Source organism: Oncorhynchus keta, chromosome 24 (genome assembly GCF_023373465.1).
Source record: "Oncorhynchus keta strain PuntledgeMale-10-30-2019 chromosome 24, Oket_V2, whole genome shotgun sequence".
In the NCBI taxonomy this organism is placed as follows: domain Eukaryota; kingdom Metazoa; phylum Chordata; class Actinopteri; order Salmoniformes; family Salmonidae; genus Oncorhynchus; species Oncorhynchus keta.
Window position 1 is genome coordinate 43559322 of NC_068444.1, and position 144179 is coordinate 43703500.

At 42.5% G+C, this 144179-nt stretch overlaps 3 protein-coding genes and 1 long non-coding RNA gene across 6 annotated transcripts in view; 2 read left to right on the forward strand and 2 right to left on the reverse strand.

Moving 5' to 3' along the window:
* The first annotated feature begins 5732 nt into the window (after positions 1 to 5732).
* Positions 5733 to 63264, forward strand: LOC118357591 (proline-rich protein 12-like). 2 transcript variants are annotated; one of them, XM_035734860.2, is made up of 15 exons: positions 5734 to 6611; positions 22404 to 22558; positions 22917 to 23081; positions 23355 to 27682; positions 28240 to 28470; positions 28666 to 29323; positions 39042 to 39490; positions 39646 to 39762; positions 40585 to 40715; positions 42966 to 43420; positions 46710 to 46829; positions 53106 to 53203; positions 56722 to 56853; positions 60599 to 60694; positions 61753 to 63264. In XM_035734860.2, the coding sequence occupies exons 1-15, from the start codon at positions 6529 to 6531 to the stop codon at positions 61885 to 61887; spliced, it is 7353 nt and encodes a 2450-aa protein (XP_035590753.1). In that variant the 5' UTR covers positions 5734 to 6528; the 3' UTR covers positions 61888 to 63264. The 2 variants fall into 2 exon arrangements, 1 of the variants encoding a protein (XP_035590753.1); XR_004820337.2 differs by lacking the exons at positions 46710 to 46829; positions 53106 to 53203; positions 56722 to 56853; positions 60599 to 60694; positions 61753 to 63264 and adding an exon at positions 42772 to 42864 and having other exon boundaries at positions 5733 to 6611; positions 42966 to 43114.
* A 5258-nt stretch (positions 63265 to 68522) lies between these two features.
* On the reverse strand, positions 68523 to 72238 carry LOC118402672 (uncharacterized). Its single transcript, XR_004829534.2, has 3 exons — positions 71115 to 72238; positions 70755 to 70819; positions 68523 to 70294 (listed from the first exon to the last, which is right to left on the reverse strand). It is a non-coding gene; the product is annotated as an uncharacterized LOC118402672 (long non-coding RNA).
* A 42491-nt stretch (positions 72239 to 114729) lies between these two features.
* On the reverse strand, positions 114730 to 117157 carry gall (galanin-like). Its single transcript, XM_035800842.2, has 6 exons — positions 117100 to 117157; positions 116098 to 116178; positions 115790 to 115844; positions 115237 to 115332; positions 115022 to 115087; positions 114730 to 114877 (listed from the first exon to the last, which is right to left on the reverse strand). The coding sequence occupies exons 2-6, from the start codon at positions 116176 to 116178 to the stop codon at positions 114822 to 114824; spliced, it is 354 nt and encodes a 117-aa protein (XP_035656735.1). The 5' UTR covers positions 117100 to 117157; the 3' UTR covers positions 114730 to 114821.
* Positions 117158 to 137420: 20263 nt separating this feature from the next.
* The window catches only part of cd37 (CD37 molecule), a 16913-nt gene continuing 10154 nt past the window's right edge, over positions 137421 to 144179 (forward strand). Inside the window, exons 1-6 of one of the 2 annotated variants that reach the window (XM_052478379.1) lie at positions 137421 to 137545; positions 138562 to 138634; positions 138855 to 138918; positions 139423 to 139553; positions 142996 to 143070; positions 143814 to 143921. In XM_052478379.1, coding sequence (XP_052334339.1) covers positions 138569 to 138634; positions 138855 to 138918; positions 139423 to 139553; positions 142996 to 143070; positions 143814 to 143921 — 444 coding nt within the window. In that variant the 5' untranslated portion in view covers positions 137421 to 137545; positions 138562 to 138568. Of the gene's footprint in view, positions 137546 to 137610; positions 137686 to 138561; positions 138635 to 138854; positions 138919 to 139422; positions 139554 to 142995; positions 143071 to 143813; positions 143922 to 144179 lie in introns of those variants that run through there. The other variant, XM_035734862.1, reaches the window with a different exon arrangement.

Here is a 144179-nt window from a genome sequence, read left to right on the forward strand (position 1 = left end):
GAACAGTGAGTGGGTGTGGCCTTGTATGCTGATGATGGGGCTGTATGGAAGGGAGGTGGGAATATGAAATATGTGAGGGTTTAGGATGTTTGTGGACAAGTCCTGCTTTATGGTGTTTTCTAGGAGGAAGGTCAAAGATGTTAGGCTGCAAATATACGGACAGGAAAAGTATTGCGAAAGTATTCACCCACCTTGGCATTTTCCCTATTTTGCTGCCTTACAACCTGGAATTAAAATAGATTTTTGGGGGGGCTTGTATCATTTTATTTATACAACATGCCTACCACTTTGAAGATGCAAAATATGTTTAATTGTGAAACAAATAAGAAATAAGACAAAAAAAAACAGAAAACTTTAGCGTGCATAACTATTCACCCCAGCAAAGTCAATACTTTGTAGAGCCACCTTTTGCACCAATTACAGCTGCAAGTCTCTTGGGGTATGTCTCTATAAGCTTGGCACATGTAACCACTGGGATTTGTGCCTGTTCTCCAAGGAAAAACTGCTCCAGCTCCTTCAAGTCGGATGGGTACCGCTGGTGTATCGCAATCTTTAAGTCATTCTATGATGAGAGGTGTTGGGTTTGCGCCAGACATAGCGTTTTCCTTGTTGACCAAAAAGCTCAATTTTCGTCTCATCTCACCAGAGTACCTTCTTCCATATGTTTGGGGAGTCTCCCACATGCCTTTTGGCGAAGACCAAACATGTTTGCTTATTTTTTTCTTTATGCAATGGCTTTTTACTGGTCACTCTTCCGTAAAGCCCAGCTCTGTGAATTGTACGGCTTAAGATGGTCCTATGGACAGATACTCCAATATCCGCTGTGGCGCTTTGCTGCTCCTTCAGGGTTATCTTTGGTCTCTTTGTTGCCTCTCTGAATAATGCCCTCCTTGCCTGGTCCATGAGTTTCGGTGGGCGGCCCTCTCTTGGTAGGTTTGTTGTGGTGCCATATTCTTTCAGTTTTTTAATAATGGATTCAAATGGTGCTCTGTGGGATGTTCAAAGTTTCAGATATTTTTTCATAACCCAATCCTGATCTGTATTTCTCCATAATTTTGTCCCTGACCTGTTTGGAGAGCTCCTTGGTTTTCATGGTGCCGCTTGCTTGGTGGTGCCGCTTGCTTGGTGGTGCCGCTTGGTGGTGCCGCTTGCTTGGTGGTGCCGCTTGCTGAGTGGTGTTGCAGACTCTGGGGCCTTTCAGAACAGGTGTGTATATATACATACTGAGATCATGTGACACTTAGATTACATACAGGTGGACTTTGTGTATCTAATTAAGTGTCTTCTGAAGGTAATTGGTTGCACCAGATCTTATTTAGGGTATAGCAAAGGGGGTGAATACATATGCCCACATCACTATTCTGTTTCAATTTTTTTTTAAATTTTTTGAAACAAGTATTTTTTTTCACTTCACCAATTTGGACTATTTTGTGTTTGTCCATGACATGAAATCCAAATCAATTTAAATGACAGGTTATAATGCAAAAAAACAGGAAAAACGCCAAGGGGGGATGAATACTTTTGCAAGGCACTGTAGGTAGGGTGTCTGAGTTTAAGTATTTAATATGAGGTTTGATAAGAGACTTACGTGGAAGAGACATGTTGAGTATATTGAAATAAAGTGTAATGAGGGCAGTGGCAGGATATGATTGGGGGTTGGATAGACAAACACTGTTGTTTAAATATCAGGCATTGATCAGGTCATCTTTGGATTATGGGTACTTTGTATATGGATCGGCAGCCAAAATAGATGTGTCCGTTCATTTCAGAAGCCACTTTTAACATGAGTTGAGCTAACAAAAAGGGGTGGGTTAACAGCATGACCTTGTGTTTAATGTATATCTGTGCCTTGATAATTACTTTTATGATATTCCCCCCTGGGGTTTTATATTACTATAGAAATGAAATAAAATATACCTGAATAAAAATGTATGACAAATCGAGGGACTCCACCACAGTCCGATGCGGGCACTAAACCCTCAATGTATACCGCCATAACCAAACAGGCAAACGATCATCCAGAGGTGGTGCTCCTAGTGGCCAGGGACTTTAATGCAGGGAAACATAAATCAGTTTTATCTCATTTCTATTGGCATGCTAAATGTGCAACCAGAGAAATTATTCTAGACCACCTTCACACCACACACAGAGCCACGTACAAAGCTCTCCCTCGCAGTCCATTTGGCAAATCTGACCATAATTCTATCTTCCTGATTCCTGCTTACAAGCAAAAAATTAAAGCGGGAAGCACCAGTGACTCGTTAATAAAAAAGTGGTCAGGTGATGCAGATGCTAAGCTACAGGACTGTTTTGCGAGCACAGACTGGAATATGTTCCAGGATTCTTCCGATGGCATTGAGGAGAACACAACATCAGTCACTGGCTTCATCAATAAGTGCATCGATGACGTCGTCTCCACAGTGAATGTACGTACATACCCCAACCAGAAGCCATGAATTACAGGCTACATCCGCACTGAACTAAAGAATAGAGCTGCCGCTTTCAAGGAGCGGGACTCTAACCCGGAAGATTATAAGAAATCCTGCTATGCCCTCCAACGAACAATCAAACAGGCAAAGCGTCAATACAGGACTAAGATCGAAACGTACTACACCGGCTCCGTCGCTCATCTTATGTGTCAGGGTTTGCAAACTATTACAGACTACAAAGGGAAGCACAGCTGAGGGTTGCCCAGTGACATGAGCCTACCATACAGGCTAAATTACTTCTATGCTTGCTTCGAGGCAAGTAACACTGAAACATGCATGAGAGCATCAGCTGTTACAGACAACTGTGTGATCACGCTCTCCGCAGCCAATGTAAGACCTTTAAACAGGTCAACATTCACAAGGCCGCATGGCCAAATGGATTACCAGGACGTGTACTCTGAGCATGCGCTGACCGACTGGTAAGTGACTTCACTGACATTTTCAACCTCTCCCTGTCTGAGTCTGTAATATCAACATGTTTCAAGCAGATCACCATAGTCCCTGTGCCCAAGAACACTAAGGTAAACTACCCAAATGACTACTGACCCATAGAACTCACGTCTGTAGCCCTGAAGTGCTTTGAAAGGCTCACATCAACACCATTATCCCAGAAACCCTAGAGCCACTCTAATTTGGATACCGCACCAACAGATCCATAGATGATGCAGTCTCTATTGCCCTCCACACTGCCCTTTCCCACCTGGACAAAAGGAACAACTATGTGAGAATGCTATTCATTGACTACAGCTCAGCGTTCAACACCATAGTGCACGCAAAGCTCATCACTGAACTAAGGACCATGGGACTAAACACCTCCCTCTGCAACTGGATCCTAGACTTCCTGACGGGCTGCCCCCAGGTGGTAAGGGTAGGTAATAACACATCCGCCACCCTGATCCTCAACATGAGGGCCCCTCGTGCTCAGTTCCCTCCTGTACTCCCTGTTCACTCATAACTGCATGACTCCAACACCATCATTAAGTTTGCCGATGACACAACAGTGCTAGGTTTGATCACCGACAATGACAAGACAGCCTATAGGGAGGAAGTCAGAGACCTGACCATGTGGTGCCAGGACAACAACCTCCCTCTCAACGTGATCAAGACAAAGGAGATGATTGTGGATTACAGGAAAAGGAGGACCGAGCACCTCCCCATTCTCATCGATGGGGCTATGGTGGAGCAAGTTGAGAGCTTCAAGTTCCTTGGCATCCACATCACCAACAAAATAACATGGTCCAAGCACACCAAGACAGTCATGAAGAGGGCACAATAAAACCTATTCCCCGTCAGGAGACTGAAAAGATTTGGCATGGGTCCTCAGCTCCTCAAAAGGTTCTACAGCTGCACCATTGAGAGCATCCTTACGGGTTGAATCACTGCCTGGTATGGCAACTGCTCAGCCTCCTGCTCGGCATTACAGAGGGTAGTGCGTACGGCCCAGTTCATCACCGCTGCCAAGTTTCCTGCCATCCAGGACCTCTATGCCAAGTGATGTCAGAGGAAGGCCCTAAAAATATTCAGAGTCCAGCCACCCTATTCATGGAATTTTATGTCTGCTACCACATGGCGAGTGGTACCGGAGTGCCAAGTCTAGGTTCAAGAGGCTTCTAAACAGCTTCTACTCCCAAGCCACAAGACTCCTGAACATCTAATCAAATGGCTACCCAGACTATTTGCATTGCCCCCTCCCCTTTACGCTCCTGCTACTCTCTGTTATTAACAATGCATAGTCACTTTAATAACTCTACCTACATGTACATATTACCTTGACACCGTTGCCCCCGCACATTGACTCTGTACGGGTACCCCCAGGATATAGTCTCACTATTGTTATTTTACTGCTGCTCTTTAATTATTTCTTACTTTTATTTATTTTTGTAGGTATTTTTCTTAACTGCATTGTTGGTTAAGGGCTTATAAGTAAGCATTTCGCTGTAATACCTGTTGTATTCCGAACACGTGACAAATAAAATTTGATTTTACTCTTATTTTTAAATTGGAAATCGCAGAACTTTTATATTGGAATGACAAATTGCGAGACTTTGTTTGAAATGGGAGTTTCAGGATTTATTTTAGCGTGACAAATCGAGGGACTTTAATTTTGAAATTAGAAACAGCACGACTTATTTTGGCATGCCAAATAGAGGGACTTTAATTTTGAAATTGGAAACGTAACGATTTATTTTGGCATGACAAATCGAGGGACTCTTGAAATCGAAATCGCAGGATTTATTTTGGCATGAGAAGTTGGACTGTTATTTTTTATTTTAGCATGACATGTAGGGGGATTCTTATTTTGAAGTGTTACATGCGGTTTTGTTTTATGTTTTTATTTTTTTTTACCTTTATTTAACTAAGCAGGTCAGTTAAGAGCAAAATCGTATTTTACAATGACGGCTCAACAAAAGGCAAAATGCTTCCTGCGGGGACGGGGCTGGGATTAAAAATAAAAATATAGGACGAAACACACATCACGACAAGAGAGACACCACAACACTACATAGAGACCTAAGACAACAACATAGCATTGTAGCAGCACAAAACATGATACAAACATTATTGTGCAGACAACAGCACAAAGGGCAAGAAGGTAGAGAGAACAATACATCACACAAAGCAGCCACAACTGTCAGTTAGTGTCCATGATTGAGTCTTTGAATGAAGAGATTGAGATAAAACTGTCCAGTTTGAGTGTTTGTTGCTGCTCGTTCCAGTCGCTAGCTGCAGCGAACTGAAAAGAGGAGCGACCCAGAGATGTGTGTGCTTTGGGGACCTTTAACAGAACGTGACTGGCAGAACGGGGTGGAGGATGAGGGCTGCAGTAGGTATCTCAGTTCCTAGTTACATCCTGCTGCATGTAACTCTGTGCTGTATGTAAAACTCATCCGGATGCTTTGCAAGAAGTTGTAACTCTGAGCTGGATGCCCATACTGGATGTAACATCAGAGGATCCAGCCCCTACTGGTATAGCCCCTCCCCTTCTCACGAGAACAGTTTCCACTAGTTCCTACAGCTACAAAGTCGAAATGGGATTTATCGTAAAAAAATCATGAAAACAAAAACGTGCTTTTTGGTCTGAATTGAAGGTTTGGCATAAGGTTAGCAGTGTGGTTGAGGTTAGGATTTGAAGAAGAGGAAATGTGCGGGGGTGTTGACTTTGCCACTGTGGTAACTAGTGGCGAGCCGTGAGAACCGGTGGATGGTGGACACAACAGACCCAGTGCGCCTGTGTTTGAGCGACGTGGGTGGGTGAGGGGAGGGAGAAAGGATTGAGAGCCAGCCGCCTTCAAAAATGGCGTCTTCCGAGGAAAAAGACTAAAAATATAGAAAACGAGGCCTACTTTCCGTCTTCATCGATTTTTGGAATTTAGATGATGGTTTCCAGATGTCGCGATGTCGTCGTAGTCATTATTTTGTAATGTAAAAAAGGAGAAGGAATGGTAGAAGGCTATATAGATAGCAACCCAGTTTTATTTTGATGCGTCGACAGGGCTAGCTAGCTATTAACTAGTAGCATCTGCTAGCCCACAACGATTTCAGGATGGGAAGGCATTTTGCATGCTAAATCAATCACGATTACTGTTCTATGATCATTTATCGTTTGATCCTATTTGGAACAGTCGTGAGATATCGATGTTAATCTTTTCAGTCGCGGATCAATGCATTTGCACCAGCAATAAAGGGAATGGTATACGGCATGAATGTTTCTCTGCAATTTATCGATAATTTATCATGATCGTGTATAGCGTCGTTGCAATTTGGCAGTTGTGGAAATTATATTTAGAGGAAAGTGTAGGAAAGGAGAGACTGATTTTTGGAGGTGGTTGGAGTACATCCCCTGACCCCCCCTTTTTGTCCAGTTTTCTCCTCCCCTCCATTTCTCTTTCAATATACTGTTTTCCAATCCCGATGATTTTCTAATGAAACGGGGAAAATAGTCTAAAATCGATCACGGGGAAGACTGATACCCCAAGTCTGTGAAAATTCCTAATACTTAGAGTTTTCGTCCTTGTAACACATTTCTCATAAATGAAAAATGGATAGAAATTACCCGGGAACAGGGTTCGGTGATTTGGGCGCAGGAGCCGGATGGAGTTATGAGAGATCAGCGAAAGCAAGGTAAGCAATTGATCCAGTCCTGCAAATGTTTGCACACTAGCTAATATATTGCATTCTGTTTTTGCGTGTATGTAATCGATTGGTCGTTCATTTGGTACATTGACATCGATCTGTAACCTGCCTACAGGCAGCATCGCGTTGTTACCAGTATTATAAATGGATTGGAGCAATCCGTGTGGGGGTGGTGGAGTAGCTTGTAGGGCTCTTGAACATGTATAGAATGCGATTGACAGACTAAAAGCATGGTTTTAGGTAGACCGAGGGGGATGGAACGAGATTAAAGAGGGGGGTGGGTTGGAGTACATGTCTGGACCATTAGAATAATTATAGTAGTATATCCTTTTAGAATAGTTTGACACATTGACTGTGAAAACAGCCCATATCTTATTCATAGGTAAATGCACACGAGACTATTGCATTTGCAAGAAACTGCCATTACAATGCCCGGTTTGTATCTTTCTAGTTTTTCCTTCTGTGACATAGCTTGATACGTTAGTTTCACATATTAACTGAGATGCTTCCGCCTGTGATGTAGCAAAGTTGTTACAATGTAAATTGTTTGCTTGCAGTGATTTAGCGCGAGGTGGCAGTCGTCAAATGTTGCTCTGGTGCTGTGAAGAACGGTAATGGTTGATAGTCAACACATTGGCTCCTAAAATAACAGCACAACTCTAGGTTGTTGTGCATAGTTAAGTTCAAATGCATTCCACCCAGTCTTGATAGCAGATCAAATACATTAGGTTGCTAAGTCTTTATTTTGATTGATCTTATCAGTGTTTTCAACATATTGCCATCATACTATATCTACCATGATATGATTTGGTTTGCTAGCTAGTAGGCTACCTAGCTAATGACAAAAGCTAGCATGGTACATGGTCGGATCATGGCTATTTAGTAGGCTTGGGCGGTACACCCTATATACCACATACTGGATTATTTAGAAATGGACATGACATTTTTTTTTCAATACTGTCAATACCGTTAACTATTTAATTGAAGGTTTAAAATACATTTCAACATTTGTAGTTACTTTTTAAGTAAATACCTGCCGCCAACTTGTGCATTACGTTAGGAGATAAAGCAGATTGAGTTCTTCGTGTCACATTATTTTACAGTATTGTAATGAAACGGGCAGGGAGCAGGTCTTGAACTAGCCCGAAGTCCAGTGCCCTATCGACCATGCCGCAAAAGCATGCTCAAGCGGCCGAGTCGATATCCGCGCTTATAAACCCAGGGTCATACACTACTCCCTCCTTTCAAAGAGCGCGTCCTCGCGCTAGCTTGCGACTCTACGTCTTACAGGAACGCGCTCACCGGCCAAGCACACGCACTGTCGTGGATGCAAGGTTCGATCCCTTCTGACACCAATGTAATGAAACAGCAGGGAGCAGGCCTCGAACCCTCGACCTTCTAGCCCGAAGTCCAGCACGCTATCGACCGTGCTGCAAAAGCATGCTCAGCTGCAGAGTTAATATCCGCGGTTATAAACCCAGGGTCGTTACACTATGAAGCTTACCGTAGTTCCACAGAGCCAGTAACGTGTTTATTTGGTAATAATGCAACGAGAGAAAGCCGGAGTCCAGCTGTGTATTGACAGTGGTCGAGTTTTATATTGAAAGGCAAGAGTTTTTTTTGTTGCTTAAATATAATGATCGGGGACGTGCACTACAGTTTTACTTCACAGAAAATACATTAGTGCAACACATTAGGCAGAAAATGTAATTCTCATCAGATGGCAACCAGTAAATTGGCTTACAATGAAAAAATTAATTTTTGCAAAAACTATGCATGGACATCATTTTTGCATGGACATCATGAAAAGTAGGCTGGCTACACCAAGAAAAGTAGCTACACATCAGTCAGAGCGCTGTCTGCTGATAGAATGGCCTTTTGTGAATTCTTAGCCGAGTCGAGAATTACAACTGAAGCAAGAAATTACAAGAAGAATTGTCGATCTCCGTTTACAAAATGCATCATGATATTTCTAATGCATGTTATAATTATTTATTGCGTGGAAAAATGTAGAGTTCTGTGTTGACGCGACCCCTCAGATATCTAAGCAAGGGCCTGAATTAATAAGGTGACGGGGCATCATATAGTGTTTGCTTCTTGCTGTGTTTGAGAACTCATCCAAAGTGCTTTGACATCTGAACAGCAGCCGCTGCTTGATTTCCTTGCATTTTTCTCCTCTGTTCTTGGCCAGCAGGCAGGCCCGTTACCCTAGCGACTCCTGTCTCTACACATGCTGCTTTAGCGCCAGTACAGTTTTTCCTTCAGACAAGCTTGTGTCAACAATGTCTCTCATTCACATTCGCTTGTCAATATCCAAACTCGCCAACAATGACATTCGGTAGCTCCTACCTACATATGTATAACTTTGAGCTGGATTGCCTGTCTTTGCAATTAGTTTATTTTTGTTTGTGCTCATTAGCATATTTAGGTAGCAGCTTCCATTGATATTTGCTATTACTTGTGCAGATTTTGTTAGCATTCTGGTAATAGACACACAATGGGGGTCTGATTTATTTATTTTTTGCACCCTCTTGTGTACTACGCTGGTAATACTATAAATCCCTGGATGATAGCAGGATGGTATGACTATGAAAATCTGGATACCGCCCAACCCTTCAGCTCGCTATCTGCTTAAGTTTTTGAGATGATCAATCTGTCTCGAGAAGCTGTTTTTTACATATTGTTTATATTTATTCCTTCTGAACACATTTGTGTTTTTTGGCAATGTCAATTCTTGTAGTTCTTTTCAAAATACTTTTATTTTCGCTGGCTGGACAGGCAAATGCAGCTGAGTAATAAAATGTAAACCAATCAAAACGTGTGTACTTTCTCTGCTGATCAAATCAAATTTTATTTGTCACATACACATGGTTAGCAGATGTTAATGCGAGTGTAGTGAAATGCTTGTGCTTCAAGTTCCGACAATGCAGTAATAACCAACAAGTAATCTAACTAACAATTCCGAAACTCCTGTCTTAAGGGGATAAAGAATATGTACATAAAGATATATGAATGAGTGATGGTACAGAGCGGCATAAGCAAGATGCATGTTTACAGTATATACATATGAGATGAGTATGTAAACAAAGTGGCGTAGTTAAAGTGGCTAGTGATACATGTATTACATAAAGATGCAGTAGATGATATAGAGTACAGTATACACGTATGAGATGAATAATGTAGGGTATGTAAACATTATATTAGGTAGCATTGTTTAAAGTGGCTAGTGATATATTTTACATTTCCCATCAATTCCCATTATTAAAGTGGCTGGAGTTGAGTCAGTGTGTTGGCAGCAGCCACTCAATGTTAGTGGTGGCTGTTTAACAATCTGATGGCCTTGAGATAGAAGCTGTTTTTCAGTCTCTCGGTCCCAGCTTTGATGCACCTGTACTGACCTCGCCTTCTGGATGATAGCGGCGTGAATAGGCAGTGGCTCGGGTGGTTGTTGTCCTTGATGATCTTTATGGCCTTCCTGTAACATCGGGTGGTGTAGGTGTCCTGGAGGGCAGGTAGTTTGCCCCCGGTGATGCGTTGTGCAGACCTCACTACCCTCTGGAGAGCCTTACGGTTGTGGGCGGAGCAGTTGCCGTACCAGGCGGTGATACAGCCCGCCAGTATGCTCTAGATTGTGCGTCTGTAGAAGTTTGAGTGCTTTTGGTGACGAGCCGAATTTCTTCAGCCTCCTGAGGTTGAAGAGGCGTTGCTGCCCCTTCGTCACAATGCTGTCTGTGTGGGTGGACCAATTCAGTTTGTCTGTGATGTGTATGCCGAGGAACTTAACTTGCTACCCTCTCCACTACTGTTCCATCGATGTGGATAAGGGGGTTTTCCCTCTGCTGTTTCCTGAAGTCCACAATCATCTCCTTAGTTTTGTTGAGTGTGAGGTTATTTTCCTGACACCACACTCCGAAGGCCCTCACCACTGTTGTTGGTAATCAAGCCTACCACTGCAAACTTGATGATTGAGTTGGAGGCGTGCGTGGCCACACAGTCGTGGGTGAACAGGGGGTACAGGAGAGGGCTCAGAACGCACCCTTGTGGGGCCCCAGTGTTGAGGATCAGCGGGGTGGAGACGTTGTTGCCTACCCTCACCACCTGGGGGCGGCCCGTCAGGAAGTCCAGTACCCAGTTAGTCAGGGCGGGGTCGAGACCCAGGGTGATGACGAGCTTGGAGGGTACTATGGTGTTAAATGCCGAGCTGTAGTCGATGAACAGCATTCTCACATAGGTATTCCTCTTGTCCAGATGGGTTAGGGCAGTGTGGTTGAGATTGCATCGTCTGTGAACCTATTTGGGCGATAAGCAAATTGGAGTGGGTCTAGGGTGTCAGGTAGGGTGGAGGTGATATGGTCCTTGACTAGTCTCTCAAAGCACTTTAATGATGACGGAAGTGAGTGCTACGGGGCGGTAGTCGTTTAGCTCAGTTACCTTAGCTTTCTTGGGAACAGGGACAATGGTGGCCCTCTTGAAGCATGTGGGAACAGCAGACTGGTATAGGGATTGATTGAATATGTCCGTAAACACACCAGCCAGCTGGTCTGCACATGCTCTGAGGGCGCGGCTGGGGATGCCGTCTGGGCCTGCAGCCTTGCGAGGGTTAACACGTTTAAATGTTTTACTCACCTCGGCTGCAGTGAAGGAGAGGCCGCATGTTTTGGTTGCAGGCCGTGTCGGTGGCACTGTATTGTCCTCAAAGCGGGCAAAAAAGTTATTTTGTCTACCTTGGAGCAAGACATCCTGGTCTGTGATGGGGCTGGTTTTCATTTTGTAATCCGTGATTGACTGTAGGACCCTGCCACATACCTCTTGTGTCTGCCGTTGAATTGAGATTCTACTTTGTCTCTAAACTGACGCTTAGCTTGTTTGATTGCCTTGCGGAGGGAATTGCTACACTGTTTATATTCGGTATTATTTCCAGTCACCTTGCCCTGCTTAAACGCAGTGGTTCACGCTTTCAGTTCCATACGAATGCTGCCATCAATCCACGGTTTCTGGTTTGGGAATGTTTTAATCGTTGCTATGGGAACAACATCTTCAACGCACGTTCTAATGAACTCTCATACCGAATCAGCGTATTCGTCAATGTTGTTGTCTGACGCAATACGAAACATATCCCAGTCCACGTGATGGAAGCAGTCTTGGAGTGTGGAATCAGATTGGTCGGACCAGCGTTGAACAGACCTCAGCGTGGGAGATTCTTGTTTTAGTTTCTGTCTGTAGGCAGGGATCAACAAAATGGAGTCTTGGTCAGCTTTTCCCGAAAGGAGGGTGGGGCAGGGCCTTATATGCGTCGCGGAAGTTAGAATAGCAGTGATCCAAAGTTTTGCCAGCCCTGGTTGCGCAATCGATATGCTGATACAATTTAGGGAGTCTTGTTTTCAGATTATCCTTGTTAAAATCCCCAGCGACAATGAATGCAGCATCAGGATATATGGATTCCAGTTTGCAAAGAGTCAAATAAAGTTAGTTCAGAGCCATCGGTGTGTCTGCTCGGGGGGGAATATATACGGCTGTGATTATAATCGAAGAGAATTCCTTTGGTAGATAATGCGGTCGACATTTGATTGTGAGGAATTCTAAATCAGGTGAACAGAAGGACTTGAGTTCCTGTATGCTTTTGTGACCACACCACGTCTCGTTAGCCATAAGGCATACGCCCCAGCCCCTCTTCTTACCAGAAATATGTTTGTTTCTGTCGGCGCGATGCGTGGAGAAACCAGCTGGCTGCACCGACTCCGATAGCGTCTCTCCAGTGAGCCATGTTTCCGTGAAGCAAAGAACGTTAGTCTCTGATGTCCCTCTGGAATGCTACCCTTGCTCGGATTTCATCAACCTTGTTGTCAAGAGACTGGACATTGGCGAGAAGTATACTGGGGAGTGGTGCACGATGAGCCCGTCTCCGGAGTCTGACCAGAAGACCGCTACGTTTCCCTCTTTTACGAAGTCGTTTTTTTGGGTCGCCGGCTGGGATCCATTCCGTTGTCCTGGGTGAAAGGCAGAACACAGGATCCGCTTCGCGAAAGTCATATTCTTGGTCGTACTGATGGTGAGTTGACGCTGCTCTTATATTCAGTAGTTCTTCTCGACTGTATGTAATGAAACCTAAGATGACCTGGGGTACTAATGTAAGAAATAACACGTAAAAAAAACAAAACTGCATAGTTTCCTAGGAACGCGAGGCGGCCATCTCTGTCGGCGCCGGAAGTATCTGTCTACATCACGTCTGCCTATCCCGTTATCGGCATCGAAGGTGCCAACCAAGTGCTATTCACCAAGCATGGGCTGCATTTTAAACTATCCCTACCTTCACTATTTAGACATTGGGACCGCATATGTATATGCCTGTTGTGTTTTTGTTGAAGAACAACTACAGATAAACACATTTGTTTGAGCATCTCAAAGACTAAATTCAATGTAGAATCAGTTTAACCGGTGACCAACTGATTATTTTACAATTGTAACATTTTATTAACGAAATGTGTTTAATTGTTTATTAGGCTACTGTGCAGTCTACAATACGTACTGTAGTAAACATGGGAAAGTACCTAATTCCTTACGTTAGGGAGAGCAGACCCCATGTCTGTACTACAGAATGCGGGGCACGCGGGAGACCAGGGTTTCCTGTTGGGGAGGAAGGAGTAGGCTGTCCTTGTAAATAGGAATTTGTTCTTAACTGATTCCATATGTGTTATTTCATAGTTGTGATGTTGTCACTATTATTCTACAATGTAGAAAATAGTAAAAATAAAGAAACATCCAGGAATGAGTAGGTGTGTCCAGACTTTAGACTGGTACTTAATTAATTAGATATAATTTAAGTTTTTATTCCATGAAAAACTTAACCCTCTGGGTTTCTGTTAGGATGGAATGGAAAATATGGGGCTGTACAACGTGATATCCGGCAGTGGTAAAATAGTTGTAGGCTTTTGCTTCTAACTTCAATATGCTCTATAAATAAATGACCTACACCATTTTTAACAGTATATCAAAAAATATATATTTTTCAATGATTTGACTCTCCGCCAACAATTACATTTAGAGGATTGGAGGAGTCTAAGGGGCATTTTTCATTAGGATCTGTGAGAATAACTGAATATCGGAGGGGCTTTTTATATAATTCTAAATGAATATTTAATCGCTTTCTTTAAAATGTAACAACATTTTGGAGATTTTGTTTTCATTTAACCTAGAGTGAGTGAGGAAAAAGGCAATTCTTGAACATGGGGTGAGACATTCTCACTAATTTGTAAATAAAGACTGTTTGTTATTTAGAATTATATATTTCTGGAGAAATCTAACTTGATTATTCAGCAGACATTACTTGCTTATATTCAGTCAACACAAATGGAATATTTTAACTTTTTTGTTCCTGCAGGCTTGTCTCAGAGCAGCGTGAAACGGTGCTGAAATAGACGCCCACAGCAGGAAGGCTGTGTATTCTGTGCCCACTCGTGGTATCTCTCTTCGGTTACACATGCTTGGAATAGCATAACGGTCCGGGCGTCCCTTGCTGTGCCTGGTGAACATTTGGTCACGTTCTGTTGTCAGAAGAGGAATGGAAATGTCAGGGTGAACCGAAAACCTGCCACGTATTGTTTGTTGACTCTGCCTGTTGAAGGGGGAGTTCCAGAAAGGCAATGCTACCAAATACTAATTGAGTGTATGTAAACTTCTGACCCACTGGGAATTTGAAAGAAATAAAAGCTGAAATAACTCTTTACTATTATTCTGACATTTCACATTCTTAAAGTGAAGTGGTGATCTTAACTGACCTAAAACAGGGCATTTTTACTAGGATTAAATGTCTGGAATTGTGAAAAACTGAGTTTAAATGTATTTGGCAAAGGTGGATGCAAATTTCCGACTTCAACTGTGTGTGTGTGTATATATATATATAATTTCTTACCGAGCCGTGATGCCCGAAGGTTGCATTTGCAGATCGCTCATCATCTTTATTCATCAGGGAGTCAAATGTATTTATATAGCCCTTCGTACATCAGCTGATATCTCAAAGTGCTGTACAGAAACCCAGCCTAAAACCCTAAACAGCAAGCAATGCAGGTGTAGAAGCACGATGGCTAGGAAAAACTCCCTAGAAAGGCCCAAACCTAGAAAGAAACCTAGAGGAACCAGGCTATGAGGGGTGGCCAGTCCTCTTCTGGCTGTGCCGGGTGGGGATTATAACAGAATATGGCCAAAATATTCAAATGTTCATAAATGACCAGCATGGTCAAATAATAATAATCACAGTAGTTGTCGAGGGTGCAGCAAGTCAGCACCTCAGGAGTAAATGTCAGTTGGCTTTTCATAGCCGATCATTAAGAGTATCTCTATCACTCCTGCCGTCTCTAGAGAGTTGAAAACAGCAGGTCTGGGACAGGTAGTACGTCCGGTGAACAGGTCAGGATTCCATAGCCGCCGGCAGAATATTTGAAACTGGAGCAGCAGCACGGCCAGGTGGACTGGGAACTGCAAGTAGTCATCATGCCAGGTAGTCCTGAGACATGGTCCTAGGGCTCAGGTCCCCCGAGAGAAAGTGAGAGCATACTTAAATTCACACAGGACACCGGATAAGACAGGAGAAGTACTCCAGATATAACAAACTGACCCTAGCCCCCCGACACATAAACTACTGCAGCATAAATACTGGAGGCTGAGACAGGAGGGGTCAGGAGACACTGGCCCCATCCGATGATGCCCCCGGACAGGGCCAAACAGGAAGGATATAACCCCAATCACTTTGCCAAAGCACAGCCCCCACACCGCTAGAGGGATATCTTCAACCACCAACTTGCCATCCTGAGACGAGGCCGAGTATAGCCCACAAAGATCTCCGCCACGGCACAACCCAAGGGGGGGGGCGCCAACCCAGACAGGAAGATCACGTCGGTGACTCAACCCACTCAAGTGACGCACCCCTCCTAGGGACGGCATGGAAGAGCACCAGTAAGCCAGTGACTCAGCCCCTGTAATAGGGTTAGAGGCAGAGAATCCTAGTGGAAAGAGGGGAACCGGCCAGGCAGAGACAGCAAGGGCGGTTCGTTGCTCCAGAAACTTTCCGTTCACCTTCACACTCCTGGGCCAGACTACACTCAATCATATGACCCACTGAAGAGCTGAGCCTTCAGTAAAGACTTAAAGGTTGAGACCGAGTTTGCGTCTCTCACATGGGTAGGCAGACCATTCCATAAAAATGGAGCTCTTATAGGAGAAAGCCCTGCCTCCAGCTGTTTGCTTAGAAATTCCAGGAACAATTAGGAGGCCTGCGTCTTGTGACCGTAGTGCACGTGTAGGTATGTACGGAGGACCAAATCAGGGAGATGGGTAGGAGCAAGTCCATGTAATGCTTTGTAGGTTAGCAGTAAAACCATGAAATAGGATGATCTTCGATACTGCACTGTACTGTCTTTCCAAGCTAGTCGGAAGACTTCCAGTTTGGTGTGGCACCATTTCCGTTCCAATTTTCTGGAAGCTTGCTTCAGAGCTCGGGTATTTTCTGTATACCAGGGAGTTAGTTTCTTATGAGAAATGTTTTTAGGGTTGCAACTGCATCTATGGTATTGCGGTTAAAGGTTAAATTGAGTTCCTCATTTACGTGGTTAACTGATTTTTGTCCTCTGACGTCCTTGGGTAGGCAGAGGGAGTCTGGAAGGGCATCAAGGAATCTTTGTGTTGTCTGAGGATTTATAGCACGACTTTTGATGCTCCTTGGTTGGGGTCTGAGCAGATTATTTGTTGCAATTGCAAACGTAATAAAATGGTGGTCCGATAGTCCAGGATTATGAGGGAAAACATTAAGATCCACAACATTTATTCCATGGGACAAAATTAGGTCCAGAGTGACTGTGACAGTGAGTATGTCCAGAGACATGTTGGACAAAACCCACTGAGTCGATGACTGATCCGAAAGCCTTTTGGAGTGGGTTTGTGGACTTTTCCATGTGAATATTAAAGTCACCAAAAATTGGAATATTATCTGCTATGACTACAAGGTCCGATAGGAATTCAGGGAACTCAATGAGGAACGCTGTATATGGCATAGGAGGCCTGTAAACAGTAGCTAGTCTTTTTTTTTTTTTTTTTTTTTTTTTTTTGTAAATTGAAATTTGCTATCGTAAATGTTACCAACACCTCCGCCTTTGCGGGAGTCAATGGATCCAATGGATGATTATGGATCCCTATTAGCTACTCTTCCTGGAGTCCAGCAGAATTAAAGCAGTTTATAAAACTTTAAAACATTACAATACATTCACAGATTTCACAACACTGTGTGCCCTCAGGCCCCTACTCCACCACTACCACATATCTACATGACGAAATCCATGTGTGTGTGCCAATGTTTGTGTTGCAGTCCCCGCTGTTCCGTAAGGTATTTTTTAAATCTATTTTCAAATACAATTTTACAGCTTGCGTTAGTTACTTGATGTGGAATAGAGTTCCATGTAGTCATGGCTCTATGTAGTACTGCGTGCCTCCCATATTCTTCTGGACTTGGGGACTGTGAAGAAATCTCTTGTGGCATGTCTTGTGGGGTATGCATGGGTGTCCGAGCTGTGTGCCAGTAGTTTACACAGACAGCTCGGTGAATTCAACATGTCAAAACCTCTCATAAATAAAAGTAGTGATGAAGTCAATCTCTCCTCCCACTTTCAGCCAGGAGAGATTGTCATGCATTTTATTAATATTGTCGCTCTGTATACATCCAAGGGCCATCCGTGCTGCCCTGTTCTGAGCCAATTGCAATTGTCTTAAGTCCTTTTTTGTGGCACCTGACCACACAACCGAACAGTAGTCAAGGTGCTACAAAACTTGGGCCTTTAGGACCTGCCTTGTTGATCGTGTGGTTAAGAAGGCAGAGCATCGCTTTTTTTATAGACATACTTCTTCCCAACTTAGCTACTACTGCATTGATATGTTTTGACCATGACCGTTTACAATGTAGGGTTACTCCAAGCAGTTTAGTCATCTCAACTTGCTCAATTTCCACATTACTTATAACAAGATTTAGTTTAGGTTTAGGGTTTAGTGAGTGTTTTGTTCCAAATACAACTATTTTAGGTTAAAATATTGAGGGCTAACTTATTCCTTGCCACCCACTCTGAAACTTACTGCAGCTCTTTGTTGAGTGTTGCAGTCATTTGTTGCTGTAGTAGATGACATGTATAGAGTCATCCACATACATAGAAACTCTAGCTTTTACTCAGTCAGTGGCATGTCGTTAGTTAAAATTGAAAGAAGCAAGGGGCCTCGACAGCTACCCTGGGGAGTTCCTGATTCTGACTGGATTATATTTGATAGGCTTCCATTAAAGAACACCCTCCGTGTTCTGTTAGACAAGTAACTCTATCCACATTATAGCATGGGGTGTAAAGGCATAACGCATACATTTTTCCAGCAGCAGACTATGATCCATAATGTCAACAGCTACACTGAAATCTAACAAGACAGCCCCTACAATAATTTTATCATCAATTTCTCTCAGCCAATCATGTAATTTGTGTAAGTGCTGTGCTTGGTGAGTGTCCTTCCCTATAAGCATGCTGAAATTCTGTTGTCAATTTGTTTACTGTGAAATCGCATTGTACCTGGTCAAACGCATTTAGAAGTTTACTAAGGGGTGGTAATAGGCTGATTGGTTGGCTATTTGAGCCTGTGAAGGGGGCTTTACTATTCTTGGGTTGCGGAATGACTTTAGCTTCCCTCCAGGCCTGAGGGCACACACTTTCTAGGAGGCTTAAATTGACGATATGGCAAATAGGAGTGGCAATATTGTCTGCTATTATCCTCAGTAATGTTCCATCTAAGTTGTCAGACCCCGGTGGCTTGTAATTGTTGATAGACAACACTCATTTGTTCACCTCTTTCACACTAACTTTACGGAATTCTAAAGTACAATTCTTGTCTTTCATAATTTGGTCTGATATACTTGAATGTGTAGTGTAAGCGTTTGTTGCTGGCATGTCATCCCTACGTTTGTTTATCTTGCGAATTAAAAAGTCATTAACCTGTTACTCCTACCCCCTAGTTTTTCGAACATTCTGTTAAAAATCGCGCAACATTTCAGCGCCCTGCTGCTCATGCCAGGAATATAGTATATGCATATGATTTGTATGTGTGGATAGAAAACACTCAGACGTTTATAAAACTGGTTAAATCACGGCTGTGACTATAACAGAACGTGCGTTTCAACGAAAAGCGCAGGAAAATCTGATAACTGAAAATGGAAATGTATATCCATCCGCCACTTCAACCCATTGATAAAGGCGAACCACAATAAATGGGGCTGAGGTTGCAATACCTACAGCTTCCACACGATGTCAACAGTCTTGTCATTTGCCTAGGCTTTGTTTCTTGGTCAAACGAAGAAGAGACGAGCCATTTGTTCAAGCCTCCGACCGGATATTTTGGTTGAGATTTACCCGGACATTATTTCCAGACGGACAGCTAAAAGGAACAACCAGCTTTCATATGCTCTCATGTTCAGAGCAAGGAACTTAAACGTTAGCTTTTTTACATGGCACATATTATACTTTTACTTTCTTCTCCAACGCTTTGTTTTTGCATTATTTCAACCAAATTGAACATGTTTCATTATTTATTTGAGACTAAATTAATTTTATTGATGTATTATATTAAGTTAAAATAAGTGTTCATTCAGTATTGTTGTAATTGTCATTATTATTTTAATTTTAATATTTCAACAACAAAATCGGTATTGGCTTTTTGGTCCTCCAATTATCGGTATCGGCGTTGAAAAATCATAATTGGTCGACCTCGTGTGTGTGTGTGTGTGTGTGTGTGTGCGCGTGTGTATACATATACAGTGTGGCAAAGTATTTAGTCAGCCACCAATTGTGCAAGTTCTCCCACTTAAAAAGATGAGAGGCCTGTAATTTTCATTATAGGTACACTTCAACTATGACAGACAAAATGAGAAAAAATAAATCCAGAAAATCACATTGTAGGATTTTTTATGAATTTATTTGCAAATTATGGTTGAAAATAAGTATTTTATTAGGATTTTGTCCCCACGGTGTGAGATCTTGCGTGGAGCCCCAGATCGAGGGAGATTATCAGTGGTCTTATGTCTTCCATTTCCTAATAATTGCTCCCACAGTTGATTTCTTCAAACCAAGCTGCTTACCTATTGCATATTCAGTCTTCCCAGCCTGGTGCAGGTCTACAATTTTGTTTCTGGTGTCCTTTGACAGCTCTTTGGTCTTGGCCATAGTGGAGTTTGGAGTGTGACTGTTTGAGGTTGTGGACAGGTGTCTTTCATACTGATAACAAGTTCAAACAGGTGCCATTAATACAGGTAACGAGAAGCCTCATAAAGAAGTTATTACAGGTCTGTGAGAGCCAGAAATCTTGCTTGTTTGTAGGTGACCAAATACTTATTTTCCACCATAATTTGCAAATAAATTCATAAAAAATCCTACAATGTGATTTTCTGGATTTATTTTCTCATTTTGTCTGTCATAGTTGGAGTGTACCTATGATGAAATTTACAGGCCTCATCTTTTTAAGTGGGAGAACTTGCACAATTGATGGCTGACTAAATACTTTTTTTGCCCCACTGTATACATACATACACGTGTATGTATGTATGTATGTATGTATGTATGTATGTATGTATGTATGTATGTATGTATGTATTTATTTTATATATTTATTATTTATTTATATATTATTTTTATTATTTATATATATATATTATTTATATATATAATATGTGTATATGTGTGTGTGCTTGCGTGCACGGACCACTTTCATATTGAACGAGTCACTGGTACTTCCTGCTTTAGTTTTGGCTCGTAAGCAGGAATCAGGAAGATAGAATTATGGTCAGATATGCCAAATAGAGGGTGAGCGAGAGCTTTGTCTGTGTGTGGAGTACATTTTCTCTTTTTTTTTCTGGTTGCACATTTGATATTGTGGTAGAAATGAGGTAAACGGATATAAGTCCTCAGCCTCTAGGAGCGCTGCTTCTGGATGAGCATCTTCCTGTTTGCTTAAGGCCTTTAATAGTTCCCTGAGTGCCGTCTTCGTGCCAGCATCTGTTTGTGGTGGTATATAGACGGCTACGAATTATAGAGATAGTGTGGTGTTCAGCTTATCATGAGGTATTCTACCTCAGGCGAGCAATACCTCAAGACTTCTTTAACATTCGTCATTGCGCACCAGCAGTTATTGACAAATGCATCTTACCAGACGTAGCTACTCCGTCCTGGCGATACACAGAAAAAACAGCCGTCTATCCGTGCCGTTCTGTGACGATGACTGTGAAGCATAAAATATTACAGTTTTTAATGTCCCGTTGGAAGGATAGTCTCGACTGTAGATCAGTGAGTTTGTTTTCCAGTGATTGCACATTGGCGAATAGAACTTCTTCCATTTAAGAATGATGGAGGCCACTGTGTTCTTGGGTACCTTCAATGCGGCAGACATTTTTTTTGTACCCTTCCCCAGATCTGTGCCTCGACACAATCCTGTCCCGGAGCTCTACGGACAATTCCTTCAACCTCATGCCTTAGTTTTTGCTCTGACATGCACTGTCAACTTTGGGACCTTTTTATATAGGAAGGTGTTTTCCTTTCCAAATCATGTCCAATCAATTGAATTTACCACCGGTGGAATCCAAGGTAGCCTAGTGGTTGGAGCATTGGACCAGAAACCAAAAGGTTGCTGGATTGAATCCCCGAGCTGACAAAGCAAAAATATGTTGTTCTGCCCCTGAAGACAGTTAACCCACAGTTCCACGGTAGGTCGTCGTTGTAAATAAGAATTTGATTTTAACTTACTGGCCTAGTTAAATGAAGGTGAAATCTTTATTTTTTATTTTTTAGCAAGTTGTAGAAACATTAAGGATGATACATGGAAACAGGATGTACCTGAGCTCAATTTCAAGTCTCATAGCAAAGGGTCTGAATACTTATGGAAAAATTGTATTTCTGCCTACATTTCTAAACCAGTTTTTTTTCTTTGTCATGAAGGCGTATTGTGTGTAGATTGATGAGGAAAAATCGTATGTAATTATTTTTTAGAATAAGTCTAACGGAACAACATGTGGAAAAGGGGAAGGGGTCTGAATACTTTCTGAATGCTCTGTAGACCTATACGATGCTACCCTGCATAAAGCAAGCTCTGTCAGCTTGTGTTGGATTGCTGTGCTGATCTCTGCAATGTGGATAGTTGGAATACACCACACAATGCTACTAATGAAGAAACATATCCTGTATGTAGGCCTATGATTTACCTCAAAATTGACATGGTATAACATTTTTGAGATGGTATCAAGTCATTTTTTGGGTGGTGTTAATGGGCTTCCATATTGTAGGTCCATGCAATGCATAAAGTCATGTGTTGGTAAAATATCATGGACAGGAATTGTAAAGTAAGTCTACAACAGGCATTAAGATGGCAATCATATTTTAGTATTCATTCGGAGTTGATTTTGAGTAATCATAGAATAGTAGACTAAATTCTTACAATTTGAAGAATGATGAGCTACAGTAATCATTTTATTAGGATGGAAGTTGATTAATGCATCTGAATAACTTTAAGATCTTAGTTTTCTGAAGAGTGTGCTGTAGTTAGGCATGACCTTCAAGCTAAACGGTGTTCTCAGTGTATTTACATTGTAGGCCTATTTACATAGGGCTTGCAGCTGTTTAAATTTAACGGGGTCTCCCAGGGGTCACCTTTTGAACAAAGGTTTAGGAAAATGAAGGCAATTGGACTTGAACAGTTGAATAAATGACCTCTTCTCCTCCCTAGTCTCGTCTATGGAAGTTCCAGATCATCACACCCCGAGTCGGAACTTCTCCATCGACAAACCTACGGCACTCCCCATCCTCTGCAGGGCTATTCGACCAATCACCACCCAGGCAGCTCTGGCCAAGGCGGGGCTTGGGGAGCAGGACGGAGTTTGGGTGAGGGATATGTCACACACCTTTAATTGTGTCGCCACAGTACAGGTGTTATGACTGGCCATGCTGCTGGCACTAAGGTTGCAGCCACTGAAAAATGCAATTTCTATGGAAACCCCTTTTGTGTGTGTGCAGGAAAAACCTGTATTTTACCTGGTAACATGTCAGATTTATAACATCTGTTTGGACTACATCATTGTATTTTGTTGTAATGGACACTTCTTGACCTATTCATCCCAGTTATGCCATTTAATCACATAGATATAGCAATCTCTCTAAATGCCCTGTTGAGTTTGCATAATCTGTGAAAAGGGAAATGGTGGTCACGGTTTACTCATGGTTGTATTTGTTGTCCCATCAGGTCTTTCTGGACTGTTTGAAACAGGCCTGCACCATGCCAGCCCCTCTGGTCCAGATGCTTCGGTCATGAATCTGATCTCCGCTCTGGAGTCCCAGCGAGGTCCCCAGGCTCCTCCCTCCGCCTCCTCCCTCCTCTCCCAGTTCCGCACGCCGTCCTGGCAGACGGGTGAGCATGTGTCCAGCCCTGTGTTGACATTCAAAACGGGGTGGCAAAAGTCTTTCACATTTCCAACACCTCACAGGTTCCATCAAATTGTCATTCCTCTTTCATGTCCGCATTATTGGTGAGATTATGTTGGTTTCATTTGCATATTGGATTATTTTTGCTTTTTACTTGTTAAGGGAGTGGTTGGGTTACAATTATTTAGTCATGCTTGTTAGTGTTTTCTGTCGATGGGCTTTGAATAATAGTCGTCTTGTCTCTATCTGGCCCTGACAGCGATACATACCCCTGCCCCTGCTGAGCTCTTCATCTCCGGGCCCCTCCCCGGCTCGGGCTCCTTCACCTCTTCCTCGGCCCTGTCCGCCTATCAGCACCCGGCCTCCTTCTCCAGCCGCTCCTTCCCCACCCTCCAGGACACGCCCACGTTCAACTCCACCTCCAATGGACTCCTCTCCCCCCATGACCCTCTGTTGCATATCAAGGGTCCCTCTCAGTCCAGCCTGGGCTTTGACCGCCTCCTGCCCTCCCAGAGCGCCGCCACAGCCTACCGGGGCGGCCAGGACCCCACAGGCGCCTCGTCGGTCCAGGCCTCATCAGCGCGGCACCTACAGTCCCACCAGTTCAACCTGCTGTCCTCTCAGCTGCAGGACCAGTCCTCCCAGTTGTACAACGCCTCAGTGTTCTCCTCAGCCCAGGCTCAGGCCCAGTCTAACTCGATCCAGGAGAGGGCTGTGCCCCGGCAGGACAGCGTGATCAAGCACTACCAGCGCCCCACGCCGTCCCAGTCCCAGCTCTCCTCCTCAGCGGCCCACTCCCTGCAGCATTACCTCAGCTGCGGCGGGGCTGGGTACCAGCAGATCGCCCACCACAGGCAGGCCGGACTCTCTTGCAGCCCCCTGGGCGACCAGAGCCCCTCGGACCACAAGGCCTCTTCCCGGGCGGAACAGGTGTACCGGCCCATCATCCAGCCCCCCTACTCGATCTCCACCTCTTCTTCAGCAGCGGGAAAGGGCGCCAAGAGCAACTCCAGCAACGGCTACTCCTCGACCAGCTCGGCGTCCTCCTCCCGTACCCCTCACACGCCCCCTTCTGCTTCCTCCAGCTCTTCAACGACCTCTTCTTCCTCCTCTGCCTCGGGAGCCCACCCCTCCAACTCACTCCCCCCCTCCAGCTCCAGCTCGGCCCCGTCTAGACAGCAGCCTCCCCCTCAGAGTGCTCCAGCTCCCCAGCAGCAACCCCCTCCTACCTCTTCCACATCTGTCCAGCAGCCCTTACCCAAACACAGCCTCTCAGGCTACGGCTCACCTGTGCCCCCAGTGAAACCCCCCGCCACCGCTCTCACAGGCCAAACCCCGCCACAACAGCAGAACCAGTCATACTCTCCCAGCCAGCCCCCTCCCTCCCACCTACCCCAGTCCTATGGTGGTTTCAGCTCCCCTCAGGCCCAGGACCTGAGCTCAGCCGGAGGAAGAAAAGGCTACGGAAGCCTGGGAGGGCGAAGCCAGTCGTACTCGGCTGATGTGGTCTACGGGGCTGACTCTGCCTATGGGTCCGTCCCCTCCTCTCTGGGCGGAGCGGGATGTCCATCGCTGGGTTACGGCCCAGGCCACTCCCCAGCTCTTTTACAGTCGAGCGGGTCGTCGGTGGGTGGAACCTCAGGAGGCGGTGGTAGCAGCACCGCAGGAAGCGGGAATTCCGGTTCTGGAGGAGCTGGGAGTAGTATGGCCAATGAGAGAGTAGGTGGCGCCAGAGTAGGGCCTTACCATATCCCTGAGTCTATCCCCTCTCCGTCGGCTAACTCTGGGATCATCCGTCCAGGTTTGCACTCCCCCACCCCTGCCTGCCCCACCCAGTCCCCGGGTGGAACGGCCTCCAGCAAATACATCTCCTCTGTCCTCTCTCCCACCTTCATCTCCTCCCCTCAGGGCTACCCCGACACCAGAGGTCCCCAGTCCCAGTCCTACCACCCCACCGCCAACAAGACCAAGTCCGACTCCAGCCGCATGCTAGGTGTGGGCTCCCAGAGGTCTCAAGAGGATGTGGACGATGATGACGACTTTTTGATCCAGCACCTTCTCCAAGCCCAGGCCAGTCCCACACCCCAGGCGTCCCATCACCACTCCCAGCAGCAACAACCTCAACAGACGGCCCAACAACAGGCACCTCTGCAGCCTGTCCCCTCTACCACGGACGGCGGCAAGGGGCTGTCGTCCTACGAGCTCGGCAAGAGCTCTGAGGAGAGGTACCACCTCCAGAGCGTCATCCGCACCCACAGCGCCACCTCCAGTGCTGGTGCCGGATCTGGGGGCGCGGTCACGGGCCTAGACAGCCAGCTGGAGATGTCTCTCAAGAAACATCAACAACAACAGAGGATTGACAGTGAAGGCGGTGGCAGGAGTGGCGGAAGAGGAGGTGCCGAGCAAAGCCACCCCCATCTACACCACCACGACTCCCTGGGGTCGGTGGTGCACTACGGCCGGAGCGACCCGTACTCCCAGCACTCCCTGGGCCCCCAACACTCCTCCCACGCGCAGCAGCAACACGCCGCCTCCCACACCCACCTACAGTCCCACGCTCACATGGAGCTGCAGAAGAATCCACAAGAGCGCTCCGAGCTGGTGTACCCTCGCAAGAACCCCGAGGTGCAACAGCACTCTCAATCCTCGGCCTCCCTCATGGATTCCCCCACGGACCAGTCCCACCAGCCGCCCCACCTGCTCCAGTCTGTGCTGTCCCACACCACTCGCAACAAGATGGAGCCCCATCAGCAGCAGCATTCAGTGGGCCAGCAACAAGCAATGATGGATGGAGCCGGAGGGAGAATGGGCGCGGGCAAACACCAGTCCCAGACCCAGCAGGCCTCCCAGCTTCAGCTACAACTCCAGTCCCAGGCTTTGGAGGTCGCAGCGGCAGCGGCTCACTACAACCACGGACCTCCTCGGCAAGACCAGAGCCAGTCCAAGCAGCGACAGCAGAGCTCGGTGGTGTCCTCAATGGACATGCTTGACCGCTCGCTCTCCCAGACCTCCAGTGCGGACGGAGGGGGAGTGGAGGAGAGGAGAGGAGGAGGAGGAGGTGGTGGTGGTGGTGCAGGAGGAAGAGGTGGAGGGAGTGGAGAGCGCCACAGGCAGCAGCAGCAAGAGCAGCAGAGGCTCTCGTCCCACCACCCTCAACACTCCGCCTCGGAGCTCCACTCGTTCCTCTCTGAGCCCGACATGGGCTTATCCGCCCCCTTGCACGTGCACCACCTCCCCCAACACCATCAACACCCCAACTCCCACCACCAGCAAAGCCACTCAGGGCACCACCCCCACTCCCATGGCCACGCTCACCCCCAGGCTCATACTCACCCCCAGCCCCTTCCCTCCACCCACTCCCAGCAACAGGAGTCCCAGTCACACCCGTCCCAGCTCACCCCAGGCCAGCAGGTCCAAATAGACCAGCATCAGCGCACCGAGCAGCACCCATTCGACACGGTCAGCCCTGGGGAGAAAAGCTGTGGCCAGAGCCAGAACCGCTTTGTCACACTCACCTCTATCTGCTTCCCGGACTCGCTCCTGCAGGACGAGGACCGCTCCTTCTTCCCCGGCATGGAGGACATGTTCTGCTCAGACGACTTCTCCAAGTCGAGCTGTGCCGGAGGCGCTGGCCCAGTGCAGGAGGAGATGAACCAGGAGGGACCAGGAGGGGGCCATGAGGAGCCCATGAAGGATAATTCAGGAGGGGGAAGCGGAGGAGCCGGGTATGAAATGCTGGGCGACCAGGGCTATGGGCAATACTGCCACAGGCTTCCCGAGTCCGGCAACCGCACCCTGGACCTGGATGAGCTGCCGTCCACTGTTAACACGGCGCAGCTGGGCCTGATCCAGTCCTCTAGTCCAGGCGGGTGCACCGGTGGAACTGGCACCGGGCCTGGAGGCCTCACCTCGCCCATCTTCTGCTCGTCGCGCCCCAAGAAGCTCCTCAAGTCCAGCTCGTTCCACCTGCTCAAGGAGCGCCGAGACCCCAACACACTTCCCAAAAAGAGCTACGCGCAGGAGTACGAGTTTGAGGATGATGAGGACAAGGACAACCAGCCAGCGGACATCCGTCTGAACAGCCGCCGGCTCCCTGACCACCTCCCCGACCTGGTCTCCAGCTGCCGTAAGACAGGAGCGGGGGCCGGAGGAGGAGGCACGCTCAGCCCCCTCATGGGCGACCTCGACTTCTACCACTCCCTCTGCCCCCCTCCCCAGCTCCTGCCGCAGGACGGGCCCAAGAAGAGGGGCCGTAAGCCCACCAAGCCAAAGAGAGCAGGGCCTCCAAGGCCCAGGGGTAGGCCTCGCATTCGCCCGCAGCCCGAGCAGCACGCACCCCGTGGAATGATGGGCGGTGAGATGGGAGGAGGAACCGAAGCAGGAAGTGGGTATGGAGGAGGAATCGAGGTTAAACGGAGCAGGGGCCGTGGTGGTGGCGGAGGCCGAGGGAGAGGGAGGAGAGACGACATGTTTATGGAGATAACTGGGAAGGAGCAGATGCAGCAACACCACCTTAATCGGCAACAGCATCAACTTCACCACCAGGCTCCACCCCCACAGCATCAGGAGCCCATACCGCATCTCAAGGTGAGCGTGGATAATGGAACTGAACTTTGTTAATTCCCAGGGGGAAATGTAGACGTCATTTAATTTTTTTTTTAGCTTTATTTAACTAGGCAAGTCAAATTGTTATTTTCAATGACAGCCTAGGAACAGTGGGTTAACTGCTTTGTTCAGTTGCAGAACGACAGATTTGTACCTTGTCAGCCCGGGGATTCAATCTTGCAACCTTTCGGTTACTAGTCCAACGCTCTAACCGCTAGGCTACCTTCTGTCCCATGTCATTGCAGGCTTATACTTAAAGGGACATTACACTTTTAAATCAAAGTTTGATAAATGGTTTCAGATCTTTAAAGTAGTCTGTCAAGATTAAACCACGTCTTGTAAATATGGATCAACATAACTGATGACATGGGATGCGATTGCATCAGGACATCAGACTCCTTTTGAGTTCCAAATACATCTGACAACTTTTAATTTGAGTGTAATGTTCCTTTAGGTGGTGGGAATAGCCACTTTTTCTGTATTGTACTTTACTCTATTGGCATTTTAATCAAACATTTCCGCCGTTTTTCCTGTCTTAGATCAAACTGCCCATTGGCTCCATGTCCTCTTCCGAAGCCCTGCTGAGGACCGACTCTCTGTCCGGCACGGACCCCGCTCTATCAGACGGCTCAGTGGGTTCTGCTCCCTCCCTTGGCCTAAGTCCTGGACCCCTGTGCGAAGGGGTAGACTCCCACAGGACCCAGGACAAGAGCAAGCAGAAGAGCCAGATACAGAGTGACGGAGTGGATGGCGAGGGGATGGATGGAAGGGTAAGGGACGATTACTCTCTGTTTGGCCACTCAATCAGTCAGCTATTATGCTTAATCCTGCGTGTTGTATGTAACAAAATGTTAGCCGTAGCTCGTCAAATGAAGAGGGAAACCAGTATTTCCCTCTCTCAGGAACTGTCTATTTTCTCTCACTCTCTATTCCCCCCGTAACCTCTCCCTCTCTGTCTCTCTCAGGGGAATGAGAAATCAGGCTGCATGGCCTCCTTCATGGACTTCCTCAAGTCGGGAAAGAGACCTCCGGGCTTGGAAATGCAATCAGGAAACAGTGACGTCTCGCCTCTCAAATCTGACGGACTCTGTCCCCTGTCCCCGGCACCCCCTCCAACACTGCCTCAGTTCGGTGAGGGCAAGAGCAACAGCGGCCTAGGGGGCTGCCCCAGTCCCTGCAAGCGCACCCTGGACGATGAGCTGAAGAGGAACTTGGAGACGCTGCCCTCGTTCTCCTCAGACGAGGAGGATTCGGTGGGCAAGAACCAGGACCTGCAGAAAAGCATCTCCTCGGCCATCTCGGCTCTCTACGACACGCCGCAGCTGGCCTCGCTTCAGCAGCCCCCACCTTCTCCCCCACCCCAGTCCCAAGACCAACCCAGCCAGGCCCCGCTCACACCGACCACCCTGCAGCCCCCAGCCCTTAGCCCCCAGCCTCCCTCACTCAACCCTCACTCCCAGCCCCAGGCGGCCGAGCCGGCAGTACTACAGCGAGAGGACCAGGAGATGGAGGAGAATGAGGAAGAGAGGAAGGTCCATGGAGGGGGTGATAAGGAGAGTGAAGTGAATGATATGGAAGAGGAGGAGCCAGAGTTGGAGATACTTGGTGCGCCCAGATTGGAAGGTAAGGGAAATACCGGGCCGATACAGATCATATGATCGTGTTGTCGATGATTGCCAATTCAGGTATTACAAAAGGGGAATAAACTTTTTAATGAAAGTTATTGCAGCAGAAAATACATTATTATACAGTGCATTTGGAAAATATTCAGACAACTTGATTTTTCCACATTTTGTTATTTTATTCTAAAATTGATTAAATTGTTTTTTTCATCATCAATCTACACACTACCCCATAATGAAAAAAACGAAAAACCTGTTTTTAGAAAATTGTGCAAAGTTATGAAAAATAAACTGAAATATCATATTTACATAATTGTTTGGACTAGTGATGCACTGATCTGACATTTTTGGCCGATATCCAATATTTTCCTTGCCTAAAAAACGATACAGACATTTACAAATTTAGCGACCTTTTAACCATTTTAGTACAGTTAAATAGTTAACACCTACACATGGACTCAGCGTTCTAAGGCACGAGGTACAAATCTGTCGTTCTGCCCCTGAACAGGCAGTTAACCCCCAGTCCGTCATTGAAAATAAGAATGTGTTCTTAACTGACTTGCCTGGTTAAATAAAGGTAAAATAAAAAAAACATGAAAATTTCGTTGGCATTTACGTGTGCCCCCATTACCAGTAAAACATCATCAAAACCAATTTCTTTCACTTACTTGCAGTGCTGTGTCATTGTTCATTTGTTCAGTCGTTTCATTCTCAACCAGAATTTTTTTTGGAACGCCGTTTGGGTCTTCGCATGTAAAAAAAGCTACACGTCAAATTACACTTTGACGTGCCAAATTAGCTTGTTGACCAATCAGGGCCTGAATATGACTGCACGTCACACAATAATTTAAAGCGTTAATAATTTTTTACGTAGTTATTACACATTGATTACAGTTTCACTCGTATTTCATATGTCACAATGATACCTATGCTATGAGGCTGGTAAAGTTGTCAGGCACCTACAGTGCTGGTCATTAAAAGAAAAGCCAGCTTGCTCATGGATGCAAACAATGTTCTTCCCCAAAAACATAGCAAAATGACAATCCGTTTCAGTAGCTATAGTTAGCTAGGTATCATCTAAAATAACCCTAATTTATAAGACAGTTCTTATTTCATTAATGGTGGTCTGACCCAGGCTATGTGAAGTTTGCCACAATAAGGATTAGTCACAATAATGGACTTTGCGGATAGCCTTCAAAATAAAAGCATGACATGATTCTACAATTTGTGTTAATTTGCATCACTGTCAATGATGTACTTTTATTTTCATAGCAAAACCGCAAATTCCACTTTTGTGCCTTATTGTGGCTAGCTTCACAACCCGGTCCGGTTGAGCCACACTAGCCAGATTAAGCTAACTGGCTGCTTTTTCTACTGGTCATTGTTTTCAGGCTGGTTGTATTGGTGTTAGCTAGGTACCAAGCTAAAGCTAGCTACCCCAGAAGTTGCAGTCAAACAAATTATGCTTTATTACCAACGTGGTATTGTAAACCCATCGTTCGTGTTCGCTTGTTTGCAGATGTTTTTGTACAGCTTTGACAGTGCTACTGTATCTTTTTGACACGCAAAGAAACGGGATTCCATAGTATGTTAGTCGTGAAGCTAATTGCAGTGACGCGTTCCACAGTATGTATGTTGTGAAGCTAATTCCAGTGACGCTTACTGATTACTGTGTAACTCCAGTAGGGCAAAAAAAAAAATGGGGTTCTTGGTAGTGTGTACAGGTACTCGACCAGTCGGCGAAAGTCAACATCACCCACGACAGAGAACTGAATTCCATTATCTTGGCTTAATTGGATTTTGCCTTTGAGTTGCCTCGCTGAAATGTTCTTACTCTTTCAAATGACTGCTTGACTTGCTGACTGCTCGATCCACACAGCAGATCTTGTGGGCCAGGTTAGGAATGCTGTGTTGCACGTGAAGCGCAACATTTTATGTGCCGTTATTACGTTATATAGGTATGCATGGTACCTTTGACATCGGTATTTAACATCGACGTTAAACTAGACATTGGGCCGATACTGATGTTGGCATTTTTAGCTAATATTGGCCAATTTCTGGTATGTTCACCGGTATATTGTGTATCCCTAATTCAAACCCTTTACTCAGTACTTTGTTGAAGCACCTTTGGCACTGATTACAGCCTTGAGTCTTCTTGGGTATGACGCTACAAGCTTGGCACACACGTATTTGGACAGTTACGCCCATTCTTCTCTGCAGATTCTCTCAAGGTCTGTCAGGTTGGATGGGGAGCGTTGCTGCACAGCCTTTTTTTCAGGTCTCTCCAGGGATGTTCGATCAGGATCAAGTCCAGGCTCTGGCTGGGCCACTCAAGGACATTCAGTGACCTGTACTGAAGCCATTCCTGTGTTGTCTTGGCCGTGTGCTTAGGGTCATTTTCCTGTTGGAAGGTGAACCTTCGGCCCAGTCTGCGGTCCTGAGTACTCTGGAGCAGGTTTTTATCAAGGATCTCTGTGCTCTAGTCATCTTAGCCATGATCCTGACTGGTCTCCCAGGTACTTGCTGCTGAAAAACATCCCCATAGCATGATGCTGCCACCACAATGCTTCACCGTAGGAATTGTGCCAGGTTTCCTTCAGACTTGACGCTTGGCATTCAGGGCAAGGAGTTCAATATTGTTTTCATAAGACCAGAGTCTCTTGTTCCTTGTGGTCTGAGAGTCTTTAGGTGCCTTTTTGCAAATGCCAAGCAGGCTGTCATGTGCCTTTTACTGAGGAGTGGCTTCCGTCTGGCCACTGTACCGTACCATAAAGGCCTGATTTGGTGCATCAGTAATGGGAAAACCTTCCAGAAGGAAAACCATCTCCACAGAGAAACTCTAGAACTCTCTGTGACCATCGGGTTCTTGGTCACCTCCCTGACCAAGGCCCTTTTCCCCTGATTGCTCAGTTTGGCTGGGCGGCCAGCTCTAGGAAGAGTCTTGGTGGTTCCAAACTTCTACCGTTTAAGATTGATGGAGGCTACTGTGTTCTTGGGGACCTTCAATGATGCAGAAATGTTTTGGTACCCTTCCCCAGATCTGTGCCGAGCTCGACACAATCCTGTCTCTGAGCTCTACGGACAATTCCTTCGACCTCATGGCTTGGTTTTTGGTCTGAAATACGCTGTCAACTGTGGCACCTTTTTATATGGACAGGTGTGTGCCTTTCCAGATCATGTCCAATCAATTGAATTTACCACAGGTGGACTCAAATCAAGTTGTAGAAACAAACAAGGATGATCAATGGAAACAGCAGGCGCCTGAGCTCAATTTCGAGTCTAGTAAAGGGTCTGAATTCTTATGTAAATAAGGTATTTCAGTTTTTTTTTTTTTTATGATAAATTAGCCCAAAATTAAAACCTGCTTTTGCTTTGTCATGATGGGGTATTGTGGGTAGATTGTATTTAAAAGAAATCAATTTTAGAATTGGACTGTAAATGTAACAAAATGTGGAACAAGTCAAGGTGTCTAAATACTTTCCGAAGGCATTGTATATACAAAAATAGGCGGACACCCCTTCAAATTTGTGGATTCGGCTATCTCAGTCACACCTATTGCTGACGGGTGTATAAAATTGGGCACACAGCCATGCAATATCCATAGACAAACATTGGCAGTAGAATGGCCTTACTGAAGAGCTCAGTGACTTTCAACGTGGCACCGTCATGGCACCTTCCCAACAATTCAGTTAGTGAAATTTCTGTCCTGCTAGAGCTTCCCCGGTCAGCTGTAAGTGCTGTTATTGTGAAGTGGTAGGCCACAGACGCTTACAGAACAGGACCGCAGAGTGCTGAAGCCCATAGTGTAAAAATCGTCTTTTCGTTTGCAACACTCACTACCGATTTCCAAGCTGCCTCTGAAAGCAGTGTCAGCTCAATAACTTTTTGTCTGTAGCTTCCTGAAAAGGGTTTCCATGGCTGAGCAGCTGCACACAAGCCTAAGGTCACCCTGCGCAGTGCCAAGCATCCGCTGGAGTGGTATAAAGCTTGGACTCTGGAGCAGTGGAAATACTTTCTTTGGGAATCACACTTCATCTGGCAGTCCAATGGACAAAGCTAGGTTAGGCAGATGCCAGGAGAACGATACCTGTCCCTCTTCATAATGCCAAATGTAAAGTTTGGTGGAGGAGGAATAATGTTTTGGTGCTGTTTTTCATGGTTCGGGCTAGGTCCCTTAGTTCTAGTGAAAGGACATCTTAATGCTACAGCATACAATGACATTCTTTTCTTCCAACTTTGTGGCAACAGGTTGTGAAATGCCCTTTCCTCTTTCAGCATGACAATGCCCCTGTGCACAAAGCGAGGTCCATGCAGAAATGGTTTGTCAAGATCAATGTGGAAGAACTTGATTGGCCTGCACAGAGGTTTGACCTCAACCCCATCGAACACCTTTGGGATGAATTTCAGCGCCGACTGCGAGCCGGGCTTAATTACCCAACATCAGTGCCCGACCTCACTAATGCTCTTGTGGCTGAATAGAAGAAAGTCCCCAAAGCAATGTCCCAACATCCCAGAAGAGTGGAGGCTGTTACAGTAGCAAAGAGGCGACCGGCGACATAGTAATGCCCATGATTTTGGAATCAGATGTTCGAGATGTACTTTTCGTTACTTTTGTTCAGGTAGTGGATGTTGCAAACAATCACTTAGTCATTTATGGGACATAACCCCACATATTCACTATTTTGTCTGAGATGTAATAGTATATATAACTGTCCTATAATATCGACTGTCGTCTGGTACTGATAGCCTATATATTTTATTGGCAGAGAATGTATGTAGGCTGTTACATTGTGCATCTCTTTGGATCCACAAAATATTTCTTATTTATTACAGTACTTTTCTTCATAGTCTTGTTGTTTCAGCTCATGCCCCAATTTTCTTAGAATTAATTTTACGGCATATCTCATGGATAATAATTATTTTAGCCTCTGGCTTAGCAGTTGCTGTAGAATTCAGTCATTAATTCCATTTCCTGTGCACACATAGTAAAGAACTGATTAAAAGAAACGATAGCCCAATTGTTATATTTCTGATAGCTTGAACTAAATCAGACCCACTGATGTTTACAGCTGTTTTTGGTTATTTAAAGGAATGATAGATACCCACTGAGCTATTCCACACCAAGACAGCCCAAAAATATGCTTTGTGTCTCAGATTGTTCTGGAAATTATCACATAGAAGCTTCATCGGGAGGAAGGATCTTTGACATGCTTTTGACATTTTAGTGTGTCACAAACATGGTTTATTTTAGGCCCATTTTAGACCTATACGTGCCTTCTGTAAGACCCTATGATCTGTGAACCGAACCATACATCATACAGACATCTTTGTGTAATTATACTCTTAGAGCAAGGATCATCGACTAGATTCAGCTGTTGGACGATTTTCCTTTTCTTGAGCGGATGGTCAGGGGGCATGATTACCAATCATTTAAGAGTGTTGGACAAGTAATCAAAAGGTTGCTGGACCTAATCCCTTAGCTGACTCAGTGAAACATCTGTCTGTTAAGCAAGGCACTTAACCATAATAGCTCATGTAAGTCGCTCTGGATAAGAGTGTCTGTTAAATGTATTTGTAGACCGCAAATCGACTGCAAGAAGTCCAAACGGCTTTAATATTTGACTAAAACGTAATACTTTGGAGCTGATTTGCTGTTGTTTTTACAGTTTTTAAAAAAACAACTAATTAATACTTTTTTTGCTAAACTTGCGGGGACCAAATAAAATCCCCCAGTGGGCCAAATTCGGGCTGCCATTTGGGGAATCCTACCTTTTTATAGTAGACTCCATTTGAGAGCCCGTCTTAATTCTGAAATACAATTTTTCACATTCATTTTTCCAACATTTAATATCTCAGAAGTAGAAGTTTTTAAACCATTGTTTGGAACAATATACTCTTCAAACACTCAATTTCTAATGTGGGCTCTGCTACTTATGACCCATTTCATACATAGAAATTGACATTTATAGGTCAGTAACCAGTCACAGCCCGTAGGATTGCACATTCGGCAAATCGCCAACAGAAGATGTTTCCTTTTAATCAATTTTCCCGTTCACATACCATTTATCATAACTTCAAAATTAGAGCCCATTCTGGAAATGTGATGTACCCGCAAAGTTTATTGTTCCATAAAATGAACAAAATCAAAATCATATTTTGAGATATTAATATTTTTAATGTTGAATAAATGAACGTGATAAATTATATTTCCGAATCTGTATGTACTCCATATGTTGGAACACACTATAACAACACAGATGTTGCCTGTATCATGTACGGTCACGGATCATAGTGTCTTACAGAAAGCATGTAATGTGTCTTCGGAAAGTATTCAGACCCCTTGACTTTTTCCACATTTTGTTACGGTACATCCTTATTCTAAAATGGATTAAATAAAACACATTTGTTGTCAATCTACACACACTAACCCATAATGACGAAATGAAAACGGTTAATATTTTTTTGCATACAGTGGGGCAAAAAAAGTATTTAGTTCTCCCACTTAAAAAGATGATGCCTGTAATTTTCATTATAGGTACACTTCAACTATGACACAAAATGAGGGAAAAAAATCCAGAAAATCACATTGTAGGATTTTTTTATGAATTTATTTGCAAATTATGGTGGAAAACAAGTATTTGGTCACCTACAAACAAGCAAGATTTCTGACTCTCACAGACCTGTAACTTCTTCTTTAAGAGGCTCCTCTGTCCCCTACTAGTTACCTGTATTAATGGCACCTGTTTGAACTTGTTATCAGTATAAAAGACACCTGTCCACAACCTAAAACAGTCACACTCCAAACTCCACTATGGCCAAGACCAAAGGGCTGTCAAAGGACACCAGAAACAAAATTGTAGACCTGCACCAGGCTGGGAAGACTGAATCTGCAATAGGTAAGCAGCTTGGTTTGAAGCACTGATGATCTCCCTCGATCTGGGGCTCCACGCAAGATCTCATCCCAGAACCACACGGGGGGACCTAGTGAATGACCTGCAGAGAGCTGGGACCAAAGTAACAAAGCCTACCATCAGTAACACACTACACCGCCAGGGACTCAAATCCTGCAGTGCCAGACGTATCCTCCTGCTTAAGGCAGTACATGTCCAGGCCCGTATGAAGTTTGCTAGAGCATTTGGATGATCCAGAAGAAGATTGGGAGAATGTCATATGGTCAGACAAAATATGAAACCAAAATATAACTTTTTGGTAAAAACTCAAATCGTCGTGTTCAGAGGACAAAGAATGCTGAGTTGCATCCAAAGAACACCATACCTACTGTGAAGCATGGGGGTGAAAACATCATGCTTTGGGGCTGTTTTTCTGCAAAGGGACCAGGACGACTGATCCGTGTAAAGGAAAGAATGAATGGGGCCATGTATCGTTGAAGACTAAACGTGGCTGGGTCTTTCAGCATGACAATGATCCCAAACACACCGCCCGGGCAACGAAAGAGTGGCTTCGTAAGAAGCATTTCAAGGTCCTGGAATGGCCTAGCCAGTCTCCAGATCTCAACCCCATAGAAAATCTTTGGAGGGAGTTGAACGTCCGTGTTGCCCAGCAACAGCCCCAAAACATCACTGCTCTAGAGGAGATGCATGGAGGAATGGGCCAAAATACCAGCAACAGTGTGTGAAAACCTTGTGAAGACTTACAGAAAACATTTGACCTCTGTCATTGCCAACAAAGGGTATATAACATTGAGTTAAACTTTTGTTATTGACCAAATGCTTATTTTCCACCATAATTTCCAAATAAATTACTAAAAAATCCTACAATGTGATTTTCTGGATTTTTTAAATATATAATATAATAATATATGCCATTTAGCTGACGCTTTTATCCAAAGCGACTTACGTGTGCATACATTCTACGTATGGGTGGTCCCGGGAATCGAACCCACTACCCTGGCGTTACAAGCGCCATGCTCTACCAACTGAGCCACAGAAGGACCATTTTTCTAATTTTGTCTGTCATAGTTGTAGTGTACCCATGATGACAATTACACGCCTCATCTTTTTAAGTGGGAGAACTTGCACAATTGGTGGCTGACTAAATACTTTTTTGCCCCACTATATGTATTAAAAAAATAACTAATTTCCATAAGTTCTCAGATCATTTGCTATGAGAATCGAAATTGAGCTCCGGTGCATCTTGTTTCCATTGTTCATCCTTCAGATGATTTGGAAAGAGGCACACCTGTGTTTAGGTCCCACAGTTGACAGTGCATGTCAGAGCAAAAACCAAGCCCTGAGGTCGATGGAATAGTCCGTAGAGCTCCGAGACAGGATTGTGCCGAGGCACAGATCTGGGGATGGTACCAAAACATTACTGCAGCATTGAAGGTCCCGAAGAACACTGAGCTGGTGGTCCCAAAGAAGGGCCTTGGTCAGGGAGGTGACCAAGAACCTATGGTCACGCTGACAGTGTTCCTCTGTGGAGATGGGAGAACCTTCCAGAAGGACAACCATCTCTGCAGCACTCCACCAATCAGGCCATTATGGTAGAGTGGCCAGACGTAAGCCACTCCTCAGTAAAAAGCACATGACAGCTCACTTGGAGTCTTACAAATGGTACCTAAAGACTCTCAGACTATGAGAAACAAGATTCTCTGGTCTGATGAAACCAAGATTGACGTCTTTGGCCTGAATGCCAAGTGTCATGTCTGGAGGAAACATGGCACCATTCCTTCGGTGAAGCATTGTGGTGGCAGCATCATGCTGTGGAGATGTTTTTCAGTGGCAGAGATTGGGAGAATAGTCCGGATCATGGCTAAGATGACTAGAGCAAAGTACAGAGATCCTTGATGAAAAGCTGCTCCAGAGTAATCAGGGCCGCAGACTGGGCCGAAGGTTCACCTTCCAATAGGACAATGACCCTAAGCACACGGCCAAGACAACACAGGAGTGGCTTCAGGACAAGTCACTGAATGTCCTTGAGAGGCTGAGCCTGGACTTGAACCGAATCAAACATCCCTGGAGAGACCTGAAAAAAAAGCTGTGCAGCAACGCTCCCCATCCAACCTGACAGAGCTTGCGAGGATCTGCAGCGAAGAATGGGAGAAACTCCCCAACTACAGGTGCGCCAAGCGTGTAGTGTTTTCGCTTTGTCATTATGAGGTATTGTAGGCCGTCATTGTAAATAAGAATTTGCACTTAACTGACTTGTCTAGTTAAATAAATGTAAAAACTAACTGTCCAAAAACATGTGTGCCAAGGTTGTAGCGTCATAACCTAGAAGACTCGAGGCTGTAATCACTTCCAAAGATGCTTCAACAAAGTACTGAGTAAATGGTCTGAATGCTCATGCAAATGTTATTTCAGAATTTAAAATATAAATTTGCAAAACTTTATAGAAAATGGTTTTTACTTTGTCATTGTGGGGTGTTGTGTGTAGATTGTTGGGGGGGAATGTAATCCATTTTTGAACAAGGCTGTAAAATATCAAAATGTGGAAAAAATCAAGGGATCTGAACTTTCTGAATGCACTGTAGAGGTCTAAAAGGGCCTAAAATGGACACTTTCATCATGATTTTCTTAGTTTTTTGTGTATGTTTGTTACAAATTTGAAAAGCATGTTTAACATCCCTCCTCCCAGTGTAGTTTCTCTATGAAAATTGCCAGAATATTCTATGATCTGAAAAATATTTGGTGGAATATGGTGTGGAATCGCATTTTGATTCTTGAAGAAAAATCACCACTTATCATCTTTTATTCCAGCCTCAGCACCAGTGGCACCAGTCGGTCCCTCACCTCTCTCCGCCTCCCCCGCTCAGTCCTTCTCTCCCTCTCCCCCACCTTCCCCCTTACTTCTCCTCTCTCTCCCTTCATCACCCCTGCCCCCACAAGAGGCGGCACAACAGAAGCAGTCCCAACCTCCGAGCCCCCTCCCTCCTTCTATTCCTTCTCTTCCTCCTGCTCCCGCCACCCTCCCTCCTTCCTCCCAGACTCCCCCGGCCTCGGATTCCCCCGAGCCAGCACTGGAGCCCCCCGCGTCCCCGGAAGACGCCCCTGCCCCTCAGGTCACCTCGCTGCACGTGGCCCAGAAGCAGGAGGACGCCGCCATTGCTGGAGAGAGCGAGGATGACAAGAGCGAGAGTGGAGGGGAAGGCATTTTCCGAGAGAGGGACGAGTTTGTGGTGCGCGTAGAAGACATCGGAACTATGAAGGTATTTGTGTGCGTTGCGTTTTTGTGTAACAAAATAAAGGCATCACTAACCACCAGATCAACAGTTAGATTGTTTCTCAATGTAGTCCATCTGTTCCATAAGTTGATTGTGTGTGTGTTCAGTATGCATTAAATCCCTCACCCCTCTTTCCCCAGCTGGCCCTGAAGACCGGTCGAGAACCTCCCCCCATCTGGAGGGTGCAGAAAGCCCTGCTGCAGAAGTTCAGCCCTGAGATTAAGAACGGACAGAGGCAGTTCTGTGCCACCAGCAACGTGAGTCAGTCGGTCTGTCCACCCGGCACAGTGGTACCCCATTTTTTTTCCCCCTCAAAGAATTTCTTGTCGCCGGACCTCACAACCTTAATCTGTAAATGTATATTTTTACATCAATATAGAACCATGAATTCATTGCGTTTTCATCTCAATAAATACATTCACTCAATACGATTGTATTTTTCAAATGATCTTTCTCAGAAACTTTTGTATATATTCCCATACAATAATCTGTACTCTTAATTTTGTGTTCCACTGACCCAACACATGTAGATCACTGCTCAATGTCAACACAGAATGCATGTTTCTGTCTATCAGCAGAGCGGGCATCGGCATCGGAAAAGGTCTTAAACATTTCGTAAATGGAAATGAGCGTTGCTTAGGACAAGTTCCGATAGTCTCTTCCAGTACCTTTCCCACAATTACGTGCCTACGGTTCCACTGACAATCCTCATGAAGATCACTGCTTTGCCCGACTGTGTGATTGTTGGTTTCAGGTCTTCTTAATTGCAGTCGCTGAGCATCTTACGAGTACTATCTCATATTAACGTGATTCCTGAGATCTAAAACTGTTTCTAGATCAGCATGCTGACTATTTTTCGTTTTGGATGATAAGAAATGGACAGTGGGAACCTGGTCCTTGGTCAACATTCCTACTCTGAGACACTATGAATATAGAACCAAATAAACTGCAGCACGACTGCAATAAAGATCACCTGGAAGAGACCCACTGATTTGTGTGGACACCAGGACGACTATCTGTTAAATAAGTAGCTAGTAGGCATCCCAATAAACAAAATGGCTGCTTTTTCTTTTTCTTAGTATCTGGGCTACTTTGGTGACGCCAAGAGGCGATACCAGCGCCTGTACGTCAAGTTCCTGGAGAACATCAACAAGAAGGACTATGTGAGAGTGTGCTCTCGACGACCCTGGCACAGACCATCCGGACTGAGGTACCCATCTGTACACCTATTTCCCGACTACGTCATGAAATGTAGCATGCGTAGGTCTTCATCAGAAACGTAGCAGTGGATACGATCACATGCAACTTCAAATGCACCTCGTGCAAGTTAACACACAATCAGATGGTTATCGTCAGAGGATTGATTACCAATCAGATGGTTATCGTCAGAGGATTGATTACCAATCAGATGGTTATCGTCAGAGGATTGATTACCTCGCAAGCTAGTCAGTTAAGGTAAAATCACAAATCGAGCTAGATAAAGCCAGAACAATAATATACATGCCTATAGCCGTCGGTCTTGCGTGAAAATGGCTTTATTTTAGACATGTACAGTTGAAGTTGGAGCATACACCTTAGCCAAATGCATTTAAACTCAGTTTTTCACAATTCCAGACATTTAATCCTAGTAAAGATTCCCTGTCTTCGGTCAGTTAGGATCATCACTTTATTTTAAGAATGTGAAATGTCAGAATAATAGTAGAGTGATTTATTTCAGCTTTTATTTCTTTCATCACATTCCCAGTGGGTCAGAAGTTTACAAACTCAATTAGCCTATTCCTCCTGACAGAGCTGGTGTAACTGAGTCAGGTTTGTAGGCCTCCTTGCTCGCACACACTTTCAGTTCTGGCAAGAAATTTAGGATGGGATTGAGGTCAGGCTTTGTGATGGCCACTCCAATACCTTGACTTTGTTGTCCTTAAGCTATTTTGCCACGACATAGGAAATATGCTTGGGGTCATTGTCCATTTGGAAGACCCATTTGCGACCAAGCTTTAACTTCCTGACTGATGTCTTGAGATGTTGCTTCAATATATCCACATAATTCTCTTTCCTCGTGAGGCCATCCATTTTGTGAAGTGCACCAGTCCCTCCTGCAGCAAAGAACCCACACAACTTGATGCTGCCACCCCCGTTCTTCACGGTTGGGATGGTGTTCTTCTGCGTGTAAGCCTTCCCCTTTTTCCTCCAAACATAACGATGGTCATTATGGCCAAACAGTTCTATTTTTGTTTCATCAGACCAGAGGACATTTCTCCAAAAAGTGCGACAAAGTACGATCTTTGTTCCCATGTGCAGTTGCAAACAGTAGTCTGGCTTTTTTATGGCGGCTTCTTCCTTGCTGAGCGGTCGATATAGGACTCGTTTTACATTGGATATAGATACCTTTGTACCTGTTTCCTCCAGCATCTTCACAAGATCCTTTGCTGTTGTTCAGGGATTGATTTGCACTTTTCGCACCAAAGTACGTTCATCTCTAGGAGACAGAACGCGTCTCCTTCCTGAGCGGTATTACGTCTGCGTGGTCCCATGGTGTTTATTCTTAAGTACTATTGTTTGTACAGATGAACGTGGTACCTTCAGGTGTTTTGGAAATTGCTCCCAAGGATGAACCAGACTTGTGGAGGTCAACAATTTTATTTCTGAGGTTTTGGCTGATTTATTTTGATTTTCCCATGATGTCAAGCAAAGAGGCACTGAGTTTGAAGGTAGGCCTTGAAATACATCCACAGGTACACCTCCAATTGACTCAAATGATGTCAAATAGCCTATCATAAGCTTCTAAAGCCATGACATCATTTTCTGGAATTTTCCAAGCTGTTTAAAGGTACAGTCAACTTAGTTTATGTAAACTTCTGACCCACTGGAATTGTGATACAGTGAATAAGTGAAATAATCTGTCTGTAACAATTGTTGGAAAAATGACTTGTGTCATGCACAAAGTAGAGGTCCTAACCGACTTGCCAAAACTTTAGTTTGTTAACAAGAAATGTGTGGAGTGGTTGAAAAACTAGTTTTAATGACTCCAACCTAAGTGTGTGTAAACCTCCGACTTCAACTGTACATTGTATATGCCTTCACTTCTCAAAGGGTTTCTTCCACCTTGTCATTGAACAGTTCATAGGACAGTGTTGTCCGAAATTGTATTACTTGCACCTTTTAAATATACATTTCAGAGTGTGCTGTCCTGTTGAATGTCCAAGGACAAGGCATAAGAGGAACATACTAGCCTAAAGAGCTAACATGGTGTTTGTACTTCCATCTAGCCATCCAGTGTTCCCAAAAATCTGAAGTAGCCAGCATTCTGAAAAAAGTTGCCAGCTAGGGGGGTGAGAGGGCATGACCCCCACAAAATTAGGGTTAGTAGTCATCTATTTGGTTGGAAGTGGGTGGTTATAGAACTGGGCATCTGAAATATGGTTGCTTTCTCTTTATTCAATTCTCTACTCTTCTTCAATAGGCAACAGGTCCTCCCCAAAATGGCATCCCCGCCTCTCACCACCCAGACCCCGCCCCGAGCTGAGAAGGAGGAGAGGGAGCAGCGAGTGGCACCGGCGAGAGAGCCGGTGCAGCGTGAGCCCAGGGAGAGAACAAGGGCAAAGAACGAACAGCGAGAGAAGGAGAAGGCGGCTGCGTTAGTGAAAGAGGAGTTGGAGAAAGAGAAGCAGAGGGAGAAAGAGAAGAGGGTGCAGCCGTCTCAGAAGCCCGAGAAACGGGCCGCCACAGTGGCAACGACAGAACGAGGGAAGGAGAAGATAGGGGGAGTGGAGAAAGGGAAGACGGTAGAGCGCCCTCCCAAGTCGAAGCCAGCCACGGTCAAGGCGGAACCTCTTCCGAAAAAGAGGAAGTGGCTGAAGGGGGTCCCCTCGTCGTCTGATTCCGACTCATCTGAGGAGGCAGCCAGCGAGGATGAGAGTAAGAAGTGTTTTTTTGCCTGTCGGGCCAGTTTCTTAGACACAGATTAAGCCTAGTCCAGGACTAAAACACATTCTCAATGGAGATTCTCGGAGTAAAAAGCTATTTCCATTGTGAATGTAGCCTGTAATACTTTATTATTTTGTGAAGCAGTCTTGTACTGATTATTGATTGTTACACTATATAGTGCACTACTTTTGACCAGAGCCCTATGGGCCCCCGTAAAAAACTACTGCACCCTAAAGGGATTACGGTGCCAATTGGAACGTAGTGCCTTCAAAGTATTCGTACTCTTTGACTTATTCCACATTTTGTAGTTAAAGCCTGAATTCAAAATGGATTACATTTATATTTTTCTCACCCATCTATCTCCTGACAATACCTCATTATGAAAAAGTGAAAACATATTTTTAGAAATGTTTGCAAATTTAATTGAAAATGAAATGCAGAAATATCTGATTTACTGAAGTATTCACACACACACACACACACAATACTTTGTATTAGCACCCTTTGGCAGTGACTAAAGCTTAGACTCTTTCTGGGTAAGTCTCTCTTAGAGCTTTCCACACCTTTATTGTGCAACATTTGACCATTATTTTTTTCAAAATTCTTCATGCTCTGTCAAATTGGTTGTTGATCCCTGCTAGACAACCATTTTTAGGTCTTCCCATAGATTTTCAAGTAGATTTAAGTCAAAACTAACTCGGCCACTCAGGAACATTCAGTGTCTTCTTGGTAAGCAACTCCAGTTTAGATTTGGATTTGTGTTTTAGGGGTATTGTCCTGCGAAAAGGAGAATTAATCTCCTAGTGTCTGGTGGAAAGCAGACGGAACCAGGTTTTCCTCTAGGATTTTGCCCTCATTCCGTTTATTTATTTTTATCCTGAAAAACTCTCCAGGATTACAGGCATACCCATAACATGATGCAGCCACCACTATGCTTGGAATTATGGAGAGAGGTACTCAGTAATGCGTTGTATTGGATTTGCCCCAAACAACAATTGAGGACAAAAAGTTAATTTCTTTGCCACATTTTTTGCAATATTATTTTAAATGTAGTGCCTTGTTACAAACAGGATTCATGTTTTCGAATATTTTTGTTCTGTACAAGCTTCATTCTTTTCACTCTGTCAATTAGGTTAGTAATTGTGGAGTAACAACAATGTTGTTGATCCATCCTCAGTTTTCTCTTATCATAGCCATTCAACACTGTAGTTGTTTTAAAGTCACCATTGGCTTCATGCTGAAATCCCGAAGCGGTTTCCTTCCTCTCCAGCAACTGAGTTAGGAAGGACACCTGTATTTTTGTCGTGACTGGGTGTATTGATACACCATCCAAAGTGTAATTAGTAACTTCACCATACTCAAACAGATATTAATTGTCTGCTTATACAAATTTTACCCATCTACCAAAAGGTGCCCTTCTTTGCGAGGCGTTGGAAAACCTCCCTGGTCTTTGTGGTTGTATCTGTTTGAAATTCACTGCTCGACTGAGAACCCTTAAAATGATCTGTGTGTGCGGGGTACAGATATGAGTTAGTCATTCAACATTTATGTTAAACACTATTATTGCATTGGCTTCATGGTGAAATCCCTGAGCGGTTTCCTTAGTCTCCGGCAACTGAGTTAGAAAGGACGCCTGTATATTTCTAGTGACTGGGTTAGGCTTGCCATAACAAAAGGGATTGAATACTTATTTACTCTAGACATTTAAGCATTACATTTTTTTCAAAACACATAATTTCACTTCATGGGGTATTGTGTGTAGGCCAGTGACAAAAATCTCAATTTAATCCATTTTAAATTCAGGCTGTAACACAACAAAATATGGAACAAGTCAAGGGGTGTGAATATATTTGTTTGGGTGCTCCAGGCAGTGAATAGAAGGGAAGGTGAAAAGAGAAGCTTTCAGGAATGTATTTGGCAATTAGGTCGAGCTGTGTGTGTAGGGTTGTCACGATAATACGGTACAACATTTTCCATGGCAGAAAGGAAAACAGAATGCAGACTAATCTCTTTGGCCATTTAGGCGTGTTATGTTACATTATGTGCTATAGTGTGGAGTTTAAACAAATGAGTCACTGTGTTACAACTAGAGGTCGACTGATTAATCGGAATGGCAGATTTAATTAGGGCCAATTTCAATCTTGGACAGTTAACTCGTCCAACACTCTAAACACCTGCTTCTCGTTGCACTCCACGAGGAGACTGCCTGTTATGTTACGCGAATGCAGTAAGCCAAGGTAAGTTGCTATCTAGCATTAAACTTTTCTTATAAAAAACAATCAATCAATCATAATCACTAGTTAACTACACATGGTTGATGATATTACTAGATATTATCTAGTGTGTCCTGCGTTGCATATAATCTGACTGAGCATACAAGTATCTGACTGAGCGGTGGTAGGCAGAAGCAGGTGCGTAAGCATTCATTCAAACAGCACTTTTGTGCATTTTGCCAGCAGCTCTTCGTTGTGCGTCAAGCATTGCACTGTTTATGACTTCAAGCCTATCAACTCCCGAGATGACGCTGGTGTAACCGAAGTGAAATGGCTGGCTAGTTAGCGCGCGCCAGTAGCGTTTCAAACGTCACTCGCTCTGAGACTTGGAGTGGTTTTTCCCCTTGCTCTGCATGGGTAACGATGCTTCGAGGGTGGCTGTTGTCGTTGTGTTCCTGGTTCGAGCCCAGGGAAGAGCGAGAAGAGGGACGGATGCTGTACTGTTACACTGGCAATACTATAGTGCCTATAAGAACATCCAATAGTCATAGATATTTTAAATACAAATCGTATAGAGAGAAATAGTCCTATAATGACTACAACCTAAAACTTCTTACCTGGGAACATTGAAGACTCATGTTAAAAGGAACCACCAGCTTTCAAATGTTCTCATGTTTTGAGCAAGGATCTTAAACGTTCGCTTTTTTACATGGCACATATTGTACTTTTACTTCTCCAACGCTTTGTTTTTGCATTATTTAAACCAAATTGAACATGTTTCATTATTTATTTGAGGCCAAATTGATTTCATTGATGTATTATATTAAGTTAAAATAAGTGTTCATTCAGTATTGTTGTAATTGTCATTATTACAAATACATGTAAAAAATTGGCCGATTTAATCGGTATCGGCGTTGAAAAATCCTATTCGGTCGACCACTAGTTACAACATAAGAAACCATTATGCTTGTTTTTTTCTGCTACAGGTATTGTGACAACCCTGTGTGTGTGTGTGTGTGTGTGTGTGTGTGTGTGTGTGTGTGTGTGTGTGTGTAACCTCTATGCAGTGACAGTGCAAGGCAGGGTGAACAATCGGGCAATGCGGGAGATGTTCAGGAGCTATGTGGAGATGCTGGTCAGCACGGCCCTGGATCCCGACATGATCCAAGCCCTGGAGGATACAGAAGGTGAGCGCTCAACACACACACACACACACACACACACACACACACGGCCCTTGACCTCGACATGATCCAAACCCTGGAGGACACAGACGGTGGGAGCAGAACACCACACAATACACAAACAGCCCTGAGGGGTGAACCACGAAGCTGGATAGAGAAGTTACTGTGCTTACTTTTGGTCAATTCCTTGTTTAACTCGGGATAACCGTTGACATGAAGGTGGCTCACCTTTTACTACATTTCTATGACAACGAATGCTTTAGCTTTAACCTGCTAACTCTCCATCCTGAATCAAGTGTTTGAGTTGAGGACCATTCAAATTAGATTCCATCACTCTCGCAAAAAATGGGCCATATTTGAGGAAGATGACTGATTTTTTAAAATATTTTTATTAGTCAGGTGTTCTTTTGTAACTAAAAATAGTCATATTAAAATACATGCATTTGAAACTTCTTGCGCTGTAAAACTTCCTATGAACTATCAATATTATAATTATTTTAATTAAGAGCGGGGGAAAAGGACATTCATAAGCACACCAAAGACCACATTAACAATATAATTCACGAAATAATGATGGCACTTCTAATAGCCTATTTCCCACCATATCTTGCTGAATTTGCAGGGGAACCTGTCTTTCATTTAAATTTCATAAAATGAGTGACTGGCGGATGAATGGCACGACAATGGTCCTCAGGATCTCGTCACGGTATCTTTCCTCGTTCAAATTGGCATCGATAAAATGCAATTTGTTCGTTGTCCATAGCTTATGCCTGCCCATACCATAACCCCACCGCCTCCATGGGGCACTCTGTTCAGAACGTTGACATCAGCAAACCGCTCGCCCACACAACACCATACAAGCTGTCTGCCATCTTCCCGGTACAGTTTAATCCGGGACCCATCCGTAAAGAGCACACTTCTCCAGCGTGCCTGTGGCCATCAAATGTGAGCATTTACCCACTAATGTCAGTTATGACGCCGAACTGCAGTGATGTCAAAACCCTGGTGAGGACGACAAGCAAGCATATGAGCTTCCCTGAGACGGTTTCTGACAGTGTGCAGAAATGATTCGGTTGTGCGATCCCACAGTTTCATCTGCTGTCCGGGTGGAAGTCCTGGGCTGACGTGGTTACACGTGGTCTGTGGTTGTGAGGCCAGTTGGACGTACTGCAAATTCTCTGAAACGAGAGGCGGCTTATGGTAGTGAAATGAACATTCTGGTGAACATTCCTGCAGTCAGCAAGCCAATTGCACACTCCCTCAACTTGAGACATCTGTTGCATTGTGTTGTGTGACAAAACTATACATTTTAGTGGCCTTTCATTGTTCCCAGCACAAGGTGCACTTGTGCAATGATCATGCTGTTTAATCAGCTTCTTGATATGCCACACTTGTCAGGTGGATGGATTATTTTGGCAAAGGAGAAATGCTCACTAACAGAGATGTAAAAAAATTTGTGCTAATTTTTGTGTGTTGGAAAATATCTGCAGTCTTTTTTTTAAATTTCAGCTCATAAAACACAAGTTGTGTTTTTATATTTTTTGTTCAGTGTATTTAAGAGAAGCTGAACAGTGCTTTTTGTTGCTGATATTTATTATTTAGGATAATATTCAGCCTATTATTCAAAATACTTTAATATTTTTGTTATTTAGCTACTCATTTCAAATGGTTGAAACTAAAGAACTAATACAGTTGAGATTGTAATCAGGGGTTTCGAAAATGTATTTTTTGTTTACAATGAAAGGTACAGTTACCCAGAAGGATTTTGACATAACGCTGGGAACTTTGTCCATGTCAATTTAATGTGAGTGACACTTTTCTGAATAAAGTTGAGTTGGGGAAAATGTTTATTATGCCTTCTTTTGCTGGATCCACCTGGTAACCAAATGACTTAGGCTAATATATTATGGACATTTCTTTGAAATTATGTAAAAAAGGCAGAGAGTAACTGCACACCTTCCAAAAAAAATAATTTATCAGTATTGCAAAAAATGTATTTTATCGTGATATGGATTTTTGTCAATATCGTCATAGTTTATTCTGTCGTCTCTTTCCCTGTCTCCTGTTGCAGCTGCTTCCCACACACAAAAAGCTTTGCAGCGCACTCAAGCTGTGCAGTCCCTACTCCCCACTGTTAGATTCAAAATAAGCATGCTGCTCTGTTAGGTCAAATGCAGTGAACCGATTGTTCCAAACAAGAACAATGCTGCTTTCCACTTTGCTTCTTAAATGCCATTCTACTTCTATGATTCCAACAGTAGACTAGTGTTTCGATCTATATCGCAAATCAGACCGCTATATTTGGTAAAAGAAATAGCAATTAGAATTTTTTTGTAGCCCTAGCCTAGGCCATGTTCATTTGGCTCCAAATGGAAGAAATTGGACTGAAATGTGTAGGGACAATCTGTAACTGATCTCGGTGTGTCCTAATGAACACGGACAGCCCTGTTCAGGAGCGCTCAAAGTTACAGTGTTCAGATCTGATGATCTATCATGTCTGATCTATTCATAACAGTTCACCTCATTCACCTCACATCCCAGTGCCATCCAGAGAGATAACGTTAGGATTTGTCCCGAACAGGTGCAGAAAGTCTAACTTACCCGCCACCCTTTGGACAAACCCTAACTTTGCTATGCCCCTTGGGGCAGAGAAAGGTTCAACACTGACGCAATGGACATTAATCTTGGAATACGTCAACGTTTTTTGTCAAGCACAAAGTTGCCTCATGCGTATCCCAAGTTGAGGGTTTGGCCCGAAGTCATCCTCGTTATGAGTTGGATTGTAATTGATATGAAGGTACACTGTAGCCCGATTCACACTAAAGACCTGAGCTGAACTGGGCTAGCCTGGTGACTCATTCACCGTAGCTGCTGGAACCATTCTAGAAAGGACAAGGCGAGAAGAAAGTATCTGAGTCAGCACAGTGTGATTTTGGGTCGGCCATACAGAGTGAATAAGGTTGGGGATAGTTTCTGACCTTTTCCCTTGATTGTTTCGTGCTCATTTCTGAAAAGCAGCTAGTGTTGACATATCGGCTGTAACATGTCTGTAAAGAGTTTGATAAGGGAAGGCAGCGCCAAACGTGCAACGTTCGTTTGAATGGAAACAGTGCTGTTTTGAACGACCAGTTGAATGTTGTGATTGTGTTCGGTTTTGCGGTTTAGGGTTGCAAAGGGTCGGAAATTTTCCATGGGAAGTTAAGCCCTGGAATTTTGCTTAAATTATAACAGTGAACCTTTTTTTTTGTGGGATACATAAAGGCAATTCTAGGTCTTGTGGCATATTTTGGTTAAACTATCCCCAATTCAATGGAATTGCAACCCTCTGCATGCACAGTGCATTCTTTCATCACATGTACAGCTGATTCTCAAGATCTTGCACACTAATGAGATGCTATTGAGCCCACACTTACACTGTCTGAGGCAAGGACTACATGCTTTCTGGTAAGTTTTGATTACGATACTGGGTGGGGTGAATATATTTTATACGACATGCATGATTGGTTTTGTGAACTCGTAAATAGTAGCCTTCAGCAAAGTGTTTAAGTCATTTATAGTTAACAATTAACAGTTAACAATTTCTGCTAGTTAGTTGTTGCCACCATGTGGGTTTTAGCTTGCTTGAGCCTGCTAACTGAGTGTTAATTCACCTGTTTCCATACATGTTTTATAAAAAAATAAATATACAAAGGAGTTGTTTCATCTAACTGCTTAACTTTTTATCTGTACATATATTTTTCTTGTTTTTTTTTCTCCAAATCTTTACAGGAAAATGCCACGGGCACTATCTGATGTGTAGAGACATTTCACTGCAGCTAATGTAGAAGGAAAAGCTGTGTACATTTGCAAATACTGTGCCAAATCATATGTGAAGAATGCAACAAATATGCAGAATCATCTGGCCAAGTGCGTAAAGTTCCCTCTGCGCTCACAACAACCAACCTCTGACAAAAGTCCCTCTACTTCTATTCGAGGTGAAAATGATGACTCAGACACCTTATCGATAGCAACAGCTCATGGTCCTCCTGGAATCAGATGTTTTTTTTTACTCAATGGAGGAAAGTTGTCAGAGAAATACTGATGAATGTCTTGCTCGAGCTGTGTATGCAACTGGTTCACCTCTGCTCACAGGCAATGTGTATTGTAAGAGATTTGTGAATGTTCTTCGCCCAGCATACACTCCTCCAACCAGGCATGCTTTAACAACTCATATGCTGGACGCAGAGTTCAACAGAGTTCAACAGAGTTCAACAGAGTTCAACAGAGTTCAACAGAGTTCAACAGAGTTCAACAGAGTTCAACAGAGTTCAACAGAGTTCAACAGAGTTCAACAGAGTTCAAGCAAATGATAGAGAAAGCAGACTGTATTGCAATCATCAATTACGGGTGGTCGTGGGCAAGGAATAATTAACTACATCATCTCCACCCCTCACCCAGTATTCTGCAAGAGCACAGACACAGGGACAACACACACCGGTCTCTACATTGCAGATGATTTGAAGGCAGTTGTCAATTACCTTGGACAACAGAAGGTATTTGCACTGGTGACTGACAATTCTGTGAACATGAAGACTGCTTGGTCTAAAGTGGAGGAGTCCTACCCTCATAGCACACCCATTGGCTGTGCTGCTCATGCATTGAATCTGCTCCTCAAGGACATCATGTCACTGAAAACAATGGATACACTACAAGAGAGCCAATGAAATGGTTAGGTATGTGAAGGTTCATCTAGTTATAGCAGCTATCTACCTCACCAAGCAAAGTGGGAAGAGTAAGAACACCACATTGAAGCTGCCCAGCAACACCCGGTTGGGGTGGTGTTGTCGTCATGACAGTCTCCTGGAGGGGAAGGAGTTTCTCCAAGCTGTATCACAGTCTGCCGATATGGACAGCCCCTTCAAGCGGATCCTCCTGGATGATGTATTTTGGGAGAGAGTGGTAAGCAGCCTGAAACCCCTGAAACCTATAGCAGTAGCTATTGCACGGATTGAGGGAGACAATGCCATCCTGTCTGATGTTCAGACTCTGCTTGCAGATGTAAGAGAAGAAATCCGTACTGCCTTGCCCACTTCACTGGTGCTCTAAGCAGAGGAAACTGCAGTTCTGAAATTATCAAAAAGCGTGAAGACTTCTGCCTGAAGCCCATAAACAATGCATACATGTTGGACCACATGTTGGCAAGAGCATCCTGTCTGGTGCAGAGATCAACCAGGCCTATGGTGTCATCACTACATGGCTCGCCACCTTGGCCTGGATGAGGGCAAGGTTCTTGGCAGTCTGGTGAAGTACACTTCCAAGCAAGGGCTTTGGGATGAAGATGCAATTTGGCAGTCGTGACAATATATCTCATCAGCCACCTGGTGGGAGGGATTTTGTGGATCTGAGACGCTTTCCCCTGTTGCCTCCATCATTCAAATCCCACCACCATCAGCTGCCTCAGAGCGTAACTGGTCCTTGTTTGGGAACACACACCGGAACGCAACAGGCTGACCAAAACAAAGGTTGAAAAATTGGTGGCCATAGGGCAAATTTGAGGCTTTTTGAGGCTGACAACGAGCCATTCTCAACAAGACTGTGACTGAAGATGAGGCCTCCGAGTCGAATGTTCAAGAGGTGGACATTGAGGTCCATGGAGAAAACATGGAAGCCTGAGAGGAAGACAACCAAAGCTTTAGTTTCTAGACTATCGTTTTACAGATATGTTGAAAATGTTTTTGGTAGATGCGATGGATCATTGGGTATCATTCAATATTCCCTTCGTTGTTGTTCAGTGAAGTCATCCCATGTGAAGAGTCAACTAACTTAATTAAAGTTCAATTCGTATCTAAAAATGTTTTTTTTTTTTCTATTGGAAGGATTTAATTATTTTCAATTATGTCTACTTATGATAAGGTTAAAGGTTTATGTTTCTGTCTCCATATGATATGGTAAATATAGCCAATGCAAAAACCATCTAAATTTTAAATGGTATTAATATTAATTTGCATATATTCCCACGGAAAGTTTCCATCTCTGAATAATCCCCAAAATGTGCAACCCTACACCCATATTGATCAGGCCACACACACCAAACAGGAGCAAACATACCTTGAGGAATGTTGAACAGTGCACAGCATTGTGGGAAAGCGTTAGGTTCAGTACAAACCGTTCCGCAATGTAGCAAAACATTTAATCAACTGAATATACCCCTGGTTAGCCCCCCCCCCAGGTTTGGAATGATTGACAGTCATTTGAAACACATCCATTTAATCAGGCTTTCCTCTCCATTGGTTCCCTCAGATGAGCTGTACCTCCCTGGAATGAGGAAGATTGATGGCATCATCGTGGAACAGAAGAGGAGACTGATGAGGAGAGTAAACATGAGTACTCAGCACCAGGTAACCTGCTCTGAATATACTGTAAATGTGTATATATTCTGAACAAAAATACAAAAGCAACATGCCACAATTTAAAATATTTTACTGAGTTACAGTTCATATAAGAAAATCAGTCGATTAAAAATAAAAAATAGTCCCTAATCTATAGTTTTTTACTGTGGCGTGCGAAAGTATTCACCCCCTTGGCATTTTTTCCTATTTTGTTGCCTTACAACCCCCCAAAATCTATTTTAATTCCAGGTTGTATAATTTGATTTACACATCATGCCTACCCCTTTCTTAATGACCCCTAACCTTTGAACGGTAGTGGGCAAGAATACATGCACGCACACACTTTGAAGAATCTACAATATATTTGGATTTGTTTAACACTTTAAAAAAAAGTTATTATATGATGCCATGTGCGTTATTTCATAGTTTTAATGTCTTCACTATTATTCTACAATGTAGAAAATAGTACAAATATAAAACCCTTGAATGAGTAGGTGTTCAAAAACGAGTGAGTATTTAAAAAAAAAAATATATATATATACATATATATATATGTTTACAGTTGAAGTCGTAAGTTGACATACACCTTAGCCAAATAGATTTAAACTCAGTTTTTCACAATTCCAGACATTTAAAAAAAATAATCTTTTCAAATAATCAATCAATCAAATATGTCAGTTAAGATCACCACTTTATTTTAAGAATGTGAAATGTCAGAATATTTTATTTCTTTCATCACGTTCCCAGTGGGTCAGAAGTTTACATACACTCAATTAGTATTTTAGCATTGCCTTTAAATTGTTTAACTTGTGTCAAATGTTTTGGGTTGCCTTCCACAAGCTTCTCACAATAAGTTGGGTGAATCTTGGCCCGTTCCTCCTCACAGAGCTGGTGTAACTGAGTCAGGTTTATAGGCCTCCTTGCTCGCACATGCTTTTTCACTTCTGCCAACAAATTTTCTATGGGATTGAGGTTGAGGCTTTGTGATGGCCACTCCAATACCTTGACTTTGTTGTCCTTAGGCCGTTTTGCCACAACTTTGGAAGTATGCTTGGGGTCATTGTCCATTTAGAAGACCCATTTGCGACTAAGCTTTAACTTCCTGACTAATGTCTTGAGATGTTGCTTCAATATATACACATCATTTTCCTTTCCTCATGATGCCATCTATTTGTGAAGTGCACCAGTCCCTCCTGCAGCAAAGCACCCCCACAACATGATGCTGCCGCCCGCGTTCTTCACGGTTGGGATGGTGTTCTTCGGCTTGCAAGCTTCCTCCTTTTTCCTCCAAACATAATGATGGTCATTATGGCCAAACAGTTGTATTTTTGTTTCATCAGACCAGAGGGCATTTTTCCTAAAAGTTCCAAACTGTAGTCTGGCTTTTTTATGGCGGTTTTGGAGCAGTGGCTTCTTCCTTGCTGAGTGGCCTTTCAGGTAATGTTGATATAGGACTCGTTTTACTGTGGATAAAGATACTTTTGTACCTGTTTCCCCCAGCATCTTCACAAGGTCCTTTGCTGTTGTTCTGGGATTGATTTGCACTTTTTCGCACCAAAGTACGTTCATCTCTAGGAGACAGAATGTGTCTCCTTCCTGAGCGGTGTGATGGCTGCCTGGTCCCATGGTGTTTATACTTGCATACTATTGTTTGTACAGATGAGCGTGGTACCTTCAGGCTTTTGGAAATTGCTCCCAAGGATGAACCAGACTTGTAGAGGTCTACAATATTTTTTCTGAAGTCTTGTTTGATTTCTTTTGATTTTCCCATGATGTCAAGCAAAGAGGCACTGAGTTTGAAGGTAGGCCTTGAAATGCATCCACAGGTACACCTCCCATTGACTCAAATGATGTCAATGATGTCTATCAGAAGCTTCTAAAGCCATGACATTTTCTGGAGTTTTCCAAGCTGTTTAAAGGCACAGTCAACTTAGTGTATGTAAACTTCTGACCCACTGGAATTGTAATACAGTGAAAAACTACTTGTGTCATGCACAAAGTAGAGGTCCTAACTGTCTTGCCAAAACTATAATTTGTTAACAAGAAATGTGTGGAGTGGTTTAAAAATGACTTTTATTGACTCCAACCCAAGTGTATGTAAACTTCCGACTTCAAGTGTGTGTGTGTGTGTGTATTCAAAGTAGCCACCCTTTGCCTTGATGACAGCTTTGCACACTCTTGGCATTCTCTCAACCAGATTAATGAGGTAGTCACCTGGAATGCATTTAAATTAACAGGCGCGCCTTAAGTTAATTTGTGGAATTTATTTCCTTCATTACTTTAATGATGGTCCAACACATCACATGATTGACGGCTTTAATGATGGACCAACACATCACATGATTGACGGCTTTAATGATGGACCAACACCTCACATGATTGACGGCTTTAATGATGGACCAACACATTACATGATTGACTGCTTTAATGATGGACCAACACATCACATGATTGACTGCTTTAATGATGGACCAACACATCACATGATTGACTGCTTTAATGATGGACCAACACATCACATGATTGACTGCTTTAATGATGGACCAACACATCACATGATTGACGGCTTTAATGATGGACCAGCAGATTATAGGTCAGTCAAAACGGAAAATTTCAAGAACTTTGAAAGTTTCTTGAAGTGCCGTTGCAAAAACCATCAAGCGCTATGATGAAACTGTCTCTCATGAGGACTGCCACAGGAAAGAAAGACCCAGAGTTACATCTGCTGGACACCAATAAGAAGAAGAGACTTGCTTGGGCCAAGAAACACGAGCAACGGACATTATACCTGTGGACATCTGTCCTTTGGTGTGATGGGTCCAAATTTGAGATTTCTGGTTCCAACCGCCATATCTTTGTGAGACGTTGAGTAGGTGAACGCATGATCTCCGCATCAATTGTTCCCACGTGAAGCTTGGGGAGGTGTGGGGGTGCTTTGCTGGTGATTTTTTTTTAGAGTTCAAGGCGCACTTAACCAGCATGGCTACCACAGCATTCTGCAGCGGTACGCCATCCCATCTGGTTTGCTCTTAGTCCCACTATCATTTGTTTTTCAACAGGACAATGACCCAAAATATACCTCCAGGCTGTGTAAGGGCTATTTGACCAAGGAGAGTGTCATCTGATGCAGCACTCCATCAATCATCAAACCTCAACCCAATTTGAGATGGTTTGGGATAAGTTGGACCGCAGAGTGAAGGAAAAGCAGCCAACAAGTGCTCAGCATTTGTGGGAGCTCCTTTAAGACGGAAGGAAAATCATTCCTCAAGAAGGTGGTTGAGAGAATGCCAAGAGTGTGCAAAGCTGTCAAGGCAAAGGGTGGCTAATTTGAAGAATCTCAAATCTCAAATATTTTTTGATTTGTTTAACACCCCTTTTTGGTTACAACATGATTCCATGTGTTTTGATGTCTTCACTATTATTCTAGTGTAGACAATAGTTAAAATAACTACTCATTCAAGAGTTTTTCTTTATGTCCAGACCTTTGACTGGTTGTGTGTGTGGTTTCCTTCCATTTTCTCTCGTAGGAGACCCTGCACATGTATCCTCATATGACGGCAGACCCCCTGGATTCAGGAGCTGTGTGGATGCGGCTCAGTGGGGAGGGCTACAACCGCAAGACCCTTAACAGAGTCAAGAAGAGCCTACCCAAACCACAGGTGTGTGTTTGTCGGCAGTTCTGACGTGGGTGGTTTTGCATACCAAATATGCCAGATGTTGTTGTGGGGGGGGGGGCCAGAGGGAGTTGCTCATTGTGGAGGTGGGTTGCTCTTTTGATTCCTATATGGAGCAGACCTTTGCTGCCAAGTTGCTGAATTATCACCCGCCTTGATTACCAGTAGAGATGTGACAAATGGAAAACATTTATTTAATGTTTAAACTGCTTTATCAGTTTTTTCCATTAAAACGATAGAAATTTATGAAAGTATAGCCACACAGGACTTTGCTGCTGTCGCTTGCCTTTCTCAGCCATTTTTCTCTTACCGACGATGACGTAGTGGTGGAGTCGTCTCCAAAATAACTGATTCCTCGACTCCTTGCACGTCGCCTTCCGACGTCAACTCCCAGTATTTGTTTAACAGAGGAGGCAAATTTAGATGCTGTAATTTCGAGAACATAAACACTTGCATCTTTCATAGCGAGCTAGCGAGGAACGTAGAGAGGGGAGGATCACGATAGAGTGCGGTCGGCCACCAGGCAGACATTCAGAACCGTGCACTAGGCCTGTCTATTGGCAATCAGTAGCTGTATCTCACAGTTTCACAATGTCTCTCAACATCTGTAAAGCGGGGCCTATCATCACTGAATAGGCTAGGATATTGAGATAAAACATTTCATACACAGTATGTGTGCAGGTTCGCTTCACGCTTTTCACAGCCTGGTTGCCATGGGATCTAAACAGCGGAGAAGTTGAGCCTCGCGCGTCAACCCTTTTAGTAATTGCGGAAATTGACTCACTATGTTTACTTTCTGCATCTACGTACATAAAAAAAAATTGGGTTAGGGATTCTTTTTAACGTTAAGGATCCCAATTTTGTTGAAACGTTCAAATGAAACTTTATTTGTCACATGCGCCGTGAAATGCTTACTTACAAGCCCTTCACCAACAATGCAGTTCAAGAACGAGTTAAGAAAGTATTTACCAAATAAACTAAAGTAACACAATAACAAGGCTATATATAGGTGGTACCACTACTGAGTCAATGTGTAGGGGTACAGGTTAGTCGAGGTAATTTGTACACCAGTTACCAGTGCAAAGTTGTGGTACTGATATTTGGGAGCCTCGGCCATGTACATAGGCTTAACAGTGCATGGCCTTCAGATTGCAGGCCTGTATAAGACCGGCAAAGCAGCTAGCTAGATACTGCTCCGTGTCAGCTGTCATGGGCAGCTAAGCTGTATTGGAAATGTGCTTTCTGTATCCCTGAGTGTCCATATACATTCACTCCAGAAAGTATTCTCAACCCTAGACTTCTTTCAGATTTTGTTGTTCCAGCCTGAATTTAAAATGGATTCATTTGATATTTTGTGTCATGGCCAACACACAATATCCCCATAATGGTAAAATGGAGTTATGTTTTTAGAATCTTTTACAAATGAATTCAAAATAAAAATCTGAAATGTCTTCAGTCAATAAGTATTCAATTGCTTTGTTATGGCAAGCCTAAATAAGTTCAGGAGTAGAAATGTGCGTAAATCACATAAGTTATTCTCATTCTGTGTGCAATAATAACTGTATTACATGATTTTTGAATGACTACCTCATCTCTACCCCACACACATACAAATATCTGTACGGTCCCTTAGTGGAGTAGTGAATTTCAAACAAAGGCCAGCGAGGTTTTCCAATGCCTTGCTAAGATGGGCACTTATTGGTAGAAAAAAAAAAAAAAAAGCAGATATTGAATATCCTTTTGAGCATAGTGAAGATATGAATTACACTTTGGATGGTGTATCAATACAACCAGTCACTACAAAGATACAGGCGTCCTTCCTAACTCAGTTGCCGGAGCTGAAGGAAATTGCTCAGGGATTTTACCATGATGCCAATGCTGAATTTTAACAGAGTTGGATGGCTGTAATAGGAGAAAACTGAGGATGGATCAACAACATTGTAGTTACTGCACAATACTAACCTAAATGACAGAGTGGGAAGAATGAAGTCTGTACAGAATACAAATATTCCAAAACGTGGATCCTGTTTGCAATAAGGCAGAAAATGTGGATGCAAAGCCTTATGTTTGGGGCAAATCCAACACTAAAACATCACTGAGTACCTCTCATCATATTTTCAAGCATGGTGGTGGGTGCATCATGATATGGGGTATGCTTGTCATCGTCAAGGACTATGGAGATTTTTTTTAAGATAAAAAGAAACGGAATAGAGCTAAGCACAGGCAAAATCCTGGAGGAAAACCGGGTTATCTGCTTTCCAACAGACACTGGGAGACAAATTCACCTTTCAGCAGGACAATAATGTAAAACACAAGGCCAAATATACACTGGAGGTGCTTACCAAGATGTCATTGAATGTTCCTGAGTGGCCGAGTTACAGTTTTGACTTCAATCGGCTTGAAAATCTATGGCAAGACTTGAACATGGCTGTCTAGCAATAATCAACACCCAGCTTGACTGAGCTTGAAAAATGTTGAAAAGAATCATGTGCAAATATTGTACAATCCAGGTGTGCAATGCTCTTAGAGACTTAGAAATATTCACAGCTGTAATTGCTCCCAACAGTGATTCTAACATGTTGGAGGCAGGGGTGTTTGAGATGTGCATTTAATTTTCAATACATTTGCACAAAATAATAAAAACATTGTTGTACTTTGTCATTATGTGGTATTGTGTGTAGATGAGTGAGAGGAAAAACAATATATGTAATCCATTTTGATTTCAGTCCGTAATGCAACAAAATGTGGAATAAGTTGAGGGGTGTGGATAATTTCTGAAGGCACTGTTTGTCCGTTGAATTGTTTAAATTCTTCGACTGTAATTTGTGGATTCAAATCAAGTATTTTGTGTGTATGTGTTTTTGAGGGGGCGGGTGTGTCTGTGGGTATTTGCAGTGAGTGGGTGTTTTGTGTTAATTAATCTCTTGCTACGAGCAATCCCGTATCCGGGATCGTAAGTATAGCCTCAAGCTCATTAGCATAACGCAACGTTAACTATTAATGAAAATCGCAAATGAAATGAAATAAATATATTGGCTCAAGCTTAGCCTTTTGTTAACAACACTGTCATCTCAGATTTTCAAAATATGCTTTTCAACCATAGCTAAACAAGCATTTGTGTAAGAGTATTGATAGCTAGCATAGCATTAAGCCTAGCATTCAGCAGGCAACATTTTCACAAAAACAAGATAAGCATTCAAATAAAAATAATTTACCTTTGAAGAACTTCAGATGTTTTCAATGAGGAGACTCTCAGTTAGATAGCAAATGTTCAGTTTTTCCCCAAAAATTATTTGTGTAGGAGAAACCACTCCGTTTTGTTCATCACGTTTGGCTAAGAAAAAACCCCAAAAATTCAGTCATTATAACGCCAAACTTTTCCCCAAATTAACTCCATAGTATCGACAGAAACATGGCAAACGTTGTTTAGAATCGATCCTCAAGGTGTTTTTCACATATCTATTCGATGATCTATCATTCGTGGAAGTTTGGTTTCCCCTCTAAACCACATGGAAAAATGCATGCAGCTGGAGATTACCAGAGGCATTACCAACAATCAGTTGAACAGCTGCTAGGTTGCGTTGCCCATCTCTCCCATAAGTTGATAGTTTGTTTGTAGGTGTTTGCAGGTGTGCGTGTCATGTGCATTCTCATGTCGCACTGTTGAACCTTGATTATATAGGTGGATTTTATTCTCTCCAAATATTGTTTTTACTCTGTCTTCCCCCAGGACCTTAAACTGTCAACAGAATCATGTCGGATCTACAGCCTCTATCACTCCCTGCATCATTATAAATATCATACTTTCTTACACTGCAAGAAAGAGGTAAGGACATGTATCTATTACAATAATATAAAATACAACTATTTGATATATTTCTCTTGTTGATATTGTATCAAGAACAGTTGATGTTGTGTCTCCCCTACTGTGGTTTATTTAAATATTGTTTCAATTTACCCAGCAGAAATATTACCCAAATGTATTTTATTATTTTATCCTTGCTTAAACACACCAGATATATTGTGGTTTAAATCCCCTGCTGACATAGAGTAAATGATTTGCTAATCAACAATGGTTGATAGGAATTCTAAATATTGTCTTTATATTAACGCTGTCAAACAAACAAAAATAATTGCATGATCTTTCAGTAGTTAATCACGATTTAATTGCAATTTTTGAAATTGCTCAAATTTGGCTCTAAAAAGCAGGGCATTCATTGAGTTACAGGCATACTATACTTTGATTGCAAGGGCCAGAAACACACAATTCTCTGTATCAGAAACAAAATGCTCTCAATGTTTAAGTAGGCTTACTCCCTCGTATCAATGTTCTCGAAGTGTAAGACTTGCACATAGTCACACACGCACTGTTAAAGCTTCAGCCATTCTACATGAGTGTTCTCCCAATTTCTGAAACGAGGAGCATATCAACGTGTCCAACTATGTTGTCAGTTCTACAGAAGACAACAGATCAGCCAGGCCGAGGTTATCCATGTTCTTCAACATGAACTAGTCACAAGCTGAAATGCGTTAACACATACACCTTGACAGCCCTAGTTTATATTAATATTGTGTTTGCCCAGCATAGATAATGTTTATTCCATGGTTAGACACACCATAGCCTTGACACATGTACTTCTACATGGTCCTTCTGTGGCTCAGTTGGTAGAGCATGGCGCTTGTAACGCCAGGGTAGTGGGTTCGATTCCCGGGACCACCCATACATAGAATGTATGCACACATGACTGTAAGTCGCTTTGGATAAAAGCGTCAGCTAAATGGCATATATTATTATTATTATTATTATTATATTTTACCAAATAGACATGTTACCATAGTCTAAATATACTGTATATTGTGTTTATATTTGTGTTTCCCTGGCAGACCAACACTATAGAGCAGGCAGCTGAGGACCCCGGGCAGGAGGAGGTGGTGCAGCAGTGTATGGCCAACCAGGGCTGGCTGGACACCCTCTTCAACTCCTTCATCGAGCTGCTCACACTCAGCGCCAAGGCCTGAGCGACAGACAGAGGGGATGGAAGACAGAAAGAAAAGAGAAAGCGAAAGAACAAAAGGCACAGAAACTAGGCCCCGGGAACGGTGAGGTGGGCGAACAAGGGGAACGAGGTAAGAGGTCCCATCCCACCTGGAGTCGTGTGGGTCCGACGGACAACTTGAAACTCGAGGAACAAGAGGGTCGGTAGGTGTGACCTTGGAGATTGACCTCCTTAGTTCATTGACAAAAAATATAGCAATTAATTGACTTGACCTTGAGAATGGATGATGACCCCCACAGGAGCTGGTGTTGTACCTGATTGGTCAAGAAGACACTGACCAATCAGGAGGCAAAGACCAAGGTGCGAAAATACACCGAAGGCAGAAGGAGGAGCTATTGCACCTCGTCACGTGGATTGCCTCACAGACATCGTAAAACTGTGCGTCAGACAGAAACGTTTCGGAGAATCTATTACTGTCTGTTTTTACATAAATGATTTGTTTTTAAACATTGCATTAGAGGAGTGCAGTGAGCAGTGTGAATATATGGCTTGTCTGTGGAAAGGATGCAACATAACGGTGTTAATTCTCTCACTCGTTCTATGCGACAGTAGGCAGCGGCACCGGTGAGCTATGTGATAATATATAAACCCATTTAAATTATTTATATGAGGAGGATTTTAACAAACTCTCACAAGTGCTGGGATGCCGCCTTAGCATTAACATTTTTCACGTTAAACGTTCAATTGTACGTACCACCCACATATCGGAGCTGTCTTATTTTTTTCCTTTGACACAAAAGATGGGTGGATGAGACGGAAACGTGGCATCAACTTCTGTCTGTAGAGAATGGGTATATTTAAAACCGACATTGTAGTGCTTTAGTTCATCAGAATCATGCAGCTGCAAAGAGAAAGAAACATTATCAAGTTCCCTTACAGGAATGGTTATAAATGAGTAATATTTAAAGAGAAAATGGTCATTTCATTTTTATGTCTGATGTTTTGCATATTACGATGATATATTTTGGGGGGCATTTTTCCTTGGAAAGACAGTCTGTAAATATTGTACAGTTCTTGACAAATCTTTGTTTATACATTAGATACTCAGCGAAATGTTTTGCCACGAGCAGCATCGCAGATATTGAGATGGGTGAGATGCAAGACTTCTCTCTGTCATATACAGTATCTGAGCACGTGAACGGGTTCGCTTCACACTGTTGCAGCCTGGTAGCCACGGGACCAAAACAGTGGAGAAGTTGAGCCTCGCGCTTCAACCCTTTTAGTTGGTGCGGAAATTGACCCACTATGCTGTTTACTTTCTGCATCCACGTCATATCGCTGAGTCTACCTTAAATAACTCTCCTGTATTTGAAACACAAATAAAAACGGCAAAGAACAATTTGTTGTTGAAGTCCATTAATGTATATGAAATAGATCAGATTACAGAAGGGAAGTTACCCAGAGCTGTTGGTGACGTAGAAGCTGGAAAAATAAATTGAAGACACAGCATTTTTGCTCATGGGGCATTTAATCCAGGTATAACATACGTCGACTTTCCTCGTACAACCTGTTAAGCGAAACACGACATGTGTTATCTACTTGCGCATGTCCTGATTGTGCATGTCCAACAAAGAAGCCCATCTGTCATGGGGTGGGTAAATTACAATGTCAGTCTTTTCTGGTTGCAAGTTTTACATTTTTTATTTTTTATTTTGTAATACTTTTTTTGGATGCTATCGTCCAAGTCAATGTTATTAAAAACCTCTTAAGGATCGGCCCCTTTTTTTCCAATTTTCACCTAAAATTACATACCCAAATCTAACTGCCTGTAGCTCAGGCCCCGAAGCAAGGATATGCAGATTCCTGGTAACATTTTAAAGGAAACATTTTGACGATTGTGGAAATGTGAAAGGAATTTGGGAGAATATAACACATTAGATCTGGTAAAAGATAATACCAAGAAAAAATCTACTTTTTTTTACCATATTTGAAATGCAAGAGACTGGTCATAATGTATTATTCCAGCCCAGGTGCAATTTAGATTTTGGCCACTAGATGGTAGCAGTGTATGTGCAAAGTGTCAGACTGATGCAATGAACTATTGCATTTCAGTTCAAAATTTTGTATCAAGACTGCCCAAATGTGCCTAATTTGTTTATTAATAACGTTTCATGTTCAAAACTGTGCACTCTCCTCAAACAATAGCATGGTATTATTTCCCTGTAATAGCTACTGTAAACTGGACAGTGCAGTTCGATTAACAAGAATTTAAGCTTTCTGCCAATATCAGATATGTCTATGTCCTGGGAAATGTTCTTGTTACTTACAACCTCATGCTAATCTTATTAGCCTACATTAGCTCAAGCGTCCCACAGGGGACCCACCAATCCTGAAAAGGTTTTGAGTTTGCTACAAGTGTAGCTAACGTTGTAGTGTGATGCTATCTACCGAAATTGCTTATGTAAAGCTATTTTGCAAGCTATTTTTTAAGTTAGCTAGCTCGATTGTTTTCAGGCTGAGCACAACATTTTTAACACTGCTTTTCCTGATAAGTATGTTGCAAACCAAATGGATTGGTCTAGCTCATTAATTTGTTGATCTGATGTAGTTGGTGCCTCAGATTATCAACCCAGCAAAATAAGTATGTAGTATCCGCAGATGGCCACGGTGAGGAGCAGGAGTTATAAACCCATACCATTTTTAGCTGGGAAAAAAACGCTAACCCTTATACCTATTTTAACCCTGAACAGTCAGTAAACTTAGAATTGGGTAGCCTATAACACTTTTAGAAATTATTTTTTTCTTTATATTATGTCAGTAAATACCATTTATAGGACTAAATACTCAACCTAAGTATTTGCTGGTTTTTGAATTTTATGGTTTTTTTTTTATTGCAAGGCAGAACACTTCTAATAAACATGCCACATTTTTAAAAATGATTCTTTCAAATGTGGTTTGAACTGTGTGACTTCGTAACCTCTATGTGAAAGTCCAGCAATTGGCGTGGGCAGGTTTGAGACTGATCTCTTGAATTAATAAGAAAAATATACTCTACTTTATTTCACAGCTGTCTCCAATGTCTTTACGGTGTTCTTTTGAATATTTACAGGTCCACTCCTGGAAGCAGGTATTGCAGTAAGGAAACAGATCAGAAGAAGAGAGCTTATTTTGAGAGCCACCATATATATTAAAAATGACTACTTTCTTGTGTCTGTTTTTTTATACAGTGCATTCTGAAAGTACCCAGACCTCTTGACTTTTTTTCCAGATTTTGTTACATTACAGCCTTATTCTAAAATGGATTAAATCGTTTTTTCCCCCTCATCAATCTACACACAATACCCCATAATACCCCCCGGGAATATGACATTTACATAAGTATTCAGACCCTTTACTCAGTACTTTCTTGAAGCACCTTTGGCAGCGATTACAGCCTCAAGTCTTGGGTATGACGCTACAAGCTTGGCACACCTGTAAAAGATTTAGATGCACTATTGTCTGTTCCACTGGGTCATAAGGTGTATGCACAATTTGTAAGTCGCTCTGGATAAGAGCACAAATGACTTAAATGTAATGTAATGTAAATGTATTTGGGGAGTCTCCCATTCTCTGCAGATCCTCTCAAGCGCTGTCAGGTTAGATGGGGAGCGTTGCTATACAGCTATTTTCAGGTCTTTCCAGAGATGTTTGATTGGGTTCAAGTCCGGACTCTGGCTGGGCAACTCAAGGATATTGAGAGACTTGTCCTAAAGCCACTTCTTTGCTGTGTGCTTATCGTCATTGTCCTGTTGGAAGGTGAACCTTCGCCCCAGTGTGAGGTCCTGAGCGCTCTGGACCTTTCAAGGCTCTCACTGTACTTTGCTCTGTTCATCTTTCCCTCTCCTTACTTGTCTCCCAGTCCATGCCGCTGAAAAACATCCCCACAGCATGACGCTGCCACCACCATGCTTCACTGTAGGGATGGTGCCAGGTTTCTTCCAGACTTGAAGCTTGGCATTCAGGCCAAAGACTTGGTTTCATCAGAAACAGAGAATCTTGTTTCTTATGGCCCGAGTCCTTTAGGTGCCTTTTGGCAAACTCCAAGTGGGCTGTCATGTGCCTTTTACTGAGGAGTGGCTTCTGTCTGGCCACTCTACCATAAAGGCCTAATTGGTGGAGTGCTGCAGACATGGTTGTCCTTCTGGAAGGTTCTCCCATCTCCACAGACGAACTCTGGAGCTCTGTCAGAATGACCATCGGGTCCTTGGTCACCTCCCTGACCAAGGTCCTCCCCCGGTTGGTCAGTTTGGTTAGGCAGCCAGCTCTAGGAAGAGTCTTGGTGGTTACTAACTTTCATTTAAGAATGATGGAAGCCATTGTGGGCTTGGACCTTCAATGTGGCAGAAATGTACTTTTCTACTGACAATTTCCTTCAATCTCATGGCTATGTTTTTGCTCTGTGGGACCTTATATAGACGGGTAGGTGCCTCTCCAAATCATGTCAAATCAATTGAATTTACCACAGGTGGACTCCAATCAAGTTGAAACATCTCAAGGATGATCAATGGAAGCAAGATGCACCTGAGCTCAATTTCAAGTCTCATACTAAAGGGTCTGAATAGTTATGTAAATAAGGTATTTCTGTTTATTTTTAATACATTTGAAAAAATGTCTAATCCTATCTTCACTGTCATGGAGTATTGTGTGTAGATTTACGTTTTTTATTTTAATACAATTTAGAGTAAGCTATAACGTAAAATGTGGAGGAAGGGGTCTGAATACTTTCTGAATGCACTGTTATGTTAAAGCTAGAATTCATAGTTGCTACATCCATTTTTGGACTTATAAAGTAATGATTAATACCATTGATCCCTTTTTGATTCTTGAAGAATATTACATGTACCCCATAAGAACCCAAAATACAAGTTTCTTTTGTGCATTTCCTTGGCTAATCGCATTCAGTCGGTCACGACTCGGGCAATGGTCTCGAGCAACTCCAATGTATGCATCTGATTGGCTACTATTCCCAGGCAGGAATCTTCCTTCTAATGTGCCCTCTTGAAACTGTCAATAATGTGAGTTGCATGCATCTTAGTGCCTCGTGGATTTGCTCTCGTGACAGATACTTAACAAGTTCGAATCTTGCATGCGGCAATATTGCTTTTTCCATTAAAAAAAGCCTTTTACATTTGATTTTAAGACAATGGCATGCCATTGATGTAGTGAACGGTGTAAATTGGATTAGCAATTTGGATTAGCATTGTCAGTAGCAAGTGTCTGAAATCTTAGAGACGTCAGAGAGAATTGAATTTGTAGTCGTCCTGCCACCTTGTGGTATAATTGAAATTTGCAGTACCTGGTTAGGAAAATGTTTTTCTTGACCAGAGGACACTGAATTAATGTTCATGATTATTGATAATCGTTATTTAAATAGTAATCAAGTATAATTTCTAAACATTTAAAACTGGTAATTATAATAATTTAAACATATTATGATACACATTGTAGCTGGGTAATATCTGAAAGGTAACAGACACACACAGACAATGGAAATGATCCCTTAATTATTAATGATTCGGCTATGAAAACAGCTTTTGGTTTTTTGAAGGAATACCGTGTTCAAGATTGTAGCACCGACACTCATGCTAGGGAATGTAATCACAAAGGTTTTTGGTGCATTTCAATAGAGCCCCAACTAGAGCTAGTGAGAGGCAGACGTTTAAAACAATATACAAATAAGTAATGTACAAGTAATACATATACACAGTCCTGTAAATAGAGTAGGATTCCAGGGTGGGAAGGGGCTCTTATAACAGCGTTTGTTTTGGGTTCGGAAGAGCTACCAAGCTAAATATTAGAACCCAAATCAAATGACCAAAGTTATGATTGTAACCTGCCATTTCAATGTTCACAACCCAGCTACAGACAACCAAGAACGCTGAAGGTCATTGGCCACAGATAAAATGACATCAAAACACGTTATAACGACTGTAGCTTTGATTGGACTGATCGTGCCAACGTCATACTTACACAATCTTAGCTAGACACGCAGTCATCACGAATCATGTCGACAAATCTATTGGCAAACCCTTTTCAATCCTTGTAATATGAAGAGAAATTCGAGATCAAACGTATCGGTGCTCATCAGCCATTGGACGTAAACATCACACGTCGGAAATCGCAAATTCAACAATTAGTAGTTGGTAAGGGATCAATGGCAAACTGCAAGCGGCGCAAAGATGTCACTATTTTGTTTCCCCTGCCTGCTATTCGGTGGAGAGGGTGTGCGGTCCATGTCTGGCTTTAAGAAATCAAAACATCTGTCTGAAAGGATCTGTTTTCCAAGTTAAAAGAATAAACGTTCACATGCAACACAATGGGCCAGAAATGGTTAAATATGTCAATCCAGCATGACTTCTGCCACGTTCAAAACAACTGGGAAATCTCAGGCTTCAGTGTGTTCAAGACAACTGGGAACTCGGGAAAGAACATGCTCGGACTGGGAAAATACATTTTGAATTGTCATCCAACTCTGAATTCCAAGTGTGGAACTCGGGCCTCTTTCTAGAGCTCAGACCTGACGATCACTCACGTCATGATTCGTTCTTGTTTGGTCAAAATGGTTGCTTTTTAGGGCTATCTCATTAGTACCTTATTAATCATTTTAGCCAATGTTGGAATGATTTCATTCTTTTATTTATTTTGTATTATAATTAGCTCATTATTTTCTTCATGGAGGGATACTATATATGTTGTTGGGTCTGTAACCATGTTTGCCAGTGACACTTCCCATAATGTTTGTTTTTTTAACAAAAAGTTCAGTTATTGACTCATGTATTGTATTTTCCTTCCCTTTTCAATCACATGGACCTAATAAAATAACATGTTGTGTAGTGGTTCTGCTGGCATGCATCAAAAAATGGTATAATTGCGTTTTCCCCACCAAGATTTACATGCTAAAAATCCCACTGCTTACAACCAGAAAATACCAATTTACAGCATAACAATAAATAATGAAACTAATGGGCATGCATGTAAAACAAAAACACAATAAATTTGGTTAATTATTAAAAAACACTCTTTAGATAACATTTGCCAAAGTAACAACCCCTTAATATACAGTTGAAGTTTACACACTTAGGTTGGAGTCATTAAAGCTTGTTATGCAATCACTCCACACCTTTCTTGTTTGTTTCTTGTTAGGACATCTACTTTGTCCATGACACAAATCATTTTTCCAACAATTGTTTACACAGATTAATTCACTGTATCACAATTCCAGTGGGTCAGAAGTTTACAACACTTAGTTGACTGTGCCTTTAAACACCTCAGACAATTCCAGAAAATTATGTCATGGCTTTAGAAGCTTCTGATAGGCTAATTGACATAATTTGAGTCAATTGGAGGTGTACCTGTGGATGTCTTTCAATGCCTACCTTCAAACTCGGTGCCTCTTTGCTTGACATCATGGGAAAATCCAAAGAAATCAGCCAAGACCTCAGAAAAAAAAGTACAAGAGTATCTATATCCACAGTAAAACGAGTCCAATATCGACATAACCTGAAAGGCTGCTCAGCAAGGAAGAAGCCACTACTCCAAAACCGCCATAAAAAGCCAGACTACGGTTTACAACTGCACATGGGGACAAAGATTGTATTTTTTGGAGAAATATCCTCTGTTCTGAACAAAAATAGAACCAGGAGGGCCTGGTGCACTTCACAAAATAGATGGCATCATGATATATTGAAGCAACATCTCAAGACATTAGTCGGGAAGTTAAAACTTGGTCGCAAATGAGTCTTCCAAATGGACAATGAACCCAAGCATACTTCCAAAGTTGTGGCAAAATGGCTTAAAGGACAACAAAGTCAAGCTATTGTAGTGGCCATCACAAAGCCCTGACCTCAATCCTAGAAAATGTGTGGGTAGAACTGAAAAAGTGTGTGCGAGCAAGGAGGCCTACAAACCTGACTCAGTTACACCAGCTCTGTGAGGAGGAATGGGACAAAATTCACCCAACTTATTGTGGGAAGCTTGTGGAAGGCTACCTGAAACGTTTGGCCCAAGTTAAACAATTTAAAGGCAATGCTACCAAATACCAATTAAGTGTATGTAAACTTCTGACCTACTGGGAATGTGATGAAAGAAATAAAAGCTTAAATAAATCATTGTCTCAACTATTATTCTGACATTTAACATTCTTAAAATGACGTGGTGATCCTAACTGACCTAATACAGGGATTTTTTTACTAGGATTAAATGTCAGGAATTGTGAAAAACTGAGTTTAAATATATTTGGCTAAGTTAACTTCTGACTTCAACTGTATAAACACACTGAAAATCTTCTTTTTCCCCCTCTTTGTTTCTTTTCATCTGATAGCTCTCAAAAGAGCTGAGCAGTTCGCTTTCAGAAGGGTGCCGCCTGTTTGCCAACAATCAGAAGTGCAGACCTGTGAATAATGAAAGTAAATAAGTTATTGCCACACTCCCATAGAAGCCTAGTTTATACCACAAAATGTAAAACACTAAAAAGGAAAATGGTAGTAGATAAATAGTTAGTTGGTTAAATAAAAAAACTGCTCTTAGAACTTTAATCTTTGTAAGGGTCGGCAGCGAGCTTTGCTGTTATCAAATGCTAGCCTTTTAAAATGGCAGAAATTCCGTATTACAATGGGAACTCTGAGGCTGCCCCATTGTTTCCCAATGGGGACATTCTACACGGACATGTGTCTTTTTTGCCAAATATCTCTGTGTTTATAGACGCTATATAAATCAAATCAAATTGTATATGTCACATGTGCTGAATACAACAGGTGTAGACCTTGCCGTGAAATACTTACTTACAGCCCTTAAGACTGTTTGTGTGAGCATTTGTTTATTTGCTTTCTGGAGCCGTGCTGTCTGACTCACCCATCCTCAGCCTTTCTCCATGCAGTCTCTCCGTGGTCCTGATTGGCTAGCCAGCCTAACCCACACTATCCAAGGGAGTAAATATTGCCTTAGCTGATCAGTGTTATCCCAGTTTGTGGGTGGACATATGCACATGGGATACGTGAACACAGAGTCAATTGTTGTTTAACTTGGCTTTGTATATCACTATGTAGCTATTACTTTGTTATATGCTGAAGTTTCTATTACATTTAGTGTAATGCTTGCTATTTATGTTTCCCATTTGTATAGCCTCATTGTATGCTTTAGGAAAGATGTTTACATTTGAACTCTTTTGTTATTATTGTACTGTTCTGTAATTCCTGGTTATTAGATACTTACCTATTGTGCTTTTGCAGTTCTGTTCCATTTTTGTTCTCTGTTGTAGCTCATTTGCTATGCATACGTTCATCCTGCTCTGTTCGTATGTATTATCTCTGTTTTTGTACCTGTTACAGAACCATACCCATGTACATCCCCATGTTCCTCTTCTCCTGTGTTTCTGTGGGTTACTGTACCTCTTGGACTGCTTTTATTCCCCTCTAACAGTCGCTCTCTTTCAACTTGTATATTTTGGTCAGAAGTTTGTTTCTTTCCTACTTCCTCATTTCGCAGACTTAAGTACACTTGACACCGGGGTGTGGATGTTTAGTTTCGACACAAGTGATTGTTCAGTTTCGTCCTAAGAACAGATTGTCGTGCTGAAATGAAAAGGGACCAATGTTTTGGTGCCATTTCGGGAAAGTGGAATTCTAAGCTTCACTGCAGTCAGAGGCCCAGCTTTGCTTAGGTTCTATTCATTTGTAATTGCCTCGCACTGGTATTCCAGTTCAGCCAACGTTCTTTGGCCATTTGGCCAACGTGGTCTCGGAGCATTTTGTATTATTTTGTACTTAAATCCGAGACTCTATTTAGTACAATATGCTCAGAATTTGTAAAATGTACAATGTGTTAAGAAATTGCAAAACGTATATGTTACGAATTCCAATTTGTTGTTGCTAACATTAGCTAAGTGGCTAGTGTTGGCTAGCGCTAGGAGTTTGGGGTTAAGGTTAGGGGTTCTGTTAAGGGGAAGGGTTAGCTAATATGCTAAGTAGTTGCTAAGTAGTTAATTAGCTAAAATGATGAGATTTGAACGGTCAACCTTTTGGGTTGCTAGATGTTCGCGTTAGGCGCCCACCCTTACCACCCACTCTACTTTCATTTTTGCCTTAAATGTAACCATGCCAAACATAACATATACTAATTTGAGTGTCCCGGATTTAAGTTTACTATGTTACGTCTAGTCTGAGACCAGTCTGTTTTTTTTACTCATTATATTGTCTTCTGTATGGAGCCATAGCTAGCTAGCATAATCATTAGAAAATGAATGATTCACCTGCTAAGACCTAGCAAATTACACATCCCATGTTTTATCGATAATCTTGTCAGGGCAGGCGTTATGGGTGGACCCTCTGGGGCCTGGCTGGCCCTACCATACCTGTTTACCTGTCCAAATAAAAATATTGTGTGCCAACGACTCCTCAATCTCCGATGTTAAAGCATCTGAGCAAGCGAAACAGCGCACTGCTGTCTCCCTATGTGTAGACCATGTATCTGATTTTCTGGCCTGACAGCATCAGATACATGGGTTAGTAAGACCGAGGGGTTGTGTTTCGCTCACTAATTTCAGCAGAGAGAAAGAGGCGCAGCGAGGGGGCTTACACTCGCCAAAATCTGTCCTAAATAAGCCTTATGCATTATAATAATAAGCCTTATGGGCATAATATGCAGACCTTTGGGACAACGACTTGCATTGTTAGGGCAGAGACATGAGCATCTCGTCATTATATACAGATCTCTGGTTTTAGCCACTTGCCAATTAGGATGCTGGCTTCCCCTAAAGTAAATTGATGTTTTGCCGAAGTTATATAATTCCTCCTGTCTAAATAAAACCATTCAAAATATTTTACCAAAGAGCTTGACTTGGCCACAGAGGATCAATAGCTTATTTTATTTTTTTTAAAGCTGTGGATTGTTTCAAATCACAAGTGAAGAAGAGGCCTATGCCTATTTGGGAAGCCAGCAATTTGGACAGCGTGCGTGGCAACAGGCCTGATTGAGTTGCAGCTGTCAGTGAAATGCATCTAATATGTGTGAAGATAATGTGTCTTGAGTATAATTTAAAATGTTGAGACAAGAAGAAGGGGATGGGGTGTGTGGCGAAGATATGGCCTTCTCTCCAGAATGTGCTCCACTGTCTCCCAGCCAATTCTGAAAAATTCATTGTTTCATCGTGTGAATTGTTTGCCCTTTTGATTAGTTTGATCAATTCCCCATTACATACAGTACCAGTCAAAAGTTTGGACACACTTTCTCATTCCAGGGTTTTTCTTTATTTTTACTATTTTCTGCATTGTAGAATAATAGTGAAGACATCAGAACTATGAGATAACACAGTAACCAAAAAAGGGTTAAGCAAATCAAAATATATTTTAGATGGTTCGAAGTAGCTTTGCAAACTCTTGGCATTCTCTCAACCAGCTTCATGACGTAGTCACCTGAAATGCATTTTGATTAACAGGTGTGCCTTGTTAAGTTAATTTGTGCAATGTCTTTCCTTCTTAATGCATTTGAACCAATCAGTTGTGTTGTGACAAGGTAGGGGTGGTATACAGAAGATAGCACTATTTGTTAAAAGACCAAGTCCATATTATGGCAAGAACAGCTCAAGTAAGCAAAGAGAAATGACAGTCCATCATTACTTTAAGACAAAGTCAGTCAATGCAGAACATTTCAAGAACTTTGAAAGTTTCTTGAAGTGCAGTCGCTAAAAACCAAGCCCTATGATGAAACTATCTCTCATGAGGACCGGCACAGGAAAGGAAGACCCAGAGTTACCTCTGCTGCGGAGGATAAGTTCATTAGAGTTACCAGCCTCAGAAACTGCAGCAAAAAAAATGCTTCAGAGTTCAAGTAACATGCATATCTCAACATCAACTGTTCAGAGGAGACTGCGTGAATCAGGCCATCATGGTCGAATTGCTGCAAAGAAACCACTGCTAAGGTACACCAATAAGAAGATGGACACTAGACATGTGGAAATCTGTCCTTTTGGTCTAATGAGTCCAAATTTGAGATTTTTGGTTCCAACCGCCGTGTCTTTGTGAGAAGCAGAGTAGGTAAACGGATGTGTGGTTCCCACCGTGAAGCATGGAGGTGGTAGCCTTTTCTGCGTAGCCTTTTCTGTAGCCTGTCAACTATGTGTCTGTCTATCCCTGTTCTCTCCTCTCTGCACAGATCATACAAACGCTCCACACCGCGTGGCCGCGGCCACCCTAATCTGGTGGTCCCAGCGCGTACGACCCACGTGGAGTTCCAGGTCTCCGGTAGCCTCTGGAACTGCCGATCTGCGGCCAACAAGGCAGAGTTCATCTCAGCCTATGCCTCCCTCCAGTCCCTCGACTTCTTGGCACTGACGGAAACATGGATCACCACAGATAACACTGCTACTCCTACTGCTCTCTCCTCGTCCGCCCACGTGTTCTCGCACACCCCGAGAGCTTCTGGTCAGCGGGGTGGTGGCACCGGGATCCTCATCTCTCCCAAGTGGTCTTTCTCTCTTTCTCCCCTTACCCATCTGTCTATCGCCTCCTTTGAATTCCATGCTGTCACAGTTACCAGCCCTTTCAAGCTTAACATCCTTATCATTTATCGCCCTCCAGGTTCCCTTGGAGAGTTCATCAATGAGCTTGATGCCTTGATAAGCTCCTTTCCTGAGGACGGCTCACCTCTCACAGTTCTGGGCGACTTTAACCTCCCCACGTCTACCTTTGACTCATTCCTCTCTGCCTCCTTCTTTCCACTCCTCTCCTCTTTTGACCTCACCCTCTCACCTTCCCCCTACTCACAAGGCAGGCAATACGCTTGACCTCATCTTTACTAGATGCTGCTCTTCTACTAACCTCATTGCAACTCCCTCCAAGTCTCCGACCACTACCTTGTATCCTTTTCCCTCTCGCTCTCATCCAACACTTCCCACACTGCCCCTACTCGGATGGTATCGCGCCGTCCCAACCTTCGCTCTCTCTCCCCCGCTACTCTCTCCTCTTCCATCCTATCATCTCTTCCCTCTGCTCAAACTTTCTCCAACCTATCTCCTGATTCTGCCTCCTCAACCCTCCTCTCCTCCCTTTCTGCATCCTTTGACTCTCTATGTCCCCTATCCTCCAGGCCGGCTCGGTCCTCCCCTCCCGCTCCGTGGCTCGACGACTCATTGAGAGCTCACAGAACAGGGCTCCGGGCAGCCGAGCGGAAATGGAGGAAAACTCGCCTCCCTGCGGACCTGGCATCCTTTCACTCCCTCCTCTCTACATTTTCCTCCTCTGTCTCTGCTGCTACAGCCACTTTCTACCATTCTAAATTCCAAGCATCTGCCTCTAACCCTAGGAAGCTCTTTGCCACCTTCTCCTCCCTCCTGAATCCTCCCTCCCCCCCCCCTCCTCCCTCTCTGCAGATGACTTCGTCAACCATTTTGGAAAAAAGGTTGACGACATCCGATCCTCGTTTGCTAAGTCAAACGACACCGCTGGTTCTGCTCACACTGCCCTACCCTATGCTCTGACCTCTTTCTCCCCTCTCTCTCCAGATGAAATCTCGCGTCTTGTGACGGCCGGCCGCCCAACAACCTGCCCGCTTGACCCTATCCCCTCCTCTCTTCTCCAGACCATTTCCGGAGACCTTCTCCCTTACCTCACCTCGCTCATCAACTCATCCCTGACCGCTGGCTACGTCCCTCCCGTCTTCAAGAGAGCGAGAGTTGCACCCCTTCTGAAAAACCTACACTCGATCCCTCCGATGTCAACAACTACAGACCAGTATCCCTTCTCTCTTTTCTCTCCAAAACTCTTGAGCGTGCCGTCCTTGGCCAGCTCTACCGCTATCTCTCTCAGAATGACCTTCTTGATCCAAATCAGTCAGGTTTCAAGACTAGTCATTCAACTGAGACTGCTCTTCTCTGTATCACGGAGGCGCTCCGCACTGCTAAAGCTAACTCTCTCTCCTCTGCTCTCATCCTTCTAGACCTATCGGCTGCCTTCGATACTGTGAACCATCAGATCCTCCTCTCCACCCTCTCCGAGTTGGGCATCTCCGGCGCGGCCCACGCTTGGATTGCGTCCTACCTGACAGGTCGCTCCTACCAGGTGGCGTGGCGAGAATCTGTCTCCTCACCACGCGCTCTCACCACTGGTGTCCCCAGGGCTCTGTTCTAGGCCCTCTCTTATTCTCGCTATACACCAAGTCACTTGGCTCTGTCATAACCTCACATGGTCTCTCCTATCATTGCTATGCAGACGACACACAATTAATCTTCTCCTTTCCCCCTTCTGATGACCAGGTGGCGAATCGCATCTCTGCATGTCTGGCAGACATATCAGTGTGGATGACGGATCACCACCTCAAGCTGAACCTCAGCAAGACGGAGCTCCTCTTCCTCCCGGGAAGGATTGCCCGTTCCATGATCTCGCCATCACGGTTGACAACTCCATTGTGTCCTCCTCCCAGAGCGCTAAGAACCTTGGCGTGATCCTGGACAACACCCTGTCGTTCTCAACTAACATCAAGGCGGTGTCCCGTTCCTGTAGGTTCATGCTCTACAACATCCGCAGAGTACGACCCTGCCTCACACAGGAAGCGGCGCAGGTCCTAATCCAGGCACTTGTCATCTCCCGTCTTGATTACTGCAACTCGCTGTTGGCTGGGCTCCCTGCCTGTGCCATTAAACCCCTACAACTCATCCAGAACGCCACAGCCCGTCTGGTGTTCAACCTTCCCAAGTTCTCTCACGTCACCCCGCTCCTCCGCTCTCTCCACTGGCTTCCAGTTGAAGCTCGCATCCTCTACAAGACCATGGTGCTTGCCTACGGAGCTGTGAGGGGAACGGCACCTCAGTACCTCCAGGCTCTGATCAGGCCCTACACCCAAACAAGGGCACTGCGTTCATCCACCTCTGGCCTGCTCGCCTCCCTACCACTGAGGAAGTACAGTTCCCGCTCAGCCCAGTCAAAACTGTTCGCTGCTCTGGCCCCCCAATGGTGGAACAAACTCCCTCACGACGCCAGGACAGCGGAGTCAATCACCACCTTCCGGAGACACCTGAAACCCCACCTCTTCAAGGAATACCTAGGATAGGGTAAGTAATCCTTCTCACCCCCCCCCCTAAAAGATTTAGATGCACTATTGTAAGTGGCTGTTCCACTGGATGTCATAAGGTGAATGCACCAATTTGTAAGTCGCTCTGGATAAGAGCGTCTGCTAAATGACTTAAATGTAATGATGTAAATGTGTGATGGTGTATGGCTACCACATCATTCACAGCGATACGCCATCTCATCTGGTTTGCTCTTAGTCCTATAATTTTGTTTTTCATCAGGACAAATCAAATCATATTTTGTCACATACACATGGTTAGCAGATGTTAATGCGAGTGTAGCAAAATGCTTGTGCTTCTGGTTCCGACAGTGCAGTAATATCTAACAAGTAATGTAACAATTCCCCAACAACTACCTAATACACACATCTAAAAGGGGTGAATGAGAATATGTACATATAAATGGATGAGCGATGTCTGAGCGGCACAGATGCAAGGTGCAATAGATGGTATAAATTACAGTATACGCATATGATATGGGTAATGTAAGATATGTAAACATATTAAGTTGGCATTATTTAAAGTGGCATTGCTTAAAGTGACTAGTGATCCATTTGTTAAAGTGGCCAGTGATTGGGTATCTGTAGGCAGCAGCCTCTCTGAGTTAGTGATTGCTGTTTAACAGTCTGATTTCTTTGGGATGGAAGCTGTTCTTCAGTCTCTCTGTCCCAGCTTTGATGCACCTATACTGACCTCACCTTCTGGATGGAAGCGGGGTGAACAGACAGTGGCTCAGGTGGTTGTTGTCCTTGATCTTTTTTGCCTTCCTGTGACATCGGGTGCTATAGTTGTCCTGGAGGGCAGGTAGTTTGCCACCGGTGATGCGTTGTTGTGGATCTGTGATTGATTGTGAGGATTGATTGTGTGGAATTCTAGGTTGGGTGAGCAGGAGGACTTGAGTTCCTGTATGTTGTTATGATTACACCATGAGTTGTTAATCATGAAGCATACACCCCCGCCATTCCTCTTCCCAGAGAAGTGTTTATCCCCGTCGGCACGATGCATCGAGAAGCCCGGTGGCTGATCCGATTCCGACAAAATATTCTGAGAGTGCCATGTTACAATCTCTGATGTCTCTCTGGGTCCTGGAGAACAGGTAATGGAGGACATCAGGTGGATCCATGTCTAGGTGTTGGACAGAACCCCTAGGTCCTGGAGAACAGGTAATGGAGGACATCAGGTGGATCCATGTCTGGGTGTTGGGCAGAACCCCTCGGTCCTGGAGAACAGGAGCAGAGTTAAAGGGAACAGGTAATGGAGGACTCCAGGTGGATCCTGGTCTGGGTGTTAGGTAGAACCCCTAGGTCCTGGAGAACAGGCAATGGAGGACATCAGGTGGATCCATGTCTGGGTGTTGGGCAGAACCCCTCGGTCCTGTAGAACAGATAATGGAGGACATCAGGTGGATCCATGTCTGGGTGCTGGGCAGAACCCCTAGGTCCTGGAGAACAGGCGCAGAGTTAAAGAGAACATGTAATGGAGGACATCAGGTGGATCCACATCTGGGTGTTAGGTAGAACCCATAGGTCCTGGAGAACAGGCGCAGAGTTAAAGAGAACAGGTAATGGAGGACATCAGGTAAATCCATGTCTGGGTGTAAGGTAGAACCCCTAGGTCCTGGAGAACAGGCACAGAGTTAAAGAGAACAGGTAATGGAGTACATCAGGTGGATCCATGTCTGGGTGTTGGGTAGAACCCCTAGGTCCTGGAGAACAGGTAATGGGGGACATCAGGTGGATCCACATCTGGGTGTTAGGCAGAACCCCTAGGTCCTGGAGAACAGGTAATGGAGGACATCAGGTGAATCCATGTCTGGGTGTAAGGTAGAACCCCTAGGTCCTGGAGAACAGGTAATGGAGGACATCAGGTGGATCCACATCTGGGTGTTAGGTAGAACCCCTAGGTCCTGGAGAACAGGCGCAGGGTTAAAGAGAACAGGTAATGGAGGACATCAGGTGAATCCATGTCTGGGTGTAAGGTAGAACCCCTAGGTCCTGGAGAACAGGTAATGGAGGACATCCGGTGGATCCATGTCTGGGTGCTGGGCAGAACCCCCTAGGTCCTGGAGAACATCAGGTGGATCCACATCTGGGTGTTAGGTAGAACCCCTAGGTCCTGGAGAACAGGCACAGAGTTAAAGAGAACAGGTAATGGAGTACATCAGGTGGATCCATGTCTGGGTGTTGGGTAGAACCCCTAGGTCCTGGAGAACAGGTTATGGGGGACATCAGGTGGATCCACATCTGGGTGTTAGGCAGAACCCCTAGGTCCTGGAGAACAGGTAATGGAGGACATCAGGTGGATCCATGTCTGGGTGCTGGGCAGAACCCCCTAGGTCCTTGAGAACATCAGGTGGATCCACATCTGGGTGTTAGGTAGAACCCCTAGGTCCTGGAGAACAGGTAATGGAGGACATCAGGTGGATCTGGGAGTTGGGCAAAACCCCTAGATCCTGAAGAACAGGAGCAGAGTTAAAGGGAACAGGTAATGGAGGACATCAGGTGGATCCATGTCTAGGTGTTGGGCAGAACCCATAGGTCCTGGAGAACAGGTAATGGAGGACATCAGGTGGATCCATGTCTGGATGTTGGGCAGAACCCCTCGGTCCTGGAGAACAGGAGCAGAATTAAAGGGAACAGGTAATGGAGGACTCCAGGTGGATCCACGTCTGGGTGTTGGGCAGAACCCCTAGGTCCTGGAGAACAGGAGCAGAATTAAAGGGAACAGGTAATGGAGGACTCCAGGTGGATCCACATCTGGGTGTTAGGTAGAACCTCTAGGTCCTGGAGAACAGGAGCAGAGTTAAAAAGAACAGGTACTGGAGGACATCAGGTGGATCCTGGTCTGGGTGTTGGGCAGAACCCCCTAGGTACTAGAGAACATCAAGTGGATCTGGGTGTTGGGCAGAACCCCAGGTCCTGAATTACAGGAGCAGAGTTAAAGGGAACAGGTAATGGAGGACATCAGGTGGATCCATGTCTGGGTAGAACCCCTAGGTCCTGGAGAACAGGTAATTTTTATTTTACCGTTATATTAGTCAGTTAAGAACAAATTCTTATTTTCAATGACGGCCTAGGAACAGTGGGTTAACTGCCTGTTCAGGGGCAGAACGACAGATTTTGTACCTTGTCAGCTCGGGGATTTGAACTTGCAAACTTTCGGTTACTAGTCCAATGCTCTAACCACTAGGCTACCCTGCCGCCCCAGGTAATGGAGGACATCAGGTGGATCCACATCTGGGTGTTAGGCAGAACCCCTAGGTCCTGGAGAACAGGTAATGGAGGACATCAGGTGGATCCATGTCTAGGTGTTGGGCAGAACCCCTAGGTCCTGGAGAACAGGTAATGAAGGACATCAGGTGGATCCATGTCTAGGTGTTTGGCAGAACCCCTAGGTCCTGGAGAACAGGTAATGTAGGACATCAGGTGGATCTGGGTGTTGGACAGAACCCCTAGATCCTGGAGAACAGGAGCAGAGTTAAAGGGAACAGGTAATGGAGGACATCAGGTGGATCTGGGTGTTGGACAGAACCCCCTAGGTCCTGGAGAACAGGAGCAGAGTTAAAGGGAACAGGGTAGGAGTGTCATTCAGTCAATAACAATTTTCAAATAATGGAGCATGTGTGTTCAAATAGACTTTTATTAATCAATATAACAAACGCCAGGCTAATTAATGAAGTAACTCCCTTTCCAATCTTGGCACAAGCTACTTATTCATTTGTCCTCCTTACTTCGTCCTCATAGTAACTCCTCTTAATGGCTCATCACCTCTGGCATTTAGCCACCGTTATCATATTGCCTTCATATTAGGACATGCAACCCGTCATCACAGAAATAGTTTCATGCATGTAGGACCATAGCAACAGACCTTAGCACTCTACAGGAATAACCAAGACATGTCCTCCTTCTAACTCCTCTGAAAGGGACACCCCTGTTCTGGAAAAAACCCAAGAGGTGTAACCAGGTATAATGGTGTCTAATGACCCAGAGCACAAAACTAGTGCACTAGTTTTGCTGGCTCCTTCTGAAATAAATAATTGCCACATATGTACTGAAAAATTCACAACATAACTCTCCTCTGGGGCAAAACAGGCCCCGACCCCAAAATCCAACTCTGTACAAGTCCCCTCACAGAGCTAGAAAGAAGAATAAGATCCCTCCTCAAGCCAATTATCCTTCTCCAAACAGTTGAAAAACATGCACATCCCAGTCTAGCCCGAGAGTCTAAGTAAAGGAAAATAAAAACATCATAATTACTAAAACAACCCACAAAATATATATTATACATTTGTTCAGATGGTTCTGTAGCTCAGTTGGTAGAGCATGGCGCTTGTAACGCCAGGGTAGTGGGTTCGATTCCCGGGACCTCCCATACGTAGAATGTATGCACACATGACTGTAAGTCGCTTTGGATAAAAGCGTCTGCTAAATGGCATATATTATTATTATATTATTCTGAATATGCCACCTAAACATATGCCCCCCTCACAGACACCTTTATAACAACTATTTAGTCAATAACGAATAAACATGTGAGAGGATTAAGGACACTCTCGTATCCGGACAACCCTATGTCACTTATATATCTAGGAGAACATATAATCAGAAGGTTTAACTTCATTAAATTTATCATCCAAATTCACTCATCACACTCTTAACCCCAACACAATGGGAAAACACCCCTTTGATATAATGCACATTCAAAGATTCAATAGGATGATATAATGTCCATCTCCTTCTCTTCAGTCTTTAGAACACTACTATCAATGGTTAAAACCTGCAATCAGGATCCTCATTATCCTGACATAGTCTGGTATTGGTTAATTAAAACCTGTGATCAGGATCCTCATTATCCTGACACAGTCTGGTATTGGTTAAAACCTGCGATCAGGATCCTCATTATCCTGACACAGTCTGGTATTGGTTAAAACCTGCGATCAGGATCCTCATTATCCTGACACAGTCTGGTATTGGTTAAAACCTGCAATCAGGATTCTCATTATCCTGACATAGTCCGGAACTGGATATATGTCAGGAAGTTCAACATCTATTACATTCTATAACAATTGCTGTCGTTCTTGATAGGTACAACAACCCCATCCTCCCCCTGGAGCTACACCCCATAGGCATTCAGGATCTCCAAATGGACAGTTCAAAGGTCCACCTTTTTAGTATTGCATGGTTTTCCACTTTAGTCAGTGTATTGTCCAGGAGCTCCAAAAACAGGGTACACCTCCACAAATGGGTTTGTAATGACAGTTTGTACAGCCATCTATTTTACTGTGGTTTGGATGAGGAGATTTCAGTAAAGGTAAAACATAACAGAATACAACACCCATCACCACTAGTGCTATGCCTATCACGATTACCATTTTTGTAAACATTGCACCCCATTTTCCCAGGGTTGAGTCCAACCAGTCCCAGGCATGGGAGTCATGTCCAGCTTTGTCCTTTACTTCCTGTCGTAGTCCTTTCAGCTTGGTCATTGCTTTAGTAAATGAACCATCTGGTGCAGTGTTATTGGGGATGAAGGTTCAGCATTCATCTCCAAACATTACACAAACCCCACCTTTCTCTGCCAAGAGCCAATTTAAAGCTTGCCTGTTCGGCCATGTCATTTTGCTAGTGGCCTGTACTTGTTCTCCCAAAGCGGTCAATGCAGAATCTGTATAGTTAATGAATCTTTGTTGGTTATAGTAAATGTAATTTATCCATTCTAGGTTTTTGTTTGGTGTTATCCAAAGAAATATTGATTCAAATCCTGACTTAACTCATCTCTTGCTTTGTATTCCCTGGGGATTCCTCTAAGTTGTCCTATTGCATCTAAATAGACCTTGGGGTCAGACTTATATTCACTAATTTCTCTATCTTTTGTACTTTGTGGCTTAGCATCACTGGGATTCCATTTAATGATAGTTATTTAATGATAGTTATCTGTTGAATCAACCTAATACTTATTTTCCACCATAATTTGCAAATAAATTCATGAAAAATCCTACAATGTGATTTTCTGGATTTTTTTTCTTCTCATTTTGTCTGTCATATTTGAAGTGTACCTATGATGAAAATTACAGGCCTCTCATCTTTTTAAGTGCGAGAACTTGCACAATTGGTGGCTGAGATAGTACAGATCAGGGTTCGGTTATAAAAAAATATCAGAAACATTGAACATCCCACGGAGCACCATTAAATCCATTATTTAAAAAATTGAAAGAATATGACACAAACCTGGCAAGAGAGTGCCGCCCACCAAAACTCATGGACCAGGCAAGGGCATTAATCAGAGGCAACAAAGAGACCAAAGATAACCCTAAAGGAGCTATAAAACTCCACAGCAGATATTGGAGTATCTGTCCATAGGACCTCTTTAAGCCGTACAATCCACAGAGCTGGGCTTTATGGAAGAGTGGCCAGAAAAAAGCCATTGCTTAACTTCTTGCGTCGAGCCATCCCGAATCCGGGATAATGATTACAGCCTCAAGCCCATTACCATAACGCAACGTTAACTATTCATGAAAATCGCAAATGAAATGAAATAAATCTGCTAGCTCTTAAGCTTAGCCTTTTGTTAACAACACTGTCATCTCAGATTTTCAAAATATGCTTCTCAACCATAGCAAAACAAGCATTTGTGTAACAGTATTGATAGCTAGCGTAGCATTTAGCGTTAGCATTCAGCAGGCAACATTTTCACAAAAACCAGAAAAGCATTCAAATAAAATAATTTACCTTTGAAGAATTTCAGATGTTTTCAATGAGGAGACTCTCAGTTAGATAGCAAATGTTCAGTTTTTCCTGAAAGATTCTTTGTATAGGAGAAATCACTCCGTTTGGTACATCATGTTTGGCTACCAAAAAAAACCCTGAAAATTCAGTCATCAAAACGCCAAACTTTTTTCCAAATTAACTCCATAATATCGACTGAAACATGACAAACGTTGTTTTGCTCGCATCCGCTACAAGACCATGGTGCTTGCCTACGGAGCTGTGAGGGGAACGGCACCTCAGTACCTCCAGGCTCTGATCAGGCCCTACACCCAAACAAGGGCACTGCGTTCATCCACCTCTGGCCTGCTCGCCTCCCTACCACTGAGGAAGTACAGTTCCCGCTCAGCCCAGTCAAAACTGTTCGCTGCTCTGGCTCCCCAATGGTGGAACACACTCCCTCACGACGCCAGGACAGCGGAGTCAATCACCACCTTCCGGAGACACCTGAAACCCCACCTCTTTAAGGAATACCTAGGATAGGATAAAGTAATCCTTCTCACCCCCCCCCCCCTTAAAAGATTTAGATGCACTATTGTAAAGTGGCTGTTCCACTGGATGTCATAAGGTGAATGCACCAATTTGTAAGTCGCTCTGGATAAGAGCGTCTGCTAAATGACTTAAATGTAAATGTAAATGTTTAGAATCAATCCTCAAGGTGTTTTTCACATATCTCTTCGATGATATATTGTTCGTGGAAGTGTGCTTTCTCCTCTGAATCCCATGGGAAAATGCCTGCAGCTGAAGATTACGCACCAATTTAGACAAAGGACACCGGGCGGCTACCTGGTAAATGTAGTCTCTTATGGCCAATCTTCCAATGATATGCCTACAAATACGTCACAATGCTGCAGACACCTTGGGGAAACGACAGAAAGGGCAGGCTCATTCCTGGCGCATTCACAGCCATATAAGGAGACAATGGAAAACAGAGCCTCAAAAATTCTGCTCATTTCCTGTTTGAAGTTTCATCTTGGTTTCGCCTGTAGCATCAGTTCTGTGGCACCCACAGATAATATTTTTGCAGTTTTGGAAACGTCAGAGTGTTTTCTTTCCAAAGCTGTCAATTATATGCATAGTCGAGCATCTTTTTGTGACAAAATATTGCGCTTAAAACGGGCACGTTTTTTTTATCCAATAATGAAATAGCGCCCCCATAGGTTCAAGAGGTTAAAGAAAAAAAATAAGCAAACACATTTGGCGTTTGCCAAAAGGCATGTGGGAGACTCCCCAAACATATGGAAGACTGTACTCTGGTCAGATGAGACTAAAAGGAAAATGCTATGTCTGGCGCAAATCCAACACCTCTCATTCCCCCGAGAACACCATCCCCACAGTGAAGCATGGTGGTGGCAGCATGAGGATGTGTTTCTATCGGCAGAGACTGGGAAACTGGTCAGAATTGAAGGAATGATGGATGGTGCAAAATATAGGGAAATTCTTGAGGGGAAACAGGTTTCAGTCTTCCAGAGATTTGAGACTGGGGCGGAGGTTCACCTTCCAGCAGGACAATGACCTTAAGCATACTGCTAAAGCAACACTCGAGTGGTTTTAAGGGGGAACATTTAAATGTCTGGAATATAGCCTAGTCAAAGCCCTGACCTCAATCCAATTGAGAATCTGTTGTATGACTTAAAGAATGCTGTACACCAGTGTAACCCATCCAACTTGAAGGAGCTAGAGCAGTTTTGCCTTGAAGAATGGGCAAAAGTCCCAGTGGCTAGATGTGCCAAGCTTATAGAGACATATCCCAAGAGACTTGCAGCTGTAATTGCTGCAAAAGGTGACTCTACAAAGTATTGACTTTGGGGGGGACAGTTATGCATGCTCAAGTTTTCATTTTTTTTGTCTTATTTCTTGTTTGTTTCACAATAAAAAATAGTTTGCATCTTCAAAGTGGTAGGCATGTTGTGTAAATCAAATGATACAAACCTCCCCAAAATATAATCTAATTCCAGGCTGTAAAGCAACAAAATAGGAAAAATGCCAAGGGGTGTGAGTACTTTTGCAAGCCACTGTATGTGTAGAGTGTGCAGTCATTTTAGCTTCTTGTAAGACAAGTGGCAAATCATTTGTAAAAATAGAGAAGAGTAATAGCCCAAGGCAACTGCCCTAAGGGATACTGCACAATACATATCTAATGTTAGAGAAGCTTCCATTTAATAATACTGAGTTTTATTGGATAAGTAACTCTCACCATGTGATGACAGGTCATTACATGGTGAGGTCATAATATGGTAAAGCCATAAGTGCGTTTTTTTTCAATAACAAATTATCACGAACATCAAATGCTGCACTGAAATCTAACAATACAGCTCCAACAATCATCTTATTTTCAATTTATATCAGCCAATCATCAGTCATCTGAGTCAGTGCAGTACAATTTGGGTGCCCTTCCCTACATGCATGCTAAAAGTCAGTTGTTCATGTGTTCTTAAAAAAAATAGCATTGTATTTGTTCAAACACAATTCTCTCCATCCGTTTTTTAAGAACAGGCAGCAAGCTGATTTGACGGCTGTTAGAGCCAGCAAAGCTTTGCTAGTTTTAGGTAGCGGAATTACTTTAGCTTCCTTCCACGCCTGTGGGGACACACACTCCTTTAGGCTTTGTTTAAATACATCAACTTCAATGAACGATGAAGATTAATTGTTTTTTTTTGGCCCGCATTGTCATGTATCTTATTCTGGTAAGGTAATTATAATAATATTATTGTTTTGGACATTGTAAATGAGGTTTAGAGTGTTAATTACACTAAATTACACATTTAATAGCTTTATATTTTCATTATAAAAAAGTGCATTATTTAAAAAGTTACACGCATCATTGCAAAAAAAACAACAAAAAAAACATTGGCAACAGTAGCAGGCGCTTGGCCCTTCTACATGTAGGAAATACCTCGGAAATTCTAAACAGCATCCCAAACAAAAGCTGCTAAGGGGACAATCCAGAGCTCTCTGCTACCGCACTGCAAGTGGTACCGGAGTGCCAAGGCTACGTCCAAGAGGCTTCTAAACAGCTTCTACCCCCAAGCCATAAGACTCCTGAACAGCTTCTACCCCCAAGCCATAAGTCTCCTGAACATCTAATCAAATGGCTACCCAGACTATTTGCTCTGCACGCTGCTGCTATTCTCTGTCATTATCTATGCATAGTCACTTTAATAACTCCACCTACATGTACATATTACCTCAATTACCTCGACTAATCGGTGCCGCCGCACATTGACTCTGTTCCGGTACCCCCTGTATATAGCCTTGCTATTGTTATTTTACTGCTGTTCTTTAATTTATTGTTACTTTTATCTATTTATATTTTTTGTAGATATTTTTCTTAACTGCATTGTTGGTTAAGGGCTTGTAAGTATTTCACTGTGAGGTGAAATATATTGATTTGGCAGTAGAATGGCCTTACTGAAGAGCTCAGTGACTTTCAACGTGGCACCTTTCCAACAAGTCAGTTCGTCATATTTCTGCCCTGCTTCAACTGCCCCTTTCAGCTGTACGTGCTGTTATTGTGAAGTGAAAAAGTCTCGGAGCAACAACGTCTCAGCCGCGAAGCGGTAGACCACCAGAAGTCTGTCAAGCAACAAATTAAATGGGGCCAAACATTGTAATTCACACAGGTACTAATGATTTGATGGCAATGCAAGGACATGTAGCTCCTGCAATGGACCAAGTGGCAGTGAAATTTCCTAACACCAAAATCACTATGTCCACCATGTGGCGATGTGCCCTTCCACATTTATTCAGAGCAACGATGCTGAGCTGTCCAGAGGCTGTGCTCTGTTATACAATGTATACCTAGCGAAACACCGTGATGTTCACCCCAGCTGATGTACGACCTAGCATACTTCAACTTAAGCATACTTAAACAAACAGGGTGCCCCCCCCCACTAAAACCCACGCTAACAGGACAACACCCCAATCAGAAGAGAACCACAGTCCATCAAGACAGCTATGCAGAAGTGGCACGAATAATAGAACACCCTGCTGCTGGCGAGCTAAACCAGGTAAGGCATCTGATGAACATGATGTGCTCAAAAATCCAGTAATTCCTTCTTTGTTATTACAATTCAATTCAATTCAATGGGGCTTTATTGGCATGGGAAACATGTGTTAACATTGCCAAAGCAAGTGAGGTTGATAATATACCAAAGTGAAATAAACAATAAAAACAAGAAACAATATTACAACCTATTATCATTATGAGTTATGGGTTAAAGTTAGCTCATATTAATATAGGTAGCCTCAGATACAAAGTTCATAAGATTAGTAATTTGCTAATCTTTGATAATGTTAACATATTTGTCATTGTTCAGACTTGATCAGACAGCACCTTTTGATACAGCAATAAGAATACTCGGAAATAACCTCTATAGAAAAGACAGGAATGTCTACAGGGTTGCTGTACATATTCAGAGCCATATTCCTGTAAAGCTCAGAGAGGATCTCATGAAAAATGAAGTAGAAGTTCTGTGGTTGCAGGTTTGTGTCTCATCTGAAGCCTCTTCTTTTAGGGTGCTGCAATAGACCATGTGCAAACTGTCAGTGTCTGGAGAATGTGTCTGATGGTCTCTAATGCTAACAGAGAAATGTATTTTCTTGGTGACCTGAACATTGACTGGTTATCATCTATCTGTCCTCTCAAGAGGAAGCTTCTTACCTTGACTAATGACTGTATTATGACCCAGGTTATCACTCAACCCACTAGAGTGTATACCGGTAGTGTTGGATCTGTGACATCCACTTGTATTGATTATATCTTCACCAACGCTGCTCCAAAGCAATATCAGTTCCCATTGGCTGTAGGGACCATAACATTGTGGCAATAACAAGGAAAGCTGAAGTATCAAAGGCAGGGCCTAAAGTTTTTTATAAGACATCATACAAAATGTTTTCTCGGGACTCATACGTATGAGGATAATCTAGATGCAGCACTTGGAAAATTTGTAAAAATATTATTTCCAGTTGACAAACATGCACCTATTAAGAAACTAATTGTGAGAACTGGTAGAGCCCCCGATTCAACGATTAATTGAAAAGTTGCATGGTTCAAAGAATTTATGCAAAAAATGTGGCAGGCTGCTCAATTGAAAAATGTTGTGACTTTGGAGCATCTTAAAACCTGTTTGGGATAGGGGGCAGCATTTTCACTTTTGGATGAAATGCATGCCCAGAGTAAACTGCCTCCTACTCTGTCCCAGATGCTAATATATGCATATTATTTGTAGTATTGTATAGAAAACGCGCTGAAGTGTCTAAAACAGTTTGAATGATGTCTGTGAGTATAACAGAACTCATATGGCAGGCGAGAACCTGAGAAAAATCCAATCAGGAAGTGGGATATCTGAGGTTTGTAGTTTTTCAAAGCTTGGGCTACCGAATACACAGTGTCTATGGGGTCAAGTTGCATTTCCTAAGGCATCCACTAGATGTCAACCGTCTTTAGAAACTTGTTTCAGGCTTCTGCTATGAAGGAGGGGGGAATGGGAGCTGAATGAGTCATGGGTCTGGCAGAGTGTCTCAGGCTCGTGACGCGCAGTCCCGATAGAGTTAGCTCTCGTTCCATTGCTTTTCTACAGACAATGGAATTCTCCGGTTGGAACATTATTGAAGTTTTATGTTAAAAACATCCTAAAGATTGATTCCATACATCGTTTGACATGTTTCTACGACCTGTAACAGAACTTTTCGAGTTTTTATCTAGACGTAGTGCTCATGCCTCATGAAGATGGATTACTGGGGTGAACACGCTAACAACAAGTGGCTATTTGGACATATATGATGGACTTTATGGAACAAATCAGTCATTTATTGTTGAACTGGGATTCCTGGGAGTGCATTCTGATGAAGATCATCAAATGTAAGTGAATATTTATAATGTTATTTCTAACTTCTGTTGACTCCAACATGGCGGATATTTCTTTGGCTGGATTGGGTACTGAGCGCCCTACTCAGATTATGCTTTTTCCGTAAAGTTTTTTTGAAATCTGACACAGCGGTTGCATTAACCTCTTGCTCCTACCTGACACGCAGGCGTCCCATCTAGACATCTGGAAATGCAAATGCGCTACGCTAAATGCTAATAGTACTAGTTAAAACTCAAACGTTCATTAAAATACAGGGTATGCAGGGTATTGAATTAAAGCTACACTCGTTGTGAATCCAGGCAACAAGTCAGATTTTTAAAATGCTTTTCGGCGAAAGCATGAGAAGCTATTATCTGATAGCATGTAACACCCCAAAAGACCCGCAGGGGACGTAAACAAAATAATTAGCATAGTCGGCGCTACACAAACCGCACAAATAAAATATAAAACATTCATTACCTTTGACCATCTTCTTGGTTGGCACTCCTAGATGTCCCATAATCACTATTGGGTCTTTTTTCCGATTAAATCGGTCCATATATAGCCTAGATATCGATCTATGAAGACTGTGTGGTAAACGAAAAAAATAGCGTCTTATAACGTAACGTCATTTTTTAAAATTAAAAAAGTTGACGATAAACTTTCACAAAACACTTCGAAATACTTTTGTAATGCAACTTTAGGTATTAGTAAACGTTAATAAGCGATCAAATTGATCACGAGGCGATGTATATTCTATAGGGGTACGTCTGGAAATAATGTCCGGGTAAATCTCAACCAAAATATCCGGTCCGAGAACTGAAGAAATCGGCTGTCTCTTCTTCGTGTGGAAGCTGTAGGAATTGCAATCTCGGCTCCAGGTAATTTGCTTTCCCATAGACAATTCATGCAAGTGGCGCATTGATATATTTTCCAATTTTCAGTGATCAGATTTTCCTGCGCTTTTCGATGAAACGCACGTTATGTTATAGTCACAGCCGTGATTTAACCAGTTTTATAAACGTCTGAGTGTTTTCTATCCACACATACTAATCATATGCATATACTATATTCCTGGCATGAGCAGCAGGGCTCTGAAATGTTACGTGATTTTTAACAGAATGTTCGAAAAAGTAGGGGGTAGGAGTAACAGGTTAAGGAGAAGTCTATATTTAATTCTGTGAATAACACACAATGTTTATTATGAGTATTATGAGTATTTCTGGGATTTGATTTCAAAACATTACTCCACGTAGCGCGCAAATGTAAACTGAGATTTTTGGATATAAATATGCACATTATCGAACAAAACATACATGTAACATGATGTCCTATGAGTGTCATCTTCAAATTTTAGTGATTAATTTTATCGACATTTCTGCTTTTTGTGACTCCTATCTATGGCTGGAAAAATGGCTGTGTTTTTTTGACTTGGCTCTGACCTAACATAATCATATGTTGTGCTTTTGCTGTAACGCCTTTTTGAAATGGGACATGATGGGTAGATTAACATGAAGTTTATCTTTCATTTGCTGTATTGGACTTGTTAATGTGTGAAAGTTACATATTTCTAAAAAATATTTTAGAATTTCGCACGCTGCCTTTTCAGTGTAATGTTGTCGAGGGGTTCCGCTAGCAGAACGCCTGCGCTAGAAAGTTTAACCGATTCTTGTACTCTGACGTCCTTGGGTAGGTGGAGGGAGTCTGGAAGGGCATATAGGAATCTTTGGGTTGTCCGAGAATTTATAGCAGGGCTTTTGATGATCCTTGGTTGGTGTCTGAGCTGATTACTTGTTGCGATTACAAACGTAATAAAATGGTGGTCCGATAGTCCAGCATCATGAGAAAAAACATTAAGATACACAATATTTATTCCACGGGACAATACTAGGTCCAGAGTATGACTGTGGCAGTGAGTAGGTCCGGAGACATGTTGGACAAAACCCACTGAGTCGATGATGGCTCCGAAAGCCTTTTTGGGGTGGGTCTGTGGACTTTTCCATGTCCACTGACCCACCAAAAATGTGATTATTATCTGCCATGACTATAAGGTCCGATAGGAATTCAGGGAACTCAGTGAGGAACGCTGTATATGGCCCAGGAGGCCTGTAAACAGTAGCTACAAAAAAGTGATTGAGTAGGCTGCATAGATTTCATGACTAGAAGATCAAAAGACGAAAACGCAGCCATTTCTTTTGTAAATCGAAATTTGCTGTCGTAAATGTCAGTAATATCGCCACCTTTGCGGGATGCGGGAGGGCCATGGTCACTAGTGTAACCAGGAGGAGAGGCCTCATTTAACACAGTAAATTCATCAGGCTTAAGCCATGTTTCAGTCAGGCCAATCACATCAAGATTATGATCAGTTCATTGACTATAACTGCCTTGGAAGTGAGGGATCTAACATTAAGCAGCCCTATTTTGACGTGAGATATCACAATCTCTTTCAATAATGACAGGAATGGAGGAGGTCTTTATTCCAGTGAATTTGCGAAGGTGACCACCGCCATGTTTAGTTTTGCCCAGCCTAGATCGAGTCACAGATACGGTCTTAATGGGGATAGCTGAAATGACTACACTGACTATGCAGTGGCGGACTCCACTAAGCTGGCAGGTTGGCTAACAGTCTGCTGCCTGGCCTGCACCCTATTTCATTGTGGAGCTAGAGGAGTTAGAGCCCTGTCTATGTTCGTAGATAAGATGAGAGCACCCCTCCAGCTAGGATGGAGTCTGTCACTCCTCAGCAGGCCAGGCTTGGTCCTGTTTGTGGGTGAGTCTCAGAAAGAGGGCTAATTATCTACAAATTCTATCTTTTGGGAGGGGCAGAAAACAGTTTTCAATCAGCGATTGAGTTGTGAGACTGCTGTAGAGCTCACAACTCTACAGCAGTCAGCTCAGCTATCCCCGTTAAGACTGTGTCTGTGCCTCGATCTAGGCTGGACAAAACTAAACATGGCGGTGTTTGCCTTCGCAATCTCACTGGAATAAAGACCTCCTCCATTCCTGTCATTATTGAAAGAGATTGTGATATCTCACATGTAAAAATAGGGCTCCTTATTGTTAGATCCCTCACTTCCAAGGCAGTTATAGTCAATGAACTGTGCCTAAATCATGTGAAATAATGCCTAGATGCTTGTTATAGTGGAGAGCAAGCTTATAAATTGCCTGGCTGGGTTGATGAGACAGTGAATTGTGCAGTCAGATGGAACAGAATAAATAGGCGTTTTACCGGCATAGATTTAGTCGGTGGAAAAGACACCGGCTAGAATGCGGTTTTAAACAATCAGCATTCAGGATTAGACCCACCCGTATAATATTGTACGATCCCGGTGTTGAAAGCTTACATAAATAGTCTATGGAACGAGGAGTCTCTCACAAACACTATGGTGTTCTCTGTCTTTCTCTATGACCCCCACAAGTGTCATGGGACTTATAAATGAATGGATGTGTAGAGGTAGTTTTGTGCAAAAAAAATAAGGGGCTAAAATACAGTACCTTTGGAAACTATTCAGACACCTTGAATTTTTCAACATTTTGTTACGTTACAGCCTTCTAAAATTGATACAATTGTTTTTTTCATCAATCTATAAACAATACCCCATAATAACAAAACAAAAACAGGTCAAGAATTTTTGTTAATTTCTAAATGATTAAAAAGCTGAAATATCACATTTACATAAATATTCAGACCCTTTACTCAGTACTTTGTTGAAGCAACAGTGGCAGCGATTACAGCATTGAGTCTTCTTGGCTGATGCTACAAGCTTGCATACATGTATTTGGGGAGTTTCTCACATTCTTCTCTGCAGATCCTCTCAAGCTCAGTCAAGTTGGATGGGGAGCGTTGATGCACAGCTATTTTCAGCTATCTCCAGAGATGTTTGATCAGATTCAAGTCGGGGCTCTGGCTGGGCCACTCAAGAACATTCAGAGACTTGTCCCGAAGCCACTCCTGCATTGTCTTGCCTGTGTGTTTAGGGTCGTTGTCCTATTGGAAGATGAACCTTCGCCCCAGTCTGGGGTCCTGAGCACTTTGGAGCAGGTTTTCATCAAGGATCTCTGTACATTGCTCCATTCATATTTGCCTCGATCCTGACTAGTCTCCCAGTCCCTGCCACTGAAAAACATCCCCACAGCATGATGCTGCCACCCATGCTTCAACGTAGGGATGGTGCCAGGTTTCCTCCTGACTTGACGCTTGGCATTCAGGCCAAAGAGTTCAGGCTTGGTTTCATCAGACCGGAGAATCTTGTTTCTCTTGGTTTGAGAGTCGTTCAGCTGTCTTTCGGCAAACTCCAAGCAGGCTGTCATGTGTCTTTCACTGAGAAGTGGCTTCCATCTGGCCACTCTACCATAAAGGTCTGATTGGTGGAATTCTGCAGAGATTGTTGTCCTTCTGAAGGTTCTCCCATCTCCACAGAGAAACTCTATAAACTCTGTCAGAGTGACCATCGAGTTCTAGGTCACCTCCCTTACCAAGGCCATTCTCCACTGATTGCTCAGTTTGGCCGGGCAGCAAGGAAGAATCTGGGTGGTTCCGAACTTATTCCATTTAAGAATGATGGAGGCCACTTGGGAACTTTCAATGCTGCAGAAATGTTTTGATACCCTTCCCCAGACCTGTGCCTCGACACAATCCTGTCTTGGAGCTCTACGGACTATTCCTTCAACCTCATGGCTTAGTTTTTGCTCTGACATGCACTGTCAACAGTGAGACCTTATACAAGCAGGTGCGTGCCTTTCCAAATCAATTGAATTTACCACAGGTGGACTCCAATCAAGTTGTAGAAATATCTCAAGAATGATCAATGGTGCACCTGAGCTCAATTTCGGGTTTCATGGCAAAGGGTCTGAATAGTTGTATGTAAATAAACTATTTATGTTTTTCATTTTGAAAACGTTAACAAAATTTGGAAAACGTCAAGGGGTCAAGGGGAATACTTTCCGAAGACACTGTATGTGTCCAAATTTTTTTTATTTTATTCTGATCTTAATCTCTTAGATGTAGGACAGATATTACACATTTGTATTCCTTATGTTGGGCTATAGTAGTAAAGGCCAAAATCAATATTTTATCAAATCATTTTTACATGTTTTGTTTTGGTACCTAAAGTAGTCCTATATTTCCAAATCAAATAGCTATGACCATCTTAAAACAATTCCATATGTATGCTTAGTAGAACCCCCCACACAAGCCTATCACCACCTATATACACAATTCTATAGGTGATAGGCTTGTGTACTGCATATAGGCTTACAATACATAAGCATTATGGTAATAGTTTATCTTGCCTTATGATTGGCTGGGTTGAGATGACACAATATTGCTTCCATGTTCCCAATCATCTCAGATCTACAGGATTGGCTAAGGAATAGTGACTAGGGGTCCAATGGAATCATAGAATCTTTTTTGTGTGGCATAAACAAACATTTGCAGCCAACACAAACAACCCCAAAAACAGTTTACAAAACCAGTTTAAATGTGGGGAAGAAATAATATTATTTTGATGTTGACCATTGAAAAATATGCCTTGTTGACACATTTTACTGTAATGTTTCCTATATCCTAAAGAGTAAACAACCATTTCCATCAATACATCCTCTTCTCTCTTAACCTATGCTGTCATATAATTGCTTCTATGGGACCAATGTTGTTGGGTGTTTGGGTATCTTGGGTCCCAAATGGCACCCTATTCCCTATATAGATCACTGCTTTTGACTAGAACCCTTTAGGCCATAGTCAAAATAATACACTTTATAAGGAATAGGGTGCCATTTCAGACGCAACCTATGTGTGTCTACCCTGTGCAGTGCCCCTCACTCACGCTCTGCCTGTACCATAGGGAAGGGAGGGAATGTGTGAGAACTTTGAAGGTGATATGTAACTGAATTACCACATTTCCTGACAGGATACTCACTCTTGTACTCAGTGGGCAGAGGAAGCTGAATGTCGGGCTCATGCAGGCTGGCGACCTGCAGGACTAAAACAACAGGATGCATAAGGGATAGGGAGTAAGGTAGAAGACCCTTGGCAAAGTGTGAGGGGACTGTAAAAACAATACAATACAATACATCTTTATTGTCCATTGAAATTTGCTAGTCATATACCATGGCGTTGTTGAATACACGATTTGGATTGGCCTTGGTAAAGTACTATAGCCATTACTACACACACATGTATGTGTAGTGTCCTCTGCTGGTAAGAAGCATTGATGTAAGACTAAACCACTTCTAGTTTAGTTTAAACATAGGAACCCAAAACCAGGGTTAGGGTCAATTCCATTTCAATTCAGACAATTCAGGAAGAAAACAGAAATTACAATTAGACTACTTCCTGAATTGACTGAATACGCTTGGAAAGTAGAGACGTCAAAAAGTAACCATTACTGAAAACACCTTGTAGATTTGGAGACAATTGTTTACATTTAACCATTGTGATGCTTATCCATGCGAATCCACTTTCTATGTCTATTGAAATGGAATTGACCCCAACCTTGTCCAGAACCAAATCTCACATGCTGACCAGCTACTCGATTTATGTTAACAGTCTGTCAAAAAATACTAAACATTGTGTAAGAAACATTGATATAGACAAGGATATCCCTGCCGGCCAAACCCTCCCTAACCCGGACGACGCTGGGCCAATTGTGCGTTGCCCCATGAGCCTCCCGGTCGCGGCCGGCTACGGCAGAGCTTGGGCTCTAACCCAGAATCTCTGGTGGCACAGCTCGCACTGCGATGCAGTGCCTTTGACCACTGCGCCATCCGGGAGGTGTCCTTAAACCATTTTGACACAATTTGGGAAGAATGCTTGGGGTCATTGTCCATTTGGAAGACCCATTTGTGACTAAGCTTTAACTTCCTGACTGATGTCTTGAGATGTTGCGGCAATATATCCACATAATTTCCATCCTCATGATGCTATCCCTCCTACAGCAAAGCACCCACACAACATGATGCTGCCACCCCCATGCTTCACGATTGGAATGGTGTTCTTCGGCTTGCAAGCGTCCCCCTTTTTCCTCCAAACATAACTATGGTCATTATGGCCAAACAGTTATATTTTTCAGTCATCAGACCAGAGGACATTTCTCCAAAAAGTATGATCTTTGTCCCCATGTGCAGTTGCAAACCGTAGTCTGGCTTTTTTTATGGCGGTTTTGGAGCAGTGGCTTCTTTCTTGCTGAGCAGCCTATCAGGTAATGTCGATATAAACAATGTCCGGATATAAACAATGCAGCTATTCCCTCCGCAAGGCTATTAAACAAGCTAAGCGTCAGTACAGAGACAAAGTGGAATCTCAATTCAATGGCTCAGACACAAGAGGCATGTGGCAGGGTCTACAGTCAATCACGGACTACAAGAAGAAACCCAGCCCAGTCACGGACCAGGATGTCTTGCTCCCAGGCAGACTAAATAACTTTTTTGCCCACTTTGAGGACAATACAGTGCCACTGACACGGCCTGCAACGAAAACATGCGGTCTCTCCTTCACTGCAGCCGAGGTGAGTAAGACATTTAAACGTGTTAACCCTCGCAAGGCTGCAGGCCCAGACGGCATCCCCAGCCGCGCCCTCAGAGCATGCGCAGACCAGCTGGCCGGTGTGTTTATGGACATATTCAATCAATCCCTATACCAGTCTGCTGTTCCCACATGCTTCAAGAGGGCCACCATTGTTCCTGTTCCCAAGAAAGCTAAGGTAACTGAGCTAAACGACTACCTTGCTTTGAGAGACTAGTCAAGGACCATATCACCTCCACCCTACCTGACACCCTAGATCCACTCCAATTTGCTTACCGCCCAAATAGGTCCACAGACGATGCAATCTCAACCACACTGCACACTGCCCTAACCCACCTGGACAGGAGGAATACCTATGTGAGAATGCTGTTCATCGACTACAGCTCGGCATTCAACACCATAGTACCCTCCAAGCTCGTCATCAAGCTCGAGACCCTGGGTCTCGACCCCCGCCCTGTGCAACTGGGTACTGGACTTCCTGACGGGCTGCCCCCAGGTGGTGAGGGTAGGCAACAACATATCCTCCCCGCTGATCCTCAACACGGGGGCCCCACAAGGGTGCGTTCTGAGCCCTCTCCTGTACTCCCTGTTCACCCACGACTGCGTGGCCACGCACGCCTCCAACACAATCATCAAGTTTGCGGACGACACAACAGTGGTAGGCTTGTTTACCAACAACGACGAGACGGCCTACAGGGAGGAGGTGAGGGCCCTCGGAGTGTGGTGTCAGGAAAATAACCTCACACTCAACGTCAACAAAACTAAGGAGATGATTGTGGACTTCAGGAAACAGCAGAGGGAACACCCCCCTATCCACATCGATGGAACAGTAGTGGAGAGGGTAGCAAGTTTTAAGTTCCTCGGCATACACATCACAGACAAACTGAATTGGTCCACTCACACTGACAGCGTCGTGAAGAAGGCGCAGCAGCGCCTCTTCAACCTCAGGAGGCTGAAGAAATTTGGCTTGTCACCAAAAGCACTCACAAACTTCTACAGATGCACAATCGAGAGCATCCTGGCTGGCTGTATCACCGCCTGGTACGGCAACTGCTCCGCCCTCAACCGTAAGGCTCTCCAGAGGGTAGTGAGGTCTGCACAACGCATCACCGGGGGCAAACTACCTGCCCTCCAGGACACCTACACCACCCGATGTTACAGGAAGGCCATAAAGATCATCAAGGACATCAACCACCCGAACCACTGCCTGTTCACCCCGCTATCATCCAGAAGGCGAGGTCAGTACAGGTGCATCAAAGCTGGGACCGAGAGACTGAAAAACAGCTTCTATCTCAAGGCCATCAGACTGTTAAACAGCCACCACTAACATTGAGTGGCTGCTGCCAACACACTGTCATTGACACTGACCCAACTCCAGCCACTTTAACAATGGGAATTGATGGGAAATTATGTAAATATATCACTAGCCACTTTAAACAATGCTACCTTATATAATGTTACTTACCCTACATTATTCATCTCATATGCATACGTATATACTGTACTCTACATCATCGACTGCATCCTTATGTAATACATGTATCACTAGCCACTTTAACTATGCCACTTTGTTTACTTTGTCTACATACTCATCTCATATGTATATACTGTACTCGATACCATCTACTGTATGCTGCTCTGTACCATCACTCATTCATATATCCTTATGTACATATTCTTTATCCCCTTACACTGTGTATAAGACAGTAGTTTTGGAATTGTTAGTTAGATTACTTGTTGGTTATCACTGCATTGTCGGAACTTGAAGCACAAGCATTTCGCTACATTCGCATTAACATCTGCTAACCATGTGTATGTGACAAATAAAATTTGATTTGATTGATTTTATAGGACTCGTTTTACTGTGGATATACATAGTTTTGTACCTGTTTCCTCCAGCTTCTTCACAAGGTTTTTGCACCAAAGTACGTTAATCTCTAGGAGACAGAAGGTGTCTCCTTCCTGAGCGGTATGACAGCTGTGTGGTCTCATGGTGTTTATACTTGCATACTATTGTTTGTACAGATGAACGTGGTACCTTCAGGAATTTGGAAATTGCTCCCAAGGATGAAGCTTAAGGAGGTCTACAATTTTTTGTAGGAGGTCTTTGCTGATTTCTCTTGATTTTCCCATAATGTCAAGCAAACTGAGTTTGAAGGTAGGCCTTGAAATACATACACAGGTACACCTCCAATTGACTCAAATGATGTCAAATAGCCTATCAGAAGCTTCTAAAGCCTTGACATAATTTTCAGGAATTTTCTAAGCTATTTAAAGGCACAGTCAACTTAGTGTATGTACACTTCTGACCCACTGGACTTGTGATACAGTTAATTATAAGTGAAATAATTTGTCTGTAAACAATTGTTGGAAAAATGACTCGTGTCATGCACAAAGTAGATGTCCTAACCGACTTGCCAAAAATATATTTTGTAAACAAGAAATTTGTGGAGTGGTTGAAAAACTAGTTTAAATGACTCCAACCTAAGTGTATGTAACCTTCCGACTTAAACTGTGTGTACACATGCGATTGTGTGCAAAAGAATGACTCAATGTGTTTTTTTGACTGTAAAATAACTCCAGATGTTTTTCTCAGAAACAATATACAATAGACTTGAGGGAAGTAGTGGGAGAGAGAGAGAAGTGAGGAGGAGGGGGGTATTGTGAGAAACAAAATGACAATATTTCCTCACTGTGGAGATGAAATGATAACCCCAAATAGTATTGTTTTCCTTGAAGACTGAGTTATACTATGACATGACAATAATTCTGAAATTCATGTGAATATTGTTATTATAACTGAACTGGTCATGAGGGAGGTTTTTTTTTGGGGGGTGAAGGACATTTCAGAAATAAACATGGTGACGGCAAACGTGACTCAAGGGAAATTATGGCAGGAAGATTGGGACGATAAAGAACGAGGAGAAGAGATGGAGTTATTTTGGGCCGTTGGGTTTCCTGCAGGTGATGGAAATGAAATAGTATTTTAACAAAACAATCGCTCCACAGATTGCGAGCGAGGTGGGGACAGGAGGAGGAGGAGGGACGTGTGCAAGAAGAAGAGTGATTATAGCACATAAACAAAATTATAATTAATATAAACATTCGATATGGAGCCATATGATTTTAACTTACATGTGACGTTGACTTGGATACTATATAAGAAGTGTTTATATTTAAAGTTTAGCTATTAGTACATTTACAATAACACTGTCAAAACTATTGATTGATTATTGGAGGAGGAGTTGGCTTATTGTGAGTATAGTAACTTTTGGACACACCTCCCCTCACCCCATTTCTCCAGTTTATAAAAGGAGAGAGCAGGAGAAAATATGCTTAAGTTTGAGAACTAGAATCCAGGGACCAATACAATACAAAAATAATTTCAGGATTAATGGTTTTCCTAAAAAGGCATACCACTGTTTTCAATTGTCTTAGTGGTGAGTTTTCTTTCATTTCTATACTTGTATTCATTCATTCAAAGTCTATTGCATTTGTATATGAATTATGAAAGTCTATCAGTACTTATCGGTATCAAAGTTTATCTGTACATATATCACCTTGCATGAGAATTGATAAATGTATGAAAATATTTAAATGTATTCCAGTGATAGCATGGATAATCATATCGTTATAGGTGCAATATATTACTATGCTTTGTAATGTAATGTTATATAATACAATTTTATTGTGATTTCTATGTAATAATGATTTGATCTTCCTTACAGGCCACCACAGTATGGAGATGGCTGTACTGCTGCTTCTGACTGTTCCAGTGACAGTAGCCTCACCCCTCAGATCAACATATTGGTGATTTATAGACAGCTTCTATTACCATAACCCTCAGACTTAGCACAGGCAGAGCTATGGACCACATACCACCAGGCCTGGGTCAAATACATATGTAAAGTACATTAAAATACTGCTTGGAAGTATTTTAGGTGCGGTTGATTTAGCTTGTAGTTTGCACTTTTGGGACTATTCAATTGGTTCCATTGTAGGCCTACTGGGCAAACTAAATCAAATGCAGGTCAAGCATTTGACCTAGGTCTGACAACCACACCACTCAGAGATCCAGATAGTTTATGTGGAAGTAACTACACAACAAATACGAATGACCTTTCTCATCCTCAATACACCAGCCTCCACTGAACAATGGGAGAGTAATTGAGGAGATCTGTAATCCAAAATCACTGATTACACAGAAGAGCATCTACATTCTTCCAGACAATACTGAGGCAAATAAGATACACACCCAGACACATGTTATATTCCTCAGAATATGACATCAAGCAGTAGTCAAATAATTATTATAGTATGAACTTGAAGATTGCAGCTTTTATGGTCATGATCTGTTAGCAATAATCTACTTTTGGCCCCACAGGACGCAGCCTGATACCTACCAATCAGGGGGGCACCTACAGACGTTAGAGGTAAACAGGAGGTTAGAGGTCATGTCAGAAGTCATGCAAGATCTACACCTACCAGAACTAAAGGTCATTCCACTTGTTCAAATGCAAAACATGGACGTTTTTCCATATAGGTAAGCTGTCTACTAGTGTTGCATTGTAGTCTCTGACCATGTGGCATTGCGAGAGGGGGTTAGGGATACTTTTTTACACAATTAAAAATGTATTTAAAATGTTCAATTGGCATACTGAGGCACTCTTAATATGCTACACTTTCTGTTTTCATGGTTCGAATTTGTTTTATATAATTACTCTCTTTCTCCCTTTCCTTCTCTCAGGATCAGGTTGAAAGTCCGTCCGAAGCGAGCTCCTCAACGCGGGTGTCAACTTGGCACGTGTCAACTTCACAACCTGGCCAACACATTGTACCAGATGGGCAAGACCAATGGAAAAGATGAGTCTAAAAAAGCCCACGACGCCCATGGTTATGGGAGATAGTGCCTAGAGAGAAAGGAAACGATTATGGACTATTAATGGTAAAGAGTTTGGAGCATATTCAACGTTATTATTACATTATAACAAAGTTATCATCTCACCAATTGACTGTGCTTACCCGATGGAGCTGGTACTCATATGTTCGTTAAAGTGATGCTTCGTTTAAAAATCTAAGTTTGTCAGTCCAATGTCAAGAAGAGTCCATGTTCAGCTATTTGCCTCAATCCAAAAATGAATGGGAGTTAAAGAGGCTATCTTTCTCATTGATTTGTGATTGAGGCATAGCTGGATTTACAAGACCGATGGCGTAGGGAATAGACTCATCTCAACGAGACTACTTTTGAGGTTTGAAAAAATTTGACAAAACTTTCATTTTGGGGTGAACTATCCATTTAACAGTGCTCTGCACCCAGGAGGTGAATGAGATTATTGTGAAAGAATGACAAATATAATACAATGTTTTGTACAAAGGGAGATGCTTCTATAGGCTATTTAAATGTATTGTAAAATAAGAAATTATTTTGGTTGTGGTTTGACTTTCCCTTATTACAGTAAATGTTATAAAATATCTGCTCAATATACCACTTGTCAAGTCCTGCACGGGCGTTGTCTGTCTAAAGTCTAAACTTGTTATTCATAGGTTGCATTGCTCTTCCGCATTTTCCTCTGTCATTGGTCACTCTCCACTGCTTAGACGTTGCCAGATCGTACAAAGCCTGGACACGTTTGGTCCTCTGATAGAACTTAAAGCGTCTAGTCCAAAACGTGTACGCACAGCATTTTTACAGAATATTGGACCGTTGGCTTTCATACTTTTCAAATTCTCAGCGCAGCACAAAGCAAATTCTCCAAATGTCAACACATTCAAATTAATATAATGCGTTGGATGGGAATTGTGGGGATGTGAGTGTTTGGGCTTGTGCGTCTCCCGCAGCTGGTGGTCGGAGAGCCTATTTTTTGCTATGTCATAATGGGACGCCGGATTTTCACATCTCACCGTCTGTGGACAATGATTTAGGCCTTATTAAGCAGTGGAACGAGACCATTCTTTTGCAAGGTGTCTGGCTACTTTTAGTACTTCTAGTAAGTTGAGCTCAAAGTCAATGAAAAGTAATTATTACATAAAGTGTTTTGTGGTACTGACTCAAAACTAAATGAGAGGTCACATCAACTCTATTTTTTAAAGTTATGATAAGTTCACTTTTTTCCACCCATGCTCTGCTGCAGGTAGATTTACTGGAATTGTTTTTATATCTGTGTTTTTGCATTTATGTTGAGTGAGTAATTGATTGTTATACTACACAAAGATAAATAACATACATTTTTCTAATCCAATCATTTAGTTAGATGTTTTGCACCCCTTACTGAAATGTGACCGACCACCTGGATTCGGTCCTATGTAACAAAATTTGAAATGGTGTTTTTTTACATTGGATAAAACGAGAGGCTCGGAGCTATAAAAAGGATATATCATACACTACAGTTGAGGAACAATGGGAAAGTAATTCTGCATTTTAAGTTAATAAACTTGTAACCCCACTTTTGAGAAAATGTCCCTTGAATTTTTTGCTACACCTACTGGAGAGGTCTTCTTAGTTTACACCCATTCAGCATTGTTCACACACTCTTAAGCCTTAGCTCCACCCATCTATTTAAGGATTCACATGTGAGGCCATGTGCTAAACAACCAAATATTTTAAGACTAAAGGCTGGCTTATACTGCGTCTATCGATATGTCTGTAGACAGTTGTCGCAGTGACATCATGAACATTCTATTGTCGTCCGACATCAAACTTGTCGTTGTCGTTATGAAAAAGTAAACACAAAAATGACAGGCTACATGACAACCGCAGCCGTAGTGGTCCAAATCAATCAATCTAGAAAACCAGGCAACTAAAAGCAACTTTCTAAACAATGTTTTGGTTAGTTTCTGAATTGTTAGCTAGCTAACTAACATTAAGTTAAGCCAGTTGAAATAATGACATATCATAGCTGACAACGTCTTAACTTTAGCACATTTTTATTCATTATTACAGGGAAAAAAACTCACAACAAGATCAATATTTACAAGTTAATGGCGAGCAAATTACAGAAAATAGCTTGCGGTTGTGAGTGTGACGTTGACCTAAAGTTATATCCTAATTACTGTCTCCGGTAAACAAACACTATATCAAATAAAATCTAAGTTTATTTGTCACATTTACAGGATACAAAAGGTGTACATGGTACAGTGAAATGGTTACTTGCATAGTGGAGTCTTTTGTTTAGACATGTAGCTAGTTATCTAAACAATGAACCATAATCCCAACACATAATGTTGCAACCATGCATTAATCTGCAGGTAACTAAATGTCACTAACTAGGTTCAATGTTAGCTAGCTAGTTAACATTAGGCTATAACTAACAATGAGTATCACTTTGTGAGATACAAATGATATTACTACACAGATCTTATACGTAACGAGCCAGCCAGTGCACTTTAACTTGCAAGGAAAATGACTTTCTGACAAAATTAGAAACACACACTACCATTCAAAAGTTGGGGTCACTTAGAAATGTCCTTGTTTCTGAAAGAAAAGCACATTTTTTGTCCATTAAAATAACATCAAATTGATCAGAAGCACAGTGTAGACATTGTTAATGTTGTAAATGGCTATTGTAGCTGGAAACGACTGATTTTTAAAGATGTAATCCGGAGGCAGCTATTCTCTTTTTGAGTCCCGACGCATAATATTTGCAATCAAACACCAGAATTTTCTCCGTTCAGTAGCTATCATACTCTGCTTCCACTGGGAGTTCCGTTGATTTCGAAACTCTGTCAACTTCTTTGTTGCAGTTCTTCGTGATATCTTTCAAAAAAGCAGTGTCAGAAAGGATTACCTACACATACTGAGCAGCTCATGTTATAGACAGAAGCGTGCTACATGGCAGACCAATCCGAAATCTTCTCTCGGCATTCCCAGCCCATCCATTATCTCAGCCAATCATGACTAGCAGGAAGGTTCCGGACTTTTTCCATGGCTAAACCAACTAACAATTTTATTCGTATTTACCACTGACATTCAAGGTTTTTATTAAGGCACGTGAAAGTTAAAATGTTCTAGAAGGCATTTCTGCACAATGATAAATACATGTTTACTTTCAAACACCTTTCCTGTGAAGTAGTGATGTGCAACATATGCCTAGTCTCCTGAAACAAGTCACAAATGGTTGTTTCAGTTTGAATGGATTAGGTAAGTCCCGGCACACTGTTCCTAACCCTGGCAATCATTATGAATGCAGGTTGCGGGTGAATAACATGTTTGGTTGTTGGATAGCCTAACTCTAGTGGGATTCCAATATGAATAACACATCACTTTGCAAGCCAGCATAATGTCCCTTGCAGGTAGGTTTGCCAAATTCTTTCACATTTTCCAGAAATCCTTTTTTTGGAAGATTCCTGGAAATCCTTCAACCAGGATTTTAAAAATATATTTATAACTAGGATTTAAAATATATATACTGTATATATAAAATACCCTACTTGCAGGCCTAATGTGGCCTGCAAACCTTGAGTTTCAGGCCACTGTATTAGGGTAAAGCTAGGCCCCCCAAAAAGGCCTTATGATACAGTAAATGAAATGTATTGTCATAAAGAGTTATAATTATAATGATAACATTTGCATAGGATGAAAAGACCAACACAGGAGATGAGAAGCAGGTACAGGAAGTGAAGGATTAATAACTGACGGACATGAAACAGAACAGGAACAGTGTCTGGACGGGAACACATAACAATTCATGCGGACACAGGGAACACCACCGAGGAACAGACAGGGGCAATCAACCACGTGAAGGAGTCCAATGAGAGCTACTGCGCGTAATGATGACAGGTGCGTGTATATGTAGTGGAGGGGGAGCAGGGGCAGGCGTGACATAGGAACTCACTTGGTGAATGCCACAGGACCGAAAATGGACACATTCAACAACCATGTTTATGTCACTTAACAAATACAGTCGTGGGTGGGAACTCAAAGTCAAGGCTCACTGAGAAATGATATTGGAGGCATGGTTTAGTGGGGGGCGTTACTCAATGTTGAAGCGGATACAACTCAAATCTGGAACCCCTACAGTGTCACAGTGACTCTATCAGTTTGAGTAATCAGTAATTGTACTCTGATATAGGAAAATTTCACCCCAAAACTACATTTTTGGTATTTAGTCCATTGTTATATAGTGCAAAAATGTTTTACATGTCAGCAGTCAAGTTGTATAACTTTCAAAATACAGCAGGTATGATGGGGGGGCGGATCTGTTGCATCCTACAGTGTGTGTGACGTTTGGCGTGTTGTGGCATTCTTTTATGTTTTTATTTTGTACACTTAGTTTACAAACAATCTGCCAACCATGGATTCACAGTGGTGGGGTGTTGGACTGATCTTGTTGATGATGTACATACCCGCTACAAACTGACGAAATGATGAAAACGCTGCTGGCAGCAGAATCCAATACAGCAGGGAGTTCCTACTACAATGCAACCCAAACACAAACGCCATGGATATCCCAATGGACCATCTAATCCCTGATTGTCTGTGATGGGATTACAAACTCAAACACAAACGCCATGGATATCCCAATGGACCATCTAATCCCTGATTGTCTGTGAGGGGATTACAAACTCAAACACAAACGCCATGGATATCCCAATGGACCATCTAATCCCTGATTGTCTGTGAGGGGATTACAAACTCAAACACAAACGCCATGGATATCCCAATGGACCATCTAATCCCTGATTGTCTGTGAGGGGATTACAAACTCAAACACAAACGCCATGGATATCCCAATGGACCATCTAATCCCTGATTGTCTGTGAGGGGATTACAAACCCAAACACAAACGCCATGGATATCCCAATGATCCATCTAATCCCTGATTGTCTGTGAGGGGATTACAAACCCAAACACAAACGCCATGGATATCCCAATGGACCATCTAATCCCTGATTGTCTGTGAGGGGATTACAAACTCAAACACAAACGCCATGGATATCCCAATGGACCATCTAATCCCCGATTGTCTGTGAGGGGATTACAAACCCAAACACAAACGCCATGGATATCCCAATGGACCATCTAATCCCCGATTGTCTGTGAGGGGATTACAAACCCAAACACAAACGCCATGGATATCCCAATGATCCATCTAATCCCTGATTGTCTGTGATGGGATTACAAACACAAACACACGTGGAAAACGTGGGGGAATCAGACAAAGACATTTAAGAACAAACTTCCCTTACCCAACACCTTGCTGAGTAATGCCAGGTCACTGAGGGGGGAAAGTGGATGAGCTTTCAGCGAATCTGCGCTTCCTACACAAGTATTGTGAGGCCTGTTTGCTGGCATTTACTGAGACTTGGCTGGATGACAGAGTCCCGGACAGAGAAGTAGAGCCGGCCGGCTTCAGTCTTCGCTCACAATCCAGCCCTACATTCTGGCACAGAGACTAATTCGGGAATTCGCCTTAGATGGGGGACTGGTTTTGTGGCTGTTGGACTTCCTGAGCCAACGGTCACAGCGAGTCAAAATAGGTCCCCACGTGTCGGACATACACAATACCAACACAGGCTCCCCTCAGGGATCTGTTTTGTCCCCACTCCAGTACATCTTGTACACTAATAGTTGTACTAGTTCCCATCCTGACAGACACCTCGTTAAGTTCGCTGATGACACTGCCTTGACTTCAGGAAGCGTACAACACCTACCTCTGCAACATCTATCAGAGGTCAGAATATAGAGATTGTAGAGGAATACAAATACCTGGGTGTCCTCTTGGACAATAAGCTTCAGTGGAGTAAATGTACAGACCTGATCTACAAAAAGAGCCAACAGAGACTTTACTTTCTCAAAGAGCTGGGATCTTTTAATGTAGACTGTACTATACTGACTCTGTTTTACAAATCTTTCATTGAGAGTATTTTAACTTTTTGTATTGTTTGTTGGTTTGGCAATGCCACTGTCAGCCAGAGAAACATGCTGAGAAGGATTATTACCACAGCAAGCAAGGTACTTGGAGTCAAACAGACAGGCCTGGAAGAGATCTTTAAGGTTCAGGGCCCTCCGTAAGGCTCACAAAATAATTTAAGACCCAAGCCACCCCCTGTACCTGGACTTTGAATTACTCCCCTCTGGGCGCAGGTATAGGGCATCCCTCAGCAGGAAAAACAGACAGACTAGACAGTCATTTGTGCCAGGTGTGATATCCCTCCTGAATAGCTCGGGCTAATGTTCCTATCGACTCAGTAAGGCCAGCAGGTTAGTCTTTCTTTTAAAAAATATTTTATTGCACCGTCTAATAAAACTGCTACCAAATTTCCCCATGGGGACAATAAAGTAAGTAAGTAATGATACATTTTGCATCATATAATTCAAAACGCATCATACTGGCTGTATTTCTGTTTTTCTCAAATGTGTTGAGTAATGATAGCACATTGGGTTTTACAGTGAGTTTCTAGTAGTTGAACTATTACATTGCAAGCTCGCAAGTAGCCTATATAGCCTAGTATTTTGTGCAAATGGTGGATGTGATGACACGCTTATTCGTAAGAAAAAAAACATAACATAATAACAAAACGCAGTAAGTTGATTTCACTGTTTATGGAACTATTCCTGGACAATCCTAGCTTTGTGGCATGGGGGAGCATTATCCCGCTGAAAAATATACATTTGCAGATTGATACACTGCTGCCATGAAGGGAGGCACCTGATTGGAAATGATGTTCAAATATCCTGTGGCATTCAAACGTGGCTCCACTTATATCAAGGAGCCCAATGCAATGTTGACACGTGGCATGATGGATGCATGTACACATCATGTGATTTTCTTCATACCTTAGTCCTCTCATCACTGTGAAACAGCAGAAACTATGATTCATCAGACAAGACATGTTTTTCTCATTCTCCAGTGTCCAGTGTTTTTCTTACTTAGACAACTGCAACCACAGTTTCTTGTTTTTTTTTGCTGAAAGAAGTGCCATACCACATTCGTGTCAACATACGACGAGTTGAGAATTATTTTATGGGTCTTTGGGCACCGATGTTGTACTGGACTGTCAGTTGACTAACTGTAGCCCGTCTGCTGCTCTGCACAATTCGTGTCAGGCTACTTTGTCCTCTTTCATCAATGACCCATTTTTGACCATTGGCAATGAAGTTGTCTAGATGTCCTTTGGGTGGTGGACCATTCTTGATACACACGGGAAAATGTTGAGCTTTAAAAACCCAGCAGCGTTGCAGTTCTTGACACACTCAAACTGGTGCGCCTGGCACCTTTTAACACACCCCATTCAAAGGCACCTAAAAATGTTGTCTTGCCCATTCACCCAAACTCAATCGATGTGACAAGGCTTGAAAGTACTTCTTTTATCTGTCTCCTCTTCCTCTGAACAAGTGACATCAACAAGGGATCATAGCTTTCACCTGGATTCACCTGGTCAGTCTATGTCATGGAAAGAGCAGGTGTTCCTAATGTTTTGTATACGCAGTGTATGTACAGTATCAGTCAAAAGTTTGGACACACCTACTCATTCAAGGGTTTTTCTTTATTTGTACTATTTTCTACGTTGTAGAATAATAGTGAAGACATCAAAACCATGAAATGACACATATGGAATCATGTAGTAATCGAAAAAGTGTTAAACAAATCAAAATATATTTAAAATGTGAGATTCTTCAAAGTAGCCACCCTTTGCCTTGATGACAGCTTTGCACACTTGTCATTCTCTCAACTAGCTTCATGAGGTAGTCACCTGGGAATTTCAGTTAACAGGCGTGCTTTGTTAAAAGTTCATTTGTGGAATGTCTTTCCTACTTAACTTGTTATGGCTGCAATCCCGATATCGGGATCGATATGACAACTACCAGTGAAAATAGAGGGCGCCAAATTCAAACCACAGAAATCTCATAATTACAATTTTTAAAACATACATTTGTCTTATATCATTTTGAAGCTATTCTCCTTGTTAATCCCACCAAAGTGTCCAACTTCAAATAGGCTTTTCAGAGAAAGCACTACATTATGTTAGGTCTCCACCAAACCATAATAAGCACAGCCATTTTCCAGCAAAATATAGCATTCACAAAAACCACAAATAAAGATAAAATCAATCACTAACCTTGAATTATCTTCATCAGATGACACTCATAGGACTTCATGTTACACAATACATGCATGTTTTTTTTGATAAAGTTCATATTTATATAGAAAAAATCGGAGTTTACATTTGCGTGTTAGATTCACTAGGGGATGATAGATCCATACCACGTTGGTGAGGCGGGTTGCAGGAGAGTATGCTGAAATTGAGGTTAAAAATATTACAAATATATACTAAATATATACAAAGGAAAATGCAGTCTGCCTGACTGCCACGCCATTGTGGAATTATATATATACAGTACCAGTCTGGACACCTACTAATTCCAGGGTTTTTCTTTATTTGTACTATTTTCTACCTTGTAGAATAATATTGAAGACATCACAACTATGGAATAACACATATGGAATCATGTAGCAACCAAAATATTGTTAAACTTCAAAATATACTTTATAATTGAGATTCTTCCAATAGCCATCATTTGCCTTGATGACACACGAAATCTCCAATTTCGACTCCAGACTAAAGGACAAATTTCCACCGGTCTAATGTCAATTGCTCATGTTTCTTGAACCAAGCAAGTCTCTTCTTATTGTTGGTGTCCTTTAGTAGTGGTTTCTTTGCAGAAATTCAACCATGAAGGCCTGATTCACATAGTCTCCTCTGAACACCTAATATTGAGATGTGTCTGTTACTCTGTAAAGCATTTATTTGGGCTGCAATTTCTGAGGCTGGTAACTCTGGGTCTTCCATTCCTGTGGCGGTCCTCATGAGAGACAGTTTCATTATAGCTCTTAATGGTTTTTGCGACTGCACTTGAAGAAACTGTAAAAGTTCTTGAAATGTTCCGTATTGACTGACCTTCCTTCATGTCTTAAAGTAATGATGGACTGTCCTCTCTCTTGGCTTATTTGAGCTATTCTAGGTCTTTTACCAAATAGGGCTATCTTCAGTATACCCCCTTCCTTGTCACAACACAACTGATTGGCTCAAACACATGAAGAAGGAAATACATTCCACAAATTAACTTTTAAGAAGGCACACCTCTTACTTGAAATGCATTCCAGGTGACTACCTCATCAAGCTGGTTGAGAGAATGCCAAGAGTTTGCAACGCTGTCCTACATGATTCCATATGTGTTATTTCATATGTTGATGTCTTCAATTTTATTCTACAATGTAGAAAATAGTACAAATAAAGAAAAACCCTTGAATGAGTAAGTATCCTAAAACTTTGATCTGTAGTGTACATATGGGATGAGTAATGCAAGATATATAAACATTATTAAAGTGGCATTATTAAAGTGACTAGTGATCCATTTATTAACTTCATTAGCACACTGGTTATTGTTCGGAAATTCAGATGACTGACGTGCCTGTTACTCAGGCTCTGAAGCTAGGATATGCATATAATTGGTAGCATTGGATAGAATACACTCAGTTTCTAAAACTGTTAAAATAATGTCTGTGAGTATAACTGAACTGATATGGCAGGCAAAAACCTGTGGAAAATCCATCCAGATTTTTTTTTTTGAGGTCACAGGCCATTTCAATGCTAGCCTATGGGTAATAAAAATACCTAGATTGCAGTTCCTATGGATTCCACTAGATGTCAACAGTCTTTCGAAAGGGTTTCAGGCTTGTTTTTTTGAAAAAATTTGAAGGTAGTTGTAGTTTTTCCAAGGTGCGCTCATTAGAAAAGTAGTCTTGTTGGCGCGTGAATGATGTTCTCCATCTTAAATTTGATCATTTAGATATTAGAGTACCTTAGGATTTTAAAAAAAACATTGTTTGACTCGTTTGGACAAACTTTACCGGTAACTTTTTAGATTTGTTTGTATGCATGTTGAACGAGTGGATTACTGAGATCATTGGCGGCAACTGACTTTTTTGGATATTAAGAAGGACTTTATCAAACAAAACGACCATTCATTGTGTAGCTGGGACCCTTGGGATTGCAAACAGAGGAATATCTTCAAGGGTAAGTGATTTATTTAATCGCTATTTCTGATTTTGTGACGCCTGTGTCCTCAGATAATCGCATGGTATGCTTTCACCATAAAGTATTTTTGAAATCTGACAACAAGAAGTTAAGCTTTTAAATGATGTATGACACTTGTATTTTCATGAATGTTAAATATTACGATTTTTGTATTTTGAATTTCACGCTCTGCAATTTCACCGGATGTTGTCATAGGTTTCCCGCTAGCGGTTCATGCACCCAAACAGGTTTTAAAGTGGCCAATGATTTCAAGTCTGTATGAAGGCAGAATCCTCTTTGTATTCGTTATTCGTGATGGCTGTTTAACAGTCTGATGGCTTTGAGATAGAAGCTGTTATTCAGTCTCTCGTCCCAGCATTAATGCACCTGTACTGACCTCGCCTTCTGGACGCAGCCCGACAGGATGCTCTCGGGCTGCAGCACCGCCTGGTACGGCAACTGCACCGCACACAACCGCAAAGCTCTCCAGAGGGTGGTGCGGTTTGCACAACGCATCACCGGTGGCAAACTACCTGCCCTCCAGGACACCTACAGCACCCGATGACACAGGAAGGCCAAAAAGTTCATCAATGACAACAACCTTCCTGAGCCACTGCCTGTTCACCCCGCTACCATCCGGAAGGCGAAGTCAGTACAGGTGCTAATAGGCTAGCGTATCCATTTATGTAGCAAGCTAAAAACACAGAGCCTAATATTAGCGAACTAGCTGCTTCGAGGATGTCATGTTTTTCAGTGGCTATACACAGCTAGAGATGCAGGTGTCACTTGGTTGGCTAGCAAGAACTTGAACAACTGTTATTGAGTTAGCATAACTCTAGCGTTCGCAAATTCACTCTGGCTATTTTCTATGATTTCAGAGCACTCTTGTCTGAGTGTGCCTGATGGTAGAATAACTGATTCATTTATGAATGCGCAACACCCACTGAATATGACCGGTGTCAGTAAATATATGTCAAAATAAACAGTTATAGTTAGTCACAAACATTCTAGGTAACATGTAAACAGCCTAGCTAACCAGCTCTTCTAGGGCAAGTTAAATGGTCAGACTGAGGTGTTCTCCCATTTGTGTCTAGAAGTAGCTAGCTAGCAAGATAGACTATTTTATCCAGTTAGCTTGGGTGTTTGGTTGCAGGCAAGATCAGATGGACGAGTAGGCTAATATTCCCCATAATTTATCAGTGCAATTTTGATGGCCAACTAGCTGAAAATGTTTGAGAGGGTTTGTCTAATGTTCCTTCATTAGATTTTATCTCATCTTGCTCTGCCTGGCATTAGTTGTTGATCTTGTTGTTGTTGATGTTGATGGGGGTCACCTTGGGGTCATGATAGGAGCTGCACCAAATGATTGATGTATTATAATAATTGATTATGTTTATGTTGTATTAATAGAAGGGAAGGGCTAAAATACCCTCCCCCACTGCATGTATAGGGTCCTGGACCATAGATTAGCAATATATGCATTATCAGTTTTAATACTGTTCCACAGTTCTAGTCTTTGCCTCTTATAGAAACGGTCTGAGCAGATGTGTGGGTTATCGCCGTCAAAACAGGGTGTCTGTGAAAAAGTACCTCAAGGCTAAAAGACATACATAGACACAGACCCCTGCAGGGGAGTAAATAGATAAGAAACAAGTCAGACATACCACTGTAAGCCACATGGGAATGGAAAATTACTGCTGAGCCCTTAGAAAACACTGGACTACTGTTTCCTCCTGCAAGTTTGTATATGCATGGGCTTGGTCTCATGGGTAGAAGGTATTGACGTAGGCAGTTACATCACTAGGGGTTGACCATATCAAAGCAACTTTTAACTTTTTTATTTTGCAGAACTTACTCTGAAACATACATTAATTGCATTAATAACGGTTTGATTGATTTACTTAAAGAAGATATTGTCTGATTGCTGATTTCACCAATAAGCCAATGATTGACAAGGAACAAGGAACCTACCCCAACATAACTGAGGGACAGAGAGACTACCCTGTCATGGTTGTTTGATCGATAGGACTGTAAAGTTCCAAAATGTAAGAGGAATCCCATGGTATTGACATATTTGCAGAAATCCATTCAGGTGTATTTTGTGGCTTTTGGCAAAAGTGTTCTAATGATATAAAGTCATGCTGTTGCAACTGCCTGTAAACACACAGTCCAGTTCAAAGTGAATGATGGTAGGCCTGTGTGGCAAATGGCTTGTTTTCATTAAGGCCTCCTGCGGCTCTGGTTGGCTATGGTGCAATGGGTTGCGACGACTCTGGTCCTGGACAAGACATCATTTTTTATTCTGTTTTATGTGCTGCAGTGTCTATTAATTGTCCAAACAAACAGCCGCTTTCCCACTTTCTATATTGCTATAGAATTTTCACAAATGCCTTAGTATACATAATTCCCAAATATTCTAAGAATTTATGAAAATGTGGGGGTATATGAACACATTTTGTTAAGATTTTATGTTGCTAAAATGCTGTCAGCTGTCAGGATATTTTTTTGCCAACCTAGGCCTAGTCTTCTAAGAGTCCTTAAAAAGACAAGAACATAGAGAAAAATTATATAAATAAAAATGCATAATAGAAAGTAAGTTTATTTACATTGTTTTGTCATACCATTGAAAAAGCAGTTGAGTACCATAGGAACAGGTGGAGGTGGAAAATTATGTTTTGACAATAGGAGAGGAGTACTGATTTCTTATTATGACTTCGTTTCTGCAAGATAATGGGTGCTCAAATCCTCCATCTCTCCAATCTCTACAGGAGAAAAGTTGACATTGACATTACTGATTATTTATGAAAAAATTCAACAGAGAAGTTACCCAATTTAAAACACACATTCAAGCCATAGACACTCTTTGAATGTACAACACCCAATTATTCAACAAGGAGAGAGGTCACCTTTCAGACGTAAGTAAGTAATGAAGTCCAGAAAAGCTTGAACGTAGGCGTCATCGATGACAGACTCTAGAACATGCAATGTCAATGTAAAAAATCACAACAGTAACATCAAATAGTAGCCCATGTTTGTCGATGTGGTAATATTATTAAGTTAATCTAATAGGAAATATTGTAAGCTGTAAGTTTACAAACACTTGGAAACGTGGGAGACTCACTGTATTCACTGTTTAGGAATGGTTTCACATCATCTTCCCAAACACTCCTTTTGCCCAGTAGGGGTCTATGTCTCACAGTCAGCGTTCGTTGTGCATCTGAGTAAGGAGAAAGACAGACATGGTCTGACCGGTTCAAACTGGTTTTCCTCTGCCCCGTTTCCATGGACCTGTTTGAACCTTCTCCTAGAAATATCCTGCACAACCATTAGCTCCACAGGAGAAGGTTTAGCCATCCCTTTATGAATATATATTGTTTCTTTATTCAGTCACAAGATAACAAGACAAAAGGACATACACACATCCTCTTCAACATACACGGACATACATCACTCACATACAACACCCACAAAGCCTATCAACATATTAATTGATCTACCATTATCCCACCCCACTATTGTTGGCCATCACTGATCTACAGCACAGTTTTCGTATTAAGCATTAGCATAGGTGGGTAAAAGGTTTCACCTGTGCTAATGCTTAATATGAAAACGATGCTGTTGGTCAGTGTATTATGTTCTAAGATGTACTTGGAGTACAGATGAGGGTAACTCACATGGCCCAAGGAGGTATCCTGCACTATTCAGTGTCCAACCTCTCTTTTCTGAACCCTAATACAAAAATGAATTAACACAATGATGGAATGTCAACAACATTCTGGATGTTGATTGGAGTTAAAATCTTTAAATTAATGAAATATCTTTAAGCAAACAAGCAACATCCGTAATCTACTTTAAATGATTTTAAATTGTGAAATTAAAGTTTTCACTCATGATCATGATGAATATATATTTTTATTTGAAACAAATGTGGGTGGCAAAATATAATTGAACTTTAGCAATAACTCCATAGATTTGCTCTTACCATTAATGAAATTCCACTGGATTCAGACAGTTGTCCAAAGAGGACAAGAAATGCACACAGAATGGTATTACGTCTTTGCATCTGTTGATAGAAAACACATCACATATTCTGTGTTTGTTAAGCAGGTCTCAATGTGACCATATCTTAATTAGTTTAAATATGCGCAGACAACATAACATCTGACCACATTATGCAAGATTTTACCTCTGAGTTTCCGAGATTAGTTTTAATACAATAATCCTGCACACAGGTATATGCTCCCTGGTGAAAAATTGCATTGTGGGAAAAAATCATTGTTCTAATAAATAAAGTCACTTGGGAACATACATCAGGATATGCAGGTTCATTCTGTTTGCGAATTGTTAGCTCAACCTGCCAAATATACTTTGAATGCTTCGAATGTGACCTTAAGTGTTTAACAAAACAACCATTTTCAATGACAAAATGTGTATTATTCATATGGTATTGGATATCAGCAACCTAAACATCTTAGCACATAACAAGTGTGTAAACTGTTGAGATATCCGTCAATAATTCACAGACATGGACATAATCAACAAACTGAATCCAACAGACAGAGGATAAAGACAGCTGACATCACATTTATATTAACCCTGGAATCATTTCAGCATGATAAATGATATGTGTAATTGTGTCAACTTCGTCCAGATTTGTGTTTGAGAGTAGCAACCAAGAATTGCAGTTGGATATTGCTCATACCTACAAAATACAAAACAAAATGTTCCATTTGTCCTAAATGCACAGAGATGAAACATTCATATCGCCTTACATAAAAATCCATCCAATTATATCAGAGAGTAAACAAATGTGCTTAGTCAAATGTTGTAACACTACTCATAGTGACAAAGACATTGGACCACAGATGAATGCATGACAATTGAAGACAAAGTACAAAACTGCAGAATGACCCTGGAAATGACTAAAAGCAATCCTCAGATAATCAACACATGTATAAACAAATGTGCATCCAAAATAGCATACCTTTTTTGTTGAAATTAATTTGATCAGTTCTCAGACGAAACGACAAATACAACCGACAGTGCTCTCTACTAGACTTATATGGTGATGATCAATAAGGTGTGTCAACACTTCCCATGAGAGCGTCGGTCTCACTTCATTTTTGAGTGTGTGATCGATGCGTGTTCGTCCAATGTCCCCCTGAGTAATGCCTTTTTTCCATAATTAACATGATTCATTGTAATTGGTGCTGCTGTTACTGAAACCGATAATGAGAGGACATGCGCAAAGTGATGAGGCAAAATGTACTCAAATAATATTTCACAGAGATCTATCTCACTTTTAGGTCACACGCAAATTCACTCAATAAAATGATCATGGCTACATCAATTTGGTAAACTATATCCAAATTAAAGTTAGTCAGTAAGATGAGGCCATCATCAATAATCGTTCATTTTTGACATCAAAATACATATAACACATTTTATTTAGCCTCTATTTGTGTCACGTCCTGACGATAGAAAGCCTTTTTATGTCTCTATTTGGTTTGGTCAGGGTGTGATTTGGGTGGGCATTCTATGTTCTGTTTTCTATGTTTTTGTGTATGTTTTGGCCGGGTATGGTTCTCAATCAGGGACAGCTGTCTATCGTTGTCTCTGATTGGGAATCATACTTAGGCAGCCTTTTCCCTTTTGTCATTGTGGGAAGTTGTCTTTGTTAGGGGTACTATAGCCCTTGTAAGCTTCACGGTCGTATTTGTTATTTCTTGTTTTGTTGGCGACATTCTAAATAAAAGAAAATGTATGCTCACCACTCTGCGCTTTGGTCTTCCTTGAACGACGGCCGTGACAGAACTTCCCACAAACAAAGGACCAAGCAGCGTGGCCAGGAGGAGCATGGATCCTGGGCCCAGGAGAAGAGAGAGTGGAGGACATCTTGGACATAGGAGCAGGTTACAAGACCCTGCCATGGAAACAGGCGGAAGTAACAAGGGAGGAATAACAACGATACCAGGAGTCACGGCAATGAAGCAGGCACGAGAGGCAGGGAACACTGGGAGATTGGCAGAGTCAGGTTATAGACCTGAGCCAACTCCCCGTGCTTACCGCGGGGAGAAGCGTGGTACTGGTCAGGCACTGTGTTATGCAGTGTGCATTCACAGCCCGATGCGCTACATCCTAGCTCCCCGCATCTCTTCGGCCCAGGATATCCTGTGCCGGCTCTACGCACTGTGTCTCCGGTGCGTCTGCACAACCCAGTGCGTCCTGTGCCAGCGCCCCGCATTTGCAGGGCGAAGATAACCATCCAGCCAGGACGGGTTGTGCAGGCTCTAAGCTCGAGACCTCCAGTGCGCCTCCACGGCCCAGTGTATCCAGTGCCTGCGCCAAGAAACAAGCCTCCTGTATGTCTCCCCAGCCTGGTGAGTCCTGTGCCTGCTCCCAGAACCAAGCCTCCTGTATGTCTCCCCAGCCTGGTGAGCCCTGTGGCAGCTCCATGCACCAGGCTGCCCATACGTCTCCTCACTCCAGTGATGATCCATGGCAAGAAGCCTCCAGCGATGATCCATGGCACGAAGCCTCCAGTGATGATCCATGGCAAGAAGCCTCCAGTGATGATCCATGGCATGAATCCTCCAGTGATGATCCATGGCATGAAGCCTTCAGTGATGATCCATGGCACGAAACCTCCAGTGATGATCCATGGCACGAAGCCTCCAGTGATGATCCATGGCACTAAACCTCCAGTGAGGAGTCATGGCACGAGGAATCCAACGACGGCCTCCAGTCCGGAGCCTCCAGCAATGGCCTCCAGTCCAGAGCCTCCAGCGAGGGTCCCCAGTCCGGGGATACAGACAGCGATCACAGAGAGGGACAACAAAGGCATAGACTCGTAAATATGTAAAATTGCTATTTTTTGTTCATGGTTGTTCATGTTCAAAGTATTAGCAATTTCTATGAGTGTAGTTATCAGCTTTGAGTTTCCCGCACTTGAGCTGTCTCCACCCGTTTCCTTTGTCTACGAAGCTGTCATATTGGTTTCGTCCACTAGGGACTTTTTATTTGTATCATCTACGCAGATGACAACATTCTGTATACATCTGTCCCTTCTTTGGATACTATGTTAACAAACCTCCAGACGAGCTTCAACGCCATACAACTCTCCTTCCATGGCCTCCAACTGCTCTTAAATGTTAGTCAAATGAAATGCATGCTCTTCAACCGATCGCTGCCCGCACCTGCCCACCCGACTAGCATCACTACTCTGGACGGTTCTGACTTATGTGTGGACAACTATAAATACATAGGTGTCTGGCTAGACTGTAAACTCTCCTTCCAGACTCACCTTAAGCATCTCCAATCCAAAGTTAAATCTAGAATTGGCTTCCTATTATGCAACACAGCCTCCTTCACTCATGCTGCCAAACTTACCCTTATAAAACTGACTATCCTACCAATCCTTGACTTTGGCGATGTCATTTACAAATTAGCCTCCAACACTCTACTCAGCAAATTGGATGCAGTCTATTACAGTGCCATTTGTTTTGTTACCAAAGCCCATATACTACCCACCACTGCGACCTGTATGCTCTCGTTGGCTGGTCCTCGCTTCATATTTGTCACCAAACCCACTGGCTCCAGGTCATCTATAAGTCTTTGCTAGGTATAGCTCTGCCTTATCTCAGCTCACTGGTCACCATAGCAACACCCACTCGTAACACGTGCTCCAGCAGGTATATTTCACTGGCCATCCCCAAAACCAACATCTCCTTTGGCCGACCTTTCCTTCCAGTTCTCTGCTGCCGCTTTCATAAGAGTGGGTGAGGTGGCGATGACGGGACTGGCTTCCTCTTTCACATCAAAACATACCTGCAGAAGAGAGACGGATGGATAGAGAGAGAGCATGATTAAGCCAAAATAATCATCAGGAGGTGAAGTGCAAAACTGACCTTGGATCATTAACTCTGGGATTACTAGATCTCTATCTTTGATTTATTTTACCTTTATTTTACCTTTATTTAACCAGCTAGGCCAGTTGAGAACAAGTTTTCATTTGCAACTGTGACCTGGCCAAGATATAGCGTAGCAATTCGACACATACAACAACACAGAGTTACACATGGAATTAACAAAACATACAGTCAATAATACAGTAGAACAAAAGAAAACAAAAAGTCTATATACAGTGAGTGCAAATGAGGTAAGTTAAGGAAATAAATAGGCCATGCTGGCGAAGTAATTACAATATAGCAATTAAACACTGGAATGGTAGATCGGCAGAAGATGAATGTGCAGGTAGAGATACTGGGGTGCAAAGGAGAAAAATAAATAAATAAATACCAGTATGGGGATGAGGTAGGTAGGTAGATGGGCTGTTTACAGATAGGCTAAGAACAGGTGCAGTGATCTGTAAACTGCTCTGACAGCTGGTGCTTAAAGCTAGTGAGGGAGATGTGAGTCTCCAGCTTCAGAGATTTTTGCAATTCGTTCCAGTCATGGGCAGCAGAGAACTGGAACGAAAGATGACCAAAGGAGGAATTGGCTTTGGGGGTGACCAGTGAGATATACCTGCTGGAGCGCGTGCTACGAGTGGGGGCTGCTATGGTGACCAGTGAGCTGAGATAAGGCGGGGCTTTACCTAGCAGAGACTTGTAGATAACCTGTAGCCAGTGGGTTTGGCGACGAGTATGAAGCGAGGGCCAACCAACAAGAGCGTACAGGTCGCAATGGTGGGTAGTGTATGGGGCTTTGGTGACAAAACGGATGGCACTGTGATAGACTGCATCCAATTTGTTGAGTAGAGTGTTGGAGGCTATTTTATAGATGACATCACCGAAGTCGAGGATCGGTAGGATGGTAAGTCTTACGAGGGTATGTTTGGCAGCATGAGTGAAGGATGCTTTGTTGCGATATAAGAAGCCAATTCTAGATTTAATTTTGGATTGGTGATGCTTAATGTGAGTCTGGAAGGAGAGTTTACAGTTTAACCAGACACCCAGGTATTTGTAGTTGTCCACGTATTCTAAGTCAGAGCCGTCCAGAGTAGTGATGCTGGACGGGCGAGCAGGAGCGGGCAGCGATCGATTGAAAAGCATGCATTTAGTTTTACTTGCGTTTAAGAGCAGTTGGAGGCCACGGAAGGAGAGTTGTATGCATTGAAGCTCGTCTGGAGGTTAGTTAACACAGTGTCCGAGGAGGGGCCAGAAGTATACAGAATGGTGTCGTCTGCGTAGAGGTGGATCAGAGAATCACCAGCAGCAAGTGCAACATCATTGATGTATACAGAAAAGAGAGTCGGCCCGAGAATTGAACCCTGTGGCACACTCATCGAGACTGTCAGAGGTCCAGACAACAGGCCCTCCGATTTGACACACTGAACTCTATCACAGAAGTAGTTGGTAAACCAGGCGAGGCAATCATTTGAGAAACCAAGGCTGTCGAGTCTGCCAATAAGAATGTTGTGATTGATAGAGTCGAAAGCCTTGGCTGAGCAGTAATGTCTCTTATCGATGGCGGTTATGATGTCATTTCGAACCTTGAGCGTGGCTGAGGTGCACCCATGACCAGCTCTGAAACCAGATTGCATACCGGATAAGGTATGGAGGGATTCGAAATGGTCAGTAATCTGTTTGTTAACTTGGCTTTCGAAGACCTTAGAAAGACAGGGTAGGATAGATATAGGTCTGTAGCAGTTTGGGTCTAGAGTGTCACCCCCTTTGAAGAGGGGGATGACCGCGGCAGCTTTCCAATCTTTGGGAATCTCAGACGATACGAAAGAGAGGTTGAACAGGCTAGTAATAGGGGTTGCAACAATTTCGGCAGATACTTTTAGAAAGAGAGGGTCCAGATCTGGCCCGGCTGATTTGTAGGGGTCCATATTTTGCAGATATTCTCAGATATTCTCACAGATCCTAACAGAAAATCCCCCTTTGATAGTCATTTAAAATCTTGCACTCCTCTAAATGTAATTATTGACAGAGAGTCACCTCATTGAAAATAATATTTTTAGATATACAGTAGGCCTACCATAGGCGAAATTAGTATTGGTTACACTACATTTAGGGTGTGGAAATGTTATGCCCCTTAGATATTAATTTAGAATCCTCCAATCCTCTTATGCTTTAGCCTACTCCCGAACGTCATGTTGTACAGCACAATATTTTCCATTCAATCCTAACGGAAATCCTGAGGGTTTCTTTTTTCGTTTTTCTCGGGAATAGAAACACCATAATGTTAATCAAATTAAGCCAAATTTCTTCAAATCAATCCCATGTACTATGCTATTTCAAAAAAAGGTTTTAAATTCTCTTGTAATGCTAATTTGGGAGACTATCAAATGCTTCTCAAAGATGCCCTATAGTGGTCAAACTAACACTAACTTGTATTAACGTAAAAAATGGCTGACAATTAAATAACGTGCCAAAGAATGCAGGGTGTGCTGCAGTATGACGCAACTTTTAAAGGAGGAACCACTGTAGGCTCGTGTCACTGGGCAGCTCTCAGCTGTGCTTCCCTTTTGTAGTCTGTAATAGTTTGCAAACCCTGCCACATCCGACGAGCGACGGAGCCGGTGTAGTACGATTCATTCTTAGTCCTGTATTGACGCTTTGCCTGTTTGATGGTTCGTCGGAGGGCATAGCAGGATTTCTTATAAGCATCCAGGTTAGAGTCCCGCTCCTTGAAAGCGGCAGCTCTACCCTTTAGCTCAGTGCGGATTTTGGCTATAATCCAAGGCTTCTGGTTGAGGTATGTGGGAATGACGTAATCAATTAATTTATTGAAGAAGCCAGTGACTGATGTGGTGTACTCCTCAATGCCATCAGAAGAGTCTCGGAACATAATCCAGTCTGTGCTAGCAAAACAGTCCTGTAGCTTAGCATCTGCACCATCTGGCCACTTCCGTATTGAGCGAGTCACTGGTACTTCCTGCTTTCGGTTTTGCTTGTAAGCAGGAATCAGGAGGATAGAGTTATGGTCGAATTTGCCAAATGGAGAGCGAGGGAGAGCTTTGTATATGTCTCTGTGTGTGCAGTAAAGGTGGTCTAGAGTTTTTTCCCTCTGGTTGCACATGTAGCATGCTGGTAGAAATTAGGTAAATTGGATTTCAGTTTCCCTGCAATAAAGTCCCCAGCCACTAGGAGTACCGCTTCTGGATGAGCATTTATTTTGTTTGATTATGGCCTTTTACAGCTCGTTGAGTGCAGTCTTAGTGCCAGCGTTGGTTTGTGGTGGTAAATAGACAGCTACGGAAAATATAGATAAACTCTTTTGGTAAATAGTGTGGTCTACAGCTTATCATGAGATACTCTGCCTCAGGCGAGCAAAACCTTGAGACTTCCTTAATATTAGATTTTGTGCACCAGCTGTTATTTACATTAGACACAGACGGCCAATCCTTGTCTTACCGGAGGCAGCTGTTCTATCTTGCCGATGAACGAAAAACCCAGCCAGCTGTATGTTGTCCATGTCATTGTTCAGCCACGACTCTGTCAAACATGAGGTATTACAGCTTTTAATGTCCCTTTGGTAGGTTAGTCTTGATCGGAGCTCATCCATTTTATTATCCAATGATTGCACGTTGGCTAATATGACTGATGGTAGAGGCGGATTACCCACTTGCCGTCGGATCCTTACAAGGCACCCCAACCTATTTCCCCGATATCTCTGTCTCTTCTTCAAGTGAATGACGGGGATTTGGGCCTTGTCCGGTGTCTGAAGTAAATCCTTCACGTAGAGTCATGCCCTGGTGAATTGAGGCTGTTCTGAGGGCAAAAGGGTGGTGTTCAACTCAATACTAGGAAGGTGTTCATAATGTTTTGTACACAAAATGTGTGTGGGAATTTCCACATGGAGTGGATAAACATAGGGCACTGACAGCTGTCAGTGTAGCTAGCTAGCAAGCTTTTTTTTTTACCTTTATTTACCTTATCTAGCTAACTATCTTGCTAACCTTATCTAGCTAGCTAATGTTTTCTGTTTTTTACTGTTTTTTTTTTATTACACCAAATTCCAAAGATTAGCCAGCTGCCTCTATGGCCGGTTCTGGAGTTGGATTTGTCATAAGCATTGATTTTCGGGAAAACTTTGCCACATATGGAAACAACTGGTCTCCAACGTTTTGGCATATTTAATAACTTGCAGCTGCGCATCCACCATGAAAATAGTTAGAAAGAATAAATTGAAGCTCAGGTAATATGGATAACTACTGAAAGATAGCTGATATGCATTTTTCTACATTGTAATGGACACAGTGTAACCTTTGGTAGGTAGGCTGATGGCAGACTTCGGCTGCAGCACAGCAAAGCCAAGTCAGCCCATGCTCATGGTTCTCACAGGCGAAGTGAAATGATAGGCTCCATTGACTTTGCTCATGATCACGCATGCCTCAAATTATAAGTCGTTTGATGTTAATTTTGTGGGTGCCTTTTCCTTATCTGGATAGACACTTGTGGTTTCACTTTACACCAATCAAACCAGTGACGCATGTAGTGAAGCAAAACTTTAGTGGACAAAAATATTAATCTTGCCGACGGGGGGCACCGGGTTTGCAAAATGTTATCATATCACGCAATTATACCATTTACAAAATGGTAATTTTAATACAGACTAGCTCAGAAATAAGTGAAAATGTAGAAATTATCCCCTAATTTAATTTGCTCCATGTCTCAGGACGCAAAGTATACTGAGGCTGTTTGGCTCATCGCAGCTGCGAAAAGGAATAACTTTGCCGATGTTTCTGATTAATCAACAATGCTGGTGGGTGGTACAATTCTAATAAAACCCAGCCCTTTTTTATTTTCCTTTATTTAACAAGGCAAATCAGTTAAGAACAAATTCTTATTGTCAATGACGGCCTAGTGGGTTAACTGCCTGTTCGGGGGCAGATTTGTACCTTGTCAGCTCAGGGGTTTGAACTTGAAACCTTCCGGTTACTAGTCCAACACTCTAACCACTAGGCTACCCTGCCGCCCTGAAATGAAACGAAGGCTGAAAATACTTGTATATCATATCATAGGAAAAGCACTGCATTCACACGGATTAGCACAAAGTGGGCAATTCAGATTTGTCACTTCAAGCCCAAACATATCAAACTTTGACTAAAACAATGACTTATTGACAAATCATTGTGCAACATCATGGGTAAGCTCTGGCCATTGTCTTTCAGCTCGGAAAAGTGGATTTTTACTGGTGTAAAGATTTCTTGATCAAAATGTCAGCAGAAGGCATAGTACTTTAAGATGACTATACTATACTATACTATACTATACTATACTATACTATACTATACTATACTATACTATACTATACAGGTAGCCTGCATAATATACAAGGCCAGGCATCACACCCAACAGGCCATTTTTGTGTCTTTATAAATGTTTATTTCGAGATATCAACAATTACTTCAGTAAGTCTGAAGAATGCATCTCAGAACAAGCACACAAAATGTGATGAATGCCCAAGCTTCTGAAGCCAAGATATGATACATCAATATTCATCACATCCACATCCGTTGTTATGGAGATCATAACGCTGATAAAGGAATAATAATGATACACCATATCTATCTTTGTTTTACGGGGAACATTTCAAGATGATCTGATGTAAGATGCATGATCTACAATAGCTTTAACAACAAAAACATTAGGGATTTTACAATGCCTATTAGGGATTTTACAACTATCTTTACAATACTGTAGAACACGCAAACAAAGCTCAAGACACACTCAGAAAATAGGGTTCCCAAAGGGTCACTTTTTTGGTTTCGAGCAGCTCTTTTGGGTTTCATGCAGAACCCTCTTTGTAAAGAGTTCTACATGGAACTCAAAAGAGTTCTTTAAAGGGTTTTCCTATGGGGACAGCCGAAGAACCCTTTTAGGTTCTGGATAGCACCGTTTTTCTAAGAGTGCACTTCAATTTGGTTTATATTGCTTCATTAATACCTCATCTTCATAACTAACACTGGGGACAGTGGTGTAAAGTTGTTTTTTGGGGCATCTGTACTTTACTTTACTATTTATATTTTTCACAACTTTTACTTCACTACATTCCTAAAGAAAATTATTTACTTTTTACTCTTTACATATTAAAAATATACTTAAGTATCAGAAGTAAAAGTACAAATCATTTCAAATTCCTTTAATTAAGCCAGATAGCGCTGTTTTACATATATATGTATATCTGGCTTAATTAAAGGAATTTGAAATGATTTGTACTTTTACTTCTGATACTTAAGTATATTTTTGCAATTACATTTACTTTTGATAGTGAAGTATATTTAAAACCAAATACTTTTTTTAGACTTTTACCCAAGTAGTATTTTACTGGGTGATTTTCACTTTTACTTGAGTGCTTTTCAACTAAGGTTTCTTTACTTTTACTCAAGTATGACAACTGGGTACTTTTTCCACCGCTGAGCTCAGTGAGCCCTTTCTAAAAGCCATGAAATATGAATGACTCAAAGGCCTTTTTTTGAGAAATGGCCACAATTCATGCAATTTCTTATATGATATTTTCAAATAAAGCCTGAACTCCAGCGTATAGGCCTTAAGGATCATTATGAATGTGGTTACATTTGGAAGTGACTAACTTTATTTTTGACATGCTCAGGTTGACCTTCCCAAGGAATCGCCCTTCTATAAAATGTAATTGCTGACTATCATGTGAAGGCTACACATGATCCCTCGACGCAGTTACGGTAGAGTTACGGTAGAGTAGACAATCTAACATTCACGAATCTCAAAACTAGCTGTGTGGCACTATCAGAGGCACAAAATGTAAACCTTGCTACATCATGTCCATTTTTTTTGCTGGTATTATATGTTAAATAGGATTTCCGATTTGAAATCAGGGATAACCGGGGGCCATATCCACAAATCATCACAGAGGATCCTCAAAATGGTGCCAACTGAGAGGGCTACCTCACTTATAGTCCTTAGGAAACTCTGCAGTATATGTTTTTTAAATGTATTACTTCTTACATTGTTAGCCCAGAAAAGATTAAGTGTTAATACAGTGGGGCAAAAAAATATTTAGTCAGCCACCAATTGTGCAAGTTCTCACACTTAAAAAGATGAGAGAGGCCTGTAATTTTCATCATAGGTACACTTCAACTATGACAGACAAAATGAGAAAAAAATCCAGAAAATCACATTGTAGGATTTTTAATTAATTAATTTGCAAATTATGGTGGAAAATAAGTAAATGAGTAAATCAGTCCCAGAACAACAGCAAAGGACCTTGTGAATATGATGGAGGAAACAGGTACAAAGTTATGTATATCCACAGTAAAACGAGTCCTATATCGACATAACATGAAAGGCCGCTCAGCAAGGAAGAAGCCACTGCTACAAAACCGCCATAAAAGCTAGACTACAGTTTGCAACTGCACATGGGGACAAAGATTGTACTTTTTGGAGAAATGTCCTCTAGTCTGATGAAACAAAAATGTAACTGTTTGGCCATAATGAACATTGTTATGTTTGGAGGAAAACGGGGATGATTGCAAGCTGAAGAACATCATCCCAACCGTGAAGCACGGGGGTGACAGCATCATGTTGTGGGGGTGCTTTGCTGCAGGAGGGACTGGTGCACTTCACAAAATAGATGGCTTCATGAGGGAGGAAAATTATGTGGATATATTGAAGCAACATCTCAAGACATCAGTCAGGAAGTTCAAGCTTGGTCGCAAATGGGTCTTCCAAATGCACAATGACCCCAAGCATACTTCCAAAGTTGTGGCAAAATGGTTAAGGACAAGAAAGTCAAGGTATTGGAGTGGCCATCACAAATACCTGACCTTAATTCTATAGAAAATGTGTGGGCAGAACTGAAAGTGTGCGCAAGCAAGGAGGCCTACAAACCTGACTCAGTTACACAAGCTCTGTCAGGAGAAATGGGCCAAAATTCACCCAACTTATTGTGGGAAGCTTGTGGAAGGCTATTAATAATTCTCTCTACTATTATTCTGACATTTCACACTCTTAAAATAAAGTTGTGAACTAACTGACCAGAGACAGGGAATTTTTACTAGGATTAAATGTCAGGAATTGTGAACCAGTTAAACCTATTTAACAGTGATTTCTTACCTAGCTTGATGACTGGGGGCATTTTCGCTTACTTTTTTTAATGTTCCAAATAGAGACGGCTCGAAGAGCCATGAGTCATGTTGGATTGTGTAGAAATGCAGGAAGTGCGCTTTAGATGCTCCCAAGAATTCTGGAAGACGAAATAATAACACATTTTTTATTTGATTATTTAATTAACATACAGTACATCATGTTATTTCATGTTATCCCTTTGGAATTCAAAATAAAAGAATATATATTGGTCACATACACATGTTTTGAAGATTTTATCGCAGGTGCAGTGAAATATAAACACAACATGTAAAGTGTTGGTCGTATGTTTCATAAGCTGAAATAAAAGATCGCAAAAATGTTCCATGTGCACAAAAAGCTTATTTCTCTCAAATTGTCTGCACAGATTTGCCAAGTCATCTGACAGGTGTGGTATATCAATAAGCTGATTAAATAGCATGATAATTACACAAGTGCACCTTGTGCTGAGGACAATAAAAGTTCACTCTAAAATGTGCATTTTTGTCACACAACACAATGCCACAGATGTCTCAAGTTTTGAGGAAGAGTGCAATTGGCATGCTGACTGCAGGAATGTCCACCAGAGCTGTTGCCAGAGAATTGAATGTTCCTTCCTTTACATTAAGCTGCATACAACGTTGTTTTAGAGAATTTTGCAGTACGTCCAACTGGCCTCACAACCGCAGAACATGTGTAACCACGTCAGCCCAGGACCTCCACATCCGGCTTATTCACCTGCGGACAGCCCCCCGGACAGCTGATGAAACTGTGGGTCCGCACAACCAAAGAATTTCTGCACAAACTGTCAGAAACAGTCTCAGGGAAGCTCATCTGCATGCTCATCGTCCTCACCAAGGCCTTGACCTGACTGCAGTTGGGTGTCGTAATCGACTTCAGTGTGCAAATGCTCACTTTCGATGGCCACTGGCACGCTGCAGAAGTGTGCTTTTAAAAGATTCATCTTGGTTTCATCTGTACCGGGCACATGGCAGACAGCATGTCGTGTGAGCGAGTGGTTTGCTGATGTCAACGTTGTAAACAAAGTGCCCCTTTATGGCGGTGGGATAAGGGTGTGGGCAGGCATAATTTACAGACAATGAACACAATTGCATTTTATCGATGGCATTTTGAATGTACAGAATGTGACGAGATTCTGAAGCCCATTGTTCTGCCATTCATCTGCCACCTTCACCTCATATTTCAGCATGATAATGCACGGACCCATGTCGCAAGAATCTGTACACAATTCCAGGAAGCTGAAAAAATCCCAGTTCTTCCCTGGCCTGCATAGTCACAAGACATGTCACCAATTGAGCATGTTTGGGATACTCTGGATTGACATGTTCGACAGCGTGTTCCAGTTCCTGCCAATATCCAGCAACTTCGCACAGCCATTGAAGAGCAGTGGAATAGCATTTCACAGGCCAGAATCAGCAGCCTGACCAACTCTATGTGAAGGAGATGTGTCACGCTGCATGAGGCTGTTAGGGGTGTGTACGGAGGCGAAGTCGGGTGCAGGAGATCAGAGTGTAGTAAACAGGCTCACTTTAATTCCTGTCCAAACACGACAGCAAATAAAAACATAAACGTGCCAAAAACACGGAATATCCACATAACAATAAACAATTACACACAAAGACATGGAGGGGAACAGAGGACTAAATACATGCAGTGTGATTATGGAATGAAAACCAGGTGTGTATGGAACAAGACAAAACAAATGGACATATGAGAAATGGAGTGGCGATGGCTAGACGATCGCAGAACGCTGCCCGAACAAGGAGAGGAGCCGACTTCTGCACAAGTCGTGACAGAGGAAAATGGTGGTCAGATTCCAAGAACACAGGATGCGATGTTACTATCCTTTGTGCAAGCACTTCCAAGAGTTAATGAACAGTGAGCGTGGTGAAATTTGGGGAGCGCATCGTCAGTAGTGTACCTTTGGTTCCTAGGGTGTTTCGGCCTTTCACACTATACACCCTCCCCAAAGGCGGCCAGCGACAGGGTGATCAATCCTACGCTTGCGTCCCATTCCCAATTAGTCATAGGAGTTGCCTTGTTGTTCATAGCCAACATCCCATGGGACTATGCATGGCAGGGGCGTCCTCCTCCCTGAATCAAGCATTGTTGACCGCATACCTCCTGGCCCTCTCACTTCGGGGCCCAGCTGGGGTCTTTCCTCTTCATCCAGAGCCACTGACTGCTGCCTTCTGCCACCTCTGATACAGCTTTGATTGCCGAACGCTGGCTCTGGCCCTTAATTCCCAGGTCTCTAAGCAGTCTGGTTGTAGATGTTGCCACAAAACCTCTGCAGCCCACCTCCACTGGTCGGACTTCTGTGTTCCAGCCATGATGCTGTGCTTCGGCAGCTAAATCAGCATAGCGCAGATGTTTTCGCTCATAAGCCTCATCTACTGAGTTTTCCCAGGGTACTGTGAGCTCAATGATGAAGACCTTATTGAGTGAACGGGACCAGAGCACCATGTCAGGTCTTAGGGTGGTGGTTGCGATCTCCGGAGGAAACACAAGTTGCCGGCCAATGTCAGCTAGCATTTTCCAGTCGCGGGCCAAGCGCAGCTGGTCTCGCTCTAATGGTGTAGAGCTGCTCTTCGGTGGTTTAGCCCCTTCGCGGACAAAGTTTGTCCGTAAGGAGTGTGATGCTGCTGTGGGTGGTAGGGAGTTGGTGGCAGCTCGCTTGTCCTCCAGGGCGGACGCATGGTTTTTAAGGACTTGGTTGTGACGCCAAGTGTAGCATCCTTGGGTGAGGCTTGTTTCATTGGTGAAGATTAACTGGTGTTGGAAGGACGTCATATGTTGCTCTGATGGAAAAGCTCAACCGCCTCGCTTCCATGGCCCACAGGTCCTTCCAGCTGATCTTCCTCTTCTCCACACTGTCCCATCGAGTCCACTGTCCCTGTTTGGCAAGAGAGACTGCCTTGGCCCACCTTGCAGCCTCCTCCTGATGGCGTACTTCCTGCACTACCATCTTCCGCCGCTCTGGTGCAGTGGCCTTACTCCAAGCAGCACGGCTAGTTAGCCCAAGGCCTCCTCTCCTCTCCCTTGCTGAACATGACCCACAATGTCAGCATGTCTGAGGGCTGCTGTTGCCTCCTGGACTGCTTTTCCTGGCCTCCATTTGCGCCCAGTTGCCAAGGTCGGTGCGTTGTTGCTCACCACTGGGTCTCGAGATTCATTCAGTGTCATCTGTCATTTTTGCACACTTGAATTCCTCTGTTAGACTGGTGAGGGGCAGCTTGAGGACATCATCTCCATAGAGGCCTATGGTGGTAAGGCATCGTGGAACTCCGAGCCACTTCTTTAAGTAGCCTGTGACTCCTCTTTCCATCTTCTCCACTGTTGAGATTGGAACCTCATACAGTGCTAAGGGCCACAACACCCGGGGTAGGAGACCAAACTGCAGACACCAGGCCTTTAACTTTCCAGGTAGCTGGGTGTTGTCGATGGACTGTAGGCTATTACTGATGTATTTGCGCAGCTGTTGCACCTGGTCTTTGTCCTTCAGGCTTGCATCATACCACCTTGCAAGGCTTTTTACCGGCTGCTCCTCTAGGTCTTTCTTTGTTGTTTTTAGAGCTCCGCTTTATTCCTTTGTGAAGAGACTTTTAAGGAACTTGAAGGGATCTTTATAGAATCGAGTTCTAGTTTGTTCTTTCTTCCTTCTGCGTTTCCGTAGGTTCTCTGCTCTATGGAGGGATGCCAACCGGGTTTTGATGTCAGCCTGAAGTGCCTCTATGCCCTCCTTTTCCACTTCCGAGGCCTTCTTCCACTGTTTCTTAAGCTGCCGCCTTTCTTGAACGAGGCGCTTGATTTCTTGTTGCCTCCTGGAAACTGGTGGGGTTGGAACCTTTCTCCCGCCTTTTGCCTCTTCCACTCCAAATCTTTCTGTCCCGTACTCATAGATGATGTCCCCCATCCTCTCCAACTTCTTCTCCACTGTGCCTCGAAGTTTCTCGAGGGTCAAGGTAAGGTCAGTATTCACTGTTTCCCACAACTTCTTGTCACTGGCGCCAGGCCACTTCACATACGGTCTGTGCCCTGGTAGTCTCCTCTCGACTGCAGGTCTGGGAGGCTGGGGGAGTTCCACTCCTGTTGTTGGTTCCACCTCAGTTGCTACTTCGGTGCTTGAGTTTACGTCCTCCATGACAGTGGTACTGATGCACTGCAAACGATGGTTTGCGTCCAGTTGCAGTGCTTCATTCGACTGATTTGATCGCTTTCGCAGAAAGTAATCAATGCGAGTTCTCTGTCTCTCTTTACCCAAACACCCCTTCTTCCCCTGGTGGATCCTCAACCCATGGTGTGATGTAACTTTCCTCCAACCACAGACACATACCTGCATCTGTTTGTGGCCCACTGTTGCAGCAGAACTTGTGACAATTGCTGTGGTGTTCTCTTGTGCTGTGCTCTCATTACTCGTAGTCGTTTCCAGTCCAGTCGTTACCATGTTGTCAGCCGATGAGTCATCCTCCGCCCCCGCTCTCACAGACTCTAGGGGTATTCTCGTATGTTGACTTACACAACAGATACGAACTGGTTTTCTGATCCACGCCACTACCTTTATTTTTAAGGTATCTGTGATCGACAGATGCATATCTATATTCACAGTCATTTGAAATCCATAGATTAGGGCCTGATGAATGCATTTCAATTGACTGATTTCCTTATATTGAACTGTAACTCAGTAAAATATTAAAAATTGTTGTATGATGCATTTTATATATTTGTGCATTCGGAAAGTATTCAGACCTTTTGAGTTTTCCACATTTTGTTACGTTACAGCCTTATTCTATAATTGATTAAATGGTTTTTTTCTTCTCATCAATCTACACACAAACACATTTTGCTAATAAATTTAAAAAACTGAAATATCACATCTAAAATAAGTATTCATACCCTTTACACAGTACTCTGTTGAGGCACCTTTGGCAGCAATTACAGCCTTGCGTCTTCTTGAGTATGACGCTACAAGCTTGGCACACATCTCTGCAGATCCTCTCAAGCTCTATTAGGTTGGATGGGGAGCGTCGCTGCACAGCTATTTCCAGGACTCTCCAGAGATGTTCATTCAGGTTGAAGTCCGGACTCTGGCTGGGCCACTCAATGACATTCAGAGACTTGTCCCGAAGCCAATCCTGCATTGTCTTGTTTGTGTTCTTAGGGTTGCTGTCCTCTTCGAAGGTGGAACCTTTACCACAGTCTGAGGTCATGAGTGTTCTAGAGCAGATTTTCATCAAGGATCTCTCTGTACTTTTCTCAGTTTATCTTTCCCTAGATCCTGATAGTCTCCCTGTCCCTGCCGCTGAAAAACATCCCCACAGCATCATGCTGCCACCACAATGCTTCACCATAGGGATGGTGCAAGGTTTCCTCCAGATGTGACACTTCGCATTCAGGTCAAAGAGTTCAATCTTGGTTTCATCAGACCAGAGAATCTTGTTTCCCATGGTCTGACAGTCCTGTAGGTGCTTTTTGGAGAAAAAAAACTCCAAGCAGGCTGTCATGTGCCTTTTACTGAGGAGTAGCTTCCATCTGGCCACTCTACTATAAAGGCCTAATTGTCCTTCTGGAAGGTTCTCCATCTCCACAGAGGAACTCTGAAGCTCTGTCAGAGTGACCATCGGGTTCTTGGCCCTTCTCCCCCGATTGCTCAGTTTAGCTGGGCGGCCAGCTCTAGGAAGAGTCTTGGATGATGGATGATCAGGTCGTGGCTCGGGTGGTTGATGTCCTTGATAATCTTTTTGGCCTTCCAGTGACATCAAGTGCTGTAGGTGTCCTGGAGTGCAGGCAGTATGCCCCCGGTGATGCATTGGGCAGACCGCACCACCCACTTGAGAGCCCTGTGGTTGTAGGAGGTGCAGTTGCCATATCATGTGGTGATACAGCCTGACAGGATGCTCTCAATTGTGTATCTGTAAAGGTTTGTGAGCGTCTTTTCTTCAGCCTCCTGAAGTGGAAGGCCACATTCAGTCTTCCCCAAGGTCCGGAAGGCCACACAACATTTGTATTATATTTCCTTGCATCAAAATTGCAAAACAATTGTTCCATATCCATGGCTTTGGAATATCCGATGCTCCCTGACTGTCTAGCATTCTTTTCGATGATCATTAGTGTCACAGCTCCCGCCAAAGTTGGTCCCTCTCCTTGTTCTGACGGCGTCGACGGTCACCGGATATCTAGCCATCGCCTTTCCACCTTTCATTTTCCATTTGTTTTGTCTTGTTTTTCCGCACACCTGGTTTACATCCCCTCATTACTCTACGTGTATTTTATCCTCTGTTCTGGGAAATATAATACAAATATTGTGTGGCCTTCCGGACCTTGGGGAAGACTGAATGTCGCCTGTTTTAGGTCCTTTGATTGTGTTTGATGAAAATGATAGACCTTTCAAATGCTTTATGCAACATTATTGGCAAGTGACTTGATGCCTACCATGCCAAAGCGATTTAGAGTTGTTGAACAGGAGTGACATACTTTACCGGTCAAAAGTTTTAGACAAATCAAAATATGTGTTATTTCATAGTTTCGAAAATATATTTCGATTTGTGTAACACTTTTCTGGTTACTACATGATTCCATATGTGTTATTTCATAGTTTTGATGTCTTCACTATTATTCTAGAATGTAGAAAATAGTAAAAATAAAGAAAACCCTTGCCTACTCTCAGCTGAGTTTTTTCTTCTTCTCTGAAAACAAGTTTTAACAGGATTTCTAGAACCTTTTCTGAGACGCTTTGTGGATTTGGGCCCCGGGAAATATTAAACCCGAATTAACACGTTCTCAGAACACACAAAATTTGTCCAATTTGAGGTTTCTTTATATCTTTCTTTATATGTTTATATTTTTATGGACACCTTCTTCAGAAATCAAACATCTGCATGAACTTTCAAAAAACGTCTTGGGAACCAAAACTGGTCAATAAGGCAATAACAAGGGCTAGCTGGAGTCATTTTAGAAGAGAGCCCTGTTTATTACGTTTGCAAGTGAGAGCTTATACAAGCAAGCCTCCACTTTGTTAAACACCACATATTCCATAACAGGACAAAAACCATTAGCATTGCTCCCTTGATGTATCTAATGGCCTAGATATAATTATGGTATAATTTCATCCACCTCCTGCTAGCCATTAGCGTCAGACCACTAAGATCAGTTAGGCTAATAACTAAACACAAAAAAACCTTGCACAGAAATAGAACAAAGCTGAAGGGCTTCAAGTTTGACCTGCTACTGAAAACTGATTGAAACCGGATAGAGGTGAATGACTGAAGTGAATTCATAACGTTGATTAAGAGAAAGGGTTTACCCAAGTCACCAGTTGTGCCCACACTAAATGCATTGTATTTCTTTAGCCAATCTCTTCCTCCCACTCTTATGCCTTTGGAGTTGACCTGGGTAAGTGAGACACTAAAATGTTCTGTGTTGCTCTATTTGTACTTAACCGTCTCAGGCACACAGTCCAGGGCACAAATGGAAAATCAGGTGAATGTTTATGATTGATAATTATTCACTTACACTACCGGTTAAAAGTTTTAGAACACCTAGTCATTCAAGGGGTTTTCTTTATTTGTACTATTTTCTACATTCTAGAATAATAGTGAAGACATCAAAACTATGAAATAACACATATGGAATCATGTTGTAACCAAAAAAGTGTTACACAAATCGAAATATATTTTACATTTAAGATTCTTTAAATAGCCACCCTTTGCCTTGATAGCTTTGCACACTATTGGCATTCTCTCAACCAGCTTCACCTGGAAAACTTTTCCAACAGTCTTGAAGGAGTTCCCACTTACACTGAGCACTAGTTGGCTGCTTTTCCTTCACTCTGCAGTCTGACTCATCCCAAACCATCTCAATTTGGTTGAGGTCGGGGGATTGTGGAGGCCAGGTCATCTGATGCAGCACTCCATCACTCTCCTTCTTGGTCAAATAGCCCTTACACAGCCTGGAGGTGTGTTGGGTTATTGTCCTGTTAAAAACTAATTATAGTCCCACTAAGCCCAAACCAGATGGGATGGCTGCAGAATGTTGCAGAATTCTGTGGTAGCCATGCTGGTTAAGTGTCTCTTAAATTCTAAATAAATCACAGGCAATCTAATGTCCATTGCTTGTGTGTTTTGGCCCAAACAAGTCTCTTCTTTTTATTGGTGTCTTTTAGTAGTGGTTTCTTTGCAGCAATTCGACCATGAAGGCCTGATTCACATAGTCTCCTCTGAACAGTTGATGTTGAGATGTGTCTGTTACTTGAAGTCTGAAGCATTTATTTGGGCTGCAACTTCTGAGGCTGATAACTCCAAAGAAGTTATCCTCTTCAGCAGAGGTAACTCTGGGTCATTTCTGTGGCGGTCCTCGTGAGAGCCAGTTTCATCATAACGCTGGATGGTTTTTGTGACTGCACTTGTGAAAACTTTATAAGTTCTTGAAATTTTACAGATTGACTGACCTTCATGTCTTAACATAATGATGGACTGTCGTTTCTCTTTGCTTATTTGAGCTGTTCTTGCCATATTACTTGGTATTTTAACAGATAGGGCTATCTTCTGTATACCCCCCCCACACACACACACACTTGATTGGCTCATACACATTAAGAAGGAAAGAAATTCCACAAATTAACTTTTAAGAAGGCACACCTGTTAATTGAAATACATTCCAGGTGACTACCTCATGAAGCTGGTTGAGAGAATCCCAAAAGTGTGCAAAGCTTTCATCAAGGCAAAGGGTGGCTATTTGAAGAATCTCAAATATAAAATATATTTGGATTTGTTTAACACATTTGTGGTTACTACATGATTCCATATGTGTTATTTCATAGTTTGGATGTCTTCACTATTATTCTACAATATAGGCAATAGTACAAATAAAGAAAACCCCTTGAATGAGTAGGTGTTCTGAAACTTTGGACCGGTAGTGTAGGCTAAATCTGAACAAAATGTTCCTAATTGTTTGTTTCAGCACACTGTTCATACTGAGAAATGTTTTTAACCACATTGTAAAGTCTTCTAAATAGTAATGATTCAGGAATTTAAGGAAAATCAAGCCTACAATTACCATAAGGACTTTCTCAAAGGTTGCTACAACAGGACCAAAACCGGTGCTCTGGGAAATGTCATAACAAATTATATCTAATTAGTTAAGTCATATGAAGTAGTTTAGATTGTTGTTGACAAAAAAATATATAAGCTACCCTTTTTCCTCTTCCTGGTTTCATTCATTTTTAATTAAGCAGGTAGATTGGTTACAGCGAGTGTACTTACGCTGGTCAAACAAAAATTCAAGGCAAATTGAACCTATTGAATATGGGATATTAAAAACCAACTGAAAAAACATCTCGGAGGAAAGTGAAAATATATGGTTTGTAATATTTGCTCAGCTGTGACAGTTCATTTGCATGTTCTATTTGTATCTGTGTAAAACCACCCTGTTTTTTCCTGTACCGTCTCGCTCAAAACCCATTTCTGCTTTTATCGGTTCATTGTTACTTCTCATTACAGGTAAGAAAAGAATGTGTATTTCAAGTTTAGAAATGAGCAGTTCATTTAATATCAAAGAGATGGATATCTTGAGGGCAAATCAGGATATGTGTGATACTGTAGGATTTGAATTGCTTTATATGCAGACATTATTTTTGTAAACTAATCATGGAAGCTTACAAATGACAAATGACAAAACCAACAAAGGCTTCACACTGAAGATGGGACATGTATTCAGCTTCAAACAGAAAGATGTGGTTAATTGTTGTGTAATATTGCAAGATGGAAAATATTTAGGAAAACAACAATTGCTAAAAACAGCTATTTATAAACATATCATGAAAGTAATAATGTCTTGTCTACATTGACATTAAGTTAGTGTTGGAGAGCTGTATGACTGGTGACTAAATAATTAATCACCTTGGAGGGTAATATAATATGTTGGGTTGTATCACCGAGGAGAAGGGTATATGACACCCCTGGTTTGAAAAAAAAAATCCCATTCCGTATCCCCTTTCGTATTTTATCTAGACAGAATGAAGGAGAGGGGTAGAAAGATGGAGGCAGAATGGAAATGTTGGCTCGAGAAGCACACCCATGTCTCTCTGAAGCGACTACAACATGTGGTCCAGAGTTGTTGGTGTTAACCCTCAGCCACACACCCGCGCTGGTCTATTACTAATAACAGAGAGCATTGATTTTCCACCCATTGACCACCAACCTTTGAAACCACATTGGCAAGGATTCAAACAAACGTAGATGACCAACATTACACTGCACTCGACTTGTAGAATGTTAATGCTGTGTCGGAAGCAGAAACGCAGTCCAAACGACCATTCAAATAAGAAAGCAGTGAACAACTCCATAATGACTGTGATTGTGTGTCTTATTCTTCAGATACAGAATGGCATCCCAAGGCTGTATTGATCTCATCAAATATTTCCTATTCCTTTTCAATCTCCTTTTTGCTGTAAGTTTGATCATTCACTTATTTAAATGTTTCTCCTGCTAGACATAAGAATGGTGGTAACTGTTGCCCAAATTCACTGATAAAAGTACACTCTGTATATTTTTGCAGGTTGATTGAACTTGCTTGAAGTCTGTCGAAATATCTATTGATAGGTGAAATGAATTCTTAGTTGAGAGATGTATTTATTGTGCAATGCAATAAGATATCACCCTCCCACCAGTGTGTGGGCGCCCTCCTTCTGTCACTTGGGATATGGATAGTCCTTGCTGAGACAAGCTTCTTCAGTGAGTTTCTGTTTTCATCAACCACTCCTCACAATGAATGACAATATGTAATAATACATCATGTAATATTTCCACACGCAAATATCCTTATATACAATGATGTGTTTTGTAGTAATATAGGAATAACATTCCCTGAGATAGTCCTTTTTTATACACTAGGAATTGTCTTTCTGATTCACTTTTGGATCTCATGAACAAAATCAAAGTATTTCATTCCTGATGTCCCTCCAAAACGTGCTTTTTGGGAATTTATATTAAGAAAGATGAGTTTATTCATTCAAAACAGACAGCCTGTAAGCTACACATTATATTCACAAGCTAGTCAAATAATAGGTCTACTTTAACCCCAGATTTGTTTTCAAATTGAGACATGATTGTGCTTTGGTTTGACAATGGTCCAATTCATATTTCAAAGTTGAGTGCACGGTACAGCTATTACTGCTGGCAACCCATACCAGTATGAGCAACAAGTATCTCCAATAATGTTATTTCCTCTTTTTACAGTGCCTGCCCCTCCCTATATGTCTTTTCCTGTCTTCTCCTATTTTCTGATCATTGGTGGAAGTGCTACGATGTCGTTGGGCTTCATTGGGTGTCTGGGTGCATTGAAGGAGGTGAAATGCATGTTAGGAATGGTAAGAAATCATTCAAAACAGCTGACAAGCTCTGAGTGCATTTGTAAAAAATCATTTTGTGTGTACATGACAAGATTATTATGGATGAAAGAGTGAGATTTTTTGTATTTGTCAAAGGGCAGCCAAGCATCGATTTTCATGTCACCAAACTAAAACCATCAATAATTATTGTAAAGGAGCATCAAGATCATCACCGTGTACTTTCACCACCCTGTGAAGTCGATCATAAATTATTTCATTTGTAGCCTAATGAACCGTACGCTTTCCCGAGTCGTAGTGCGAGGACAACACAACTTCGATATGATGGTTATTATAGTGCATTTGGACCCCTTGACTTTTTCCACTTTTTGTTACGTTACCTTATTCTAAAATGTATTTAATTGGTTTTCCCCTCATCAACTTACACATAATGACAAGCAAAAACTGTTTTTTAGAAATATTTGCAAAACTCTAAAAATAAAAAACTTAAATATTTACATAAGTATTCAGACCCTTTACTCAGTATTTTGTTGAAGCACCTTTGGCAGCGATTACAGCTTCAAGTCTTCTTGGGTATGACGCTACATGCTTGGTACACCTGTACTTGGGGAGTTTCTCCCATTCTTCTCTGAAGATCCTCTGTCAGGTTGGATGGGGAGCATCGCTGCACAGCTATTTTCAGGTCTATCCAGAAACGTTTGATCTGGTTCAAGTCTGGGCTCTGGCTGGGCCACTCAAGGACATTCAAAGACTCAAAGTCACTCCTGTTTTATCTTGGCTGTGTGCTTAGGGTCGTTGTCTTGTTGGAAGGTGAACCGTTGACCCAGTCTAAGGTCCTGAGCACTCTGAAGTATGTTTTCATCAAGGAACTCTCTGTACTTTTCTCTGTTCAGCTTTCATTCGATCCTGACTAGTCTCCCAGTCCCTTCTGTTGAAAAATGTGCTATATGGATAATTCCTTTGACTTCATGGCTTGCTGGTTGCTCTGACATGCACTGTCATCTGTGGAAACTTATATAGACAGGTGTGTGCCTTTCCAAATCATTTCCAATCAATTGAATTTACCACAGGTGCACTACAATCTAGTTGTAGAAACATCTCAAGGATGATCAATGGAAACAGGATGCACTTGAGCTCAATTTCATAGCAAAGAGTCTGAATATTTATGTAAATAAGGTATTTCTGTTTTTTTTATATATATATATACATTTGCACAAAAAAAAATCTAAAAACCTGTTTTCACTTTGTCATTACTGTTATGACTTCTATGAATGGTGGGTGGAGGAGTCAAGCGCAGAGAGCAGGTAGTTCCTTACGTGGATATTTTATTCCAATGACAGTGGAAAAACGGACATGCAAAAACACAAGGGCGCATGAAACAACCCGTTCAAATAAACAGGACTAAAACCGTCCGGGAAAATAGAGATCACACTAATCAACCAACACCAATAAAACAGAGAACAAGCCCGCACAATACCCAGCAGGCCTAGTGCCCTTAAATAGCCTACAAACTAAACTAAACTCAAAACAGGTGTAACCAATTAGACTCAACTAACAGAAACAAAGGGAAAGGGAATCGATGGCAGCTAATAGGCCGGTGACGACGCACCATCTTCGGCGGGATTCATGACAATTACGGCTATTGTGGGTAGATTGATTTTTTTGTAAATAACAGCTGGTGCATTATATCTTAAGGAAGTCTCTAGCTATTGCTCGCCTGAGGTTGAGTATATCATGGGCTCCAAAATATTCTAATGAGCTACCTCCCCTAAATTTGTAATATTACCAAAAGAGCAAAGAACCTTTTTCTGAACTGTAAAGAACCATTCAAGAGCCCAAAGAGTTCTTGAAGTTGTTATGGTTCCGCATAGAACCACCGCCCTACCCAAAGAACCCTTGAGGAACCAACTTTTTTTTTTTTTATGAAAAAGTACAATTATTTGTATTTGTCAAACAGAAGCCAAGCATCAATTATCATGTCACCAGAATAAGACCGTCAATATTTATTGTAAAGGAGCATCAAGCTCATCACTGTGTACTTCACCACCCTGTGAAGTTCATCATAACTTATTTCATCTGTAGCCTAATAATGTTCATGGTTTCCCGAGTCGTAGTGGGAGGACCACACAACATATCATGTGACTCCAAGTTTACTTCCATATGATGTGATATATCAATATTTTCCCATAAAAGTGTTTGTAGACATTTGGTAATTTACTGACAAATTGTCTGTTATCCAAAATGTACTTTACTCACATAAAAAGGTTGGATGGAACCTGGTTTATTGTTCTGTTAATGTAAAACTTAAAATAAACGCTGAGTCTCAAATATCTCCTGTCTCATTTAATAGCCGGGTAATAGCACACATTTCAGCAAATAAATGCCTGTTTCAAAGAAACACCAGGTCTAAATTCATTATTTAGGAGGTTACCATGAATTACCAGCAATTGTTTATGAGGGTTAATTTTTTATTTGTTATATTAAATAATTCAGTAATGCCTAGAAAAAATATGTTTTTATTGCCAGTAAGAAACTGCTAGCCATTGGCTGCAATCAGGAGAGAAATGCTAGCTAACTGGGAAGCACAATAAAAGTGAACAACTTCGGGAGTACAGACACCCAGAAATTGGAAAGAAAATGGACAGTCCAAAGAGGAGAATAATTATTCTGCGAAGTACAAGTAATTTTTCATCCAAAATAGAGGCATACTAAGACAAAAGAAACAAAACACTGTGAGTAAAGGATAACACATTAGTGCCGGAAACTAAGAAATGTACTAAGATGCAGAAAGTGAATGCTGGAATTAAACAAACTATACAAATAAGCAAAAGATGTGTGGATTAAGGAAATAAACACCTGGCTCAAATAGACGCCTAGCTCTAATAAGCGCCTGTTGTGGTCAGTGATTTAAGGCCAAGCCAGTCTCCAAATCTCCACCTCATAGAAAATCTTTGGAGGGAGTTGAAAATCCATGTTGCCCAGCAACAGCCCCAAAACATCACTGCTCTAGAGGAGATATGCATGGAGGAATGGGCCAAAATACCAGCAACAGTGTGTGAAAACCGTGTGAAGACTTACAGAAAACGTTTGACCTCTGTCATTGCCAACAAAGGTTATATAACAAAGTATTGAGACAAACTTTTGTTATTGACCAAATACTTATTTTCCACCATAATTTGCTAATAAATTCATTAAAAATCCTACAATGTGATTATCTGGATTTTTTTTCTCATTTTGTCTGTCATAGTTGAAGTGTACCTATGATGAAAATTACAGGCCTCTCTCATCTTTTTAAGCGGGAGAACATGCACAATTGGTGGCTGACTAAATACTTTTTTTGCCCCACTGTATGTCCAAACTTGTGTAGGTTACACACACCTAAAACACAAACAAATCAATTATGCAGCAGCACATAGAAATATGGCAGTGATTGATCTACTCTAACTATTGCTCATCTTTACAGTATTTCTTCCTGCTCTCCATCCTTCTTGCTGCTCAGATTGTGGGAGCGGTTCTGCTCTTCACTCAGAGGACTTCAGTAAGACATTTACCTATGATATTACCTGAGTAACCACGTTTACTTATGTACTTATCTTCACAACGGGCCATGTACAATGCTTAAATTCACACAATCCTTGGTGTTATTTGACCATAGTTACACATCACAATCAACAATGGCACTATTTAAACTATTAAATCATGACTGGCACTCAAGATTGTGTTGGTTCACCCTTATTTATGAATTACAAAGATATTCAAAGATTTGTGACAATAAAGATGACTTCCCGAACTAGCTATATATATCTATGGTAAATCATTTGTCTCCCTATGACTAGGTTTCCGTTTTTTCTCCGCTTGCCACATTTTACATTTGCAATTGAGTAATTTAGCCGAAGCTCATACATCCCCGTGGGAATACGAACCCACAACCCTGGCAATGGAAGTGCCATGCTCTACCTACTGAGCCACTGCTAGGAGCAAGTCAAATACATACGCATTTCATAATGATGTGACAATCATCAATGCAGGGAGATTTTGAAAAGAATATTGTTGCCTAAAAGGGACACTGCTATTATATCTAATTCCACAGCGTCACATTCTGTGTATGCAATAGCCTAGTTTGTCTCGGGGTGTGCCACGAAAGTAAAACCTTTTTTTGTTACCTGGTGAATGGGTTGAAAGGGGACCTTGTAAGTCGATATCAGTGGGTATGTTATTTACACAATAGTCGGAGTGACTTTTGAAAGGCATCTCATTTCTTTCTCACACATTTTGTTCTAGTTTGAAAGCAAAGTCGAACAGCATGTCCTTCATCTCATTGCATCATTTGGCAAGAATGAGTCCAACTATCTGAACTTGGAGAAGACTCTGGACTACGTTCAGCAGGAGGTAATACATGCAGTAGTATACACTGCCAGTTGGTCATTTGTCCTTTGGATGAGATGTTGAACTGAGGTATTGAAGAGTAGGGGTGTTAACCCCCGATGTACTGGCTAAATTCCCAACCTGACCACGTATTGTCATGGCCACAAAAATCAACCCCTGGTTCCTAATTTGGCATAAATCCCTTATCACCTCTCCACTGTGAAAGCTAACGTTATGGTGAGCTTTCCGTCTTAAAATGGCTGCTGAGGCATCACTCGAGTG

Excerpts from the sequence above, each read along its gene's own strand:
- LOC118357591 (XM_035734860.2), top strand. The coding sequence starts at position 6,529 with ATGGATAGAAATTACCCGGGAACAGGGTTCGGTGATTTGGGCGCAGGA. Across the intron at positions 40,716-42,965 it reads CACAGACCATCCGGACTGAG|GCAACAGGTCCTCCCCAAAA; the intron begins GTACCCATCTGT and ends CTTCTTCAATAG. Across the intron at positions 53,204-56,721 it reads ACATGAGTACTCAGCACCAG|GAGACCCTGCACATGTATCC; the intron begins GTAACCTGCTCT and ends TTTCTCTCGTAG.
- gall (XM_035800842.2), bottom strand. The coding sequence starts at position 116,178 with ATGCAAAGACGTAATACCATTCTGTGTGCATTTCTTGTCCTCTTTGGA. Across the intron at positions 115,088-115,236 it reads ATTCCTAAACAGTGAATACA|AGTCTGTCATCGATGACGCC; the intron begins GTGAGTCTCCCA and ends TGCATGTTCTAG. Across the intron at positions 114,878-115,021 it reads TACTTACTTACGTCTGAAAG|AGATTGGAGAGATGGAGGAT; the intron begins GTGACCTCTCTC and ends TTTCTCCTGTAG.